This window comes from Coffea arabica, chromosome 8c, assembly GCF_036785885.1.
Source record: "Coffea arabica cultivar ET-39 chromosome 8c, Coffea Arabica ET-39 HiFi, whole genome shotgun sequence".
NCBI lineage: Eukaryota > Viridiplantae > Streptophyta > Magnoliopsida > Gentianales > Rubiaceae > Coffea > Coffea arabica.
The window spans coordinates 1423610-1563629 of NC_092325.1; the positions used below are offsets into that span (position 1 = coordinate 1423610).

Here is a 140020-nt window from a genome sequence, read left to right on the forward strand (position 1 = left end):
AAACTCTGTCGGACGCTCGTGAGGAAGCATCGGATGTCCGGAAGGATCGGACGCACGCCTCGGACGCACATCGATCGCATCGGACGTCCGAGAAATTTCGCAAAGATTTGATGACTCTCTGCCTACGTTCGGACGCAGGGTTCGGACGTCCGACAGGTGGTTCGGACGTCCGACAGGCCAACGGCTAGTTTTGACAGCATTTAATATTTGACCGTTGGAGAGTCTTTTGGAGCCATTTCTCACCTTCTATAAAAACCCCAAAGCACAAGAAGACTAGAGACTTTTGCCAACACAAAATGCAAGCTTACAAGTGAGATTTTTGAGTAGAAAGATTCTTTGTTGGTTGTATAAGGGGTTGGGAAAGTTGGGTTGTGAGGTTGCTCAAGTGAAGGTTATTCTCTAAGAGGAGTAAAACCTTGGTGAAGGTGAACCTATCACTTGAAGTGGTAAAACCTTGGTGAAGGTTGCCTCATTTGTGTAAAATAGTTCTTAATTGGGTGAGTGATCTTTCAAGTGTAGGTTGTTGAGGGTTAACTAGAATAGTTGTAAAACTCCTTGGCTCAACCAAAGTGTGTTTGGGGTGAGGAAGGAGTGAACCTTCACTTGTACATCTTGGTTAGCATCGCCATCAATTGAAGAGGCTATTAGATTGATATTTGGTTTGCATTTCTTATCTTTTCTCTTTAATTAAGTTTTCTTTATTGTGCTTATATTTGATATATCTTTGTGCATCATTGTGAAATTGTTTGTACTCATTGGGTTGCACCGGGCATTACAAGAGTAAATGAATGACAATGATTTTTTCTTATAGTAGCATCATTTGTGAAGCCATTTTATGTTATATGTTTTTGTTCTAGGCACAATCGAGAAAAATTCACTAGAGAAATTTGTAATTGAAGTAAATTGCAAGGATGCTTCTAAACTATATTCATTGGCAATTCATCCTCAGATAAATTTACACACAATGGCTGCATTAAGTGTTGAAATTTGTATGAAATTATTATGGTCAAAGATAATTTTAAATTATGAATTATTATGCAGTTATGTCAATAATTTCTTATATCTTTGTGTTATTTTCTATTCTTATTTTCTTTTCGTCCTTGCACTAACTTCTTGTTCTACTTAGTGATTTTCGCAAATTGAGTAGATTACAATTCTTTAATACATAAGTTAGTTTCTTCCGTTATTTCTCATATTTCTTGCATTTTTTTCACCTTCTTCTTAACTAGACATTACAAATTCACTAATCACCTCTTCAATACTTTTTTTCATAACACAGGGCATCTATTCTCGTGTATGAAACGGGCCTTTAAAAATCAAACCAAACGTCATCTTCCTCAACGGTAAAATCTGATATTGTTATAAGAATGTAGGTAAGTTTTTGGGTATATAAGGTAGCGTTTATAATTGATACAATGGTCTGTATCAGAAACTTTTAGGTAAAAGACGAACATTAAAACAAAGATAATCGTTTATTTAATGGTGATTTGGATGTTGATGAGTAGGTAATAGTTGTAGGAAATAAAGATAAATGAAATAGAAACCGTGAATCATTTTTTTCTTTACATTTTTGTTGTGAATTATAACTCAAGGGCATTATAGAAATTTTGGGAAAAAAAATATAACCTTTTCTGTCTAGAATGTTACTTAAATAGTGAAAATAGGGGAGGGAAGTGTATTTTTAGAATTTGAGGGTAGCTTTCTGCAATGGTTAAAAACCTCAGGGAGGTATGTTCAATTAACCCATTTAAAAATCAAACCAATCGTCGTCATCCTCTCAACGGTACTCAACCGCCTGTACTGCAACTCCCGCTTCTCTCCATCTTTAAAACCAGAACAAATTTCAGACACAAGATTTTTCTGCGCTTTGTTTTCCTTCTTGTTGCGGCGCTTGGTCTCCACCAAGCGTCGCCAACAAATAATCATCATGGAGAAAAAAGAAATGGAAAATAAGCACTGTTCCATTGTTCCCTACCATGACCCGACCGATGATCCATCCAGTGCAGACCAAATCCTAATGTTTAACAATGAAACTCCTTGTCTGGGATTAGCCGAATTTCCTGAAATTGCAGAGCCCAGTTCTCGCCATCCTATGTCATTCCCTCAATTTCAACCTCAGGGAGTTGGTATCGATAACATATTGGATCCTAATGATCCCCTCTCTGATCCATTCATATGGGAGGTGATTAACAGTGAGTCCACTGGAGGCAATGCAGCAGCAGGGAACTGTGAGGCGGGTTCTTCCGGAATTCATGGAGAAAGGATTATTGGCCAAGGAAATAACTCGAGCGATTTTAGTGGTGCCATGCCTCCCCAAACTAGTTCTGGTTTTGGGAATCCAATACAACTGTCAGTTTGGCCTGTTCCTCCCTCTCCGTATAACTGTTCTTGCTGTCATATACTTAGGGAAATTATTCACATTAATGGTGAGCTTCTGCCAAATCCTGCCACTGTTCCTTCTTTTTTCGTTGGGCCAGTTGTAGTTTTATCGGAGTTTTAATGGAGGATAGTTCGATTTACGTTTATCACATTGGTTTTTTTTTATAGGTACACAAGTATCAAATTTTGAGATTCATGGACGACTGGGAGTTATCTGTCATGGAGTTCTTGATACATATGAAATGGACTGGTCTACTCGAAACCATCAGTATCGGATGTTCGAGTAAGTGATATGAAACTTATCCAGCAATTTTTCACTTTTCTGCCTTGCTTATAGTGTAGTCCTTTTCATATTCAACTAACTAACTTATTTGCTCTTTATATCTGATCCTTCAGCTTTTGCAAGGAAAGCATAGACAGTGTGAAAAATTTCTTAGTTCAGTATTGCCAAGAACGCAAGCGGGAAGGCTACACTATGATACAAGATCCACTATCAGTTTTCTATGAGGCCTTGTGTGTTGGATTTAATGAGAAACAGAGCCATGATGACCTTTTTCTCCAACCATCTTCAGTGTTCTCAGGTTATTTAACTTCTCCTTTTGCTTGATAGACTTTAAGAAACCTGCCAGGATGATTAAGAGCTACCCCATGAATTGGTCCAATATACCGTCTATAGAGCTGCATGAGACTATGTTGTGTCCACTGATGAACTTTTTCTAATAGGCGGTTCTCAAACGGATATTGGTCAGATGAAACAACAAGACATTGCAAGTCTACAAAAGCCAGAGAACTATGGATCAAGACTTGCTAGGAATGACAGGCAAGAAATTCTTACCCAAGACAAGGGAGAAGAGGGCGGTAGACAACTTTCTAAGAGCTCACTTGCCGCACAGGTTAGTTGCACTCGTCTTGGACATCTGTAGCACATTCCTGACTATAGTGTTATGCGAATTAATTGTAGAATATGGCTTTATCCCTCAATCTTTCTTCTGATTAATTTGTCATTTGTGCTGCTGAGTAGAGCAGAGGGAAAGGACAGGCAAGATGAAATTGAAAGATTTCTCAGATTTTTTCCATCTTCCCATAACTGTTGCAGCTAGAAAATTGAAAGTCTGCCCTACTGTGATCAAGAAGAAATGCAGGCAGGGTGGATTGTCAAGGTGGCCATACAGAAAGGTCTCTGTCCACGATCTTGTGTGTGCCTACTTACATGCACTCATTTGCGTGTGTGTGTGTTTGTTTGTTATGCTGCTCCATTCTTGTGGTTATTTTCACTTTCGTACCTTCCTCTTCATATCTACCTCATTTTGTCTCCCTTCTCTTCTTCTTGTCACACATCAATTACATAATTCACCTGTCTGTTTGTGTGTGTGTGTCATTGTTTCAGATAAAAGGCATCAAGAGAAAAATATCAATGAAACAACAGAGTTTAACCGCTGCTACTGCTGAAGAAAGAGCTCAAGTTTTGGCAGAAATACAGGTGCTTGAACAAAAGCTGGAAAACATTTTTGCAGAACTCAGTACGTGAAAGGTGAAAGTCACCAATGTAATAAAACTCCTACAGTTTTTCGGGAAATTTTGGGCTCGATAATTAGAGATCTAAGAAGAGCCTTCTGTTTTCCATTTGAAAAAGAAAATCCAAATGTGCATAATAGAGTTGGATTCGTACGTTAATTCTGTAATGAGTATGTCTCATAAAAAATATGTAACGAGTATGTATCAATGGCACCTCGCTAGCTGGGTAAATGGATGATCAAATTGTAGATAGATGTTCTCGATATGCCTTAAAAGGTACAACAATTTTGTACCTTGCAGTATATATATTTCATAAGGATGTTATATTGCTTTTGCAACAAGTCAGAGAGTCTTCTATCTGAATCCTGAGGAGCATCTGCTATCTGTGGTGTGTATCCATATATCAGTTAATGACTCAGATGATTATTTATCTGAAAGGTGTGAGGCTGCTTCTTCTTCTTCTTCTTCTTTTTTCCAATCACAATGAGATGAAGGCATTGATGAATAAAAATAAACGGGGAGTGCTTGCAGGATAGTAGGAGCACAAAGTTTCGATTCATGTTCCGAATGTCCTCCTTTGTTGGAGCAATCTCTTAAATCAAGGTCAGTTTGCCGTATAATATTGTTTACTAAGCTTAGTAACAAGAAACCTGAAAGCTCTGTCTTAGGTCAATCAATGTCATTCTCCCATAAAATAATGGTTGCTAAGCTTAATAACAAGAAATGTGAAAGCCAGCTAATAAGTAGAAAGCAAAAACATTGTTAATATCTAATGGTAGGGATGACACAGCATTTAAAGGAAATCTTTTAAGATTTTAAACTTCAGATGCCATAGTGCCGACTATGATGCCAAATGTATGTAGCATCAAACCAAGATCATTTTACGATAAACCTAAACGTTGAGTACTATAAATTCACTTTGATTTGTCCGTATTATGCTTAATCTTTGGCATCTCAGAGTTACTACATATTTGGAAGAGTATAGTATAAATTTGTCGGACTCTTTGAAGAAGAGCTAACACTGCTCAATTTTAAGGCCGAAGTAAAATGGGCAGTGATCAGAGAGTGGTTTGTGTGAAGAAAGTGAAGCAAAAAGCGGCAGAAGAATGGGACGAGAGCATGCCATTGCCTGGAGACATTATAGAAGGCATAGCGGAAGGTGCTGCTGCTAACACATTCATACCAGCCAAGGCAAGGTCAGAACTTAGTTCACAACTTGGAAGCTTTAGTCGACAGACTGAAGTGATTTGGTTGAAGGTGAGGAGAGGGGATAGCGTACTCAAGCTCCAAGCATGTGTGGTGAAAAAGGGATGTTCAAAGTTGCAAAGGAGGTTTACCATTAGAGCAGCCTCTGATGAGAGGCATGTTGTGGGTTTAGCAGATTTAACTTATGAACAATGTACTGCACTCCAAGGTACGTGATATTTTCTCTCTAGAAGCCAATTGTACAGTTAACTTTCTCAGATAATCAAATGATGCATAGATCAGAAAACTTCAGCTACAGTTCCCATCTGATTCTGAAAAGTTTATCGTAGCTAATGACATGTCTGTTCTGATGCTGGTCCTATCTAGAACCACTTTCCAATAGGTAAAGGATGATTAGGTCACCACCTAGGTTCAGCTTCTTGCCTTCTCCTACCCCTTTTGCAGGGCCAAACTACAATATCCATATAGGTTGGCTACAGTAGGGCACGTTATGCATTTCATGTATGATTGTAGCCCCCAAATGACTAGCATTTTGTATGAAGTGAAATTTAAGAAACTATGCAGTAACATGTCAACTTGATACAGAAATGAGTAGGAAGATTGTGACTATGGACTCCAGGGGATTCAATAAAGAAGCGATAAAGTATGACTGGAAAATGAAAGTTGGGACCTATATTCCGGATGAGGGGTCTACAGTTGTTAGTTCCGTTCTTTTCATGCCTCTGGAGAAAGAGCACAACATTGAAGCCACCACAACGAGAACCATGGCCTGGTTTTCTGCAGCTGTTTCTTCAGGGGCTCCGCTTGTGTTTGTTAACATTCAAACAGAGCAAATTACCAACTCGGTATTGTTCTTGACTACTCACATCCTTAATTTAGCAGCTTGCGTCACCCAATTCACTCTTCCACGAGAACGTATAAAATTACCCACATGCCTCATCCTTCTAATTAATACTAATGCACTTGTTGCTTTAAGCTTCGAATTCCCCAAAGGAACTTTGGAACTAATCCGAACCCTCTATATTTTCTGTTTTCCTTTCAAAGAAGAGAAGTAACATCCCGGCAAAAGAGAGTGCAAGGATCAGGCAACAGAAATACACTACAGATGTCCAAAGATTGCAAGGTATCAGATTATGGTTTCTCCCAGGCGTTGCAGAGGTGTCATTCAAGTTGGCACCTGAAAAAGGAGAAACCAGATTCGGAATGAACATCAGCAGAATTGATGAGGTGACAGAAAAATCATCCCTTACAGTTGATAAATATCAGCAGTCTTCTGTCAGGAACAAAACCAGGGATTAGACAAAAGTCCTTGACAGACCTACAATGAACTACTTTGACAAAATTTTCATTTCTTAATTAAGCTGCTAATTTACTCCTGCTGTTGTTCATTCCAGGGTTTCATCTATGTCCATTCTGTAACAAAAGAAACAGCCGCTGAACGTGCTGGTCTAGGGGACTTACTTGAGCAAGCAAACAAAACTGGTCATCTGGTCGTGATCTCGCGGTTAGAAGGAAGGAGCCTCATGCCTTCAACAGTCAGCTCTGACGGTCTAATACATTGTGGTGACAATGCTGAAATTAAGGAAACACTCACTTCAGCAATTGAAGAATTGGATAGCATCCGGATTCATATCATGTCCTGGCCCAATAACATGATTCACCAGGCTCCACAACCACTTGATGTTTCTACTCTTAGGCCTCCACAGTGCTAATATTACACCAAGTCAGCACTTCTCACTCAGTCTGGACAAACAATGGATTGTACTTGACCAAAAAATTCTCAGGAAGATGCAAGTTTTCTGATTAATGCTTGCCAGTTGCCAGCACAAAATATGCAACTTATACCGAAAGTTAGCTTTTCAGATCATGTTGATATTCGTAATGATTCATTAATTGAACAGATATTCATCTACAGGAATCCAAACGAGGAATTATGTTGAGCTAAGAAACGATTGCAACTTTGCCAGCTTAAATTATTAAGCACCTAAACATTGACAAAACTATCCGTCTTTCAATTGTATAATGCAAACCTGGAGCCTTATGTTTGTTCATCTGGATATGAGATTACTTGAATGAAAGAGTCAACTATAAAAATTCCCATGAAACAAGCACCTTCTTGTTACAATACAAAATTAGTAGTACGGAAGGCAACATATAAACAAGAATTTAAGGTTTTCTACTGGAATTTGGAAAGTACTACTATATATTTGATCATTTTGAGGGCCTAGCAGCAATTAAACGTCCTAATTTCCTGGCCTGAGAAACTCAGGCGAGGAGCCAATTTCTCAAGCGCTAAACGGCAACCGGGCTGCTGCCGATGCCAGAGAAGAGCTGAGCCGCTAGTAATGGCCACAGTCGCCAATTCTCACCTCTCAAAACGCCTGTCACCGCTAGTCCCTGAATCACGTTGGCTGGTCAACACCTTAACCTCAATCCTCCAGAAAACGGTAAACCCAGAGACGGAGCTCCCCGATATTCTCAACCAATTCTCACCCCATTTGACGCCCAAATTAGTCATCCAAGTTATTAACAACCAAACAAGCCCTAACCATTCTCTTTACTTCTTCAACTGGGCTGCTAACTTAAACCCCAACGCCAGTAATTACTTCCACACACACCATTGCTACATTGCCATTGCTGATAAGCTAATATCCCATAGATTATTTTCTTTGGCAACTAGATTACTTGAATCCCACGACAGATATTCTGATTTTATGGTGGGGAAATTTATCAAAGCTCATGGGGATTTAGGCCATTTAAATTGGGCTGTTAAGCTTTTTCATCATGTAAAAGAGAGAGAATTTGGGGACTGCTTGTTTTCGTATAATGCAGTCTTAGGCGTTTTGGTTAAGGCTAAGAGGGTTAACTTGGCCTGGGGATTCTTCGGGATGATGATTAAAGAGGCTGTTGTAAAGCCTGATGTTTCAACATATACAACAATGATTAGGGGGTTTTGTCAAATAGGCATGATTGAGCATGCCGAGAAGGTGTTTGATGAAATGTCCCGAATGGGGTGTGAGAGAAATTTGTTTACTTACAATACTATTGTTCATGGGTTCTGTAAGAAAGGTCTAATGGAAAATGCTCGAAGCATTGTAGATAAAATGGTTGAGAGTAGGGTTTATTTGCCTGATATGGTTACTTTTACCACATTGATTGATGGGTTTTGTAGGATTGGGAATACAGACGAGGCCATGAGGTGGTTTGATGAGATGGGGAAGAGGAATATCAAGCCTAATGTGTCAACCTATAATGCTCTGATCAATGGATTGTGTTTGAATGGAATGGTCGACGAGGCCAAGAAGATGCAGACTAGGATGAGACTTAGTGGAGTGAAGGATAATGTAACTACTCATACGAGTTTGCTGAAGGGATATTGTTCTGCAGGGCGATCGAATGAGGCCATTCAACATTTCAGGGAGATGGTTGGTTCTGGTTTGGAGCTTGATCAGAAATCATATGCAGTTATTGTAAATGAGCATTGCAAGTTGAAAATGCCAGATAAGGCTATTGCTCTGTTAAGGGAAATGAGGGTGAAAGGCATTAGTCCACCTATGTATGGTTATAATGCTGTACTTAGGAGTCTTGTAGAGCTGGGTGAGCTTGATAAAGCCGTATTTCTTTTGAAACAGATGCCACAGATGGGTTGCCATCCAAATTTTTTATCATATAGTGCAGTGATTTGTGGCCTGGTAAGGGCTACGGGAAGGATGCAAGATGTATGGATGCTAGTTAACAACATGCTTCAGGATGGTAATAGGCTCGACACCACTTTATACAATTGCTTAATTTGGGGATTTTGCGAGGATGGAAATGTGGAAATGGCTATGAACTTTTTCTTGAAAATGATTGATGAGAGATATTTGATTAATCTTGAATGCTTTGAAGTGTTTGTCAAGAAACTGGTCGCTGAAGGAAAGTTATTTGAGATTGAAAAGCTTTTTGAGCAGATGAGAAAATGCTGCCCAATGAAGGAGATCCACAGTTATCAAAAGGTTCTAGACGAGGTTTTAAGGTGAAAAAGAAGCCAAGTGATGAAGTTATCGAGTCTGTCAATTCTTTGCTGCAATGTAGTGTGAAGAATTGTTGGAACAAGGGTACTCATACGAGACTCATTTCTTCCTTCAAGCTCCCACTTGGAATGTGGTTGTAAAATAATCTATAGAACACCCTTCCTACCAAGGTTTCAAATTGGCAAATTTCTCATTTACTCAGTATGAGCTGTGACCTGTTACCACACTCGGTACATAACTAGAAAGCAAGAGCCTTATTCTTGTAATTATATTCCATTAGACATTTCCTTTTGAATATCTTCAGTTGCGGTATGTGGAAAGAATTTCAAAGTACAACGAGAAGATCTTTGAGGGCCTCTACCCACAAGCATGCTGCTGCCCAGAATTATAATGGCTCCTCACCCAAGTGTTTCTGAACCAGATGCAGCCGAAAGCCTGGATCGCAGAAGTTCTTGCCTAGTAGTTTTGAGCAAGACTTGTACTCTAATCTGTCTTATGCCCAATCTATCTGCTATACACAAGCCAAAATGCTTTTCTGCACTTCATGGAGACCTCCACGGAGATCAAGGAGCTCTTTGCGCTGCTGGTTTCGCAACAACCTCATCAATCTTGGGTACAATTAAGAAAATGCTGACACTGATTGAGGGTATTTCACCATCCTTCACGAGTTGTTTATCTGGTGCTGCGTTTCCAAGTGTTTTCAATCTGCATAGAGTGGCAATTTTCAAGCTCTGTTCTAAATTTGCCTGGCCTGTAACTTTTGACTGAAGTCATTGATTATCCTTGTGATATTGCCTGGGCTTTCCTAAATAATTTCTGACTGAAAGATGACAGACTACCTTCAACAGATCCCATATTTTTTGATTAATTTTCTACAATTTCTTGGCGACTGGCATAAGCGATAATTGAGCATGTCAAACTTTGATGGATTACCTAGCCTTCCCCTGAATAATTCTGGAGTCTAGCTAATACTACTGGTTCATCATGCCCTGGCTGGATTGACCAACAGTTGGATCATTGTTCGTTATCATTACCTAAAAAGTTGATGTTCTATTTGCAAATCTTTTATCCACACGACAACAAAGAAGTTGGAGCTATATGATGTTTCCTAGATTGAGGAAACCCAGCCAGAATTGTTGCTATTGTATGATTCCCAGGAAAATAAAACAAAAATCATACTTGGTGGTGTGCACAAAACAAAGCTTAGTAAACATCCATTCCATGGGGCCTAACTGGGTTGAGGAGAAAATCTTCATAAAACTTTGATTTTGTGATTGTCCTTGGATGATTCCAAACAAATTGACTGCAAATACCTAAATGAATTTGTCGCCAAGAAAACGTCGTCCACCTATGATTGAAACCTTAAATGGGTAAAGAATTCTTGAGATTGGAAGGTCTCAACCACTAAGGCTTTTCTCCAATTAAAATAGATTATCCTTTGCGTCAGTGATGTGTACTTCGATTATTAGTTTTATGTGGATTCGATCCGGCGGATACCAGTAGAGCACAACAATAATATTAGCTATGTCAAAAATGAATCTTGTTCACCTGGGCACTTTGGCAGGTTTGATAAGATCATGTTTGGACTGTGGACTGCTTTTGTCATTTGCTGCATTAGTTTTATCAAAGTTGTACCATTAACTTAAACTAATGCAGAAATGACCTGTTTAAGCTTAGTTCCATTGTGCTTCTCAACCAAGAGGCATTAGCCTCAAAAGCCAAGTCTAAAAGGCTACAGAAACAAAGAAAAGGAGGATAGATATATATATATATATTGAATAACTTGTTAGACTTAATCCTTGTTTGAATAGCGAGTTTTTGCAGAAATGTTCTTTCTGACACATTTTTTAATTACTTTTTTTTTATTTCACACCTGTTACATCGTTATTTTTTTATGTATATAAAATTTTTAAAAACTTGCAATCCAGACGGGGTTTTAATTATTTTCCTTTTTTTCAGGGAATAACGGTCCAACTTGAGTGAGAATTTTTGAACCAAATTAATGAATCCATTTTGAAATGTTGAATCCAAAAATCACAATTCACCAAACTGAATGCAATGCAATGAGAGCGGAAAAAAAAAAAAAATCGAATGAGCTTCTTCTATTTGGCTTGGCATCATCATTCTGGCCCCTTAGTCCAAGCACAAAATTATTGTTCCCAAATCATTTTGTAACTGAACTTTTTTGTAAAACCCGACGAAGCATTGTTACCCTGCAAACTCAACACTTTTGTCTCCTTCTTGTAGTCCAACAATGCATCCTTTTGTCCATTCAAAAAAAGATCATATTTCCATGTAAAAAGACCCTTTCCTATGTTGGCCCCCCGGGAGATAATAGTAGTGGGTATTTATTTAAACTTCCTTTGGAGTAAATACTGCTATGAAGATTGGGACGTGTAGGGGTGGATTGGTGGTCCTGGCGTGGACCTATTTGATGTTTAACCCCTTTAAGATACTACTAAACTGGGAGCAAGTGATGTAACTGGCGCACTTCAGACCTTTTGTAACACAAGGGGCACTTTTTCCCTTTTACCAGAAATGAGTTATCTTCTTCTTTTCTTCTTTTTTTTTTTTTTGGGTGAAAATTCAATTGGTAACATTACCAGAAATGAGTGCATGAAGGCCGATTTTATGGACCAAGGGCAGAAGCAGTCAACTGTGAAATCATTCGGATCGATTTTGTGTATTTTGCATAAGATGTAACTCAGTTTACACATAATATGACTCATTTTGCACGACATATAACTATAGAACAAAATTTTATGAATTTTACATATAATGTGCAAAACAATGTACAAGATGAACGGTTGCTTGCCCCATTTGTCGATTTTTTTTTTTTTTGGATCAAATTTTAGCTATCAACGTTCTGGAACGGTTGCTTGCCCCCATTTCCCGATTTTAAGTCAACTCCAAATCCCTCCTTCCAAGTATGTGCCAAAATCATTTGTCCCCTTCTCATCATGTTTTAGTTTTAGTTACATCAAAGTACTCATTTTTGCTAATCATCATGTTTTAGTCACATCAAAGTACTCATTTTTGTCCATTATACTCCAATGTTGCCCACAACACTCTAAAATTGTTTTTCGACCAAATATCTACAATCCATTTTTGCATCATGCCGAAATATAAGTAACCCTCTATTCTCAAATATCTCCCACCCCACCAAGCCTTAAATGGATTTGAAGAGCCACATATTGTGGCAACTGCCTCCCACCCCCCCAAACCTTAAAAGTTTGATTGTGGCCAGCAGCCAAAAGACTGGTGGTTTTTTATTTTTATTTATCAGAGGTAGTTTTTATTTTTATTTTTATTTTTATTAGAGGGGGCCTTTTCAAATAGAAGCACAAAGGGTATGGGGATAAGGATCCTGCGGTTAAAGGTTGGGTTTAGCAATTATTTTGGGAGGTGTAAGAAGAAAAACAATTAGTTTGCAAAAAAGAGTTAGAAAGATGGATTTGAATATATATTAAAAAAAGAGAGTCAAGATTGTTTGTGTAAATTGCAAAAGTAGCTTATTAAATAGGGCATAAATGACATTTTAATTGGATGTATCGCAAATGACGTTAATTTTGAGAAAGATTAAATGTTTATAAGGTGGACTAATGTAATTGGTACACAAGGGAATATTTTAGAGTAAACTTCACATTATTTCTATCACGTCTCCTTCTTTTTTATGTTTCGCTATTTTATGATGCACAATATTATATAGGGATAATTTCAGAAACCTCCCCTGAAGTTTCGAACAATCTCACTCGCCTCCCCTGAGGTTTGCAAAATATCAACTACTTCCCCTAAAACTAAGTAGGTAGTGCCAAATCTAACCCAATTCAAATGGACAAACAATATAAAATATGTACTAGGAGAGAGAAAAAAAAGCTTCATTCCACCTCTGCCTTTGAGATTGCCATTAGTGACTTAATTTATGCTAAATAGTACACTGCCATATAACAATAATGGAATTTTCAAGAGGTGTATTTGAAACTGATGGGAAAGGCAAGGTTACTATTACATTTTGGAAGCTAGAAGCCAATGGCTCTTTGTGCAACAGCTTCTAACATTAAATAAAACTGCAAAATATGATAATACATCTTGTTGAGTGGTTGCTGAGCAAAAGTAAAACAAAAAAAAAAAAGGTTATAAATTGAACCAACTATATTTCTTACCAAAGTAATCGATCACTGATCACTGTAGCTCTTATTGTCACATCATTCATCAAAAGGAAACTTTTTTTTTTGGTGCTCTTTCCCTAAACCGAAATTAGCAATTAATTTTGCATCCAAAATTTAATTAAGTGAGTTAATCTTATGTATTACTGGCTTAACTAATTCTGTCAAAATAAATTTGGAATATATGACAAGTTATGAGGGTATTTCTATCAATTCACCACCCTTGATGTCACAATTAGGGCCCAATAATCTAATGCGGGAGGTAACCGATATTTTGCAAATCTCAGGGGAGGTGAGTGGGATTATCAGAAACCTTAGGGGAGTTTTCTGAAATTATCCCTATTATATATAATGAGATACTTAATCCAAAATTTACAAGATAAATCAACATTAATAAAACTTTATTCAGTTAAAGAAGAAGAATACAAGTGCCAAATTGGCACTAGTTTGGGGAAAAGTCTTCCCCTTTGTTCTTCTTTTTTTTTTTTGCAAGGAAAGAAAAAAAAAATACAATGGATACTTCTATTTTTGCTTCAAAACAAAATTCTTATTGAATGATAGCTTTACCATTTGCTAGATAAGGATAGGATTAATTTAAAAAAAGATTAATTTTACTTTGCGCCCTTTAATTATATTCAAATTCTTTTCTGGTCCTTAAATATTAAAAACGGGACACTTTAGATCCCCAAAAATATATAATCTGTTCCATATTAGTATTCAAAGTATAAAATTTATCCCGCTCAATTATAAAATCTACTTCACTTCCGTCAATAATTTTCTTGGAATGGAACAAATTTTATATTTTATGTTCTATAGTGTTTCATTTTAAAAGTTAAGGACCAAAATAGAAATTTAAATATAATTAAAGAGCGCAAAGCGAAGATTAACCTTTTTGGAAATGATGAATTTGTCATTTCAAGAAATATTTGATGTAACCTTTTTGCCAAAAGTGATGTGGCATTATCCATAACCTTTCTTCGTGGGTAAGTACGGGTAGGCATGTCCTCCCATGCTGTGGGGTGGTTCTTTAGCTTTAGCCAATCTAGAAGCGCCCATTTGGGAAAATGTAAAGGTATTTCTCTAAAAAAATACTCCCCAGTTAAAGCAAACAAGGTAGTGGTGATGGTGGTGGCTGTGGTGGAGGTGGAAATAGGATGGTTTTGTGAGTGGTATTTGATTGTTTGTATCTTGTGATGGAGTAACTAATGAGAGCTTGTCGCTTCCATGCTTAAAGCCAAAGGGCTTTATTCATTTAGTATTTCCTTTTCCTTTTATTTTTGATGTGAAAGGAGCAATAGTTAGTAGCTTTCGGGAGGGAGGCAGGGAGCAGAAATATAGACTTTGTTAGCATCAAATCCAAAGAACTATTAACCAAACAAGAAGGTTCTTTGTCAGTCTGGGAAACTTCACTCTTCCAGCGTTGCACAGGTGTCTCTCGTATTCCCTCCAAATGACCTTTCTTTCTTTCTTCTTGTGTCTATCTTTCATTTCGTTGGAATCGTATAGTTACTATGTCTTTGTATCTCAGGATTGCCAATTGTTCCTGATTTGAACTTGAACAGTTAGCTACCATTGGTCCTTGAAGATGTGTTGAAAAAAAAATTTTCTTTTTTCTTTTTTGGGTTTTTTCGTCTTGTCTCCTTTATACTCATACGCAGTCTGGAAATTCAACAACTTTTGATATTTCTGGAACACGCATCTTTTGTTTGAGTGACGTGCCTTCAATTCAATGACTTTGAAAATTGGCCGGCTTTAGTAAATATTGAAAACCATCCTGGGATTAATGATTTACTGTTCTAAACTGTTGATGTTCTAAGTTGAAGAGAATATTTGTTTTGTGTCAGATAGTTGGCCTTGAAAGAAGAGGGTAAATAAAGGCATCCTTTTAAGTTTTAACAGGTGAAGTTATTTGCGCAATTGATTGTAGTTGCTTTGCTTGTTGCTTTCCGATATCAGTGCACTCGGTAATTTTTATACTAAACATCTCGAGAATAGTTTTACCTTTCCTAGTTTAGCAGCTCCAATCTTGTTGGCCCATGTGGCCATAAATACACACAGACAATTCTTGGTATGTTCTAAAAGGAAGTAAGATCATCTTTACTGCTAATTCTTTGCTCCTTAGCATGATTGTTAGCATGTCAAGTTTTTACAAAATGTCATTGACATGCATTGGATTTGTTGTTGTTAACTGAGCCAGGAACACATCAACTGCAGTTGCAGTGTTCACTGTCCTACAATAGGGATTTAGACGTAACAGAAGAGAGGTTGTAAAGAGCTACTGAGTATTAAGGATGCAAAGCTCTTGCAACAAAGATGGCCAATCATTGGCACCTTTTCTTATTACTTGCTCTTCTCTATGGAACTCTACTGAACAATCAAAGTTTTCTCCTTCCAAGAGTGTTATTACTGGACCAGAATCATCTAACAACGAATTTTTCCATGTGAAGCAATCAGACTTGCTATTTCAAGAACTGGATTCCTTATCAACTCTGTCAACCTGTCAGTCTCAATACGTTATGGCTGATGCTGCAAGAAACAGCCCTTGTATGCATACCATCGGATCACAGTGTGGTCATACTTGCTATTCCTTGTCATATTCTCTGATATTTGTTTTTTCAAAATGAAACCTTGTAAATTAATAAACTCTTATGATTAGACAAATAATTAGAGTTTACTGCACCAAACTAAAAGTTATGCACAAATTGAGAAATGGTTCAAAATTTTTAATTACCTTACAAAGAGTAGATAGAAGTTGAAGTTCCAATACATTTGAATGACATGTGAAATTGGGACATCACAATGGACTTAAATTTTGTATTTGTGTTTGACTGGCAGACTGAATAACCTACGGTCTTGCATAATTTCAATTCTGGTGCAATTGTAGGGGAAACAGTAACAATTTCTTTTAGTATCACGTGAAGTAATCTACCACTTCATTTGATACATATAAGGTTTCTTGACTGTTAATCTGGATTCTTTTCTTCCTTAGTGTTACTATTTGTTGCTAAGGTGGTAACTAGCTTCAAAATGTTGAAAATAAGCGGACAAGGTGAAGATTTTTTTTTTGGGTCAAAAGTTATTCTTTTATATAAACCATAATCTTTGAAAATATGCAGACGAGGCAAAGATGTTTCTCAATTGTAATTGGAATCACTTTGTGCATGGTCTAAATCAACATTTTTGTGGCCTTTAGGAAGGCTTTGTGTACATTGCATGTTTGTGTTTTCACTTTCTAAATCAGTGAGGTCACTCATCCACTTACATTTCTGCATGCTCTGTTCTATATACTCAAAAAACATACCTGATACTTAGTGATCCAACATATATACAATAATTTCTTTGGAAACCTAAACTCGGATGTATTTCATCCACTTTACCAACATGAGCTCGAAAATGTTTCCTCCACCTTCAGAGTACTAGCTTGTTTTTGTCTCAGCCTTTGTCAACTTATATTAATGGAAATTTTCTCTTTCTCAGCTGGTGATGAAACTCATGGAAGGCGTGCAGAGCAGTACCAGAGATCACCTCTTTTGTGTGTCAGTGCAGATTTTACTGTTAGCCAAGTACAGTTGGATTATAACAAGTCATTGGTGAGTCCATCTCCATTCTTTCCTCAGTGCAATGCTTGGGACTGCTGGCTTGGTAGAAAAATGTTAACTCTGATTAGACATGTTTTGATACCGGAGATCCAGAGACCTTCAATTTTGCCTTCTAATACATGGCATGGCATAAAATTGATACCTTGGCATATCTTTAATGATTTTAGTCTTAGCACCTACATCTTGCATCTCTTATGAGAAAGACAAACTTGGGATGGTTTTTTTTTTTTTTTTGGGAGGGGGGGGGGAGGTGGAGGAAGGGGTAGAAGAGCCATTTATAGATGCATAGATGACCATTTCCATCATAAGTCATTAGCGGAAGCTCCTCACTTCTTCCATGTAGATAAGATAATCTTATTCTAGATCTACCTATGCAAGAGCAGCCACACTTTATCAACGCTTTAAGTATATTAACTAAGGAGTCACTGAAAAAAGTAGGATTATTTACCCATGCACAGATTGAGTAGCTTGGTCATGACTAATCTACAATCCACAGTATAGGTGCGTGACTTAGTCATGGCATGTTGAAAACACTGTGTATATGCACATTGTAATGCACCAATAACAGTGACAATACCTATAATGGAATGCCAACAACTGTGGAAGTTGGGGTGAAGACAAACCAGCATACTTAATTCTCAAATTTGGCTCAGCTCTAGAAGAGTTTGTCTAAGACTGGTCTGTTAATTAATCTCCTATGTGGAAGGAAACTGATCAAAAGTCTCTCCCATATCAAAGGAAGACAGTCCAGTGCCAGTTCTACATCCAAGTTATGAAATTAGTTTATTCTAGTCTTTTTTATTATTATAGATATTCATTTAATCCTGGAAGCAACAAAGTAATCTAATCATTACATAGTTAAATCTATAAAAGGCTAATGCAGAAAACCAGAAGTTGAAGGCTTCTGTTTGCCTCTGATTGACCACTCCATGCTTCAAATATTGGTGATATATTAACAACTCAAATGGAGACTAGAGACATGCTTAAGCTCCACACAATCTGAATTAGGAAGAATGGGCATGTGGTTATTGCATAAATCCAATGAAAAACGGAACACAGGAATTTATGGTCTTTTGTGCTTTCAGGCTTGCATACCCTTCCCCAGCAGTGAATCCTACTTTGGCGGGCTTGTAGCTGCTTATGGGCCAAATGCTCTTGTAAGTCCTTCATTCATCAGTTGTAATAACAAACATCTTAATTCTACATATTTTTGGGAGTATTGATGTTTGTTATTAGAAAAATGAGGAGTCAATGAAGTAAGTTGATTTTTTGTTTGACATGGAACTTAGCAGAAAATAGAGAAGGCAAAAGGTTGTGGGATACAAGGACAAAAACAATTTCAAAGTGAATCTATTGTCTAACAGTTGGCGTATAATGCAGTTTGTAGTAAGCTTAGGTTCTCAATCGTTCATGAAGCAAGATGGTAAATAGGACTCATGCAGAGCACTCTCCAGCTTAAGAATGCCAATTGGTTTTGATGTAATCATAATTTACGTTTTCTGCATAATCTGAAGAGAATCCAGCTATTTACTACAGTTTGTGTTGTGGATGTGCATAATACATCATGCACTTCATAATTCATCATGCCTCTTCTTTCTCTTCTCTATTCTGGAGTATCTTAGGTACTTCTTATGTGATGGGATTGATAATTTGCATTTTAATATTTTTGTTGCTGTAGGATTCCTGAGTTGGAATTTAATGGGAGTTCTAAATTGGTTGTTATTTGTTTTGTGTGAAAATAGACCATGTTTTCTGAATGATATGTTTGCTCTTTCACTCTAGCTGGGCTTGTTACTGAATGCTGGAAAAGGATCTATTATCCAGATAAAAAGAAAAATTAATTAAAAAAAACAATGATAAAAAAATTTGCAAGATGCTGAATGAAGGTTTTTGTTATTTACTTGTGGATGGAATGTGTGTCTTCTATCCGTAAGAAGATGCTTCTGAATCTTCTGAATGGGAGATTAAGAAGAATCCCATTGGCAGGCGAAGGTTGGGAATTAGCAGCGTCATCTAGTGGTACAAGTACCTGTGTTCTTTTGAGAGCCTGTGATAAGCTAAATCCATGAACTTTACCATGGCTTTTGGCTGTAGTTGCATTTAACTATGAATTTGTCATTTTTTTACTTTAGAAGGTCTTCTTTGAGCTGAAACACGCTTCATCAAATTTAATGAGATGCATTGGTCTTTTCAGCAATCAATGTAGCTTATTAAAATGCTTGCTGCAATATGACCAGGTATGTCCTCCTATGGTGGGGATGCTGCATGCAAGAGTTCCACTTCCTCCTCTTCAATGTGCAGAGGGCATGCCTGTCTTGGTCAATGCTAAGCAATATCGTGCAATCCTCAGACGAAGACGAATCCGTGCAAAGCTCGAGGCTCAGAACAAAATGCTCAAGTTCCGAAAGGTACTTGTAGCTTAAAGCCATCACTTTGTGCCTCAACTAATAAGTTCGGTTTTCATCCTTGAAAGTGTTAATTTTGTTTTTTGCAGCCGTACCTTCATGAATCTCGACATAAACATGCGGTAAGGAGACCTCGGGGTTCTGGAGGGCGCTTTTTGAATATGAAGGATATAAAGCCATCCAAGCTTTCATCTCCAAGCTATACTGAGGATACTCCTCTTAAAATGCTTGCTGGAGATATATCTGGCTCGGAAGCTCGGCTCTCAGAAAGTTGTAGTTGGGCAGCTTCCACCCCATCTGGCTCTGATGTCACAAGCATATTCAATGGTGATGACATCTTCCAACACCCAGAGAATCAGGTGTCAGCCTCTTCTTTCCACATGGGCATGCGTGTCGGAAAAGATTCAACACATTTAGAAGCTGGCAACCTGCTTTTCTTATCCATTGATGGACGTGCTCGAAATTGACTGCATGTTTAATTGCAGCTCTGGTGGGCAACTCGCAATGAATATTTGGCAGGACATCCTTGGCTATTTCACTACTCTTTGTTCCAGACTTGGAATAAAAGAGGGGACTTCCTCGTAGGATATGTCCCATTCAGGCATTCGATGGTTCCATGATTATGGTTTCCAGATAAAGAAGAAACGCATAGCTGGGCCAATGTTGTGTGCTTTTAATTTTAGTGTCAATAAAAGGTAATGATCCTTAACTACTGCTCAGACAAGGAATGGTTGTGCTTTCAATTCCTTTTGTCTGATGTCTTTCAGAGTCTATGTTTTTCTTGCATTTGGTTTTGTATGGCTGTGTTTGGCCATCGTTGGTGATTATGTCTTGCACTAGCAAAGATGTACTAATAAAAACTTTGATTACCTTGTGTAGTTCGTAATTGCCTGCCTAAAGTTCTTACTGCGTCTCCCCCCGCCCCTTAAAATTCTTTTTTGATACAAATAGGAGCAGGAAAATCTAAACTTGGCACATTTTGCACATAGGTTAATGTCTTTATCAATTCATCTAATATGAGCTGACAACTCCAAAGTTAAAAGGGTTAAAAACAAAAAAGTCTCGTGTGTTTTATCTATTACACAGAAAAGCCCTCCGTAATTTCAAAACGTATAAAACGACACCTCATGTTTTGAACTAAATTATAAACTAACAGAATTCATAAATTTAATGAAAATGATGGTTTCAACGGTTAAACTTACCGGATTCTGTTAAGTTTACCGTTAAGTTTATCAGATTTCGTTAAGTTTATCCGATTCTGTCAGTTTTACAATTCAGTTCAGAATATGAGGTATTATTTTGTATGTTTTGAAACTATGGAAAATTTTTCTGTGTATTAGGTATATTACCGGGGACTTTATTAGTTTTAATCCAAGTTAAAAATACCTATGGTTGATTTACCACAGAAAAAGGTAAAATATTCATTGAGACCGAAAAGTGGTTAAAGTTGTAGCCATCACATAGTCTGCACTAACTAGCTACAACATGAACCAGGAGCCTAAGATCTATTTCATTTGCCTTTATGAGGAATTCAGTGAATCAGTAACTTCAATCCATTTGAGTTCAACTTTCCAAATGGTGGGGCAAAAAATGTCATGGTTTTGGAATATGTTTAAAACCCAAAGCAAAAAGGGTCGGATGACGAAACCAATCTCTTACACTTGATAAAACAAAAATTCATTGTCTAAATTAAATTGATGTATTAGAAGTAAAACTTGTTTGCGCACATTTTTAACACTGTAAAGGTTGATTTTGTAGTGTCATTACCATAGAAGAGCCTATAGTTAAAGTGATCTTTGTCTCTTGTAGGTGACAGAGTAGTAGTAGCTTATTTTTTTCCCCTTGAGGAGTGTGTGATTGATAGGATCCATGCAAGGAAAATGTCTCTTATATATCCTCGAGTTATATTACTACTTACCTTTTAGGGATAATTTCACAAACCTCCCTGAGATTTCTCACAATTACAAAGAGCTCCCCTCAGGTTTTAAAAATTATATGTACCTCCCCTACTTTTACTGTTTAATAACAATGTAGGTCCTAAAACTTAGATTTTCTTTTAAAAATCATAAATTGTCCTTTTGTATAAAACTAAGAAAGAAAAATATCGTATACTCAATCCTTTTCTTCCACACTTTGCATAAATCAACAAGCTAAATCCCTAACAACCATCCGAGTATAAGTTTTAAAATCAAGTAACCAACCAAAAGATTCTAAATTGCATATACAATATCAATATTTGTCACGATAAAAACAAAAACACACACACACACACACACAAAACCACGTTGAAAACCAATTTTATACTCCCAAAGTAAATATCAATGCTCAAATACCTTTTTAATATAAGCTAATTTGACCTAGAACCACCATTACAATTCTCCTATAGTTTTAAAAATATTAATATTTCAAAAGTTGAAAATAAATTCTACCTCCACAATAAAATCATAATAAAAAATTTCTAATCCAATAAAAGAAATCATTATGTAATTATTGACATTTTATAAAAGTTTTTCCTAATAATAAACAAAATATAACAAATTCCACATCTTTAGTTCTTTTTCCTATTTCAATCATTAATTTCATTATTTATTTCTCTATCACTGTGAGTCTCTTTATTTCCTTTTAGTTTGACACATAATCTACTTCCTTTGTAGATTTTGTAATTTCAATTTGCTAATATCCACAAAATTGAAGATAATAAAAAGAGATTATATTAACTAGAAAGTAGACAAGAGACAGACAAATAGATTTTTTTTTTTAGGTTTTGTAAATTTATTGTCTTAAATTTAAAATTGTCTACTAAGTGGAGGGTATTATAGGTATTTTATTATGTCAAGGGAGGCAAGTATAATTTCTTAAAATTGAGGGGAGCCGAGTGCAATTGTCAGAAACCTCAAGGGAGGTTTCTGAAATTATCCCTACCTTTCAAATCAACATACAATGCAAGAACTGCCCATTAATTGCATTCTTTAATGTGCAATTACTAAAGACTTCGGTAAATTAATTACATGGGAAGTCATTGATTTTTTGTCGTAATTATAAATCTATTAGGACTTTGAACCCTTTTAAAATTAGTTCTCACACAATATGCTTTTGTCATCATTTCCGGTTGGTAAATTGACAGCAATGCCTTGGAAATTTGGTAGTGTAATGTAAAGGGTGATAACGAGTATGATAAGCAAGCCTATTCAAGCTCCAATTCAACTCAGAGCGAGGAGAAATTTATGTGGCTTGACTTGATTTGATAGAAGAGTTAATAAGGTTAAAACTCGATTTGATAATGCTCGATACTATATTAATAAAGATAAAACTTGATTTGACAAGATTTGATATTTGTTCTCGAGCCTTGTTGAACTCGAGTATTCAAAAACTCGAAATACTAAATTTCATATAAATTATCTAAAACAGAAATTTTTATTGGTTAATTCATAATCAAAATAAATCTATTATATGAATGATAAAATTAATTGAGCTATTCGACGAGTACCCAAGTAGCACAAAAAGAGGTTCAAACTCGACTTGATTCCTACGTCAAGTTACATGAGCCTGAACTTGATTTGATCGAATTCAAACCAAATGATTTCGAGTTGGTTATTTGACCTAATTGTGAGCAGCTCAGCTTGCTAGCACTCCTAATGTAATGGAGTATTTTTTTTTTTGGTAAATCGAACACTACCTATCATAGACAGAAAAGAAAATTTTCAAAATCAAGTTGATTATCGAGAGGAAAATAAAATCCTTCTCTCTACAAGTAATTGGTTAGATGCTTGGTAAAAATTTGGGTAGACTTTGTTTTTGCTTGTTTGCCTATTTTGCGTATTTGCCTGACCACTCGGTCTACAAGTGGCACCGTAGACCGGATTCACGAAACTTTTGCCTTAGTCCCAAATATAATATAAGGAAAAAAAATAATGAAAGAAAAATCTGACCTGGACTCGGACTCAACCACTCATCATCAAATCAACCTAATTTTCGGTTTTCAAGTCCACTGATGACCCTTTGTCATTTTTACTGCAGTTAAAAAATATATACAAGGTGAAGGTGGTAAAAGGGTAAGTAAAGGGTGGGTCAAAACATTTTCCCCAAAATTTCCCTCCGAACCCACAAATCGCCCAATTTCCCAACCCCTCTCTCTCTCTCTTTCTCTCTCTAAAGCTAGTACTACGGCTCTTTACTCTCTCTCTCTCTCTCTCTCTCAAACAAACTTCACTCAATCCAATATTCTCAGAGTCTTCTTTTTCTCTCTCTCCCTATTTTACTAAACCCTAATTGTTCAAAGTAGTGGTAATTGAATTGAATTGAATTTTGAGTTAAGATATGGATGCTAATCCCCAATACGGTCCGAGGACTGTGGAAGAGGTTTTTAGGGATTTCAAGGGTCGAAGAGCTGGATTAATTAAAGCACTCACTTCTGGTAAAATGTTTCAGAAAACGATTAGCGTAATTCTTTCTATTTGGTTTGAATTGTCAGTTGTTAGTGATGGTATATGCTTTTGAATTTTCATTTTGGTCAGTTTTCCGTGTTTATTTGATTTTTTTCTTTCTGGGGTTTTGCCAATTGTCGTGATTCTTAAATGGGTTATGCTTTTTGTTTGCAGATGTTGAACGGTTCTATCAGCAATGCGACCCTGGTATATTTTTCTTCTTTTTTTTTTTCTGCGTACCTTTTCTTCTGGCTGGAAAATGTCTTTTGTTTTTGGCGAAGTATTTTATTTTTGTGGCTGAATGAATTGTGGGTCTTTCCCCGTCTATTTGAAATTTATCTTCTAGTGAATTTTCGGAGTTATTTATTATTCTTTTGCTGCAAATTTGGTTAATTATTTGAGTGCATGTATGCATGAATTTTTTTGGCTGGACTGAGGACTAACATTTAATTGCAGCTGTGTGTGTGAAACAGTGAAAATTGTCTAACCTTTTAGCGCCTCTTTTCTGCTTGTAAGATTGATGCATCATGTTCCCATTTCATTTTCCTTTGTCAATTCCACAGTGGTTTCAAATTTTGAATGTTATGAATTGTTGGAGTACAGGCCTTTGCTTTGTAGTTTGTTTGAGTTGTTTGCTACTTTTTAATCGTAAAATTAAATGTTCGTTTCATACACAGAAAAAAGAACTTTACCATGATTTACTCATGTATGCTTAATGCTTACCTTATACTTGTTTGTGTACCATATATACATCTGTGTAGAGGGGGAAAGAGAAGGTGAGCTCGTATGATTGGACAGTGCCTGAGCAATTATTTGCTTGCGGGATTCTTCAATACGTATTGGATTTGACTTGTTCTGGTATCAAGCTTAATCTCTATGTATGGGTTTGTGGTCCAGGAAAATAGAGAAGAGTTGTCTATGAATGGCTAGACAATCTCTTTAGCATACTCCATCGGTGGATATTTTAATTTTAAGTGCAGATTGATTTCATTGAAACTCTATTCAGGATCTGTTTAGGTAGGTAGAAGAAGTGCTTGAAGCTATCATATGTGATACTTTGTTTCTACCTGGTCATATACCCTCTCTAGCAACCTTTTCTATGCCTTTTTGTTTTTGCTTTGAACTCCGAACTTCCATTTGTTCTTGAGATAGACATTAGTAGAGAAAATTTAACCTCTTCACATGCTTTTCTTTGTAAAATGCATCATGAATACAAAAACATCTTTAATGAAGGATGTTAGATGTGCCTTTACAAACTAATAGTTTCATTTATAACTGTTGACAAATAACTTGCATACGTACCCTTTCAGGCACTGAGCCTTCTCAGAAAATGATAAGCACTTCTGCTCTTTACTAGTTTTGCATGTCTGACTTTCTTTATTATCATTTGCATTTTCTTCTTTTCTGTACTTTATTTGCTTCTTTTTGCTCCCTCCCTTTTACTTTAATCATTTACTTTCTTCCATGATTTTTGTTTTTCAAGTCTTTAAATTTCGCTTTTTGTTACTCTGATTGAAATGTGCTGTTTGTTATTGCAGTTTCTGTCTTTCTTTGTACTTTGATTATCAAGAGTTATGTGTAGATTTGGATTTGCACTATTTTAGGTAGTCTCACTTTCTGGATTTAACAACTAAAAGACTGCATTCAGTTTAAGAACATAATAAGGTTCTTCTTTCTATTGTGTATGAACTGCAGATAAGGAAAATCTTTGCCTTTATGGACTTCCTGACGAGCAGTGGGAGGTTAATTTACCTGCTGAAGAGGTGCCTCCAGAGCTTCCAGAGCCTGCTCTTGGTATTAACTTTGCTCGAGATGGTATGCAAGAGAAGGACTGGCTTTCCCTGGTTGCTGTGCACAGCGATGCATGGTTACTTGCTGTTGCTTTCTATTTTGGTGCTAGATTTGGATTTGACAAAGCTGATAGGTAACTAATCCTCACAATATTGGTTTAGGTTTCCTTGATGAGATTTTTGCAACTGGTTTTGTGCTTGAAGTAGTATTAATTTACAATAACATGGAAAATGACATTATCTTCTTGTGTTAAGTGAGTCGATGCTATTGTACATGTACGGATAGAAGTGTGTTGACTCGTGTGCGACCATGCATTTCGTTGTTCCTTGGATTTGTTATATGATGATTTTGCATTGCAACTTAGCACTTTTCTGCCCAGTAAATTTTGTGCCTGGCTATGCTCTCTGCTTTTGCCTACTTGTTAATACTGGTGCATCAGAATGAATACATGTTTCAATTTGGTTAATGGATGAAGTTTGATACTCATGATTTTTATGGCAATTATAATTTTGTAAATCTGCAAATTTCATATTTCTGTGATGTCTAAAATGAGTGTCATTTTTCTAATAGCCCCAATTTATGTTCAAGTTTGGAGAGCATTAGTTCACCTGTAAATCAAGAATCCCCTTTTTATTTAGATGCGGTGTCTATGATTTGCTCAATTGTCTCTTCAAAAGCTTGTTTCATTGAAGGAAAAGACAAAATACTAGGTTAACATTAATTGTAATGAAAATATTGTTCTTTTGATTTTTTTTCCCCTCTAAGACATCCGAATGTAAAAGTTTTTTTTTTCTCATTTTTGTTGTACTCTTGTGTTTGAAGATTTTATTATTCATTGGTTAATATCATTGTTTGTGTCTTTGTAATGCAGGAAACGACTTTTCAATATGATAAACGATCTGCCAACCGTATTTGAAGTCGTGACTGGGTCAGCCAAGAAACAATCCAAGGAGAAGTCATCAGTCTCAAATCACAGTAGCAACAAATCCAAGACAAACTCTACGGTACCAGAGCTTCCCAAAATCTTTTCTGATATGTTTACTCTGTACTATAGATTAAAGCTGCTCGGAGATGCGTGGTTAGTGGTGGTTTTTATTCGTCAGATAACTAATGGAGTGGGGATACTGACAGGAAGTTACAAATTTCTGGCAACTGGTCTTTAATTTATCTTGTATGCAGATCAACAGAAAATTAATGTTGTTGCTAAAAAAAGAAAGCATCATACCTGTTTACGTTTCCTGGCCAGTTTCTTTCTTTGAGTGGTCATCTTGATGGTTTTTATGTTTCCATTGAATTGTTATGCACGGCAGAATTGAAATGAGAACAGAAACCTAACTTTGAGGAGTTTTGAACTGTAGAGAAAGCCTAACGTGAATTTTTTGATATGTCTCATTTTCCTCAGTTTTAGTAGTTTAATTTGAAGTTTCTTTCTTGAAACAGCGTGGCTCTGATACCCAAGGCAAGTACTCAAGAGGGGTACTGAAAGACGAGGAGGAGGATGGTCTTGATGAGGAAGATGAGGATCATGGCGATACCTTATGTGGTGCATGTGGTGAGAACTATGGAGCAGACGAATTCTGGATTTGCTGTGACATCTGTGAGAAATGGTTCCATGGGAAGTGTGTTAAGATCACCCCTGCTAGGGCTGAGCACATCAAGCAATACAAGTGCCCATCTTGTAGCAACAAAAGGGCACGCCCTTGACCTTAGAAGGTTATATGTGCCTTAGTAGTCTTGAAGTTGAGTTGCTAATTGTCTGGTGTAGGTCAAGTACTTGTGTCAGCAGTGGATATATGTTGCTGTGTCTAAAATTTTCTGGCGTATTATGTGTAGGATTTAAGGCTACATCAATTGTTTAGTTGCAAACTGGATTTGATTGTTCAATTTGAAATAGTTTATGCTCGCCTTTTCTTAAATTGAATGCATGTGACCTGTGGATCCTCCTGTCATATGGTGGACGGACTCTATGCTTTGCTTGTTTGATTACATGCTGGACACTTGCTTTCCATTGCTTGTTTATAATTGCATTTGTGCAAGATCTTAGTGTAACTGAATCCTCAGCTATTAGACTCAGTCACAAGTTGCTTACGATGCCACGTACAGGATGAGGAAACCTTGTTGGCTTTTCTAAACCATTAACTTTGCTGGGACATCCCGCAGTTTACCAAAATCTCTTGTGAATTAGTTTGAGCTTCAATGATGTCAACCAATTAATATGACTGTAGCCTTTCTGCATTTCCTTGAAATCATTCATGTTTATCTTTACGCGCAAGTATTATGTGCCCGGAGGTATATATTCTGTATTCCGGTCCAGCAATGATTGGATTTATGAAGGGTGTTGTAAAAACGTTCAGTAAATAACTTAGGTGCATAATGGCCACTGGAAAATTACTCTCCTACCCAGCCTTTTTACACTTCTGCTGATAATGAGAAGGGATTGTTCAACCTTTCATCGTTGTAGGGTTCTTTTCTCGCTTCCTGTTATACTAATCGAGCAATAGAATTGAAAGATCCCCAAGTGGTGCCATAGAAAAAATAAAAAGTAAAATAAAGATAGAGAAGGATACCCAATGACTATTGAGAAAAATTAAAACCCAAAAAAGATTGTAGACGGGGGTTATGTTGAATCAAGTATCTCGACTCGAGCTCGTGAATTATTCGATCAACAGTTTGATTTAAACTTATTTTGATCAAGCTTGAGCTATTCGAAAGTATTATCAATCTCATTTTTGAGTTCAAGGATAAGGTACTTGAGAACTCAATCGAGTACTGCATTAAATAATTAAATACACACACACGAAATGACTAATACAAGCCATTAAACATCCGAAATGACTAATACAAGCTTAGCATTGTTCAAGTTAGTATTCGAGTTTGAGTCAAGGTTTTGAGCTCGATAAAGTTCAGCATTATTTCCGAGCCTTATCAAATCGAACTCAAGTGTTTCTACAAATTCCTCTTTTGAGCTCAAACGGCACTCGTGCACTTCGAGTTCAACTTGAATATGATGCTACAAATTCTTCTTTTGAGCTCAAATGGCACTCATGCACTTTGAGTTCAACTTGAATATGATGCTGCTCGAGCTGAACTCTGCTCAACAGCACCCTTATCGTAGGCAAGGTAATATGGAGTCCTAAATGTAAAGTAAAAGAACCCTTTTTTTCCTTGGGGGGTGTCGTGGGTGGTCCTAGTCCGTGGTATTGTCGGAAGAGTGACAGGATGGCGAAGGTATTGAATTGCTCAAACTGGAATCGGATAAGGTGGTCCATGTCTTACTCATTGGCATGGCAAGTGGGCAATGCATATTGCATATGGACTATACTTTTTTGTTTGTTTTTTTTTTTGGGTTTTTGCCATTTCGGAACAGGGAAATTCCAAGGGATTCTCACGTCAGTGTCCTTGCTTTTCTCGTTTCCCGGCTGTCGTTTTGCGCAGAAGAAATGGGCCGTTCTTTCTGCTTTCGTCTTGCCGTCCCCCGCCGTCGCATTTACGATGACTGTAACTCCAATTCCTGCAATGACAGAGTTTTACAACTTCACTCAAGTTAACTCTCACTGTATTACAATTGAATGTCCCTAACCAATTAAGAACTACACTATGCTTTACAATGTTACAAAAAGTACAAAAGGAGTAATTCGGGGCAGCAAAAAAGAAAAAAAAAAAAACCATCAAGTGATAAACTATAAAACGATTGAACTTGGCTCAGTGGCTGCCGCGGAGTGACTTAAGTCCCTTCTTGGACTGTAAATTCAAAGGTGATCTAGTCAAGTTTGTATACTTACTAGTCCTTGATCTCTTTACACTCCACATCGCCTGTAGATTAGCATAGAGTATGTCATACAATTGTTATCATTGTCAGAAAAAAAATAAAAAAGATAAACTGTAAATTTCACATATGATAAATGATAAATTCCCTCACATAATAATCGTAATATTTGTGCTCACTTTAGTTAAGCCACTAGATAGCATCCGTAACTGTAACTTGGTAGACATGGTGATTATCTATCTTTGTCTGTTTGTTTCTTAATTTTACATATTGTTTTTTTCTTTTGGGGTTTAACCATTCCCTGTTAAGAATTTTACTTGTAAGAAATGTTGTAAACGGTGCTCAAGCGGCAAGTGAAAATGAACACTGTATCATGGTTGAACCAAATTCTTGGGGTGAGAATCAAAGCCAAGTGCAGAGAGGACGAATGCATCATGAAGGTGCTCAAATAGAACCTGATTTCGTAATTACTGCCACTTCCGACAAGTAATTCGGTTGTTCATCTGATTCCTCAATTTAAATTTGAGCACCATAATGTTGAAAAGGGCTAAATATATTAAGCCATCACGATCTCCATTACGATTCTTGTCTAATGGATTATTCATTCACTTTAATGGAAAAGAACTCTTCAAAAGTCCTTAACATCTATCGACACTTTGGACGATCAGGAGACACATTAACGAGCAAGTTTTTGACTTCTCAGCACCCTTTTGGACAAATTTGTGCATGGGGGGAGACCAGCAAATGGCTACAGAAGTTAGCCTTCAATTTTGTCTTTTCAATTAATTGAAGGGCAGAATCAAACCAACCGCTAGGAAAAGGGAGTTTTCCTACCAAATCAATGGCAATGGAAAAAGCCAGCCAAAAGCAAACCTCAATCCTGTTTGTCCTGTGAAAGACAGATACAAACTCTTGCACGGAGAGTAAAGATGTGATAACAGTAAATGCTGCTAATAGTTGATTCAAATCCTCACCAAATTGAGTACCGATTTTTGGTAATTGGGATCTTAAACATTGAAGATCAAGATTCACAAGAATCTTTTTTTTTTTTTTTTTATCGCAACGATAACAGTTGTATAATCTACTCTAACCTATTTTAAGGGAAAGTTATACAACTCTAACCTATTTTAACGGAAAGGCCGTCGAAAGAAGCCACCGAAGGTGGCAGCCACAATTAAGTACCAATTTTTTAAGACTTACAAGTCTTGGGGTTACCAACAGACCAAGAGGCTGTTGGCTCAAGATTGACGAGAATCAGAGCTGCCAAGCCTGCCATCCTTGATAACTTCTGCACAAGCTAGCTAGGGAGTTTCTAGATTGAATAATGATTCGGCTACTAGAGATATGTAGGTTGAAGGGAACATTAAACATCTTCATTGCTAAAACCTCGGAAAGGGTTGTTACATTTTTACACATTTACATTGAGGTTCCATTTTGCAGACCAAAATGGACCAAGGGAAGTATTACTTTTGCCTAACTAAACGTAGGGGTCCAGAAACGGCATAAAAGAACCCCCTAAACAAGTCTGCTCAATGATGATCATGCACCACAACTCATCAAGCAAACCTGTCTTGATTTTTAGTCGATAGCCGCTTGAGAAACTCATAAGTGGTGATCATGGTCGTCGCAGACAGAGACATTGAAGCCCATCTTGGAGCCAACCCTCTGTAGCAAGCACTAAATCCACCTTCTTTCACCAAGTTCCTCACGGTTTGTAGAATCGTAGGCGGCCTACGCCCACTTCCTTCACCATCCAAAACTTGCATTCTAGTCTTGATCGTATCAAGTGGCATTGTAACCAGCGTAGAAACCCCACTAGCCATAGCAGCACTTATCCCCTGAATGGCCACCACCGCCTTTCCATCCGGCCTATACCCATTCTCATCTTTCTTGCAACCATAACCACCAACGCAGCCCCAGATCGTCCTGTGCACAACAGAGTAAGAACCCCACCATACGGCATTGGAAGGGGCGTAAGTCAGTATCGAAATCCCAAATCCCCTATACAATCCTCTAATTCCATCCGAGTACACTATCTTCCTAAATGCATCGATCCCACCACTGTAACTCTTCAGAGCAACAGCATTGCCCGAGCGAACATTAGAACAGCAGCTTCCTTGAACCATTAGTCTCTGGCTCACAACATCAACCGGCGTCCAAACCAACTGTGCAGCCATGGCTGCACTTAGGCCAGCTGCAGCATTAGCAACAGCGGAAGCATAAGCCTCAGACAATCCCAATTGAACAGTGGCAGAACCCACGTTGCTCTTAGTCATTTCGAGGGCTCCCATGTAAAGGGCACGAGCAGGGATGGTCCCCATAAGGGAAGTCCCGAATCCGCTATAAAACCCTCTCAATCCCTCGTTTCTTAGTATGGATGCTGCCATTTTAAGACAAGGGGTTCCATTCAACATCACTTGCTGCCTGGTTTTTAACACCACGACAGGGTAAAGCGTAGCTGAAACACCGGAGAACAACGCCGCGCCGAGGAAGAAGAACTTAGATTTATCAAGCATCTCCCAATCTATATCGGCAGGAAGATGGATTTCTGATGCTGAATCTTCCTCGGCGGCACCCAAGCTCATTTTCGCCACTTTCTTCAGTTCAGCGAAATCAGTCCAAGTATCTGCCTAAATGTGTCCCAAATCTAACAATCTCAATTCTAGTATTAACAAATATCTACACGAATTACCCCAATATTTACGAAAAAAGAAAAGAAATGTCTAGAACCCACTAAAAATTCAAAACCAAAACAAAATAAAAACCCCTCTTCCTGATTTTTGGAGCGGTCAAATGGTGGGTCTAGCTCAAATCTTCCAAAAGAGAGAATTTATCAAAAAAGGGACAAAAAAAAAGACCCAACTTTTCTTCTTTCAACAGCACAAATGTTAGCTCCTAGTATAAAACCATCTGTACAGATATATAGGGTGTATATACGCGTGCGGGGATGCTGTGGGCTACTTTTTGCGTTTGCGCAAACAGATTTGGGAACGAAAGTGGGTTAGCGCATACAGATCAAACATTTCCTCACCCAACAATCCAACCAGACCATTGAAAGAAAAAACTAAAAAATTCCGCAGGCGAGGTGCGGAACTGTTCTAGCCACAGAAGAAACAGGTGAAATTGTTAGATATATGCGATGGAATGAGCTGAAAGCAGGTGAGGGAAAGATCTGAAGCTTTTGAGAGCAAAATCAAGAAGCAAAGGAGAAGCAGATAAGAAGATGACTGGCATCGAAGATGATGGGGTTGGACATATAAAGAGGAAGGAAGGAAGAGGAGAGGAGTGACGAAGTAAAAACGGAAAGGAAAGGTGGCGGAGATGCGAGAGCTGGGTTGAGGCCTGAGGGTTTTGCGGATCAAGATAGGCTGGACACGTGTCAGTTAACTTTTCGAGAGCCTTTCTCGGGGTCTTTGATCGGACCGAGACGAAAAGCCCCCGAATTTGGGTGTGCTAATTGCGGGGGCGTGGTTTCGTTCGTTAGGGCACAGGCCCTTCGATTTGAGATAAAATCTGTGGGCGATGGGACCAATGGGCTCATCATTTCCATCCTTATGGGCGTCCAGGTGCTCTGATCCATCTTCATTTACTCACTCGTAGTAAATAATTAAATAAATCAACAAAATTAATTTTTTCCCCAACTGTTTCATTCAGTTTGGTTATCAAGAGTCTTCGAATGAAGCTCGATTCGAGTTAAAAAATTTGAACTTGAGTTCAAGCTCATCAAGTTTGAGGTTGAGTTCGATTTTATTTTTCATTATTTGAGCTCGTGCTCATCAACTCCAAATCAAACTTAAATTGAGTTCAATCGAATTAATAATATAAATTTATATAATTTTAAATAATGGACAAAATAGGCATTCATACTAATAAAAAAAATTAGAAAGAGAAAAGATATACGCGAAGCTCAATTAAGCTCGACAAACTTTCGAGTTTTATATATTTAACTCAAACTCGACTCATTAAGTAGGTCGAATTTAGTTAACTCAAGTTCAAGTTCGAGTTTTAACTGAGCAACCTTGCAAGTTACTTGATTAAATTCGACTCGTTTGCACCCCTAAATAGAACACTCAGTTAAAAGAGATATGAATTTATTAGTTTTTTTTCCTAAATGTATAGCTAATTATAAAAATATTGCAATATAAGGCATGCAATAATTGAGATTGCGTGTATTCAAATCCTTACCATATCTTGAGCAGTTCTTGCTGTCCAGACGGTCACTTATTTTAAACATTTCATTACTGTGTAAGATGAATACAGCACTTATTTTGAGGCAATTTATAGCAACACTTGTTTAAGATGGTCTTTATTTGACGAAAAGCTTTTATTTAAGATGGTGAAAGTTGAAAATTGCAGGCAGCAACAGATAAATGATCTTGAGGTTCCCAAGAAGAAGCTCGAGGAACTGACTCACACCTCCTCAATCACTTGTAAATTAACACGGAAATAATCCATTGCAAGAGATTTGTCATCCCATTTGTCCATATTGGCTTCTGATTATGTTTGATAAAACAGAGCCCACGTTCATTGTTGGATCCCCCAGGATTCCAGGGCAAAAGGAATCTGTCAGAGAAGATAGTTGACACCCATTACTTGCATTATTTGTCTATGGGTTTTTCTAATAGTGTCCTGTCCTCGGAGCATTCATTGACTCGTCCAATATTATATATATATATATATATAAATAATTACTATTTTTTCTTACATTTATATAATTTTTTTAATTAATCTCCTTGTATTTATATACTTTTCATTATTAATTTTATATTTTTAAAAATATAACATTTGAAATACATCTTAACGAGTATCCTATCCATCCATCAGGCGCCCCATTAGGCTGACTACTTGTTTATTTTTTTTTCCTGCAAAAACCCACATTACTCTTATCTCGATTTGGGCAGCCATGATGGAACCTTTGTGGGATAAGGCCTAATGGAACTACTTTTGGGAGTTTACACTCCAAAAATTATTTTTACTTTAGTTTCACCAAAAGCTCATGGTCATGTAGCTAATGACAAAGATGGAAATGAATTAAGCATTCTTGGGCCATTGCACTTGCAGGATTATTATATGTTTGATAAAGCACAATATGGAGGGCTCATTATAGGAACTTGAAGCATTGTTGGCTGGATTTTGACCACTTAATGGGAGAGGCAAGCTCACAAAATCACAGCAAACCTTTTCTCAAGTTTGTCATAATGATTTCGATATCTAATGTTAGTTATTTCTTAGTAAAGTAACTTTTCTGGTCTACAATGACCTCCACTATCCATATTATGTTTTTTTTGGTAAAAAAAAAAAAATAGTTTGGGCGGAACACGGCTACCACCACGAGTTAGGATATGCTTTTGGCATTATAAGTCACTTATAGAGATTCATACAGATCGCTTATCAGTATATTTCTCGCATTGACGGAAGGATTTGAAAACACGACTCTTTGTAAGAAAGTGACTATTTTTATTAATTGAACCAACTTGTGTTGGTACTATCCATAGTCGCATTCGGTAAAGAATAAAGATACTTTTGGGAGTGTGCAAGACATTTGCTGCATTAGTGGTTAGGTAGAGTTAAATCACCAGACGTAATTTTTGAAACTAGGAACAACATAAAATGAATTGGGATGGGAATTAGGTTAGTTTTCAATCAAATATGATCAAACCCTTTTTTTTGGTTGGTATTGGAGGATTCTTTTCCTCTTTTGGCATCATTTGAATGTGAAAAAATTGTAAATTTGGTGCATGGTAGATCAGTCAGTGGTAGGGGAACTTGACGGGGATTGAACTACCATCAAACCAAATAGGTATACCACATATCCGTATGAATTTAAGATAAATCTTATATTGAACCACATTGATGGAAGACAAGATTTGACCCTTGACCTCCCACCCCACAATTAATGTAGTAGCCAACTCTTCTAGAGTGAGTTGGTTTGGTAAATCAGTCAGTGTTGTCATTATCAAACTTAGATTATTTTATCCTACAGTCTTGCAAGATTACTTGCTCGAGCGGGACACTAAAACTTGATTGAGCAACTCTACGGGGCTACGGGTGTGATTCTATGTCAATGGCAATAATTTGAGCGTCTATTTTCATTAAGAGCACTCTATTTAGCCCAAAAGGATGTTTCTGCGGCGGATTAACCCCGACGAACAGGATTCTGTTTGACCCGTTAGATTCTGGGCCACGGTCCTTCCATCCAACCTAAATAAAACTTGGCGTGCATTGACTCTCAAATGCTTAGGGATGGCAATAAGGGCGGTGGTTGGCGAGAGGTGGGGCAGGAGGTAGGGAACTTACCCTCGCCCCCGCATATCACCTATATTTTAATATAATACAATATATATGTATATTTTTATATGTATAATATATGAAATAAATGTTATGTTATTATTATTATTATTATTTAAATATATTGTATGAAATAAGTAACATGTTATGTTATTATAATGGAATGACGTATAATTTTTTTTTCTTTATAAAAACTTCAAAAGAGTGATTGATAAAACTATTATTAGATTTGCATTAATTGAAAAAGTTAAATCAACTAAAAACAATAATTATGATAGTGGGACCTGCAGAACTAGTGGGGTAGGACAGGGACAGGGCCGGGGCAAACTTTTTTCCCCGCCCCAAAACCGCTTCATTGAGATCCCTACAAATGTGCTTTGTTTCTGATGGAGACGGGAAGAGATCTCCTTTCGTGCTGGTATACGGTTAAGACTTTGGTGCAGTTATGTTATTATTATATTATAAAAAGATACTATAAATATATAATTATCACTAAGTGAATTAATGTACGTTTAATGTAAGGGATAATTTCACAAACCTCTCCTAAGGTTTTTAATAATTACAGAGAGCTCCCGTCAGGTTTTAAAAATTACATATACCTCCCCTTCTTTTACTGTTTGGTAATAATATAAGTCCAACAAGAAAGATTATCTCACAAAAATTCAAATTGCCCTTTTGTACAAAAATAAGAAAGAAAAATATAGTATACACAATCATTTTCTTCCACACCTTACACAAATCAACAAGTCTAATTCTTAACAAATATGCAAGCATAAGTTCTAAAATCAAATAACAATCCAAAAGATCTCAATTTGCATGTACAATATCAATACTTGCAATCTAAATAAAAAAGAAGAAAACACACACACAACCTCCATTGACAACTAATTTTATACCTCAAAATTAAATATTAATGCTCAAATACCTTTTCGATACAACTTAATTTGACTTTTAACTCCTGTAGCCTTAAAAATATTAATATCTCAAAAGTAGAGAATAAATTCTACCTTCACAATAAAATAATAATAATAATAAATTCCCAATCTAATTAAAATAAATTCTTATGTAATTATTAACATTTTATATAAATTTTTTTTGTCAACAAACAAAATATGACAAATTTCACATCTTTAATGCTTTTTCCTATTTTAATCATCAATTTCATTATTTATTTCTCTATCACTACGAGTCTCTTCATTTTCTTCTAGTTTGACACATAATCTACTTCCTCTATTGATTTTGTAATTTCAATTTGCTAGTATTCACAAAATTGAAGATGATAAAAAGAGGTTATATTAACTAGAAAAGAAAGGGGGGAAAATAGACAAGAGATAGAAAAATAGATTTTTTTATTTTGTAAATTTACTGTCTTAAATTTAAAATTGTTTACCAAGTGGAGGGCATTATAGGTATTTTACTATGCCAAAAGAGGTAAGTATAATTTTTTAAACCTGAGGGGAACGGGATGAAACTGTTAGAAACCTCAAGGGAGGTTTCTAAAATTATCCCTTAATGTAATTTTGTTATACACAAAAATTTAATTTGTTTACACAAACTCCCTAGTGTATATTAAACTCCAAAAGGAACAAACAACAAGCGTATCAACCCCAATTGCAAAAGGCAAACTCATGGATTGAGGTTAATTAAGTGCAACCGACAACATAAATGGTTAAATACCATTTCTTTTAGGGTTACTTTTGACATTATCATGAAAGAATTGTTACATAATTTGTTTTTTGGTAACCGTATATCTAGTTTAGCCTAACCTACTCCTACCCCTACACACGAGGGAAGCCTACTCTAGGAGAGTGGCCCAAACCTGATGGGGACTGAACCATTAGAACTATCATCAGACAAAATGGGTGCACCACGCATTTGTGTGGATTTAGAATAATTCTCATATAGAGGCACGTTGATGGGAGGTAAAGTTTGAACCCTTGAGACTTCCCATCTCGCAATTAACGTGGTGGCTAACTCGTCCAGAGGAAGTTGGTTTGTTACGTAATCAAAATCCCAAATATGCCACTCTATCTTTTTAGTGACAGACTACCAAATGCCAAGCTGATCCGGCAATCACATAAAACACAACTTACTTAAACAAATAATTTCAGGTCAATAGTTTTTGGCATATTCCATCTACAATATGATACTGGATTCATTTTTTAACCTCTTATCTTCATGTTAGTAATGCCAAGTGCCCTCATCATCAAGTCTAACACTTTGAACAATTCCATTCAAAATTAAAGAATTGTCAACCAGTACGTTGGAATTATTCAACTATGAACTTCCCTGCACCAAACCAAGCCTGGAATAAAATTCTACTTATGCACTTCTGATTAACAGAGAAGCAGTCAAAAACCTGTAGTTTTTGTTCAATTTTTTGGGTTTAGCAAGAATTTTTTACTTGAAGGCTTGATTAATCACTTTTATCAGCTTATTTTCTCCGTTGCTGTCTTATTCCGTCATCAGGGTCTCAAAATCTTCAGTTCTCCGAGGACTAGGTTCACCATTAAGAATTCGCTATATACATGCATGCATCCATGCATGTATGCGCGCGCACACACACACGCACATATATATATAGAGAGAGAGAGAGGGGGGGGGGGGAGGAGAGAGAGACAAACACACACCTCTGTGGCTAAATGAACATGCGAGAAGACATAGAAATCAAATCGATGCTGACTCAAGAAGGTATATGTAGTTCAGTACTTATTCCTGGTCTTGGTCAATTGTTATCAAGTTTTCTTGGTAACTTCCACCTTAATATAATTGTACGACAATTGACTAAAGCTTCTGATTTCCATTGCAGAGCTTATGCATGCTCACTTTCCCAGAGAATTTTAATGTGTTTTCTGTCCCTCTCCCCAGAAAGTCTCACCCTCATATGGACTTGAAATACTCTGAGGCTGCATTTAGGTAACATCCTAGCTATTTCATAGAAAAAAACTCTTTGGTCAATTGGGTGTTTTTTAATTTTTTGGGAAAATAGACTGTGTCAAACCAAATACAAGTACTCCTGTGCAACGCAAAACATGAAAGCCTTTTAAATACCGAGTTTTGAAGTCAACCAGCAGCTACTCCATATGCATTTCATGAGCTACCAAATCTGTTTTACTTCAGAGAGCTAGATAGGTGAGGCAGAAATAATGGAGAAAATGCTCTATGATGTCGCTGCGGACGGTGATGTTTCCACTTTTGTTCATTTGCTTCAAGAAGATCCACTTCTTCTTGATAAAGTAAGTTTGAATTGCCAGGATAAGAATCCTCTGCACATAGCAGCAATGCTGGGGCATGTGGAGTTTGTACAAGCAATCTTGGGAGCTAATTCTGATATGTGCTTGGTTCCTGATCGATTTGGGAGAAACCCTCTACACATTGCAGCCATCAAAGGCAGATTGGCGGTATTGCAAGAGCTAATTCATGCTAGGCCCCTAGCAGCTCGAGAAAAAACAGAATGTGGAGGCAACATTTTGCACTTGTGCGTCAAGTACAATCAGCTGGGGGCTTTGCAGATTCTAGTCCAGACTATAAGAGATCATGAGTTTCTGAATGCCAAGAACGATGATGGCATGAGCATTCTGCATCTGGCCGTTTGTGACAAGCAAAATGAGGTACCTCTGTTCTTATTTATTGTTTTTATAGAACTGGCTCCCATAGGATGAAATGTTTAGATGAAACCCTTGATTTTACGATATAGATTAAAACTTTGGTAAAATACTTCCATCTCGAGGAAGTGTTGGATGGAGAGTTGGAGACAGCTAGTGTGAAACTGAAAAGATCAAGTCTAGTTTTTCAGTATTGCTTCTAATTGACTTGAAATGGAAATGAATTGCAGACCATCAAATACTTGCTACGGAACAAGGTAGTAGATGTGAACACGAAAACTGCAAATGGGAACACTGCTTTAGACCTTGTTCAGGGAGACATTTACTCAGAAATTGCGCGATCTCTTGAAGACGCTGGAGCCAAAAGAGCCAAGGACATATCTCCCTCTGCTACTGCGGGAAATGACGGGCATGAAAATAAATCACACAGCCAGCCTTCACCGGGCGGGGATTGGCTAGCAAGGAAAAGGGATGCACTAATGGTTGTGGCCTCACTTATTGCAACAATGGCATTTCAAGCTGGGGTGAATCCGGCTGGAGGCGTTTGGCAAGATGACAAAACAGATTATCCCAATCCACACAACGCGGGTGAAGCTGTGATGGCACACAGCCATCCAAAATACTACAAAAACTTCATCCGGGTTAATACAGTAGCCTTTGTTTCATCTCTGAGCACAATCATGTTTCTCATCAGTGGTTTGCCCTTCAGGAGGAAGTTCTTCATGTGGTGTTTAATGGTGATCATGTGGTTGACCATTTCAGCAATTGCTTTAACTTATGGCATCTCGATCGTGATTGTAACGCCAAAAGACTATAGAAAACAATTGAGCCATGTCATCGAGACTGCTGTCACGGTGTGGTGCGGTGTGATGGCGCTCTTGCTGTTGGGGAACACTATTCGGTTGATTAACAGGTGGTTCAAAGGTCGTGGTAACAATGTGGATCGAAGAATTAAACGTGGGATCGATTCTTCAGTTCAATCGCAAAGCAATGATAAGAATGACGGTCTTTACATGTGTTGATACTACTTTGTGGTAGAATTTGACATTTCAAAGCTAGCCAAGTGATACTCTTCCATCGGCCAGTTGATCGAGTAATGCTGCTTGGATTCCAACTCAAAACAAGAAGAGTCTGTGTATTGATGGATTTGGCTGGACTTGGTTTCAAATCCTCACCCAAATCCACTCTACTACTAAGTGTTGGATTTGAAATCCTTAAAAAGTTGTTGGATTAGGGTATCATTTCGAATCCTTTCTTTTACATCTCTTAGTCTCTCCCTTTGAGTAATGCATCTTGTTTCTGTAAGTAGTGAAGAATGGATAGCATGCAATGACCATAGTATTTGATTTAACTTTGTATTGTTGAGTGTGGTTTTAGACCTCACCTGCATATGCTGCTTGTGATAGTATTGGGTTCTAGAAATTGTTTATGTCATTTAAAATAGTGAATTTGAAATAGTCAATTGCCATGTGTAATCTGAATTATCTTTAAATTTATGGAGAAATTATCTTATAAAGTTAGTTAAACAAATTAGTTGAGTGAATATTTATTGGCAAACATTGTGTGAAATTGCTATATGTATCAATATATTGTTTAATCTATATTTACCAAACTAAGTTACTTGACATAGTTAAAAAGAACATAACTCAAATGAATAGATAAATGTTGTTCGAAGAAAAATTTTCACTTGTTTAGTTAGTTAAGGGAAGACTTGACTGCAAAATAGGCAAAGCCCGTTATTAAGCAATTGAGTTACTAACCCTCTTCAATTATGGTACATAGGAGAGATAAATCACTTAATTGAAAACCAAATTCTTAATTGGATTTTTTTAAACAAGCGCTCAATAGGCACTCGTTAAGGCACTTAAACCACACACAACCTTCCATGTGAATCTGCATGTTAACCAATATTATCCTCTCTTATATTTATATACTTTTTCTTTTTAATTTTATCAAATAAAAAATGTAATACATGAACCACATCTTAACGAGTGTCCGACGCTGGTTGGACAAACCCTAAATGACTTTCTATATACACTAGTATTTTACCCGTACATTAGCATGGATTATTTGTTGTTTTGGTTAGTTATGAATCTGCACAAGACATGAATAATCACCAATGAGATCTTATATATTGATTCATATTTATTTCAAAAAATATTGTATTCCAAATGCCCAACTGTCAATTTTTAAAAATTTTTTATGTAAATTTATTATAACGTGATAGTATTCATTATATCTTAGGATGCATAACAGGTGTTCTTTAAAATGGTCATCAAACTTTATAATGAGTATACACCTACAATTACCTATTAGTTTTTAGTTAAAGACAAAAAAAAAAATGCAACAATCAATTTTATCAAGAATGAATTTTCAATTTCGAGCAATATTATAATATTAATATTACCAATGTAACAATTAAATTCGCACTAAGAAAAGTTACTATATATGGATAGAAAAAGTAGTTCAAATTTATTGAAACAGATGTAAGTTGTTAGAAGAGAGTGTGATACAAAAGTAAATAAAAACCAAGTATTCATTAGCCCTTTAATTCTTTTTTTTTTTTTTTTGTAACCCGGAACATGCTCCGACTCGAACCCTTAGAACTCGAGTCGGCACACCAAACCGGAGGAGTACGCCACTGCCCCATGCAGCGATCTCAGGCGAGTCACGGGGGTTCAAATTCAAGGTAAGATTAGAACTTAGGACCACAAGAGTCCTGAAAATCCCGCTTACCATTGGACCACCCCGTGAGAGCTAGCCCTTTAATTCGCTTCAATTAAGCATGCCACAAAGGAGAGAGAAAATAAGCATATACATACACATATATAAAATAGATTCTACTATCATATTATAATGAGTAAATCTTATATATACTGACGGTGTATACACTATTATAGTTGGATATACGACACATATGCAAAATTTAAGTTTGAAATTCAAATTCGAATTATATGTAATGTATTTAATGGTGAAAATGTATACACTATCAGTGTATAGAAGATTAATCTATTATAATTGCCAACTAAACAGTGTAACTGAATTAATACAAATTTCAAATGAATTCATTTCCAATAATTCATAAAATCCAAATTCATTTATTGCAACAGGAAGATAAACTGAATATATGTTCATTTAAACATGATTATATGGGCGTATTATGAGCTCTTAGATAAGACTGTCAATCTGACTAGTCTCGTTTGAGTTCAGCTTGAAAATTGAGGATTGTGCCTTTTGTTTAACTAGACTGGATATAGTTTGGACCTAAATATTAGGCCGATTGAAAGCGAGCTAAGCTTGAACCTTATTAAACTCAATCCAATTATAGCCTGGTCCAAGTAATTATATATATTTAAGTATATAAAATACATAATAATAATATATGTAATCTATAACTATGCATATTATAACTTAAAAAAATTATTAGTCTAAAGAGAATCATATAGTAATACACAAATATTAAACATATACTACCACATGTAGTTATGCATTAATTGTGAATTTCGATTGAATATGAGCTAAGTCTCAAACTCTTAACAGTTTTGTAAGTCGAGTATGAGCATCATAAATTTATAATGATGAACTCAATCCCTAGCCCCCGCGTGAACGGTCCAGCGGCAGCACCTCACACCAGTGAATCTTGAGGTCACAAGTTCGAGTCTCTGCTCCACTGGATTCTTCCGCGCACTTAACGTGTTCGAGCCGGGTTGGGGCGCCGGGCCCGGGTCACAGGAGATTAGTCGGGGCGCCGGACACCCCTGTGTCGAGAAAAAAAAAAAAAAAAAAAGAAGTCAACCCCTAAGCTCAAAAGTTCCAAACTCTATTTCTTTTGTGAGCTGAGTTGAACTTGCTAAAGTCCCGCTTGTTAAGTCCGATTGATAGACTAAAAAGGATTGATTTCACACGTTGCGTTCACAAGCCGTGACTTTTTCAGAAAATCAGTGTTGAGCAAGAATTGAGAAATTCAATCTCCATTTCGTCTCTCAAAAGCTGTCCTTCCTGACAGACGCGTCCTGGTCTAAGCCTCTCTCAAGGTTTACCAAACTGCGTGTTAATCTATCTAGTCATCATCACAAACTAAAATAATTCTGAGTAGAAAGTGGGAACCTCCTGCTTTTTATTTTACAGATTGCTAATTCGTCGTCACTTTTGAAGACACTTCTCTGAAGCTGCCTTGTAAGTTACTACAATCTTCTAGGTGTTTACTGGAGGTAAAATACTGTGTCCGCGTCTGCTGTGATATTGCACTATGGCATTTTCTTCTTTCTGCTCAATGACTCTGTCAATGAACAAATGGAAAAGAATAGTAGAAGACTTCTTGAGAAGTCAAGTAAACGAGCCGAGCAGCAAATACCTTCCACCATAGATAAATCTGTCTTGAATGGCAACAAGGAGAACCCAATTTGAGAGGCTTAGACAGAAAAGTAGGGAGGGAGAAATTAAGAAAAGGCTTAGACAGGAAACTAGAGAGGAAGAGATGGGGGAAAGGCTTAATGATGCTGCAGTTATGGGTGATGCTGAAACCCATCTGCGTGATGCTGCATTTAAGGGTGACGCTGCAACCCTTAAGCGGCTAATTCGAGAAGATCCACTTCTTCTTGATAAAGTTAGTTTGAATTGCCAGGATATGAATCCCTTGCACACAGCAGCAAGTTTTGGGCATGTGGAGTTTGTACAAGAAATTTTAGAAGTCAATGATGAAATGTGCTTGGCTCGTGATCCACGTGGGAGAAACCCTTTGCATCTCGCAGCTATCAAAGGCAGAGTGCCGGTCTTACAACAGCTGATTCGTGCCAAACCCTTAGCAGCTCGAGAAAAGGTTGCCGGAGGAGGGACCGTGTTACATTTGTGTGTCCAGTATAATCAGCTCGAAGCTTTGAAGTTTCTGCTCCAGACCATTAAGGATGATGAGTTCGTCAATTTGAAAGATGGTGATGGAATGACCGTGCTTCATCTGGCAATTTGTGATGGGCAAAATAAGGTGTGTTTTTAAGTGTACTGATAAGTGGGCATTTGTTAAAGTAAATCTCTTTTAATTTTTAAGCTTCACCTCAATCTTGAGTTCATTTGAATGACTAGTGCAATTTAATCTTGTTCTTAATTCTCAGTTTATACAATCACATTACCAATTCACATCTTCCTTAATTGTATCCTGCATCTTGCTAGTACCATTTCAAGTTTTCTGCTAGTAGTGATTTCATGAACAATGAACGCCTACAATCTTCAACAAATGAAATTTGCATTTAACTTTGATGAACTGGGCAGGTAAAAATTGTACTTGAATGAGCTAGCTAATGAACACAAAAGTAGTGCCAACTCAAGCATGGAAGTGGAAGTTTCTGAATCTTCTTAGCTCTATATGACTGACTTTGAATTGGCCTATCCAGTGACTTTTTTTTATCTAATTAGCTTGAAATATATATATTTATTTATTTATGCAGACAATCAAATACTTGTTAGACGACAAGAAAGTGGATGTGAACGCGAGGAATGCAAATGGGAACACCGCATTAGACCTCCTCCATGAAGAAGCTGACTCAGAAATTGCACAATCCCTCAAAGACGCTGGAGCTGAAAGAGCCAAAAAAGACATAGCCGGCAGCGATTGGTTGTCTAAGAAAAGGGAGACGCTAATGGTGGTGGCCTCACTAATTGCAACAATGGCATTTCAAGCTGGGGTAAGCCCCGCTGGAGGTGTTTGGCAAGACGACTCATTACCAGGTGCAGAACCACATACTGCAGGAGAAGCAGTGATGGCATATAAACATCCAAGATACTATCGAAATTTCATCAGAACTAATACGGTAGCCTTTGTTTCATCTCTCAGCACAATTTTGTTTCTCATCAGTGGATTACCCTTCAAGAACAGGTTCTTCATGTGGGCTTTGATGGTGATCATGTGGTTGACGATTTCAGCCATCGCTACAGCTTATGGCATATCGATTGCTATAGTAACTCCGAAGGATCACAGGAAACAGCTGAGCCATGTAATTGAGACTGCAGTCACGGTGTGGTGTGGTGTGATGGCGCTCTTGCTGCTGGGAAACACGATGCGATTGGTAAACAGGTGGCTGAGACGTCGTGGTATAGATTTGTTCAAGAAGGTAAGACATCGGAATCGGGATGTTCAACCACAAACCAACCATGACCAAGAAAGTCTGCAACAAATACATTCCAGTTGATTTTTATGTACTATCCTGCAATTCCAATTCTGATCTTCTGTAGATTGTACAACTTAGTTTTGTAATATTTTTGAGATGAGCAAAAGAATTGGTGAAAATCCATCTATGTTGTGTAAGTGTGAGAGAATTATAAACGTAATTACGATCCGGATGTAGCTACACCATTAAGTCCTAGTCCTGACTCCTAATATGGAAGGACGTGGTGAACCTTTCGTAGCCATATAGAGCCGAACTTTTTCTTGAAGAAATGAACATTCTTGGAATCATTTGGAATAATTATTGCGTTTATAAAGCAATTTTGTCAAATTCTTAACCTTAACACTGGGAACATAGACTTGTACAATTTTACTAAAGAGAACGGAACAGGAAAATAGAGTCTTTTTTTTTCCCCAAACGATACTAGTCTTGTATTGATCACAAAATGAGCTTTACAGTTTGGAACAAAGACCCTTCATTTCTATACAAAAAGTGCTTAATAACACAGAGGATTGATCCATTCCTTATCATATAAAATGCCTAAAGCATAGTCACTAATTCTATTACTAACATGGTTAACATTCTTAGCCATAAGGCAAAAGGAGCACATGTGAAATAGAGCTTTCAAACTAAGTATATCCTCAACTAGAGTGTGCATTTTGATATTTGATGCACTTCTAGATTGGGTTTGCTGGAGCAGTTGCTTATTACAGCTCTATATGATGATCTTTCTCCATCGCTTCACTGCTAGTTTACTCATGGCTAGCTTGATTGCCTCAGCTTCGTCCAGTTGTTGACAGTTATAACTTCTTTCCTGTATTGCCCAAGCTGCCACTCTAATATCTACTTCAATCATAGCAGTCACTCCTATACCAACCTCATTAGTGTCCGATCTCCTGTGAGTAGCAATATACACTTTTGCCACCTCTGCATCACTCCTACAGTTCAGCAATGCATGCTTCCACAATCTCTATTCCTTCTCCACATGCTTTACAGATAGGGAAAACAGAGTTTTGTCTGAGAATTTTAAGTGTAAAAGGAGCAGAAATTAAACATATTTGCTAGCTAGTTCACATGACTGGAGTAATGGACAACAACTGCACTGGAGAGTACATCTCGGTGCCAATTAGTTTCACCCTTTCACTACTGCACTAAAGCATAAGCTGGAGCAAAGGAGCCACCATTTGATATCTTCCAACAAAGTTTCCACACATCACAATCCATAACTATGTTCACTCGTCACAAATAAATTTTAGAATAAGCTAAATTCGAACAACTGAATCCATAAAAACAGAAGAATCCACAAAAGCATTGCAAACATTATCTAGTTTCTTCCAAAAAAAAAAAAAAAGCACACAGATGACTTTTGAAGATCCCTGAGAAAAAAAAAAAAAAGAAAGAAACTAATACAAATTACAAAAGTTTAGGTTCGGTAAGACAAATATTAGCAGTCAAAGAATTTAAAAATGAAACAAAAGCACCAGGGCAAAATTGTGAAATTAATTTCACAATGCAAACCTTAGGCTTAGGTATAAAAGTTCACTGTTTAATAGAATGAAACATCTGACTACTCATCATGTAGGGCTGCAAACGAGCCGAGTCGAGTCGAGTTTTGGTCTAATCGATCCGAGTCTTGATTTAATTTTATTGAACTCGAACTCGAGCTTGAGCTTGAGCTCGAAAAAATAAAAAATAATTATTTTATTTTTTAAAAAATAAATAAACTAATATTTTTTTCTTAATAAATAGTAAAATATTAAAGATATATATGTAATTTTACTATTAAAATAAAAAAATAAAAAATAGATATATGTATACACTCGAGCTCGCGAGCTAACGAGTTTAATATTTTAAACTCGAGTTTGAGTTCGAACGGCTCGATTTATTTGCAACCCTAATTTCATGAGTGTAGGTTTGAGTCGAAAAACAGCCAAAGCAAGAATTTGAAGCACCAAAACAGGGTAAAATGAATAAAGTAACTGCTTGGATTCAACAAAACATCCCAATTTAACGACAATATTATGCTGCATTTATCGAATAAGCAAAAAAAAAAGAAAAAAAAAAGAAAAGAAAGACAATTTCAACTTTGATAATTGTACTCGCATGTCATCAAGTAGAATGACCAGGCGAAGGTTATCTCATCTCACACATCAAGGCCTTAGTGAATAACGATCTTGAGCCCCTCAATTCCTTCTTCTTCAATTTTTCTGACTGATTCTTCAGTAGATTGTCCACAGAATTGCACTTCAATCTTCTGCAAGTTGGGAATATCAGCGAATTCAAACGGCACTTCCTCAAGGTCCTTACAATTTCGCAATGCCAGGTGCTCAAGGTTGGGAAGGGGTTCAGCGGAGGCAGTCCACCTGGCAATGTTCAGACTGTCTAACTTCAAGAATTTGAGTTTGAGAAATTCGCCTTCATTCATTTCCCATTCGCTTCCCTCAAAGGCTCTGGAAACCAAATTTAGGACCTCAAGCTGTTCTAGTCCTCCGATAGCAGATATTCGATCCCATGGTAGGCGAAAATTGGAGAGTGTCAATTTCTTGAGATTCACTGGGAAGCTGAGTTCACCTGGATGTAGAGCCTTGCCTAAGTAAAATATCTTCAGCGACTCCAACTCTGTTAGCAACTCCAATCCTGGAAATTGATTGCAGTTTTCAGAAGAATCCCATGATTCTTTGAATATGCACTTCAATTTGCAGAGATTGGACAACCTGCTTAAGATCTTCTCTGTATCTTTCCCATATGAAAAAGATGGTGAGGAAAGGGTAACTAAATTGGCTAACGCAGAGGAATTCTCAGGCTCATCTTCCAAGTCGAAGACAAGTTGGTTATTTACATGGAGGTGCCTCAGGCTCGTCATGCACCAAATGGTACTTGGCAACAGAATTTTATCTGTCAATCCCTTAACAATAAAAGTCTCGAGTTTCCAGAGATTGGCAATTGAAGGTGGAATTGATTCCAGATCCCCACTAACAGCCAAATACCTCAACTGAATCAACAATTCGATTCCTTTAGGAAAAGACATACCAATGTTGATGCTCTCTAAATCCAACACCCTCAGAAGTTTGAAGTGGTGGGAAATGAAGGAGATATCATATGGACGTCTGGGGTTTGTGTCCGTGGTGGCAAAGAATATCAAGGAACGGGTTTGAGGACCGGAAGGGCTTGAGTTAACAAAATGCTTCCGTTTCAGATTGAAGAACAATCGGTGCTTCTCGTATGTTACAGGATTTGGAGGACGATACTCATAAAAATCAGAACCACCATCTACATCATCAAATACAGTATATGGTTCATCATACCTGGTGATCAGCTGTAGAAAGTTCTCTTCTTTTGCTTTTGACAAGCACATTTGGCGCAGAAGATCATGGATGCGGCATGCTTTGACCTGTCCCGTGGTTCTTTTTCTGGAAACTGTTACAAGGCTTCGGCCGATAAGATCCATCAAATAGTCCTCTGCAAGATCTTCTAAGCCTTCCAGCTTACTTTTCTGAATGAACCCTTCGGCTATCCACAACCTTATGAACTTGCGCACAGGAATATCTCTGTCCTCCAAAAATGCACCGATATATAGAAAGCATGCTTTCAAATGATCAGGCAAGTGCTCGTAACTTAACAGGAGGATCTCCATGCATGGCGTTTGTCGATCATCAACAATCCTAGAGCTTAAACTTTCTGCAATCGTCTTCCAAACCTTTAGTTTCTTTTCCGCCCTTTCAAGAAGACCAGCTATTGCAACAATTGCAAGAGGCAACCCCTTGCACTTTTCAGCAATTTCCTTCCCAACCTCCAATAGTTCCTCCGGACAATCACCATGAAATATCTTCATTTGTAACAACTTCCAACTTTCATCATTGGAAAATGGACGAAGGCTGTATGGATTAGTCTTTAGCTCGGCTTCCTCCAAGGACACACGGCTCGTCATCAAAATTCTACTGCCGTTCTTATCATTTGGGAATGCCCTTTGTAATTCCCTCCAAGCTGTAGCATCCCAAACATCATCCATCACGATCAGATACTTTCTATTTTTCAAGCACTGGTACAACTTCATCTCCAAGTCTTCATCATTCATTTGGTGAATGCCATCCTTAAGCCCGGTATCGTTGCTTAAAATTTCGAGCAACAAATCCCTTTTATGATATTCTTGTGAAACAGAACACCATGCCCGAAAATAAAAACAACGTTCAACTCTGAGATCATTGTAAACTTTTCTGGCCAGAGTTGTCTTGCCAATGCCTGGCATACCAATAATAGAGATGATATCCAGCTCCAAAGATCGTCTTGTTAGTCGATCAATAGTATCTTTCATCTGGTCACCGAGACATACCACAGTTTCATCAATCTTAGGGGTCCTAGCTTGCATTAGTCTGGGGCTTGAGATCTTGGTGACTTTTGGAGCTCGGGCATCACAAGTTTTCCCCTCAAAAATTTGAGAGGCTTTTGTCTTGATAGATTTAATCTCTTGAAGAAGATCAGTAATCCATAACTGATGTTGCCAATGAGCACCAATTCCAACTTCTATCAAGTCGATGACATATTCCGCCTCATATGCCACATCGATAAAATGAGCACCGAGGTCTTTCAAATCTGGATCCTGGCTATCTTGCTGAAGAATATTCATGAGAGACAATTTCAAAGACTCCAGATCCAACAGCATCTCTTCAATATGATGCTTCACTAAAGCTATTGACTTTGGATCACGTTGGTGCAGTTCCTTTATGTTATATAAGAGAGAATCAAGGAAGCCCGTCCTGTAAGTCTTCGGGATATGAGACTTATGAAAATGTGTCGACATCTCCCTTAGCTCTGACTTGATGAGTTCCATCTTGTGCAGCAAATTAGAGAACAAAATAATCCTTTTCTGGATGATCACTTCTGTCGTTTGCTCAAAAACAAACGAGTAAAAGAGAGATGTTACTCTCCTGGCAGCTGCTTCAAACTGTATGACGATTGAGTTCATGTCTGTTGTAATCTCCTTCAAGCGATTGCCAATAAACGCTTCAAACAACTCCAGCCCTTGATTAACAGTTTCAATTTGAAATTCTCCAAAGGCCATCAAACTTGCACCATTTTGCAACAACTGAGAAGCAACGGTTTCTGCTTTGGTAAAGACAACCTCCAAAAGCCATGCGTAAAGTAAGCTCCTGGCCTCCTCTTCGGTAATTAGATTGGCATGAAAGGACTGATAAAGATTTTCTACTTTCTCAGTCTTTTCTTGAATAGTTGCAAAGGTTTCTTCCCCATCTTCTATCTTTGCCTGTGGCAGATACATTGTAAAGTTTCCAACGAAGTTCAAAACCTCCCTTAGGTCTTTAGTCTGGCTCTTCTCCTTCATGAAGGTACTGCTGCTGCTCAGTATCAGTTGCTCCTTAAGAAAGACTTCTACTTTGAGAAGACAAATGAATAAGTATAACTCTTCCACATTGGCCGAGATTGATGCTGTTAATGGCAGCAGAACTTTTATTTCTTCTGAGAGACTCTGCATATCTTCACTGGATTCCTCTGGTTCATTAATAACAAAGGCTACCAAGGACTTCAACATCGGGAAAATTCCGTGTCCCTGTTCCCAATTTAAGAGAGAGCAGAGAAAGTAATCCGCCAAAGCTTCATTTCGGCCAGGGCTGATCTTGTTGAGAGATGTCAGGAAATTGAGAGTCAACTCCCAGAACTGTGGATTTTTGGGATCAATCTCGTGTTGTAGGAATATGAGATTGGACTCTAATACCTCTGGAGTAGTAGGATCAATCTCATGTTGAAGATACAGAGGATCAAGCGCCTTACTACTTTGTGCCGAAGTTTCATCCATTGCCTTGACCCAATAATGATAAGACTGATAAGCTATGCGTACAGCCAGAGACGCAACATGATTTAGGTAAATGTCAATCACAGTGTCACTGCAGCTTTCGAACTCAAAATCCAGCACTCCAAGCAAGAAACTTAGTTTGAGATTCCAGTAAGCTGACTGAAAGCAGATGATGAAGAACTTGCCCGATTTCTGGCTTGAAAGGCTCAATCTTTATCTCCAGCAAACGGAGCAAATGCAGAGCTTTTCGAGGCCTTTCTGGGATGAGATTCTGGGCACGAGCAATCACAAGTTCCTTTGCGATCTCGTCTGATGCAGCTTCAAGTTTGACGATGAGAGATCCCAAATTCTGCACCTTTTCTGCACCATGGATGCACCTGTGAATGTAAATCAGGATTCCTTTCAAACAGCTCCAATGGTCCAGTTGGAGGATGAGATTACCCAGTTTATGGTGCAATTCAGCGTGGCCTGAAAAGTCTGCAGTTTGCCATTGGGCACGGAAATCCATTAAGGCAATTTCCAGTTGATCAAAATTGAAAAGGGAGAATTTAGAATCAGAAGCCATGTTCTGATGATTTGAACTATCTCTATGGGGAAATGCAAGTGTTTTCACTCTTTTACTGCTTCAGACAAGGGAATAATATTAGTCTTATATAGCAGTGCAAGCGGTATGGACATGTATTGATTTCTGGAGATTAGTAGAATAAATGGTTAGGAATATTTACATGAGAAAATGCCCACATGAAAATTCAAAACTCAGGAATTAATCTATTTTTGCTTCTAGATCATGATTATAGTAATGAGAAAGTTAGAATTAGCATGTTAAAGTCTACCTCCTCCGGTGGAAAATGTAGAAGGGAACACTTTTTGGTTTCACATCTGCCAAATCCCAAGTACAAACAAAAACAAAACGAATGGAAAAGAAAGCAAGGGTTCAAATTCCCAGGGTCGTTTCTTCTCTTGTTCAGACGATTCAATTGGGTTATACATTGATTGTTTTGTGTAAAATTATTAAAAGGTAAATCGTTGAACACGTCTCTCACATTTTGAAAACTGAATTTTTTCGTCTCTCACTTTTAAAAGTATAATTTTACATCCCTTATAAATTCACATTAATCAAATTTGATCCTAACCTAAGTTCCGACTAGTTTTTGGTTGGAATCCGTCATTTTTTAAGGATAAAATTATCAAATCAAATTTTATAGAACCCGATTCATAGTCCCTCACATTTAGCAAAAATAAATTTTTTCGTCCTTAATATTTTATATAATGAATTGTTCGTCCCTTACATTTCACAAAAAAAAAATTTTTCATCCCCATATTTTTCAAAATAAAATTTTCCATCACAAAGCAAAAGCTCGCCACATTAGACATTACACTCACACAGACACACATAGATATATATATATGTAATAGGTAATCTCTTATTAGTTTAGGTTTTGATAGCTAAATCACCAATTATGAAAGTTCTAAATGTTAACTGAACTGTTAGCCACTTGAACAACCATTTGAACCAAATTCCAATTGGTTTCTTTATTTAAGTGATTAAGCAAATCCAATTGAACGCCTCGAGGCAGCAGTGCCAAAATCGACATTTATTATTTGGATCAAGGGAACACATTTTTTAATTTTTTTTTGAATGTGTAACGTATGGAAGTAATTTTGAACCCCCCCCCCCCCCCCAAAAAAAACACGTATATTGTAATTTTTAGAAACACTTTCACAAACCTCCCTTGAGGTTTATGCTAGTTTTATACAGTACCCTCTATGTTTAAAAAATTACACTTACCTCCCCTCAAGGTGTAAAACAACAAAAATAATCTTCATGAATTACTCAATTTAATATCTCCATGAAGTGAAGTAATACATATTTAAAATTAAAGTTAACAAATTGTTAAAAGAAAAATGAGAAAAAACAAAGAGGAACAAAGAGTCAAAGATTCTCTCTAATCCTAATTACCCGAAACAGCTCAATCCAAGTTTACTTAATATTGTAGTAATTTGGAAAAAAAATTCTAGATTCCTACAAAAATAGGTTACTTAATCAATTAGTATCCAAGTTTTTTTTTTCGATTTGTCCATGTGATTTTTTTTTTAAATCTGAGGAAAGAGAAACGAAATTCTTAGATAGTTTTCTTAAGCTATGTGGCAATATATTAAGTTTAAAATTACAAAAGAATTTTATTTATATAGAGAAAAATCCCCTAAGAGTAATATAGGATTATCAATGGGAATATTTTGCTTACATCAGCAAATTGAGGCCAAACTATTTTCTAAGGGAGGTTTACATAATTTTGTAAACCTAGAGGGTACTTCCTGCAATCATCATAAGCCTCAGGGAATGTTTGTGATATTATCCCTTATTTTTTAAGGAAGAGAATTGTCGGGTTGACTACGTTGTTGTTTTTAGTTTTTACAGCGGTGGACTCCAACCGAATCCCAAAAGATTTGTTTGAAAAATCGGTAACCTAAGAAGTAGTCAACCGTCAGTGGATTAGAGAATTGAGCAGGTTGTTCAACTGTGACTTTTGAGGAAAGCATAGAAGTAAAGGAGTTGAATAATTCATAAAACAGCTGTTGATTAAAGAATAGTTGCTATAGCAGGAGGAGATCTGATGGGTCATCAATGTTTCGTTCCAAAGTTCATTCAAATTCTATCATTTGCCCCACAAAATAGTGAAACCGAATGCAGCTTATGAACTTGTTAATTGATGATAAAGAGGAAGAGCTTCAAACCAGAAAAACAAGGCTTTATCAAGCAGCCATGAACGGAACAGTCTCAATTCTATCACAAATCCTTCAAGAAGATCCTCTAATTCTCAATTCATTCCCCGTATCTTCTTCTTCCATGCTTGAAACTCCTTTACACGTAGCTTCCCTTCTGGGTCGGCTAGAAATCACGAAAGGATTCTTGACCCAGAAGCCCGAGCTCGCTAAATCACTGAATTCTAGGGGGTCCTCACCTCTGCACTTGGCTGCGGCAAAAGGGTATGTGGAGATAGTGAAAGAGTTGGTCTTGGTGAACCCAGACATGTGTTTTGTGTTGGATCATGATGGGCGGAGCCCTCTTCATTTAGCTGTGATTAAAGGCCGGGTTGAAGTTTTGACTGAGTTGATCAGAGCTAAGCCGGAGGCGGCTTGGGTTTTGACTGGTAGAGGAGAGACTTGTCTGCATCTGTCTGTGAATTATAATCGGTTTGAGGTGTTGAAGGTTTTGGTTGAAAGATTGAAGAAAGAGATTGATCAGTTTGTCAACTGGAAAGATCAGAATGGGAATACCATTCTCCATCTTGCCGTGGCCAAAAAGCAGATTGAGGTAAGCTTGTGGTTTGGAAAATAGTCGCTAAAATCTGATATGGCGTTAATCCTGCCCTATGTTTGGTAAAATGCAGATTGTATTCCAAATTCGGTCTTATCACCTGGAGGCCAAAAATGTTGGATGTTTCAGTAATCTTTCTTTAGCCATTTAAAGGGCGGGAAAACATTTGTAATTGTAGAATGCAGTCTGCAAATACAAATTTTTTTGACCAAACAAGTGCCTTCACTAGTGCCGGCAACCAGTTAACAATTCTGGTTCGTTTAAGGCTGCGCGATGTGATATTGGCAGACAGACTCGTTTAAAAATCTGCCATCATTTCTTTCTCTTAGTTTGTGATCAACAATTTTCATTATTCTCACTAGATTCTTTTCCTTCTATTATTCTTCTTTCTGGAAACTGTTTTGTTAGTTGCTGCTGGTTTTGCTCCTTAGTACTAATATGCATTTTGCTGAATGCATAAAAAATATATGTTGTAATATGGTGGTAACAGGCTGAATAACGATTTCTCTGCAGATCATCAAATATTTGCTGATCAATACAGAAATTGATGTTCATGCTCGAAACGTTCTTGGTTTAACTGCTCTGGATGTCTTGCTACAAAGCCAAGAAGACTTGAGAAACATGGACATTAAACAATGTCTTGAACACGGTAGATCTTCATATATCAAACACACATCCTTAAGGGTACCGGTGACAGATGCAGCCAGAACTACTTCATCGATTGCCAGGTTGCAGAATTTGCCGACTATCAGCAAAAACAAGCAGCCCAACAAGCATAAACAAACAGACTGGCTAGCTAAGATGCGAAGCGCATTAATGGTTGTAGCATCATTGGTTGCTACTGTGGCCTTTCAAGCCGGACTATCCCCTCCTGGGGGTGTTTGGGCCAGCGATTATGTTGTAGATTCGAATGGCAACCAAGTGGAAAACCCACATTATGCAGGTCAATCAGTAATGGCAAGTAATCTCCATCAAGCATACGGTCAATTTTTGATCTTCAACACCATTTCTTTCCTTGCTTCCTTGAGCATAATCCTATTACAGGTTAGTGGATTGCCTCTAAGACGACATCGGTGGATGTGGACTCAACTGGTCATAATGTGGATTGCCATCAGTACTCAAAGCATAACATACTTCATTAGTTTTGTTAATTTGAGTCCTGGTCGTCTGAAAGGTACCCTCAGCCATGTGACTAGGATTTCAGTTCTAGTATGGTTCTGTCTTATGGGAGTTGTATTCATCGGTAATGTCATTAGAGGGGTTCTCCATGTGCTTAGAAAGAAAGGATATGTTAAGGAAAAAGAGAGGGAACCCACAATTGCAGAAGAGGAGAATGATGAGCTATAATGATGAAGCTCATCATTTAGGTAAATATTTAATAGTACTAGTGATCTGTATAAGAACTGTTTCCGAAGCAAGTAACTGAAAGATGTTGTAATATTCTTGAATAACACTAATCCACTCGTCGCGTGTCATATATGGTTCTGGGACTAAATTACAAAAACTGTTCATCTAAGTCTCCTCTTGTTTCTTTTTCTTAAACATTTGTTTGAATTGCTTTACCAATCGCAGACTCCCAGTTTTTTGGTGGAAAGTATCCTGTTAAACATGCATCTGCTATAGTTGAAGGCAAATTTCCTATTTGTCCTAAAAAGCTCGAAAATTGTATTAAAGAAGCTTCTAATACTCGGCAGGTCCTCCTCGCTCTCTTAAAAGTCTTGCCCTAGTATTTCAACTGACGTTTCTCTGAAGCTGCCTTCAGTGATACGTAAACGTCCGGCATATTTACCAGGAAAGAAATGTGTCCTTGCCTTCAGTGATACGTAAAGGTGCGTCTGAAAAGAAAATTCTATGGGCTTTACAAAGTCTTGAGATTAGCATAAGTTAACCAGGACTGCCACCCCATATTGCAGCATAAATCTTTGCTGCGTTGTGAAATAAATATGGGATGCTTAGGTTAAAACCAAAAAACAGGGAATTTACAAATGGACAGAAGGGTTTGTGATGCAGCACTGGAAGGAGATGTTACCACTTTTTATCAGTTAATTCAAGCAGATCCACTTGCTCTTCATAAAGCTGCTGTGAAGTGTGAGGATAAGAATCCTCTTCACCTAGCAGCAATATTGGGCCATGTAGATTTTGTAAAAGCAATCTTACAAATTGAATCTGCTCATTTTATGTGTTGGGCTCGGGATCGAGATGGCAGAAACCCTTTACATCTTGCTGCCATGCATGGAAAATTGCCGGTCTTGTTACTGCTAATTCGTGGCGGATTTCGAGCAGCTCTAGAGAAGACAGACGGCGGGGGAACCGTTTTGCACCTCTGCATCAAATACAATCAGCCGGTAGCACTGAAGATACTGGCTGACAAATTAAAAGATCCAGAGTTCGTGAATGCCAAAAATGAAGATGGCATGACCATATTGCACCTGGCCGTGTACTATGAGCAACATGAGGTACAAGCCGCAAATCATGTTGGCTTAGTTTGAAACAAAAATTGGCATTAAATTTAAAAAAAAAAAAAAGAAGAAAACTTTTTCCAAGAATTGTCCAGCACTAACAAGTAACAAATCATCTTGGCTTAGTTGAATTGTGATACAGTCTTATCTGGTGCAAAAATTTTAACATAGTGATTCCGATTAAAAATTTTTTGCGGTCCTACGGAGGGCCAAAGGCCCTTTACAAAGAAATTAGACTAGGAGTAGCTAGTCCTATAAAATCATTGCTTAACACATTTTTAAGTACATCTGGGGGTTCTCTAAACACTTTCAGCCCTGGTTCCGAGCCCTGACTCAGTCTAGCTAGACATGTAAGAGTTGAGGCAATTATGACCCACATGATTGATTCTAAAGTGATTGATATCATAATTAATTGATTGACATTTTGTCAATAATTAATTAGTATCTGTCAATCAACTAATTAGTATCTCTCATTTGTTAATGATTGATTGATATCTTTGTTAATTGATATATTATTCACTCAATTAATCAATCAAATCAATCAATTAGTCAGAAAATGTTATTTTCAGTTATGAATTTTGGCAAGATTTTCTTGATAGAAGGAAACCCTAGAGGTTTTTGTATTTACTAGTAAGGGTCCCTAATCTAACCTATAAATAGTCTGTGATATTCCATCAATTGTACTCTAAATTCTCCTTATACTTTTTCTTCTTCTGCATATTTTGTTTTGTTAGAATAGATAAGAAGGAGTCAAAGATATAAGAAGAGATCAACTTGTACTTGACAACAATGGTTAGAGGTAAGTGTATTTAGATCTCCGCTGCATAGTAGATTCATATGTACATAGTTGGTTTTAACAAGACAGTCTGCACTTGCATTGCCTTCCCTCCAGACATGCTTGACCTCAAAATCCCAGCCTTTATCCATCCAGCTTCTAATAAGTTTGATGAGGCTTAGGCGTGAGCTATTCTCTGTAATTCATCAGTTCCAAAATTGGTAAATGCAGACCATCAAATACTTGCTAGTTGACGCTGGAGTAGAGGTGAACATCAAGAACGCAAACGGGAAAACCGCGTTAGACCTTTTGTTTGGGCAGGGAATCACCAAAAATTCAGAAATTTCAAGGTCTCTTCAGGAGGCTGGTGCCTTGAAAGCCAAGGATATTCGCTCCCCTATTGACGACCGAAAGCTCAAGCAGCTAGAGTGGTTCGACAAAAGCAGAGAAGCACTAATGGTGGTGGCCATACTTATTGCAACCATGGCTTTTCAAGCTGGGATAAGCCCTCCAGGAGGTCTGTGGCAAGATGACTTGTTAGAAGGACCAAATCCACACACAATAGGAGAAGCTGTTATGGCACAAAAGCATCCAAAATATTACTGGCTTCTGATTCGGACAAACACAATAGCATTTGTTTCATCTCTGAGCACAATTATTTTGCTCATTCGTGGGTCGAGCATCCCCAGCAAGTACTTTATGCCGCTGTTGGCCTTCGTCATGTGGCTAGCCATTGCAACCATAGCCATAACTTATGGTATAGCATTTGTTACAGTAGCACCAAAAGGAGCAAGAGGGCGGCAATTGGGTAATACAAGTGATATTCTAGTCATCCTACTCATGGTCTGGAGCGGTTGGATGGTCGCAACCCTGTATGAGATAAACGCTCTGTTCAAGAAATGGCTGAAAATTCGCCGGATGGACAGCAGAAGCTACTTGTTTTTTTATTTTGGCAGTCAGGTGCTCTCTCGGCTCAGCTTGCGGGCACCCAGGCCTAATGGCAGAGTTACTCCACCTACCCCAACCCCAATCCCAATCCCACATCCTTGACATGCGGTTTTCTGTTTCTGTGAATTGTAGAGTGACAAATGGACAGAAGGGTCTGTGATGCGGCACTGGAAGGAGATGTTACCACTCTTTATCTGTTACTTCAAGAAGATCCACTTGTTCTTCGTAAAGCTGCTTTGAAGTGTGAGGATAAGAATCCCCTTACGTGTGTTTAGTGCGTGATTGTTGGAGAATTTTCAAAATAAAGGGTTGCAACTATAATGACTAGTAGTTGGTTATGGTGCCTATTCACTAAAGCCATGGATTAGCGAATGGGCATGTCCATTTTCAAGGGACATGAATGGCTCTTTAAATATAACCAACATCCATATTAGTTTGTATATGGAGTGATTTGGATTGTTATAATCACTAGGGGTGGCACCCGCGCTCGACGCAGGAATTGTAACTTGGTGGCTTCTTCTGTAAGTAGGCGGTATAGACCATCTTGCATTGTAGCCAACGCACGAAAATAATGCATTAATTGGAACAATTGTTTTAGAAAGTACCTTGATGACAAATCTGCTGCTGGATGAACCCTTGCCTCCCACTTGAACTCGAGTCACTGGCAAACATGTAAATTCAAGGATAGAGTTACAAATATAATTGCAAATTCCCCAATATAGTAACTGTTTCATTGGAAAATTGGATACACACATATAGAATCTACCTAAAAAACATAGGGCAAGAAACCTTATCTCTTCGGACACCATCTTGGTAATACGAAGCTTAAGAAACTCATCCAACCATACTTTGTGTATACGACCTCCATTATTGTAGATTCCTAAAAAACTGCACAACAAATGCTTCAGAAGAGCAAAAGGCTTTCCATTTCAGTTTGGAGATGCTTTCCAAGAGGTCCCTCATCTTCCATCCATTGCTGTTGTATCAAAGAGGCCATAATTGCTCACTCTAATCATCCTACTTTTTAGAGCAACTCAATTGATTTTGTAAAAGTTTAGAAGGGAAAAGGTTTGCAGTTACATTTCCACCATCAAGCATTGAATTAATCTTGTTCTCAATGCATTCATGTGAGCATGTAAACATGCTTCAATAATTCAATTAACCCCTCGAAGTCTTTGCACAAGCTCAATTACTCATCTGACCATTTGCAGCAATTACAAATCCATGGAAGAACCTCTCTGTCTTAACTGCACAGCTAACATCTACTTTGAAAGGTAAAGTCGAAACAATCACTCCATAACCACACATTCACAGTGTAAGCATCATCCCACTAAGGGTATGGTGGGTAATGCACACACCAAAACGCATACCATGCTGGTACTCTAACCTTATCCATCAGTCAAACACCCACTCCTTTTTATACATGTATAGGATATTCTTCCAAAGTTCTCCATAAATATAGACAAATATGTCAAACTCTTGAGTGCTTTTAGTGAAATGATGTCGTTAGTATAAAACTCAGTCAATCACTAGATTTCGTTATATCCTGAAAGTTAATTTGTGGAATTCTTTTTCGTACCAAAATTGTAGGGGCAAATTAAAGTTCAAGGACAGTGACATTTGTAACACCCCTTCAAACCATCTCTCTTGATCTAATATTGCTGTATAAAGGTATGCCTTAAATTTTGTTGTAAAGGTGATGAGGATGGAAGGAAGTCTTTACACCTCGCTGCCATGAGCGGCAAACTTCTATATATATATATATATTCCTTGGCTTGGGTCTTTTATTTTTTTGCAGGGACTTTTTCTTTCTCAAGCACAAAAAGGAAAGTAATACCAATCATTCCTGGCATACTGTTAATGAAAAATTTTATTATGTAAGAACCAAAATAAGCGATTTTAATCTTAGAAAAAAATAGCCACTTTCGTTCCCTAGTGAGTGGTCACATTTTTAGTTAAATTTTAGTCGAGAGTTATAGATACGTTAATATTTCAGTCAATTGGTTTAACCTTCTATTTTGAATTTTCTCGGTTCTTCTAATCCTTAACCCCATTTTCATCTCCAATCATGGACACATGAAACGTTATTTCAGTACGATTGTAGGTTGCATAATAACTATATTATATAACATAATAATATATTTTAAATTATAAAAACAGTAAAATTTTTAAGTTGATGGTTCACTGGATTCATCGATTGAACCGTCAAATCGTTGACTGATCAACGAATTTAATACTTAGTTAGTCTAATTAGCAATTCAATTCGATCCTATGATTGGTTCACGGGATTATCGACAGCCAAACCGAGCCGGATTTTATAACTATGGTCTAATGGCTTCCCGCCTTCCCGTGGCCGCGGGCATCAGATCTTCAAGAACATGTCGGATTCACGGCCCTAGACGCTCCAGGCTCCTGCTGATACACTACCATACCGTATTGGTGGAGATCTAAAGCTTCCAAACGGTCATCTTTGGCCCCAGCCACTCTTGCAGTGCTGATATACTACACTACCCTCCATTATGTCTTTTATTTATTATTTTTCTTTAGTTTAATTTGATTTTACATAGAAAGAAACATGGTGGCAATTAGGCGAGAGAGAGGAAGAGTGTATAAAAGCTGGAAACAAGAACATATGCAAAGAAAGTAAAGATGTGATAAAAAAAAATCACAAATAATGAGTTGGCATACACTTATAAATGGACCCTCCTGCTGATATAGTGACCAGAGTAAAGGGAAATGAGGCACGAACAGTCATCAGAAGGACCGTTCTTGAGCAATTCACGATCAAGATTTGGCCAAAAAAATTTGTACGATCCAAATTTCATCTTGTATCTCGATTTTAATAACATATGTGGGACTCATAAAATTTTGTTTTAAAGTTAAACGTTGTTAAAAGTAAATTATATCATATACAAACAAAGTGATGCGGTGTGCAAAATGCAGATTCCTGCCTGTGGTCCTAAAAAGAGTAAAGGTACAAGTCCATTTAAGCCAGAACTGTTCTAGCTGAGAAAATTTGACTTTTCTAATTGTCTGCAGGAGTTGATGCGTAGTTAGAAATATAGTAATGCCCTGTCCTCCTTGCTCCCCGAAAAGACTTGCCCTTCTATCAACTGAAGTTCTCGGAATCTGCCCGCTGAGTACACCTCTTGAGCACATAACAACATCAAACATGTTTACCTTGAGAACTAATGAACAAACTAATAACTGTTGCAAAGGTTCGTGGTTCCGATTTTACCAAGAAGACAAAAAATTCAAATTGCAAGATCAAAGAAAAAAAATGACATGAAACATGTAATTCTAACTCAATTAACTTGCAGGAATTCATATGAAGGATAGTTGAATACAATGTATTTTTTGTCATAAAAATCTCTGTTTTACACTGCCTAGACACGAAGACACCAATGATTGTTCCGCCCCTTTCCTTTACCTTTTTAAGGACCTGATTCCATTTCTCATGCGATGTAGTCATTCTTTACTGAACCAAGACCGTGTCAAATGCTCAAATTTAAAAGAAAATCCTTTGGACTTAACAAAGTCTTGAGATGACTATCAAGTCAAATAGCAGTCACCCTATTCCGGATAAATCCTTCCTGCGTCCTGAAACGAGTGTGAGACACTTTAAAGCCTTGTAAAAAGGTGAACCACAGGGGGAGAAATGGAGACGAGGCTGTTAAAGCCCTTGTCTGCCAACCGAAGTTTCTCTGGAGCTGCCTTGAATAATATGACAGCGTCCAGGATGTTTACCAGAAAAAGTTTGTGTCCTTGTCTCATTTAATATGCACGTCCTAACCATATTGTAGTATAAATCTTTGCTGCGCAGTGAAATAAATATGGGATGCTTAAGTGAAACCCATAAACAGGGAATTGGAGGGTTACAAATGGACAGAAGGCTTTGTGATGCAGCGCTGGAAGGAGATGTTACCTCTCTTTGTCAGTTAATTCATGAAGATCCACTTGTTCTTGATAAAGCTGCTTTGAAGTGCTTGGATAAGAATCCTCTTCACATAGCAGCAATATTGGGCCATGTAGATTTTGCAAAAGAAATCTTACAATTTGATTCTGCTTTTTTTATGTGTTTGGCCCGTGATCGAGATGGCAGAAACCCTTTACATCTTGCTGCCATGTATGGAAAAGTGGCGGTCCTGTTAGTGCTAATTCGTGCCGAATTTCAAGCAGCTCTGGAGAAGACAGATGGCGGGGGAACCGTTTTGCACCTCTGCATCAAATACAATCAGCTGGAAGCATTGAAGATACTGGTTGACAAATTAAAAGACCCAGAGTTTGTGAATGCCAAAAATGAAGATGGCATGACCATATTGCACCTGGCCGTATACTATGGGCAATATCAGGTACAAGTCGCAAATCATGTTGGCTTAGTTTGAAACAAAAATTGCCATTACAAAAAAAAAACTTTTTGCAAGAATTGTCCAGCACTAACAAGTAGCAAATCATCTTGGCTTAGTTGAATTGGAATGCAACAATCTTATCTGGTGCAAAAATTTTAACAATGTGATTCCGAGTGGAAAAAAAAAAATTTTTTTGGGGTCTAAGGAGGGCCAAAGGCCCTTTACAAAGAAATTAGACTAGGCGTAGCTAGTCCTATTAAATCATTTGCTTATCACATTCTTAAGTACATCTGGGTTTCTCTAAACGCTTTCAGCCCTGGTTCCAAGCTCTGACTCAGTCTAGCTAGACAGTCTGCACTTGCATTGCCTTCCCTCCAGAGCTGCTTGACCTCAAAATCCCAGCTCTTTTCTATCCAGCTTCTAATAAGTTTGATGAGGTTTAGGTGTGGGCTATTCTCTGTAATTTCTCAGTTCCAAAATTGGTAAATGCAGACCATCAAATTCTTGCTAGTTGACGCTGGAGTAGAGGTGAACATCAAGAACGCAAACGGGAAAACCGCGTTGGACCTTCTGTTTGGGCAGGGAGTCACCAAAAGTTCAGAAATTTCAAGGTCTCTTCAGCAGTCTGGTGCCTTGAAAGCAAAGGATATTCGCTCCCCTATTGACGACCGGAAGCTCAAGCAGCTAGAGTGGTTCGAGAAAAGCAGAGAAGCAATAATGGTGGTGGCCATACTTATTGCAACCATGGCTTTTCAAGCTGGGATAAGCCCTCCAGGAGGTCTGTGGCAAGATGACTTGTTAGTAGGACCAAATCCACACACAATAGGAGAAGCTGTTATGGCACAAAAGCATCCAAAATATTACTGGCTTCTGATTCGGGCAAACACAATAGCATTTGTTTCATCTCTGAGCACAATTATTTTGCTCATTCGTGGGTCGAGCATCTCCAGCAAGTACTTGATGCCGCTGTTGGCCTTCGTCATGTGGCTAGCCATTGCAGCCATAGCCATAACTTATGCTATAGCACTTGTCACAGTAGCACCAAAAGGAGCAAGAGGGCGGCAATTGGGTAATACAAGTGATATTCTAGTCATCCTACTCATGGTCTGGAGCGGTTGGATGGTCACAACCCTGTATGAGATAAACGCTCTGTTCAAGAAATGGCTGAAAATTCGTCGGATGGACAGCAGAGGCTACTCGTTTTCTGATTTTGGCAGTCAGTTGCTCTCTCGGCTCAGCCTGCGGGCACCTAGGTCCAGTGGCGGAGTTACTCCATGTACCCCAGCTACCCCACTTCCTTGACTTGTGGTTTTCCGTTTCTGGTGAAATTTAACGATTAATTGTGGAAATTAATGATTTAATGTTCATTCGTACAATTAGTAGTGCTAGTGCTCAAGGCATACTCTAACGTATGTGCAGTTAATAAAAAATATATTTGTTAAAATTATCTCTTTAAAAAATTTTTATAGGCTTTATAGGTCAAATTTCATTATAATTAAAAGGGTTATTATCACTTTACCCCCTTAATGTTTGGTACTACTATTAATTTTCCCTTTAATGTTATTTTTTAGTCACTTTACCTCTAAGACTGACGATTAAACATAACGGAATTTGTTAAGTAAAGTAAAAAGACAAATTTAGCCCTAAAATTATCAATGAATGGACAAGATGTGTGAATTGGTGGGGAAAGAAGGAAGTCGGAGGGAAAGCCACTGGACAAGGAATGGGCATTTTTTTTTCTTTCGAAAGTATCAAAAATTTGAGATTATTGCCTCTGTCAGTAGTTTCTTTGTTGCTGGAGTGTGTTAGGTGAGGTCTAACATACATTCCAAGTGGAGAAGTATAACTAATGACCATCATTTCCCATGACCTCCTGTTGATATAGTGACCAGAATAAAGCTACAAGTCCTTTTAAGCCAGAAGTGTTCTAGCTGAGAAAATTTGACTTTTCTAATTGTCTGCAGGAGTTGATGCGTGGTTAGAAGTATATTAATGTCCTGTCCTCCTTGCTCCCCATAAAGTCATGCCCTTCTATCACCTGTGAAGTTCTCGGCATCTGCCCGCTGAGTACCCCTCTTGAGTACATGACAGCATCAGACATGTTTACCTTAAGAACTAATGAACAAACAAATAACTGTTGCAAAGGTTCATGGTTCATATTTTACCAACAAGACAAAAATTCAAATTGCAAGAACGAAGAAAAAAATAACATGTAACATGTAATTCTAACTCAATTAACTTGTAGGGATTCATATGAATGATAGATGAATACAATATTTTTGTTATTAAAAATAATTATTGCCATATTTTGCATGTGCATGCTTTCCATGTCTTGCATTTACACCCGACTCTCGCCACTCGGGGTACGAGGAGTAACTCCGCCACTAGACCTGGGTGCCCGCAAGCTGACCCGAGAGAACACCTGACGGACAAAATGAGAAAACAAGTAGCCTCTGCTGTCCATCCGATGAATTTTCAGGCATTTCTTGAACAGAGCGTTTATCTCATACAGAGTTGTGACCATCCAACCGCTCCAGACCATGAGTACGATGACTAGAATCTCACTTGTATTACCCAATTGCCGCCCTCTTGCTCCTTTTGGTGCTACTGTAACAAGTGCTATAGCATAAGTCATGGCAATGGTTGCAATGGCTAGCCACATGACGAAGGCCAACAACGGCATTAAGCACTTGCTGGGGATGCTCGACCCACGAATGAGCAAAATAATTGTGCTCAGAGATGAAACAAATGCTATCGTGTTTGCCCGAATCAGAAGCCAGTAATATTTTGGATGCTTTTGTGCCATAACAGCTTCTCCTATTGTGTGTGGATTTGGTCCTTCTAACAAGTCATCTTGCCACACACCTCCTGGAGGGCTTATCCCAGCTTGAAAAGCCATGGTTGCAATAAGTATGGCCACCACCATTATTGCTTCTCTGCTTTTCTCGAACCACTCTAGCTGCTTGAGCTTCCGGTCGTCAATAGGGGAGCGAATTTCCTTGGCTTTCATGGCACCAGCCTCCTGAAGACAGCTTGAAATTTCTGAACTTTTGGTGACTCCCTGCCCAAACAAAAGGTCTAACGCCGTTTTCCCGTTTGCGTTCTTGATGTTCACCTCTACTCCAGCGTTAACTAGCAAGTATTTGATGGTCTGCATTTACCAATTTTGGAACTTATGAATTACAGAGAATAGCTCACGCCTAAACCTCATCAAACTTATTAGAAGCTGAATGGATAAAAACTGGGATTTTTAGGTCAAGCATGTCTGCAGGGAAGGCAATGCAAGTGCAGACTGTCTAGCTAGACTGAGTCAGAGAACCCCCAGATGTACTTGAGAATGTGTTAAGCAATGATTTTATAGGACAGCTTACTCCTAGTCTAATTTCTTGTTAAGGGGCCTTTGGCCCTCTGTTAAAATATTTGCACCGGATAAGACTGTATCCCAATTCAACTAAGCCAAGATGAGTTGCTACTTGTTAGTGCTGGACAATTCTTGGAAAAAGATTTCTTTTTTTATTTATTTATTTTTTTAAAATTTAATGCCAATTTTTGTTTCAAACTAAGCCAACATGATTTGGGACTTGTACCTCATATTGCTCATAGTACACGGCCAGATGCAATATGGTCATGCCATCTTCATTTTTGGCATTCACGAACTCCGGATCTTTTAATTTGTCAACCAGTATCTTCAATGCTTCCAGCTGATTATATTTGATGCAGAGGTGTAAAATGGTTCCCCCGCCGTCTGTCTTCTCTAGAGCTGCTCGAAATCCGGCATGAATTAGCACTTGCAAGACTGCCACTCTGCCATACATGGCAGCAAGATGTAAAGGGTTTCTGCCATCTCGATCACGGGCCCAACACATAAAATGAGCAGATTCAACTTGAAAGATTGCTTTTACAAAATCTACATGGCCCAGTATTGCTGCTAGGTGAAGAGGATTTTTATCCTCACACTTCAAACCAGCTTTGTCAAGAACAAGTGGATCTTCTTGAACTAACTGATCGAGAGCGGTAACATCTCCCTCCAGTGCCGCATCACAAAGCCTTCTGTCCATTTGTAACCCTCAAATTCCCTGTTTTATGGTTTTAACTTAAGCATCGCATATTTATTTCACAACGCAGCAAAGATTTATACTACAATATGGGGTGGCTGTCCTGGTTGACTTATGATAATCTCAAGACTTTGTAAAGCCCATAGAATTTTCTTTCAAGACGTATGTCAAATGAGACAAGGAGACAGGTCTTTTCTGGTAAATATGCCGGACGTTTACATATCACTGAAGGCAGCTTCAGAGAAACTTCAGTTGAAATACTAGGGCAAGACTTTTAGGTGAGCGAGGAGGATATTAAATAAGTATTTCTAACCATGAATTAACTCCTGCTGAGTATTAGAAGCTTCTTTAATACAATTTTCGAACTTTTTAGGACAAATAGGAAATTTGCCTTCAACTATAGCAGATGCATGTTTGACGGGATACTTTCTACCAAAAAACTGTGAGTCTGCGATTGGTAAAGCAATTCAAACAAATGTTTAAGAAAAAAATTTTATGGGATTTATAGGTCAAATTCCATTATAATTAAAATGTAGATAATCATACATAAAGAAGATGATGGGACTCTGCTGATTGTGGAGAATTTTTGGATTAAATTAGGATAAATTTGCCCTTATGATTAAGGATATATTAGAAATTTAAAAAAAAATGATATTATGTATTTACACAGTATAGTGACATTCTTCCTTTATATATTGTATAAACATTAACAAATAAATAAATTGCTACAATTATAAATACGAATGAGCCAAAAAATTTTAAAAGTTACTTCTTTAAAAGAAAAAATTATAAGTCTGATTATGCTTATTGTGATCATGATGTTCAGCTGTAATATGTCAGGGACCTGGGTTGAGCTTGCGAAAGTGCAGCGGGAGGGAAAGGCAGGTTAGGTTGATTTGGGGAGAAGAATGAAATAGAGAGAGGAGAGAGAGACAGGACAGAGGCAGGAGAGAAGGATTACAAAATCTGATATTCTCTATTTCTTAAACTGGATTCCTTTTATACTAGCTTTCCTTTTATATCCAACTAAGCAGAAGTAGGACTGCAAACGAATCGAGCCGCTCATGAGCGGCTCGAGTCAAGCTCGAGTCGAGCTTGAGCCGGCTCGAGTCAAACTCGAGCTCAGAATATTAAGCCGGGCTCGCGAGTTTGAGTATATATATATATATATATATATTTTATTATTTAATAATAAAAATTATGTATATTATATTTATTTTTTTTATTTTCATAGTAAAATTACGTATATATCCTTAATATTTTATTATTTATTAAGAAAAAATATTATTTTATTTATTTTTTAAAAAATAAAATAATTATTTTTTCATTTTTTTCGAGCTCGAGCTCGACTCGAATCAAGTCGAGCCGAGCTCGAAAACTGCTGGCTTGTCGAGCTCGAGTTCGGTAAAATTTAGTCAAGACTCGACTCGATTAGCTCAAAACTCGACTCGACTCGACTCGTTTGCAGCCCTAAGCAGAAGGAAACTAATGCAGCGTGAGCTAACTGAAGGAGCTAACCTATCTAACTACCAGCATTATTCCAACGGCACCGTTTTAGCCATACGGGCTTATTCCTAAAACGCAAGCTTCAATGAATAAAACGACACGTATCATCTAGGTCCCTGACATAATACTCTGTCTCATCTCTCTATGTATGAGATCTGTAGCTTGATAAAATGGTTGCTGAACTTGGGCATCTGGTTCTGGGCTTCTGGCTGGATTGGATCAGGCCCAAAATACATGAACTTCGTTGAGAGAAATATCGGATATTAGCTTTATGAAAAAATATTAATTCAAGAGCGTGTTTAAATGTAAAGGTACAGTAATTGTGATTATATATAGGGTAAATTACACTTTTTCCCCTTGTGATTTAGTATTTTTATACATAACCCCCTTATAGTTTCAAAAACTATGCATAACTCTCTTATGTTTTGGATTAAAGTGTCAAAATAACGATATTTGTAATTTATAACGGAGTCACCTAAAATATCAGAAATATTCTTATATAAAGTTGAAAGTTATTTATTAACCACAGGGGCGTTACGTGTATATTTTGAAAATCATAAGGGTTTATATGGTAAAATATTAAATTATAAGGGGGTTAAATGATAAAACATAAAATCATACGGGTTAGTGCGTCATGTATATTATGTTTATATATTTTGGTTATTTCAACCATTTTACTTTTTAAACAAGGGTAATTTGGATATTTTATAAGGTTCCGTTACAAATGATCATTTCCGTCACTTTGACACTTTAATCCAAGTCATGAGTGGATATGTATAACTTTTGAAACCATAGAAGGGTTATGTACAAAAAAACACTAAATTATAGGGGGGTCAAATATAATTTTCCCTTTTATATGTTCACATGATAATTTTGATACAATTTAGGTTTCAAAAAAATTTCCCCTGCATTATGCTTACGCTGCATTTTTTACTGTTGCTTAAAACACTACTCAGCCATCTGTTCTGAACGTCAATCATAATCTCATGAATCTTCTCCAGTGTCATGGCTAGCCGACTCATTTATGATTTGCTCAAACCCCTTACCAAATTGCAGAAAAATCGACAGGAGAAAAAAAGAAAGCTATGTTCATTTGACCCGTAGCCACATTTATACAATAACAATAAGTAGCCAGTGAAGTACCCTATTCTGCTGCTTTATTTTTTCTTTCTTCTTCCCACAAGATAACCTGGATGAGGGTGGAAAATCGTGTGATATTATGGGCTCCAAGGATGACAAACTCTGAATAGAACATGTTACCAATAGATAGGTCCAATTCCTTGTTTTCTAATGACATTTGCTGCTGTCTATCGTATCAGGCATGGGTTTGTACTCTTGTGCAAGACAATGAAGGCTCCAAAAATTCTTGGGATCCAAATTTGCATCTCATGTGCATTTTCCTTCACCATATTCACCGGCGTATATGTTGCTTGATCAGAACTGTTGATGTGAACTGGAACAGCATATTTGGCTACAGAACAAACTGTACTGTGACCTCTATGTGACCTTTCATCGGTATCCTTCAGGTTTGATTCAATGTAAGAAAAGAAAGCTCAATAGTCCTTTTCCAGGGCTTTGGTTCAATGATCCAAAGGAAAAAAGGTATTCCAACTTGAATGGTTATTTTTTTCTTTTCCTTCGTTGGTGGGGTTGGGGGCAGTCGTCTTTTTTCTGCTTCTGGAATAAGTAGCAGTTCCGTAAACAATTGTCTGCCTCCCAGAATATGATCAAAGCATCCCCTTTGCATCTTGAAAGTTACAGAATTCATGTAACCCTGGTGGTAACATCCTAGTAGCTACAACTGGGAAAGAACCAAAACTGTATACTTTTTTTTGTGGGTTTGGACCCCTTTTTCTATATTAGTAGAACCACTTAATTATGGTAATCAATGTGCAAACACAGCAAACATAATCTTGGCTTGTGGAGTCAATTATTTTTTAGTCTTGTCAAAGTGTTGGAATTAGCGACCTCTACTATTTGTCAAAGGAGAATAATCAGCTGACTGAGCCATAATAATGACGCAGACATGCTTCAACTGTAAGGAAAGAACAATCAACATTAAAATCTCTTAAAGATTAAATGTACCAAATCATCTAATCTTGTCTTGTGGTCCTACAAGTATGCAGTTCTTGAATTAGCATTGAGATGTGGATGTGGAGGAAGGCATGTGACTAGTTACCATGAAAGGTCACTAAGTTTACAACAATGATAACGATGTCATCATTAAGGTTTTGGAACTATTTCTATTTTTGTGTATGCAAAATATGTATTAAGTTGGATTATAAAAGTAAAATGATCTTCCCTATTTGTTTATAAAAAATATTACAACTCCTTTTCATGGCTACAGATGATTTTGCTGAATTTGGGAAGATAATATCTACCGAATTTGACACTTGATACACTTAATTGTGGGAAGACAACATCCAACCTAATCTGATATTTGTCACTCTTTAGAAAGGAACTTGACTGCCAAAAGAGCAAAAGAAACAATTTTCCTCCTTGTGTTCTCCATGGATGCCATCACCTCTACTGATATTGAAAATTATGTGATTCTACCAAAAACACTAAAAATTTTGTGAAGAAAGAAAGCCCACCTTTGCAATTGTAATTGTTGTGGCTTAAATTATCCTTCAATTTTTTTCCCTCAAAGAAAAGAAAGAAATCTTGATTGGAACTCTTACAAAGAATTTGAGCAGCAGCAAACTTGAAACATCAATACCAAAAACTCTCCTCAGTTTGATGAATGCCACTCGGAAAATTTTCACATATCAGTTACCAGTACTCAACTGCTCATAAAATAAAAGGGAAAAAATTGTAAGTTAAAATTTTAAAAGGGATGCTTGAAAGGTCAAATTTAGGAGAGAAGCAAGGTGTAATGGCAACATATATAGGCAAATCTCAGGTCATTATCCATATTGGATTAGACACCTTTGTAAACAAATAAAATGTGTATTTCAGTCTATAATTGCAAAAAGAAAATAGCTAATTAAACATTCTTTGTTCCTAATTGTATAGACGGTCTTAGTCTCCATCATTTTGTAGTATCTGTCTTGTCTTGTCTTGTGCACGGCCATCGCAGTAGTTTGATGAAATGAATTTTGATATTATTATTTATTAAAAAAAGAAAATATAAGTCATTTTCATGGATCAATCCCTATTACATGCTTAATTGATAAGTACTTGAAGATTAGGATCTTACTCTCATCTTTGTTTTTAGTATTATTTGCTATACTGAATTTTTCAGCAACGGCAACAATCTACTTTATTCTTATATTACGGAAAAGAGGGAATTCAACTGAACTTGTATGGAGGTCGAAGGTAAACGTCCAAATCAGATAAATGCATTATTGTATTCTCTAGATATTTTAGAACAAAAGAAGTATTATTCTTCCTCGTAATGTATTTTTGTTTGTTTGGAGGGGGGGGGGGGGGTTGGGTTTGCTATACTGAATTCAAAAATGAAAAATTGTCAAAGGGTGTTTTCGGAAAAATACTTGCCCAAAAGGCAGAAGACCATGTTGATGGCGGGCCGTTGATCCACAGAGCATCCTTTTTTGAACGGGTCTTTGCGTTTGTTTTGTGTGGCGCAAGTGAACCCAGCGAAGCGACCAATTAAATCTCAAAAGCAGCTAAGCTATGCGGAAACTTGGAGTCAAATAAAGTACACTACTATATTCCATTATTTACCCCTCAAGTCACTCAAATTTACACTAATATCTCTATAATTGTAAGTTTGCAATTTCTTTTGTAAAATGCTCGAGTTATGAAATGATGGAGAATTTCATTCTTTTGAAGTATGAAAATTGACATTTTATTGCAATTGCACAAATGCTTTATTCTCAAAAACTACAAAATTATGTGAATTTTGACACAATAATTTGGTGTAAGAATTATGAAACGTGATGCAGTTTATATGATTTCAAAGAATGAGTGTATTTTTAGATGAAATACTGCCATATTGTATGCTTGACAATAATTACAAATAGTGGAAATAGAATGTCGTGATTATATGTGTAATAAAAGATTTCGAGTTTTTATGAACTTGTCGAAAATGCATAAGTAGAAAATTCATCACTTTTAGTAACATGATTAAGATAAGACGTGGATTTCTTATCTATAAAGAAAACTTGCTTCAATAAAAAAAATGTATAATTATTTTAAAATGTGATTGGAAAATGTATTCATGGAGGAAAACTTAGCAATTTTTCTTGGGAGAATTGCTTTCCAAACAACCTCAATTAGTTGGTAAATTTGATGAAAACCAAGGGTCTTTAAACAAAGGCGAGGTACTTAATTACTTTTATTATCCAAATCTCAAATTCAGTTCCTTTAACCCCACCCCACCCCACCCCACCACTTATTCAGGTCCACTTGGTTTTGTCCCTGCAAACGTCCAGAGTCCAGACATCATCGCTTCCCCCTGAGCCTAGAAGAACTACTCAAACCACCAGACCCACGGCCAAAAACACACACAGTCACGGACTCACCCAAGTTGAAGAGATTAAAGAAACAGCACAGAAAATCCACAGAAACTTTGCTCATCATACAAAAAAACACACAAAATATAAAGAAGAATCGTAAGGAAAAGAAGGATAAAAACAGACCAGTAGAGTAGTAGTAGTACACATTTTTCAGGTGTTGTATAGGCTTTAATGCATCAGAAAAAATTCGAACTTCAGATCGGAAAAGACACCAATAAAGGCCTCTCTTCCGATTTGAATATCACCGTCCCAACTCATCTTCTTCACCAATCTCATCAATCACAGAGCCAGTCAACTCCTCCACCACTGCCACCATTACCATCTGCCACCCAACACTCACCAACCCAACAGAAGCCCAGTCATCTTCATATCAAGATCCCACCTTTTTCTTCAAATTTCTCAAATTACCATGAACCCATTTGTCAAAATTCCTCAAAGAACAAATCCCTTTTTTCTTCGCCCCATAAGAGGCCTATGATGTCCCAAAGCTCCAGTCTTTCTCGTTCTCCAACTCTTTCTGCTCTTCATCACAATGTCAATCAAGATGATGTTCCTGTTCAGGCACCCTTGCCGCTGCAGCCTCACCATTTTAACAAGAAATTGGCCGTGTTGAAGTCTGATTCTTCGAACCACCAATCTTACCTTTGTTCTCCTTCGTTTCATGTACTTTTGGCAACAAAAAGAATCACTCTCCGATTTATTCACCATTCTTGTCATGCCTCATGGTTCAGAGTCCACTTAAAGGTTTTTATCCTGCTTTCCTTGCCTGGTGTTTATTTTTTCACCTCAACTCATCACTGGCCTTTCCTGCTTCACTTTCTTTATCTTCTTGCTTTCTCTGCTTTTATTGTAGTTTCGCTCAATTTAGCCCTTCCTAGATTTCCCTCAGTTAGATTGTTTCTTGAGAAAACTTTGTGTATTAAGCTCAAATCATTAGCCCCTCCACCAAAGCATCATCACAGTCCACCAGTTGTTTGGTCTATTGGGAGCAAACCTAAATCTGAAAAGAGGCAGAATTCAGGGTCTTGGGTGCAGGTGTATAGCAATGGGGATGTTTATGAGGGGGAGTTTCATAAGGGGAAATGCTCTGGAAGTGGGGTTTATTATTACCATTTGAGTGGGAGGTATGAAGGTGATTGGGTCGATGAGAAGTATGATGGCTATGGTGTTGAAACATGGGCAAAAGGGAGTCGCTATCGCGGGCAGTATAGGCAGGGATTGAGACATGGAGTTGGGTTGTACAGGTCTTATACAGGCGATGTGTATTCTGGGGAGTGGTGTAATGGGCAGTGTCATGGATGTGGATTCCTTACTTGCGAGGATGGAAGCAGTTATATTGGAGAATTCAAATGGGGGGTTAAACATGGGCTTGGCCGTTACCATTTTAGGTAAACTTTTGTACTTCGATTTTTAAATCCTAGTACTGTGTTCTTGAACTTATGTCCATGGATATCTAATCTGAACCATTTTTATATTGTCATTTGGGGTGATGTTTGGGCTTCGTAATACAGTAGCTACTTCTTTGGGGTTGGACTCATTTGCCGTTCTTAGATCTATATGGAGGAATCTTGAGCACCTATTGATGCATTGAATGCTTGAATTTTCAGGTCATTCTCAGTTGTCTCAGGCAAAATAGTGCAAACTCTTGTTTTATCTTGTTGTGGCTTTAATGTGGATGTGCGTTGTGGCTTATGCTGGGAATAGTGCACATCTCTATTTTCTAAAGGAATTGGACGATTAAGCTGTCTTTAACTATGACTTTAGGTGCAAGAATAATTCTGTAATTCCTTTTATTTTGTCCAAAGATGAAGTTAGGATACCATGGTTATTGGTATCTCTTCATGTGAGTGAAAGTGATGGATCACTTTTTCCAAAAAGGAGTGTGATTTGAGTGCATAAAACAGTTAGGATTTTCCTAGACACTCTAAACCTAGAGTCATTGCTTGAAGTCCATTTGAGAACTATGCTTCATTAGTCATGCCACTAACATGCAACACTGGTAGTTAAAGTTTTGACTGATGTGAACTGCCCATTCATACAGGAACTCTGTGCATATTTGGATTGTCTTTGGATCTTGTAGCTCTCCATATATCAATGACTTTGTTGTCCCACAATCTTAGCATCTACTTAGTGTCAACCTGCAATTAAAGCCAGGACATTAAGATTAATTCTTAGTTGGCTCTCATGATTGAAGAGGCTTTTAATCATTAGAAAATAGTGTATCATTTTACTGAAGTTTCCTGTCCACGTCTGCTTTTTATCTCATGCAAATGGTTTCTACTCAAACTGTATTATTTCTTGAATGGAAATATTATTCTGCCTATTTTACTTTTGGATCTTGGACTTGGCAAACAGTTCTTAAAGCCCAATGGATAGTAATTATTAAGTACTATGAACAAGTTTGAAATAATAAAGAGCAGATGTTGATCAAATTGAGAGTTTAGTGGGTGACCCTTTTCATTAAATTCATTGGTTTAAAATTTTCAATTTCTTTGGTTGAAGAAGTTATGTTCTATACCTTTATTGCTTAGGCATAATGAGTTTTTCTTAGAAGGAAAACTTCTAATACTAATGCATGAAAGTCAACTTTAAACCATCTTTGTGGGATGCAAGGACTAACTGATAGTTTTGTTTTGATTTCATGTTATGCTAAAGGTTGTAGCATATCCTCCCATAACTTGAAAGGAAATCGTGAGGCTTAGCAATCTGTCTTTGTTAAGTGGTCTACTGCAGCAATTGAAACTACAACTAGAAACTAAATTGAAAAGCTGAAAATTTGAAAGATCAAGTGGGTTAGAGATATACAGCTGGAGAGAAAGCTTGCTAGTTGAGTTGATTGGGCAGAGTAGAGCATTGAACTTCTGTCAAAACTTATTAATGTATTATGGGACCAGAGATTGCAAAAAGAGAAACTGACAGTTCCTAAACTTAAGAAAGTACAGTACACTCAATTTGCTTTGATTACCATGCTTCTACTTTCTCGACTCCAAGGAGCAAGGAGTGGCTTTGAACTTAATTCCATCAGACTGCTTTTTGTTTCAATTTGTTTATCTTAAGGAAAAGAATTTGTATGAAGGTGAAGCATATTATCACCTTTCTTTCTTGTATTGATGATAGGATGTCAGTAGAATATTGATATGAAGCTCTGCTTATTCTTTGAAATATGATCATTGCAACTTCTTTTGCCTGAGCTTTTTCCTTTGTTGTTTATCACCATGCAGAAATGGGGATACATATGCAGGAGAATATTTTGCAGACAAGATGCATGGTTTTGGGGTCTATAACTTTGCAAATGGCCACCGTTATGAGGGAGCCTGGCACGAGGGAAGAAGGCAAGGTTTTGGTACATATACCTTCAGAAATGGAGAAACACAGTCTGGCCACTGGGAAAATGGGATTCTTAATGCTTCAAGCATTCAAGGCATCCTTAGTGGATCTTCCGTTGCACTTGACAACTCAAAAGTCCTTCATGCTGTTCAGGTAATTAAAGCATGTTTCCCTTTTCTATCCTTTTTACTTTGATTTTTCAAAATGAAATAAAATGGTTTTACTTTTAATTCATGGAATATGAATAAAAATGTTTTCAAATAGCAGTATAGTGAAAAGAGATATTTATGAAATTGTTGTACAGTTCTCTATCAAATTTATTTGAGTAGCCTGCACAACTTGTTTAACTGTTTGTTTTCTCCTGATAGTTTTTATTCGTGAAAAGGCTAGGTGCTCCATTAAGTTGCTGCCAGAATAGTTTAGCTTCTAGGATCAGCTGCTCTTCTACCCTTGCTTTTATAGGTGTGTGTTAGTTCTGCATAAGAAGGAAATCGATTTACTATAACTTGCAGGAAGCACGAAGAGCTGCAGAAAAGGCAGCTGAGCTGCCAAATACAGAGGAAAGAGTGAAGAGAGCTGTAGCAGCTGCAAACAAAGCAGCCAACGCAGCAAGAGTTGCCGCTGTGAAAGCTGTCCAAAATCAGATGCCCCAGAACAACAACAATGTCAATGTTCCAAAACCAGTTTGTGAGTCTCAATAGCACAGAAATTGTCAAGGGCTGGCTGGAAGTTGCTTTTCCATCAGAACAGCAAAGGGAAATGCTCATGTAATGTGGATTTTCTTGTTTCTCTTCCCTTCTCGTCATCAAATTTTACCTTTCTAAGTTTTGAATCTGCTAGAGGTGAAGAAACTATGAAGTATACCTGCTTGGAACCACCGTCAGTTCAAGCAAAAGACTGATCGTGGAGCAAGAGGGATGCTTCACTTACTGAAGTTTTTACCAAATGTACATAATAAGAGCACTCAATGTGTGGAGCACTGAAGTGCCCTTTTCAGTAATAGGATTTTTTTTCTGGTCCACTTACCGTAAATGTAATTACATGTATGTGCAGGAACCCCAGTGTGTTGGGGATTTAGATGGTTTTTCAGAGCTTGTCCGATGTCTGTAAAAGAAATGCTCAGTGTTACACAATGTAGCACTGCCTTTGTGAATGCAGTATTTACGCTTTTGCTTGTTAATGCAAATTGATCACTAACAGAAAGTAAGAACAAAAGGTGAAGCAAGATACTAGAAATTGGATCGTGTTCGATTTTGTGTTCCTTGGATTCGTGATGAATGGAGCTACACTACCGAGCCATCTAGTAAATAAACAATTTGTAGACAACCAAGAAGTGAAAATATGAACGTTGTGCTGAAACTCTGAAGCATTTTTATGTTTTTTTTCCTAGTAGGAGAGGAACGGAATTTAAGAAGTGGGCGGAGAGAAGGGGAATTAGAATCCAAAATCTCTAATTTTTAAAGTCTCAAGTCACTTAAAAGCCGTTGATACGTTTTCTCTTGTAGGGCATGGTTGATACTTGTTACGGAAAAATACAACATAGTACTGCAAAGGCAAAGGCAACTACAGAACTATTTCATGTTTCAAGCTGGCGCCCCCTTCCATAATTGGCATGGATTGACACAACTAGAATAAGATTATGAAATTTTGAGGTTGGTGCTTCTTTGCAATGTATGTGTTACAAAGAACACAAGAAACTTCGGTGGAAAAGACAAGAAAACTGTCAAATATTGTCTCAAAACGGCTGAAGATAACAAGATTTTTTTTTTTTTTTTTTGAACACCTGGATAGGGTTGAGAGATTTTTATTTTTTTTTTAATGTAGAGATGGATATGGTTGAGAGGTTTTAGAGCTATTTTTAAATGGTATTTGGAGTTTGCAAAATTATTCTGTTAAACAAAGATGTAATCTATATTAGCCATTGACCAGACTATAGGTGCCAATAGCAAGCACTCTGTTAACTACAACAAGTCTGTCCAGGAGAAAGAGAGACGTCAGAGGGATCTGTTACGCATCACATTCCTGAAAACTACTACCAGGTATGTCGAGTGCCAGCATAACTCCGATCGTTCAGGCTAATGACAAGGCTATCCTTCAGACTCAACATATATACATATTGCAGGACTAGAACAGAATTACCATGTAACTAAGCGCGTGTGAAAAGACTAAAAATAAAACCTATGTCACGGTTGAAGCATTCTTAAGCTTCTAGAAATCAGTCAACGTCATATGGATATAAAAGATCAACAGGAAGTGTTTGGAGTACCTAGCTTGAGGCCCTGGATTTCCGAGCTTAGCTTGGGAGAGAGAGACTGAGAGACTCTGGTTCATGGCACTGCCAACCTTCATTATGTGTTCATTTATTTTTTTTCACCAGAAATCTCCACAGCTGCATCCACCTTCCGAAAAATGGTGAAAGCGAACCGTATCCCTCAAAATTATTCGCCTCCTTGTGATAAGAGTCATAAATTTAAGTGCAGTGTGGCAATCACCACAAACCCGCAAATTCTTTGTGACAAAAATGGCTTTTTCCTCATCCAGATTTAGCAATCCAAATGCAACAGCAAGCTTTTCACTATGATAAAGAAGGATGTGTTCCTTCTCTTCGTCTTCAACATCTTGATAAACAAAATCAGGTTCTGCCATATAGCCCAACTTTTTCATTTCTGCTTGTAATTGCAGCAATTTCTCATTTATTTTGGCTGATTGTGAATGAGATCGGTCTCCACCAACAAATGCATGGATAACCCCATTTACTTCAATCCAACTACTTCCTGGGCTCTTTCTGAAACCCAACCCCTTCTGCATAACTCTAACGTCAGCAGCATCATCCCATCTCCCAACTGTGCTGTAAATGTTTGATAAGAGAACAAAATTGCCTGTACTTTCAGGCCCTAGGCTCTGAATTTTATTTGATATTTCTTCTACCAGTTCGATTTTCTTATAGACCCGACAAGCAGAAAGCAACGCATTCCAGATACGCACATCAGGTTTCAATGGCATCCCCTGGATGAAATTGAAGGCCTCATCCAAAAGTCCATTACGACCCAAAAGATCTACAATGCACAAATAGTGATCTATCCTTGGTTTGATGCTGAATTCCTGACTCATGGATTGAAACCAATGCTTTCCTTCAGCAACGAGTCCTGAGTGACTGCAAGCAGATAAAAGACCAATAAAAGTTACTTCATCTGGATTTTGTCTGACAACCTGCATATTCTGGAACACTGAAATAGCTTCGACTCCAAGTCCATGAATTCCATAACCAATGATCATTGCATTCCAAGAGACTAAATCCTTCTTATGCATCTTATCAAAAACAACTCTGGCCACATCAATCTTACCACACTTGGAATACATGTCAATTAAAGCATTACAAAGCGACACATCTGCAGTGAATCCACGCACTATAGAATAAGCATGACAAGAATACCCATGTCGTAGAGCTGCCACATGTGAACAAGCTGGCAAGAGTCCCATCATGGTTGCTAATATTGGCTCAACTGCAGACAACTGCATTGCACGGAAAATTTGCAAAGCCTCCTCTGCACTTCCATTTTGAATACATCCAGAGATAAGAGCACTATAAGAAACAGAGTCCTTGAAACTCATTTCCTCAAAGAACTTTGTTGCATCATCCAGAATACCACATTTTGCATACATTGAAAGAAGTGTATTAGCAACCATCAAAACCAAATTGGACCCTAACTTAACAGTGTAACCATGTATCTGTTTTCCTACCTTCAGATCAATCAGCTTAGCCGTACCTCGGATAACAGTTGCAAGTGTTACAGGTGAAAGACTTCCAACATCCTCCACCCTCATTTGCTCAAACAATTCCAGCCCCTCTTGAGTGCAATCACAAGCAATACAAGCTCCAATCATCGCACTCCAGGTCACCTCATTTCTGAAAGTCATTGCATGAAATATCCTCCTTGCATAAACTAACCACCCACATTTTCCATACATATCCAAAAGCCCTGTTCCCATCATGACATCACTATCAATTCCCCTCCTCACCGACAACCCGTGAACAGCCTTTCCAGCAATCACCTCATTCGCCTCCCCAATCACTGGCAAAATGGTCACAAAAGTCGAAGAATTAGGACTCACTCCCACTTCTTGCATTTCCAAAACTAAATGAATCACATCCCCATACATCCCATGAATCGAGAACCCTGAAATCATTGCATTCCATGCAACAACATCTCTCTCAGGCATTTCATCAAACACCTGTCTCGCCTCAAGCAAACACCCACATTTAACATACAAATCAACCAAAGCAGTAGAAATATAAACATCTGAGGCAAGCCCATCTCTTTTTACATGATCATGAATCTTCACACCATTATCTATATCCTGCAATGCAGCACAAGCTTTAAGGACAAAAGGGTATGTAAATTTTGTGGGTTTGACTCCAATATCCACCATCTCATAGTACAAATGGATGGCGTTCTCAAAGGGTCCTTCCCAAGCGTAGGACCTAATCAATTGGTTCCATAAAATTCCCTTCTTTTGCCTTTCTGGGCTTGGGATTGAGTTGAAGGTTTTATGAGCTAGTTCTGGTTTGCTGCATGTAATAAAGAGCTTAGAAAGCTTATCCAGTAACGTAATACAAGATTTATTTTTGGTGTTAAAGTTCGGGTTTTTGAGGAGATTTTGATGGATTAGTTTGCCTGGTGTTAATGATTTTGATGATATGCAATCGCCAAGGAGATGAAGATAATCATTGAAATGATATAAGGGGATTTGTTTATAACTCTGGACAGCGTTAACTGATTTCTTTGGGATTGGGCATGGCATCTCCGCCTGCCTTCCACTGATCCGATGCGCGTGATCACATACTCAAGTTTTCAATTCTTCCTCCTTTGTTTAAGGAGCTGCATCTCTCTTTCCAAGACTTCCTTCGATTCTCAACGTTCGAAATGGAGGAGTTCATTTACGTGCAAAATCACCGCTTTCATTCACATTGAGGATAATTTCAGTTGCGTAAATTATGTCCAGCTAAAATCATTATGGACCACTTTTTTATTTTAATTTTTATTATTCTTAAATTACCTTTTTGTCTTTTAATTAGAATTATTACATTTTGATATGACACTAATTAAAGGAAATAAAATACTCTAATTGATTACATTTTAATAGTATTGATAATTATAATTAAAATTGTTCATTAACAACTATTTACCTACCCTTGGACTCCATCTCCAATTATTATACGTATCAAAATATCTTAATTAAAGCATGAAAAATTTCTTATTAGTCATTAGTTGAGATTGTAAAAAGAAAAAAATAAATTTTAAAAAATATATACTCTCTAGAAAATGAAGAAACATACAAGGATAGGAGAACCCTTATTTATTTGTATATCTTCATACAAATATCAAGAGTAAATTTTACAATTATGCACTTTTTACTAATATGAAAAAATTTTCATGTTACATTCAATGAAATTTCAATATACAAAAAATGATGACACCTTTATAAAAATAGTAGTATTAAACTAGAAAAAAGAAATTTGAAATAACATCATACAAACCACTATTATCATTAATAGCAACCGATCGAAACAAGAAAAAACTAAAAAAAAAAATAAAAACTATTTATAAAGTGACATAAAATAAATAACAAATGAATTAAAAAGTTAGAATACAATTCAAATAATATCAAAAACATCATCCAAATCACTGATATCTAGGGGAAGACAAACATTGTTATTGACTATAATATAGTAATGCTTCGTTTGTATTGGTTTGAGTAAACCAAATCCATCTATCAAGTCATAAGCCATTTTTAATGATAAAATAAAAATTATAATAAGAGTAAATTTAAAATAAAAAATGATAAAATGAAAATGACATCCAAATTATTTTTGATGATGTCCAAAATACCCTTATTTTTCTAATGATTACATATATTTATTGTATTGCAATATTAGTGAATAATGAAAGTGAAATGAAAAGCTTTAAAATTAAGTAAATTTCATTTATGCTGACAATTGTAATTAGATAGATTTAGCGCATTCCAATAATTGAAAATAATGATAGTGGTTATGAATTAATAGTTGGCAATTAAAAAATAAAACACTGCAATATACAAAAAAAACTAATATTAAAATTACTAATTAGCCACAATTCTCATTCCAATTCCATCATCATAAAAAAAACTAGTACTAAAACCAAAAATATTGTGCTCATATGATTAAAAAAAGGGTTAATTCCACTTTGACCCCTCAAACTATGTCCTTATTCCCACTTAAGTCTCTAAACTTTAAAATGGGACACTTAAGGCCCTAAACAAAAAATTCGTCTCACTTAAGGAAATATTTTGACGGAATCTAGGGTGCCGTAAGTTTTCCTAGAGCGTGCAAACACGCTCTATTAACTGAAGGTTGTGTCAGTTGTGTGAAGGAAAAAGCGAGGACATGAATGTAAATTCACCTGTAAATATTTTAGATGTTGTCTGAAGAAATTGTTCCCCATTGTTGCCTCTATTCGAAAAGGGACGAGCAGAACAGTAGCATTAGCCAAAAATAAAAAAGAAAAACAGCAATCCACCATTGATCGGGATTCATAGCTGGTGATATGGGAAGGAAGAAAGGGCATCGAAAGGCATCTCCAGTAAAGGCAAAGAAAGGGAATGTGAAGATGGAAACTGGTAAGAACCTTCAAAATTTCACTTTAATACTATTAGGGGGTGGTGTGCAATTGGAATATGTTGATGGATCGGGATTTGTATTGACATAGAAAAATGATAAATAGGCTGATGAAGTGGGGGATTAGTAAAATATTAGGGTTTGTGAAAATATTTAAATATGCAATATACTTACTTGAAAATTTTTTATTTCGAAAATGGTCTGGAAATTTGTGATGTTGGAACCAAAATGCTTCTTCGTTGGAATCCTAATGCTCCCCCATTGAAGACATTGGGGTCCTGAACGTACTACTGGCCTATTTTTAAATTTAATTTTTTGATTAAAAAATTCTTTTTTTTTTAATAATAGATGGTGGTAATGAAGCAATTTTGGGTCAACCATTCACTTTGGAAATACACCATCAAGGTGACTTCACAGATCCTCCCAATATACAATACTTAGGAGGGCAGGTGGACTATATAGACGGATGCAACTCAGAAGAGTGGTCCCTGATAATGTTACAGCACTCTTTGTTATCTGTGTAAGGCTAAGCTTGCCTTTTTCTCTACGAAATGCTGTGGTTGGTACCAAGTTATAATGAACTGGATAACAGGGAACAATTTAGAGGAACTATTCTATATAAATGATGTAAATGATGAGATACTTCAATTATTTTACACATATAAAAGCATCATTTAAATCCTTATATTATATTTTCTTAAATACACTTAAGTCCCTAAACTACAAGGGTACACTTAGGCTCCACTAATAATGCATTACATTCGAAAATAATAGTTGATACTGCAAATTACATACATAACTAGCAAAAACACTCATCCATTGCAGTATTGCAGTATCAACACTAGAACCAGCTTATATTACATAGTTCACTACACAGCCTATTCCGAAAACCTACAACTAAGGAAACTTGGATAACCATCCCCCGAATGACCTTTGATCCCAGCATTAGGCAAAAATAATAATTTCCCACATCATAGGCCAGTTTCTTCTCCAACTTCATTTTCACCTTTTGCCCCAGATTTGAAGAAAAAGAGCCACAGGAGAATGACACCCCAATGAAGCATCAGGTACATCTTTAACCTCCTCGCATTTCCTTGCTATACCTTGGCCATCTCCTTCCACATCTCGACCTCAGCTGCAATCTTGTTCTTGGACCGTAATAGTCTTGGTATTATTTCCTTAGATCTTTGACACATTTCTGGATCAACCTAGTCCCAATATTTATAGCCTCCCAATTCCTATTTACATACCACAATATCATCGAACAAATCACAAAAACACCTAAATACCAACATTAAGCCTAATTATAAAAACTTCTTGTTCATTACCTTATACTGAGGACATCGAACAAATCTTCTTCCTGGGTTTGTGTGTGTCCATGATGTCATCAGTAGTGTTTGTTTTCCGCAATTACAAGTTTCCTTTACCATCCCTCCTATTTTGCTGTAGCCTGCTTCTTTTTCTTCTGTCTTCGTTCTTCCCCAACCCGTTTGAGGAGTCCCACTTTGTTCTCATTTTGATTAGGGCACATCCGACCCTTTTTTATGATTTGGATTTGGAGCAGGTCATGTAAGGACCCGCGGGTATTAGTCAAATAGCGGGAAACTTTCCCTCTCTTGGCCAATTTTATTTTCCTTTTAACAAGAAAATTCCATCTATGCCCTTCGGTTAACAGAGCGTGTTTGCACGCTCTAGGAAAACTTACGGCACCCTAGATTCCGTCAAAATATTTCCTTACTGAGACGAATTTTTTGTTTAGGAACTTAAGTGTCCCATTTTGAAGTTTAGGGACTTAAGTGAAAATAAGGGCATAATTTGAGGGGTCAAAGTGAAATTAACCCTAAAAAAAAGTAGACCGGTTGCTTTTGCTTCGCGTTGGATAGTGCTATTAATACTTAATAGTAAAGCAGAAAAGTAGCATCATAGCAACCGCAGCATAATCGGGCACCTTCGACACTGCCAAAAAGCGCACCTTCTCCCTACGCAAGCATTTCCGGATTTAAAAACCGATAACTTTGAACAAGTGTGAAATTTAGCAACAAAATTGAACCCCCGGTTCAGGACTTCACAGCTTTAAGGGCAGTTCTGCTATTTGACATCCATAATCTGAGCTTCAAGACAGGCCTAGTTTAGCAGAATAGCACTGTGCTTTATGGTTATGGGTTTAAATCAAAGATTTGCTTCACATTGGAGCTTGCTTTCAGGCGGTAGTTTTGTCAGCAGTCCAGCTACACTACACATCACAAAGGTGAAAATAAGAATTCCAAAAGCCATCTCGTGAAACCATTTAATTGCACCATAGTAATTCAAACATCGATTAATAGTAACATAACAGAAATTTTGTCTAACAAAATCTAGCTCCAACAGTTGGTTGACAACTAACCAGCTGTTTTTACAGCAACATATTCAGCAAAACAGGGAAAAGATCTAATTTAAGACACAGCTGTCCAGTACTACAATCAGCATAAGAAAATCTGACTCAAGCTCAACTCTCAGTTTGCTCCCTCAGCCTCCGAATTGTGCTCCTGACTGTCACAGCACTTGCAGTACTATTGCACAGCAAAGGAAGGAAAAACAAAGAAAACATCATTAGTTAATTGCCAAGAGGAAAAAGAAAAATGTAAACGTGTCAGTTTCAGTGAATTTACTTCAATGTGTATGCTCCTCCTGCTTTAACTTTGCCACAATCTTTGCAGCCCCAGATTCCAACCGCCTTTCTCTTCACAGCATACTGCGTGATCATCAACGTTTCATTAGAACTAAACCGCATCCTATAGAACAAACTTCATATTTTGATAGCCAAACTGTCTTCCAAATTAATCAACACGTATCAACAAGAAAAGCCAAACCTTTCCACAAAATTCACACAAGTATTTGCTATGCTGGCTAACCTCCATCTTCTTAATCTGCTTCCGCAGACTGGCACCATAGCGTGTACCTGAATATTAAAAATCTGTCAGCAATTACATAAAATTTAAACTCGAACCTGCACCTATAAATTCAGCACACAAACACAGGCTATCGTAACAGAGCTAAAGTTGTATCCAAATGCAACGGTCAACTACAACCAGAATGAACATCAGTTCAAAAACACAGAATCAAAGCAACTTAAGAAAATAACTGTAAATGATTAATGGAACCTCAAGCCACCATATTCATCGAATAGAAAAAGAATCTACTGACCATTTTGAACAGCATAAATTGATATATTGATTATATTAAAAATTACACTGGCTATATCTCGTCAACATGTTCCTAATTACCAAATTTCGAAGTTAGATGCACGGTCTTCTCATCAAACAAGTGAGACTACTCTTGCAGCATGCCATTTATACCCTCATTCATTACACGCTATATGACACCGTATAAGTCTATTATCATCCACATGAAAATGCAAACTTAAAAAACCACAATCCACTGTGAGAAATCACAAGATTAGATAATTGCAGAGGACAGGAGCTAAACTCACCATACTTTCCAACAATTCCAGCCTTCTTTGTCCTCTTCGTCTGCACCAGAGATAATGCATTTCCACAATTATAAATCCTCTCAAGAGTTATGAACAATTACTCCTCTATCCACAATGAGTTGAAGAACCCAATAAGTAAATACAGCAGAAAACACATACATGGAAAAGAAATTCTTAATTTCTCAGCATCCTTTGAAAACCAGTTAGACCCAGAAATCTTGGAATTGCAAGCAGAATACTAGTTAATAAGAATTTTCCACAAGGGCATCAGATAGCCGAAAAGAAGCTTTCCTTGCTCAGTAAACCAAAAGCAAACCAAATAATTTCTCATGCCATCCCCAAGAAACCAAATAAAACTTAGATATTAAAATGTCCTTCGACAATTCAAGGGAAGGCCAAAGCTCGAATATCGCAACCTTTGCCAATCTATATAGTCAAAATTAAGCATCATGCTGTTTGTTTATTGCGAACCTTAAAATACCTAAATCTCCGTCTTTATTTCATACTACATATCCCAGGTATCCACTTCACAAAACCTTTCCTCTTCACAAATCAGTCAAATTTACATGCCATAGCTGCCAAACAAAATATATCATCTACGGAAAAACTACATTTTCACTACAAATTACAAGCTACAACAGGATTACGCCATCCATATTCGTAGAAATTAAGGAAAAAAAATTTCGACAAACTAAAGTTTCCGGACCAAAAGATAGACCATAAAATGTTTGATCTACAAGTCAAAAGAAAACAAAATTATGCACAGAGATTTAAATCTAGTGGTGCAAATTTGAGATCAAATTTTACCATTTTTGATCGATTGGTGACTGAAGTCTGGTAGCGGAGAGGAAGAGAGCGGCTGCTGAACAGGAAGACGAACGACTGACTGACTAAAAGCCCTAATTCTCCTGTTTTAGTTTCTGGGGATAATTTCAGAACCTCCCCTGAGGTTTATAATAATTTCACTAGCCTCCCTAAATTTTATAAAAGTACACATACCTCCGCCAAGGTTAAGCTTTACCTAACAAATTGGTCCAATTAGAAAAAGTAACATTAAAAAAGTACTTTAAGGAGAGAGGTAAAACTTTTATTTCATAAATACCCCTTATGCAAATATATAAATTGAATTAGTAAAAGAATGAAAATAATTAAAAGTTAGAAATAATTAATACACACATTTCACTACTCAAAATGTTCGAATTTAAAAAAATAGACAATACAAATAATCAATAAAATTACATTAATAATCATAAGATTCAGCAAAACAAACTAGCCATATCCTTTGACATGATATTTGTTATGATTTTTGTGATTTTGAACAAATTTTTTTTAAAATTTTGCCTTTTTTTCTTTCCTTTCTCCTTTGTTTCCATGAAATTACTTTACAATTGTCACAACTTTAAGAGTTTCAAAAAAAATTGAAAGAAGGGAAAAAATGCAAAATTAAAAAAATTTTCTGTTAAAAATCATAAGAATTATAGCAAACATCATATTAAAAGAGATAACTAGTCTGTTTTGTTAAATCTTGTAATCATTAGTGTATTTTTATTACTTATTTGTATTGTTTAATTTATTAAATATGAACTTTTTGAGTGATTAAATGTATGTATTAATTATTTCTAACTTTTAATTATTTTTATTCTTTTACTAAAACGACTTATATATGTGTATAAGGGATATTTATGGAATAAAAGTTTCATCTCTCTCTTTAAAGTACTTGTTTAATTGAGTGTGTTTGGATTGTGTGTTATTTCACTTTATTACACCTTATTTACAGGCACTGATTTACTTGTATCATCAACACATTTTTCAATCACTTTTTTATCTCATATACATTATATCAAAAAAGTGTTACAGTACTTTTTCACAAAATTGTCTCAAATAATTTACAATCCAAAACAGTTATTTTTTCTAATTGAATATCAAAACCTTAATCTCAAGGGAGGTTTGTATAATTTTATAAACTTTAGAAGAGGCTAGTAAAATCATCAAAAACCTTAGAGGAGGTTTCTAAAATTATGCCTATTTTCTTACAAGAACTTTGGATCGGGTCGGCCGGCGCAAACACTTTTGGGCACGGGTTGGCTACAGTTTAAGGTCAATCTAAAACTACCCCTTAAATTATCACTACGTGCAATTTTCACCCCCAAGTAATTCTAGTAAAATATGTTTGGAAGGCCTCTTGTCTTCTGAGTTGCTAAACTTTGATGTGATGGCATGAAAAATGTTGACCTTATTAAAAGAGGTCTTTCAAATATGGCACTCCTCATTTACTAATGCGGTCAAGTTAGTACTAATGCTAATTGCTAAGGACGCAGGTCAATGAACCAAAAAGATTTCTATATTGAGGGATTTGTGTCAGCAACAAAGAACAAAGACTATTAACACTTTGATAATTCAATTCAACTCAGCGCTTAAAATTAATAGATTCAAATCTTAACACATTCAGATCGTTTGATAATTAAAAATTGAACGTCTGAATTAATCAAGTGGTACTAAATTTTCTAAACAAAACTTGCTTTCAAAATTAAGTGATAAGTTATTCACTTAATGATTTAATAACTTAATTGATTCAAATTTCAGATTTCAGCTTTCAGATTTTAGTTTTATCAAACGCACACGAGAAAAAAAATTTGTTAAGTTTGTGCTAAAAAAATTAAGAGTATTGGTATAATTTAGCTGAAAAAGAGACGCACTCTACAACAGCAGGAAAATTCACATACTATATACCTGTATCTGCAACAAAACATTTCTGCCTAAGAGCTACTACAATTAGCTTGATAGTGCTATAAACTTAATTCATATGATAGCAGGGAAATTCTGCCAAATGATCATAAAACTGTCACTTGAGAGAACCCCACGGGCGAAAATGGACCAACTGCATGTGGGAACGCCTTCAAAACTCTTCAGCAGACGCTCTCCCAACTTCCAATTTTCAGCACCGTAAAAGTTCCTTGCCGCTTTGGCTTTTTAGCTTTTTGACTCTTCTAATGGGAGGACCTTACAACAGTGATGCTACAGCATTCAGTGCATCAGTATCAGCATCCTGCCAAGGTTGCGAGAACCAATTTAAACCTGATCATGCAAACAATTTGATGGAACCAAGACATGGAAAAAAAAAGGAGGAGGTTAGCTCTGAAAAAGTTATAGAAGTTAAGGCCACAGAACTGGTGATGACTGATAAATTGTGTATTCTTAGATATCAAGGTTAATGCAGTGTATGTTTATAACCTCAACTGTGTGCAAAAGCATTCAAGTTAAATAAACAATTGCTTGCCTCTTAATAAGCTAACTGACAACAGAATCTCCAGTTTTAGAGTCAAGCAGATTGACAAGGAGGCCAGAGAAAAGATCTTTATCTCCATCCATTCTCAACCTCCCTCTCTTTTTTTTTTTTTTTTCTTTTTTAAATACTAATGGACGCTATGTTGTTGAGTTCAGGCCTCTAACATACAAAATAACCTCATTTCGTCCCTTGCACTTTAAGCAAAATAACTGAGTGTATATTCAAGTACCAAGAAATAGCACACGACATTCTCATTTTGATGGACAAGTTTGAGCAATTTAAAGCAGAAATGCATAATCAGATCCAAGATATTACCTGTAAAATCTTGCATTGTAGCCACGGATCTTTCTTCAAAGCATTCTACAGTACAAACCTTTCTCGATAGAACAGTTGAGAGGAGAATCGGTTTAACGGGATGGATGATCACAGGAGCTGCTATTAGTTTTCCACAATTTTTGGTTGGTAAAAGTCTCTATTTACATTATGGTTATTTCTCTGCTTGTTTGGCTGGTCATAACCTGATGCTGGCCTGAAAATATTGGTTGCGTTTCTTGGCGCTGAATGTTGCTCTGTGTTATACTGCTTCTGCTCCGATTTAGAACTGAAACCATTTGGAGAAGCCGCTGTACTCCTAGATTTGCCTAAATCAGTATGTAAACCATCAAGCATTGGTGGTGCCCTGAGAGAGACTTTCTTGGCATGACCAAGGTGTTGACCCCGGCTCAATCTTCGTGGAAAGGGAACTTGTAGTGTTCCTTGCTTGCATAGATATTTGTCTTCCAAACGGACATCCTGACTTACGAATCCAGGAACATGCGATCTCATTGCATGAAATGTACTGACTCTCATATTTCTTCGAGACTGGAAACTTGATTGCCTAGGACTGAAATTTGCAGAAAACTTTTTATTTGATGAATTGACATTTGAAACACTAGTCAGTCGATTGACAAGTGCTCGTCGTTCTTGAGCTGCGTCAATATGTAGTTCATCAATTTTCTTTGGGCCTTCAACTCTTCTCCTCTGCTGCCATCTATTTTTTCTAAGATCAATAACATCCTTCAAAATGAACCTCATCCTTGACGACAACTCACTGTTGTTTAACAAATTCTTCATCACCTCAAAACATGCATTCATTTGCACCTTAGCTTTAGGATGATCAATAACCTCACCAACAGTGTTCATTAGCTCGCAGAGAGCCTCAACGTCATCTTCCTCTGGAGAATCATGTTTTCCAAGTAGTTTCTGGATGCAATCATGCATTAATCTCTCTGATAACATTTTCTTCTTGTAGAGTTCCCCAAGCAATCTTATATTGCCTAACATCCTTCTTCGGGCACAGATCCTCTTTTCTTCTCTTTCCTCTTCAGATAGCCTGGCCTCCCCACCCTCTTCTATTATATTAGCTCCTGCCTGCTGTCTTTCCCCTCTCACAAATTCCTCTTGACATTTATTAAGCAGAAGTCCTCTAAATGTAACCTTCTCACGGCCCTCAACAAAATTAGGAAGCTCTTGAGCAAGATGATAACAAAAATCTGCATACATCTCACAAAACATTGGTTCCATAAGAGCTTTATCAAATATCTGAGAAATAAGACCAGAAAGAGTGATTGAGTTATCAATATTAATTTCCTTCACTTGCTGAAAGAGCCTCTCAAAGTTTTGAGGCGTTAGCTTGTTAAGAATAGCCTTCAACTGTCTTTGCTTCGCCTCTTCACCATCAATCCCTTTGTGTACCTTATATTTTTTCTCAGCTAAGTGCATAACTTGCAGAGGAGACTGAGGTGAAGAAATAAGCCCAATATCTAAGAATGCATCTTGTTGCCAATGGTCAGGTTCAGGACATTTATTTCTTGTTCTAGAATGAGATGACCGTGGCAAAAATGAAGTTGCAAAACCACCATCACAATGGTCAGGAGTCTGCCCATGCAAGTTCCTTCTATAGGTCCCTGGCCTGGAATGAACACCAATATTCCCCTGCGTATTCCCAAATTGTAGCTCCTCTGCAAATGCAGATGGAGCAAGCATTTTGATCCGCTTGCTACCATCCTCAACTCTGTACCCTAAATCATCCAGAACTTTGGAAACCAAAATCCCCTTTATCATGTCACCCACTAATTCAAAATCAGTAGGAAGTTCAACAAACTGACTTGAAAGTGTGAGGAGAAAATCTCTTGAATACCTCTTTTTCCCTGGAACTATAATGCTATCTGAAGCAGCATTGCTCATGTTCTGATGCAGTTCAACTTTCCTTGAAATATGAAATTCTGGAGTGGAAATATCAGCAAAATTTTTCCAGTCCTTCGGTTTACCTTTTTCCATTTTTTTACTAGTTTCTGGCAATCTCAACTCATCCACAATTTGCTTTTTGTGAATATTTTCAATAACAGGCTGCACTTCCTTAGGTTTGCTAAGGTACTCTGAATTTTCCATGGGCACAGACTTCTTACCATCACCATTGGCGCGCTCCCCAGTAAGATCCCCCTCAACAGATACAGAGGAAGGAATAGCTCTATGAGATGATACAATTGAGGTCGTTGGTTTAATAACCACTTCAGATGGGGGTTTAACAGCGATCTCTGAATGAATCTTTGATTTCTTTTGTCCAGAGCCAACTCTTTGAGGTTTCCTTGACTTAATTGCTTCACTTTTATCATTCACAACTGAATTGACTGACACTGGAGATAAAATCTTTTCTCCAACAGAAAGAAAAGCTAACTCAGTACTAGTAGGAACTGAGAATGAGGAACTATATTCCGACCTAGATTCTATAACTGCACCATGAAAATCTGCACGATAATCTGCAGCAGAAAAACATGTTAAGAGAAAAATATAGTTTCCTCCCTGCTACTAGCATTTATCTGCATAATATGAGCTTTAATCAACTAAATAGAGCCTTACCTACCTAAATAGTTAACCCTTGACTTCACGGGAAGCATCTGCATGCTTGAAAAAGGTATTGGACTTGGACTGGGCGAAGAAAAGGGATATGGCTGCATATAAGGAAAATAATTCACTAAGTGAGAGTTACCACAAGTGAAAGGCTGGGGTTGGAGCTCCATGGTATATTGTGCTCTTGTACCAGCAGAACCACTATCATGCTTTGGTTTTGCAAGCTCATCAAGTTTTAACTCTTCTTTAGTTTCTGGATGAGTAATCTTTATGGACATTTTACGCTTTGCATTGCTGAAATCATTTTGCGCATGCAATAGAAGAATCCCATCATTGTTGACAGATGGAGAACCAAAATGATGACCAACTGTAGCAGAAAAGTTCAATCCCTGACCATTCTGCATCACTTGTGGCTGCAAAACATATGGCTGGAAGCTGGGAAGATATGCAGACTCTTGAAATTGGGAAGAGCCTGCAATTGGAGATTGAATGGACATTTGAACTGATTCAGATGCTATTCCTTGAGACCATGCGTTTGGCCTAGACATGCCAAATTTAAACTGAAAATCTAGTTGCTGAAATGAGGAAGTTGCCACTGAGACCCCACGAACAGCAAGAGAAATGCTCGTGTACCACTGATAGCTGGAGCAACAGAAGCCACCTGAACAGGCATGTCTCTTTTAGCTTCGGGTTGAAGATGAGGAATTTCATTCTTGAAACGTTCAAAAAAGAACTATTATCATCTAAAGAATTTAAAAAGGCAAGGATTTAATTTGACTACATAACCCCAAAAGGAATACAAAATCGAGTACTATTAATATAATCAAACCAGCTTGCAGTTTTGCTTTCTAGATCCCTCGAAACTTGGTTATTGAAAACCCTTCAGAAACATATATATCTTGCTAATTTGGACGATGTGTCAAGCTACATAAAATATAACCATTCTCCAGTTGTGCTTCCTAACAGAGAAAGTAGAGGTCCAAGCAAGAAAGGAGCAATAATTGTGTTGTATCTACAGGAATTTCACTCTAGTTAGATTATGGACAATTCAATTCTGTCAAAGAATTTATCTAACTGCCCAAGAGGCCACCATCCAAAGGTCAGACATGTTCCAAAGTACTTTCTCATTCTACTTATGCCAAGTGAAGAGTGACAATTGGAATGCAAAACTCAAGCATGCATAACAATTGGAATGCAAAAAATTAGAATTCTGTATACATTAATCGAGATTCTTGAGCTGTATTTGAGCTCAAGTGAAAAAAATAATCAAAGACAAATTCAAATACAAGTTAGCTGATGCATAGCTCGCTTAGCTTCATCTACTATATAAAACAGACGTATGGCATAATTAGACTCATTTAATTTACACCCTAGAATTCATGCATTTACCATTATATATATATGAAGCATTGAATTTTTCATATTACTACTTCCCATTCAACTATTAAAATAGAGCAGAACTAAACCCTCTAAGCAAGGCATGCCCCTATTACTAAAGAAAGCAGGATTGTTTTCAAAATTTTCCATTTTTAACCCTATTTTACCTTGTACATCATAGTAAAAAATGAAAAAGCACGTATGCATGCATGCATGCAGAACGTTGCATAATTAATCAAAATATTACCACGTTGTTGAAGCAATTGGTGAGGATGGCAAGGAGGAGGTGGGAGGCCCGCACTGTCACCGCCACCACGGATCCGCAACCCTGAGAAGAAGAGATCCACCGGCGAATGTGAGTCGGCAGCCAAGTTGGGATGACCACGTCCACTAGATCTCCTAGGGGGTTGTTATGTACTCATTTGAGATTGAATCTCTTCAACCTTCCTATACTGCCTTTGGGACATAAGTCCCTGTTATTTCATTTAATCCTTCCTCAAATATTCCAAACTTTAGAGGAAAATAGTTGAAAGAAAAGTGTAAATTGCACCTATAATATACCTTGGAATTATGGGATCATTGGTGATTAGAATGTTCTCCAAGAGTGAGAGGGAAAAAAAAAAAAAAAAGAAAAAGCATGAGTAGAGAGCAGGAAGATAGGGGTGAAACTTGAAAGTAGGTAAAAAAAAAAAAAAAAAAGAGGAAAGGTTAATTACAATTTGCACCCTTGAACTATCATAAATTTGCACTTAGCACTCTTAAGCTATCAATTTTAACAATTACTAAGATATGATATGCAGTTGATACCGAAAAGAAAAAAGAGAATAGATACTAAATACATGGATGAGCTCCCATTGTATGCAATTTTAATTTGTTTTTTGGAAAAAAAAAAAAACAGGTAGAACATTGGGTAACTAATAACAGCATCACCAACCTCCTGTAAATAAAAACAGCTGTGAGCAAAACCAAGCTGTCTTTTTGAGTTTTCATTAGATGCCTGTAGCACAGAGTAGTTATTCCCTGCAAAAACAGTGATAACATTGAATGAAAAACAGTACAATTACTTGATCAATCATAGAACAAGTACTTTCTCAGGCAACAAAAGACATGGCTGGAAAAACTACCAAAAACCATTCTGTAAAACAATGCTGATTAAAATACAACAGAAAAACCTTTGATGAAAGTTTAGAAACACATCACTGTGCAACAATTTTAAAACATAGAACAAGTTTCATGTTATTATCAGAGTATACTCAATGACAAAGTGCAGCAAGTTTCAAAAGCTATCAGAAGAAAGGTCCCTGGAGCTCCCAAACAAAAGGCGACAGCATCAACAACTGATGAGAGATGCAGCAGCGAAAGGTCTTTTGGCTAATGCCTGTGCTCAACATAATTGAAGTTTGCAAATACATTTGATTCCTTTGGCTGGTGAATAACATTCTCAAAGATATCATACAGCATTTTGTTGTCAAGCATTCCTTCCAAGATTTTGTCCTCGAAAACAGATGAGATTCTGGACTTGATCCTTTGCCTGTCTCGAGAAGAAAATACCAACTCAGACAAGCGATCTTTGTTAGCCTGTTGAGCATACTTTTCAACCTCCAAGGTCCCAGAGGTTATCAAATGATAAACATAGACAAACTTCTTTTGGCCAAGCCTATATGCTCTGCTTATTGCTTGCCTTTCAACTGCAGGATTCCAAACGACGTCTAACAGAACAACTCTTGAAGCCCCACTAAGATTTATTCCTTCAGAACAAGCTTTTGTGGACGCAAAAAGAACTTTCACCTTACCGGAGGGATCATTCAGAGAACTAATTGATGACTGGCGATTCTTCTCGTCACGTTTTCCATCCATATACAGCACTTCTATGCCTTCCCTCCACTTTAACTGATCGATCAACTGCTGCATTATGAATCTCAAAGGGTGAATAAATTCACTGAAAACTATAACCTTCTCATGCGATGCATCACATAATCGGATGAGCTCAATGGCAAATTTCGTCTTTACTCCAGCATAAGGACCGCATTCAAGTACCCGTAGTCTGTCTTTGTCGCCAGAGAAGCGTTTGCTGAAAGCAGCTAATGAGGGGTGGACAGAAATGAGTGACACCAAATGTACTTGGTCAAACCTGCTCCAATCATCCGATATAAGCTGAATAATGCCCTTCTGCTCATCAGTTGGTCGCAAAATAACAAGTGTGTCCTTCAGACCAGGGAGACTCTCTTCTAGTATAGAACCTTTGTGTACATGTACAAAGGGATCTATCATGGCTTTAAGCTCCTCTACTGCGTTGCCAGAGTTCTTATCAATGGCATTGGTCAAGGAAACCCATCTCTCTTTCTCCACATTGCTCTTCCGCTGCCATCTTCTGCTGCGACTCTCAGAGTTCATTGAACCAGAAAGCTTTGGGTTTACCAGGCAAAGAGTATTATACAACTCCTCGAAGTTATTCTGAAAAGGAGTTCCAGAGAGGATTATCTTTCTTTTTGTCTTAACTCCTGTCAAAACCTTCCAGACAAGACTCTGTTGATTGCGAGGCGTGTGCCCTTCGTCAAGAACCACAAGACCAGGAAGTTGAAGAAAGATTTCCTTAAGTTTTTCATCGCTTCCTTTTCCCTTCTGTCCACTAGCAATCTGCTCAAATAACTTGTAGCTGATTCCTAGAACACTTTTCTCCTTTGTCCACGAGTACAGCTTTGTCATTCGGCTTCCTACTCTCCGAAGAAATTCTGCATCAGTTTTGAGTTCGTTTCCTGACAAATCCTTGCTATTAAAGTTATGAAAAGGAATTCTATATCCCCATTTTCGGAACTCATTATCCCAGGTGAGCAGCATGCTTGTAGGAGCTATAATCACGGGTCGGCACATTGGATACATTTTCAACAGAGACAGAATAAAAACAATTGTCAAGCAGGTCTTCCCGGTGCCAGGGGCATGTGATATTATGGCTCCTCTTCCATCATCAGAAAGTTCAGTTTTCAGCTTCTCGATGCAGGTTTCTCCTACTATGTTTTTCCACAAGAAGACAAATCCATCCAGCTGATGACTATACATTGACATCCTAATGTGATCTGGAATAAGATCCAGTACAGAGCCTTCAGCATCAACGGAGGTGTAATAGTTTCCAGAGCCTGGGTCATCAAGATGAAGCTCATGAATACCAAAGCATTCACCTCTGCGAAGGTCAACCCAATCCCGTCTTCGTGGAGTCTCCTTTTTCTGCAGGCAATAGCAATTTAGATAAAATTTAAAAAATAACTGGGAATGCAAGTAACAACATGAAGTTCTGGTAATTTCGTAAAGTCCCATTTCGCTACACAACTCAGCCCAGATTATTCAGCTCTTTGCTAGTAAAAATGATGCTAAGGTGGCCACCACCATTAAGTATGGTGCTTGTTTTTGGTTCTCCGATAGGAAATTAAGAGGTGCTGCTGCTTTAAAACGTGATACTCCTTATTTTCTGCCTATTGTAGATTTTGACAATTAGGTAGATCCGACACCTGATTCTTCAGGATTCTACACTACCAGATCAACCATGAAAAAGTTCAATCTCAGTCTAATAGTTATCAAGGTATATAGTTGTCGGTGGAAAGAAATATATGCTTAAACATTCCTGTCTCTCAAGGTTGACATGATGGTTCAAAGTCTCGGCCGAGTCGTCATCAGAACGGACATCTCCGATACGATACCGAGATGAAATGATTCCAAGATACTTGATTCGTCAAGAACTCGGCCAAAAAATTTCCAATACCGATAGTTTAGGCCAATTCAGCCCGAGTCATCCCGAATCAACTCGCAAATTTACATTTTACAGATTTTCTTTTGCTAATTTTTTATTTTTTTTGTTGAGCATATTTTTGAATATTATTCATAGTTTTTAAAATATTAAATATTTCAAAATTTGCGTCTCATCGACACAGTGATCGATATGCCGAGACCGATGTGAAACGGTTTGGACCACGATTGCGACTGTGAACCATGCATGTGAGTGGACATTAATTACTAAAGATAGGCTACTGTTTCGGGGTATGCCTGTAGAACATGGTTGTGGTCCTATGAATCTCTGAGCATACACTCTTGTCCGTACCCTCTAAGAACTATGATTCAAAGTCTCAGTCACGGTCCGGACCGTTTCACATCGATCTCGGCGAGATGTAAAATTTGAAATATTTAATATTCTAAAAATTGTGAATAATATTTAAAAATATGCTAAACAAAAATAATAAAAAAAAAAGCAAAAGAAAATATGTAAAATATAAATTTACAATTTGACTCGGAATGACTCAGACCGATTCGGCTGAGACTGTCTGTATCGGAGATTTCTCAGCCGATTTCTCGCCGATGATGATTCAGCCTAGTCGTCTCGGTCTCGGCTGAGACTTTGAATCATGCTAAGAACTAGCTAGATATACAATTGCTAAGAGTTGGTCCATTGAATTGTTATAGGTTGAACAACACTGTGCTAGAAATTCATTTGATAGAAATGTGTGGAGGGTGAGATTTGTTGTTGCAATTTATCCAAAAGTCTGTTGTATCCAGCTTACTATGTTTGCAAGCAAATTTTGCAGGACCTTTGTGGTTTGGTTAGTGGTTGGCTAGGTTTTTCAGTCTAGTGAAAATTTTAGCCTGTGCCTAGACTTGGGCATTTCTCCTAAAGTTTTAGAGTGAGTTCTAGAATAGCCTAGTGTCTGTTATGCACTTAGAACAGAAATTCTTATTTCTCTATCTTTGTCAGGGTGTTCCCCCATCTTACATGCTTACGCTTCTGTTTTGAGCCAATAAAGCAAGGAGCTTAGCGAAAAAAAAATATATAGGAATATGAAGTTCATTCATTTAAGTTCATCTATAAGGAGCATAAAGGAAGGGAATTCAAGTCAGAATATAAATGCAAATGACAAGTTGGAATACATACCAGTGTAGGAAATATGTCCTTCATCTCCTTATGCACAATTTGACAACATCTGCATACGATTCCAATTGGTTCTTCAAGAATCAGTTGATGTTTCCCTGAGAGACATAATTCTGCTTGGCACTTGGCCGTTGCAGTGACATGATGAGTGCCATCCTGATGATCAACAACACAAGAACACAAAATCTTCTCACATGAGTTTCAATTTGGAGAATCGGATAATTAAAAAGAGTAAAACATGCATGATAAGAAGAAAACTCGATCAATGTTCTTGTGCTAGGAATGAAACCCAGAAATTTAAAATCCAAAAGGTGTGGAAACTAAATCATCATTGGAAATTGACAGCGAAGCCAGCAAAAAATATCAAGAACATTATTTGGACGATGCAAATCTAAGACAAATGGTAAATTTCACCAGAAGGGTGAAAAACTTGGGAGGTTTCTTATGACACAAATAGCACACAGAAAATACTTTTATGTCTTTCTGTCTAATGACTGAGATCTCGCAAAGAACTAGATGGGAGTATCTGTATGTGATTGTGAATACAATTATGAAATTTTTAGAACAAATTTACGTAATACAACGACGACGAAAAACAAATCAAACAATCCAAAATATTGTACAGTTTGGAAATTGAAAACATGTCTTACAATCCAAATATTGTAAAGTTATTGTACAAGAGCGGAGAAAATTGCCTACTTCCACATAATCCAAATTTTCATGCATGGACAAGTTAACATATCAGAGTAAAACTAGTATTTTAAATTTCATTAACTCTTTTTTCTTGCAGCAGAACTGAAACCATACAGTCAACAAAACTATAACAATTTGAAAATAACCATATATGATCTTGTTAACCATAGATTATTAGATAATAACTGAGAAAGAAACAAATATTAGATGACCAACATGAGATGATACCTACTGCATGTTTCCAAAGCATTTCAAAGTTCTAAGGCATCAACTTCACTATTCCGGGGAAGAAGTCAAAACGTTAGCAGATTGACTAAAATCTCCAAACTTAGCCGACAGACAAATAATGGATCTAACAAAAGGAATACGGCAGCAGCATAATAATGAGCTATCTTTCTAAACATTACCAGCAGTAACGTATTGAAGAAACAATTTTTGTTTCTCTAGGATTAGTTAAACTGTTCAACCTGTCATGGAAACTATGTAGATACTTATGTAACTCCAAATCCAGAAATCACAATGTAGTAATCAGAGAATGTCATATCTCTCATAATTAACAAAGCACCATTACCTTGGAATTGGATGATTCGGTAAAGTCAGAATCTGGTAATGTAAGGCATATTTCCATCTCAGTAAAAAGATTATCAATTTCTTTTTGCCAGTCTTCTTTCTCCGGTGGGGTTAGATCTTCGTCATCAAATCTGAATTTTAATAGCAGTGTATTAGTAGGACCATTGTCTTCAAAAGAAAATGGATTTTCCTTTGTCTGCTTATCATCCTTCAGCATGGACCCCAGAAGAATATTCATGTAATCCACGTCTCTTTCTCTTCTCTTAGAGGGTTTAGGTATTCTACTGCCTTCCTTTTTCTTCTTTGGCACCTGATCTGATGAATCATAACTTTCACTCTCAGAAACATGAAGGCAGCGCTTTCTTGATGTTCCGAGTCTTGGTTCCTGTTTTCTGGACTTTGGACTTGGTAGTTGAATGAAGCCATCATCTTTTCCTATCCCTCCTTCAAGGTTATCCTCACTACAATAACCCCAATGGTTTGTATGATCAGAATCATCAGTATCCTCTTCAGGGGTAGAGGATTGTGAGTCGAGAGCATCAAGATTCTTAATTAGAAGACCTTTTCCCTCCTGAGCTCGATTCCCTAAAGGTTCACTCTCCATGGTCATCCTTTCATCTGTCGCATTTCCATCACTTCTACCCCTCTTTCTTCTAGATGGAAAATGCTTCCTACCCTTGACATAATTACATCTCAAGTTTCGGGGGATATCTTCTTCAGTCATAAGCACGACATCGCTTCCACTTCCACCATCATTATTCTTTCCCTTGTAAACAGTGTCTCTCCTCCTCCTCCTCCTCCTCCTCATCCTATCTAATTCCTTCAATTTCACTTCTTCCACCACTTTCTCTTCCCCCAAAATCCTAACATCACTTCCACTGCTCTTATCATCATAAAAAATCTTTTTAGCAGTTCCTTTCCTTTTTCTATTGAACAGCTTCCGGTGTACATTTTCTCCCTCTTGCTCTTCATCACCGCTACTGCTGCTAATTATAATCATTTCTTCATCCCTCTTTTTCCCTTCAGTAGCGTTCATTTCTTGAGAACCATGGGCTCCCTTCCCTTTCTTCTCCAACTTGTGCTTTATTTGAGCTTTTGTCCTCTTCACTACAGTGCTTCTCTTTTCTTCCATATTACCTGAAAATAAAGAAAGCAAAGATTATAAACCCAAATAGCAATACATAGAAAACCAGAAACTACCATTGCTTGGTAAAAGCGACAATGATCAGGCAAACCAATGATAGACCTACAGACCTCCTAGAAAAAGAAACAAATTATGCAGAAGCTTAACTATAGCTGCACTATAAACTTCAACTCTAGCTAAATAGTCCTTACCATCAGGGTCTAGGAACACTATTCTAAAAGGTGCAGGGGACAAGTCATCTGCACAAACAACAAAAATAAGAGAAATTCTTTGCGTTCTAACTCAGCAAACCTCATCCTAACTCCAGCTTATACTAGAAAACTTTGATTGTCAACCATGAAACCAAAATTTTCACTCAACAAAGTATTGAATTCCATACAAACACACAGTTATACACAGTAACAATACTTTAAAGATCAAAAATACTATTTTGGAGAAAAGAAAAACAAAGCTTTAATGCCTCCTTATATTAAAGGAGGTTGTCCACTTTTAATGATCCTCTTCATAAACTTACCATTACACATATAAATAATTGTTTAGTTCAATCATCTACTAGCTAAAAAATCTTAGACCAGATTTGCCAACAGATAAAGATAAAAGATAAAAATATCTTAGACCCAAAGGAGAAACATGCTCTCAAAATTCGATACAGCTTCCTAGTGACTTGTGCATCATGGAAGTAAATATTGTGAAAATCGATCTTTTCTGGGGAATTAATTGTCTTTTTCAGAACCAGAGTACTTCACAAGCAAGCATTTGACCTGAAAGCGAAAACCCATGACAAAAATGTTAACCAAGATCTACTTTGTTCTTTTCTATGATAGCCCATTGATATTGATAAGATCAATCTACTTGCCCTGATGACTTTCCATTGCAGATGAAGCCAATAACAAACTAGCATTTGGAAGCAATACATGGCCCTTTTGCATTTACTAGCTCAATAATCTTAGACCAGATTTCTCAAGAAATAAAAATGAAAAATGACAAACATATCCTACATATCCTACACTACTGAGTATTGACGTACCTTATTTCTGATATGACGTGAAAAAGGCCTGAACACAAGCTTTCTGAGCACTGGAAAATTAAGCACGTCTTCCAAGTTAGCCAAGTAGTTAAAGTATCTGCCCCAAGAGCCAAGAAAACATTCAGCAACTTTAAATGCGTGTCTTTTAAACCACAAAGTATTCAAAATAAATTGTGTAACAAATTGTTTATTGTTTTAATAACAAAATAAAAGGTTCACTGCCACTAATGCAGAAGCTTTCTGAGATCACATGGAAGTAGACTAGCTATGCATTTAATCCTCTATAGATTTAGGAATCAAAACAACCAAAACCAAGGAAATCTTTCTCAAAGAATATAGAAAAAACAGTACTATAGAAACCAAGACAATAGTAAACAAAAATCCCAGAAAATCATCTGGTAAATAATGGCAATATAAATGCAAAATAGGACAGAACATAGAAAAATCTCTTGATTCGAAAAAATGACATGCTTATAAAAGTACACACCATAAAGGGTATCTGACATGGAGATAATATCCCTTATTTCTGACGAGCAACATACATATTTGTGGAAACAAGTACCAAAAGTATAATTTTCTCAACCTATTAGTACTGTACATACACAATTGTAAGCAGAACAAGTTGAAAGCAACTTTCTACAGATATGATCCAGCATTATGATGAAAAACTTGTGTTCCACCTTAATAATAGTTTTAAAAAAAAGTCTACAGCTGTCCATGTCAAAACATTGTTCAATGTCTCCATAGAGTAGCCTTCAAACAAAAGCACTAATTGTAATAAATTTCTTAAAACCCAAACTTTCCAAGAGATTCGAAAAGTCCCCTTGTGAAACAAATAAATGGTATGGAATGAATTCTGTTTGGTCATCATCTTTGGCCTTGCTTACATAATGCTGCTTGGTGCTAGAAACCTTCTATCTACCATGTTGTCATTGTCTCCTTTCCTCGTTTCCTAAATTTCTTTTCCATTCATAAACATTGATCTTCATCACAAAGTCCAAATTTTATCATACGATTTGAGATTCTTCAATCTTTCATAGTTGACTATCTTGTTCTAAACTTGTCCTAGTAGTACTATTCATGGTGAATTCTTGTTTCCTTTATATGTAGTTTCTCTTAAGAGTTCTCTTCTTTTATTTGTTTTCCTCTTTCTTGTTTCTTTCCTGCTTAACTTTATTCACTTCAATATTGTTGAAGTGGAATTTTGGAGGGAAAGGATTTGATTTTCATCCGTATTGTTCAAATTTGGAGCTACCTATATTGCATTTGTAGATGATTTGTTTCTAATATCAGTAGTTATTGAGCATTCTTTTTGTTTGGTCAGAGACACGGTTGCTGAATTTGGAAGTTTATCTGGTTTGAAGCCTAATCTTCATAAGAGTAGTGTGTACGTAGCTGGTGAGAGTGATGAAGTGGGACAACAATTGTGCAACATATTAGAGATGCCAAAGGGTGAACTAGTAGTTAAATACTTAGGTTTGCCTCTTATTTCAACAAAACTCAGCTACAAGGACTACCAACCTGTTTCTATGAAGATGCAGCAGAGGGTACAAAGTTGGGCAGCAAAAAGCTTACCTATGGAGGTCGGTTGCAGCTTTTCTTATCTATCCTTAGTGGTATCTACCTCCGTTGGACTGGTGTTTTTACACTAGCCAAACCAGTACTTAAAAAGATTGATAACATGTTATCCTCATTTCTATGGTCTGGTGAAATTAAATCACATTATGTAGTAAAAGTAAAATGGGAAGATGTCTATAAACCAAAGAAGAATAGTGGACTAGGACTGCAGAACATAGCCAACTGGAATAGGTGTCTAATCCTTAAGTTCATTTGGAATCTATGTCAGAAAAATGATACTTTATGGGTTAGATGGATACACTTTGTGATACTGAAAGGACATTGTCTTTGGGAAGTAAATTCCTGTTGATTATTCATGGTATTGGAGAAAGTTGTTACAACGTAGGCATCTTGCTCAGCCATGGATTAAAATTGACATTGGTAATGGTAAGAGCACTTTTTCTTGTTTTGATAATTGGCATGCACTTGGGCTTTTATATTTAAGATATCCTGAATCTTTATATAAAAATTTAGGATTATCTGTTAACTCTAAGATAAGTGATCCAGTGAATGATAGAACGCGGTCCTAGCCCAAAGAAAGGAGCTTTAATGCAATTCTATGTTGCAGCAAATGCATGGAAAAGATCATGTGAAGTGGATTGTATGTGGTTTAGGTTTTTTCTGTTAAATCTGCTTTGAAGAAACTTTATCAGGCAGATAGAAAAGTGAAGTGGCATTCTTTAGTTTAAGGAAAAGTTTTTGTTCCCAACTATGCATTTATACTGTGGTTGATTTTAAAGCAAAAGTTGATGACTAAAGATAGACTTACCATGTGAGGTGTGACTGATATACTACATAGATGTGTGTTATGCGATCAAGACACTAAATATGTTAAACATCTATTTTTCAAGTGTTCCTTCTCCAGGTGTATATGGGATAAAGTGCAAAGATTGTGCTTACTATATATGGGGTGCTTACCTTGGGAACAGGAAATGGATTGGTGGTGTCACCATGGTGGTTCAAACTCCTTTGTTACTAAGATTAGAAGATTATCTCTTACTATCACTGTATAGTACGTATCTTTGGCAGGAGAGGAATAGAAGGATTTTACAACATGTTGCTACAAGTACTGGACAACTTCTTACAGCTATCACTAAAGTTGTCCAAATTGTGGTTGTTTCATGGCCTAAAGCTCCTCGGATTCAAGAGAATTAGCAGTTGATGATCGATTGGGAATTGTCGATAGAGTGTGTGATGTAATAGTTGCAGTAGTAGCTATAGATAGACAAACTTGTGTATAGTGGCGATCACTGAATATCTCAGATGTAGTAGGAGTTCTTTTCTTCGTTGCACAGCTAAATTGCATATCAATAAAATAGTTCATTTTTGCCTAAAAATAAATTTATACACTTCCATCCCCATCAAAGTACCCTTATTCTCTCTCTCTCTTTAACTCTGTCCACACCGAAAGCACACAAAATACCTAAACATATAACACGACTTTTTAATCCGTGAAGCATTGAATTTCACACAGGAATAGAACTTTAACAAAAAAAAAACATTATTTTGACAAAAAAAAGGACAAAGCTTTAATGTGGCCCTCAACTAGATGAAACTATTTCAATCATCCTCTAGCACAACAATTTTAGACTAGATTTTTCAACAATAAAGATAAAAGAATATAAAGTCAAATCCTACACTAGTTTCAAGTCCACAGACTACAATGACCACTTATTATTGCAGATTGCAGAATGTTGTGTGTATATTTTGTGTATATATTTGGGCTGTAATTGTGTGAAGATAGGAGTTATTTTTTATAGTTATTCTCTAGTAATTGTTTTTGGTAGTTGAGAAAGAGTAGGGATTGATTACTTTTTAGTAGTTGCAGTAGATTAGGGATCAATTTCCTTTTTCGGTTTCCTTTTGATTGTATATATTTTGGACCTAAGGGTCATGAATAGACAGAAAACATTTCTCAAAAGATTCCCTTTCATGGTATCAGAGCCATGGATGACGATATGAAGAAGAAGAATGTTGAAGGAAGAAAACTTGTCTCACTATACATCTTGACCTCGAACGACAATCTTGGAAATATTATCACCCAAGTACAATTGAAAGGGGACAACTACGATGAATGGGTTTGAGCGATGCGAACCGCGTTGAGAGCCAAGAAGAAGTGTGGCTTTATTGATGGAACGGTGAAACAACCTAATGATGATTCTCCCGATCTGGAGGATTGGTGGACTGTGAATTCAATGGTGGGATCATGGATTCTCAATAAAATAGAACCAACTATACGATCTACCATAACTTATATAGAGATCGCAAAGGATTTGTGGGAAGATATCCAAGAGAGGTTTTCTATTGCTAACGGGCCTCGAGTTCAACAGATCAAAGGGGAACTTGCGGAGTGGAAATAGCGACGACTTCCAATTGTGACCTATTATGGAAGGTTGAAGCACTTATGGAAAGAACTTGCAAACTATGATCAGATTCCAACATGTTAATGTGGAAAATGCATGTGCAATCTCTCAGTCTAATTTGACAAGAAGCGCGAGGAAGAAAAACTCCATCAATTCTTGATGGGTTTGGACGACACGATGTATGAAACGATCTGTTCCAACATTCTAAGCACTGAACCGCTACCTAGCATCAGCAAGGCATACTTGTTGATATGTCACGAGGAACGTGTCCGAAACATGTCAAAAGAAAAGGAAGGATGTGGGGAGCCCATCAGCTTTACCGTTCATGCCAACACAGGAGGCAGGAGACTTGGAACTAGGACAAAGGATAAGCCTGCATTATACTCATACTGCAATCGTGGTGGACATGATGCTAAAAACTGTTTTCAACTTATCGGATATCCTAATTGGTGGGGCCCAAGGGGATTGGATGCGGGTCAGGACGTGGACGCGGGAACCAGAATTCAGGACGGGGACATGGAAGTGCACCTAGAGCTAACTCTACTCAGACGGTTAGTCAATCCTCCTTGTCGGCAAAAGTTACAGAAGGGGAACATGCGGTGCATAGATTGATAAGCAGCGAACAGTGGGCAGCCTTTCTAAGTTTGTTGAATCCTTGCAAATCGGGTACCAGTGAGAAATTGTCTTGTAAGAATTGTTTGAACTGGATAATTGATTCAGGCACCTCTCACCATATGACGGAAAATTTAGCATGTATGACTGATTTGAAAGAATTATTAGGATGTGTAGTGAAGTTGCCAGATGGCAACCAGATAATAGCCTTAAAAAGATGGTCGGTTCGTTTGGATGAACATATAAAGCCAAAAAATGTGCTTTACGTCCCAAACTTGAATTGCAATTCAATTTCAGTGTCGCAGTTGCTTGATGAATTGAATTGTCTTATCCTGTTCATTAAAAAATTATGTGTTATACAAGACCCTGCTTCGAAGATGGTGATTGGAGAGGGTGAACGATGCAAAGGGCTTTATTACTTCAAGTCTATGGCAGACATTAAGGCGTGTAATACAAATCGTCTAAATACCATTGACCTGTGGCATAGAAGAATGGGACATCCGTCTACGAAACTAGTAGAGTTATTTTTTAATGTTAATTCTGGTGGTAATAGTTTAGTTAAAGAAAAATCTTGTAATATTTGTTTAAGGGCCAAGCAGACTAGAGCAGCATTCTATTCTAGTGAAAATCAAGCAAATAAGATTTTTGAGATGATTCATTGTGATCTATGGGGACCTTATCGAACTCCTGCTTCGTGTAGTGCATCATATTTTTTAACCATTGTTGATGATTTTTCAAGAGCTATGTAGATTTATTTGTTAATGGTTAAATCTGAAGTGGAACACATACTACAAAATTTCTTTGTTATGATCAAACGTCAATACAACAGGGATGTGAAAATTGTTAGAAGTGATAATAACAAGGAATTCACCTGTTTGAATAATTATTTTGCTAAAAATGGGATGATCTATCAGACTTCATGTGTGGGAACACCTCAGCAAAATGGACGTGTTGAGAGGAAACACCATCATATTCTGAATGTAGCTAGAGCACTGTGATCCCAAGCAAATCTTCCCATTAAATTTTGGGAAGAATGTATGCTAACCGCAGGATATTTAATAAATCGGACTCCATCCAAACTCTTGGGGAATAAAATGTCTTACGAATGTTTGTTCGGCAAACCACCCAGTTACAAGTATATTCGAATTTTTGGGTGTCTGTGCCATGCTCGAGACTTGAATCGAGACAAGGATAAATTTGTGAACAAGAGTCAGCGTTGTTTGTTTGTGGGATATCCTTTTGGTAAGAAGGGATGGAGATTGTATGATCTTGATACTGGTGAATACTTTGTTTCGCGTGATGTGGTTTTTTCAGAGAATGAGTTTCCATATGATGGTGCACCAGATGCACCGCGAGGTGTTCCGAGGCTAAATTTTTTTGAAGCCTTTGATCGCACTAAAAAGGAAGTAGTTGATGAAAGGGAAGACATTCTAATAGTTGATATTCCAAGTGAAGTATCAGAAATCACAAATCGGGTCACAGTGAAGAGAATAACGAAAAAAGGGAGCACCACAAGTGAAGAGATTGGGACGGTTGATGAACAACTTGGGCGACATCATCGAATAAAGCGCTCATCTAGTTGTTTGATAAATTATGTGACATATACAGTTAGATGCGTAAGCCCTTTTGCATGCTCACCCAAATCAATTCCATCCCCAAGTACTCATTATCCTGTAGTGCATTATGTGAATTGTGATTAATCTATGTGTCACTGATCTTTCTTAGCAGCGGTAACAACTGGTAGAGGGCCAACTTTCTATGGTGAAACAGTGAAGGACTCTCGATGGAGATAAGTTATGGCAAGTGAAATTAAGGCGCTTGAAAAAAATGGGACATGGACGGTGGAAAATCTACCATCGAGGAAGAAAGCGATCGGTAGCAAATGGGTATATAAAATCAAGTATAATTCTGATGGAACAATCGAGCGGTATAAGGCACGTTTGGTGATTCTTGGCGACAATCAGGTCGAGTGGATTGACTACAATGAGACGTTCGCTCCTGTCGCAAAAATAGTAACAGTTCAAACTTTCTTGTCTGTGATAGCAGTGAAGGACTGGGAACTCCACCAAATGGACGTTCACAATGCATTTTTACATGGAGACTTAGTAGAGGAAGTTATATGAAGATGCCTCCTAGTTTTACAACTCCCCAGCCAGGAAACGTATGTCGATTGCGAAAGTCTCTTTACGGGTTGCGACAAGCTCCAAGGTGTTGGTTCGCTAAACTCACTAATACCTTGCAGCGGTATGGCTTTACTCAATTTTATTCTGATTATTCATTGTTTACTCTGAATCAAAACAACATACAAATATGTATCCTGGTGTATGTTAATGATTTTGCAATTGGGGGAAATAATGGTGTTGCAATTCAGAAATTCAAGAAATATTTATGTCAGTGCTTTCATATGAAAGATTTGGGAGTATTGAAATATTTCTTGGATATGGAAGTTGCCAGAAATAAGAATGACATTTTTCTTTGTCAACGTAAGTATGCGTTGGATCTTATTACTTAAGCTGGGTTATTGGGTTCCAAACCAATTGATTTTTCGATGGAGTAGAATCATCGCTTGGTAATGGCAGAGAGTATGCTATTGACAGGCCCAGAAAAATATAGACGTTTGGTCGGACGATTGATCTATTTGACACTTACGCGACCTAAGTTATCCTATGATGTGCATGTTCTTGCGCAGTTTATGGAAAAGCCAAAAGAAGAACATTGGAAAGTGGCTTTGCGCATGGTTCGTTACTTGAAAGGTAGACCTGGGCAAAGTATATTTCTCCAATCGAATTGCAACCTGCAGTTGCGCGCATACTGTAATTCTGATTAGGCAAGTTATCCATTAACTCGTCGTTCACCCACTGGATATTTTGTTTTGTTGGGAAACTCACCTATTTCCTGAAAAACTAAGAAGCAACATACCGTGTCTAGATCATTTGCTGAAACGGAATATCGATCTATGGCTACCACGATTTGTAAACTAAAATGGTTGAAAGGGTTGCTGGCTTCTCTAGGGGTAATGCATTCTGGACCTATGAAACTTTATTGTGACAGCTAAGCTGCCATGCATATTGCAGCAAATCCAGTATTTCATGAACAACCAAAGCATATGGAAGTTGACAGTCATTTTGTGCGCAGCAAAATTCAAAATGGAAATGTAGAAACTGCATATGTGCACAGTTCAGAGCAATTAGCCGACATTTTCACCAAGGCGCTTGGAAAACAACAGTTCGAGTTTCTTCTTTGCAAGTTGGGCGTTCGAGATCTCCACGCACTAACTTGAGGGGAGTATTGCAAATTACAGAATGTTGTGTGTATATATTTGGGTTGTAATTGCGTGAAGATAGGAGTTATTTTTGGTAGTTATTCTCTAATAATTGTTTTTGGTAGTTGAGGAAGAGTAGGGATTGATTACTTTTTGGTAGTTGCAGTAGATTAGGGATCAATTTCCTTTTCCAGTTTCCTTTTGATTGTATATATTCTGGGCCTGAGGGTCATGAATAGACAGAAGATCTGTGTTTTTAAACTCAGAACGGACTGACCGGTCTGATCGATCGAACCGGGAACTAGCCAAGTGTCCGATCCGAATTACTCTAAAAAATCGGATGTAATAAAACTCGGTCAACCCCAGTCAAAAATCGGGTTTGACCGGCAAACCGGATGAACCGGTTTGATATCAAAGAGTTTGATTGCTCTAAATGATTTCATTCCAAGTCAAACTTCAGTCTGACAATGAATCCATAATGTAGGTGTTGGACATAAGTCCTATTCATGTGAAAGCTCTCTGTCGACGTGGAATGACCTACATAACAGCTGGAGATTTTGAGGACGCAAGAAATTATTTTAATGAGGTAATCCCGTCATTTATTTATATTGTTATCGCCTCGCGTCTGAAAAAAAAAAAACATGAAACCCGACCACGGCACCAACTCCCCTTGTTTTGACTGCACCTAGGCCACGAATATTTGTACCATGGCAGCCTTCTTAATTGAAGCAGATACCTAACATGGCATGCGCAGCAGAGTTGGAGACCTCAACCTCAGTTCTGTAGCCCAATTTTTTTTTGAAAGGTCAAACATTTTCAATATTATATTTTGGCCCCTATGTTGTTAAAAATTATTAATATATTTTATACTTTATAAATGTTGTCCTAAAGTTTGGTGTTATTTTTCAATCAAATTCATAATTTTAATTCTAAACTTGTTAATGTTCATTGAATAATATAAATTGATATTTGATCATTCTAATTTCTTTGTATTTTCTTGTTAAATACATTTGAAATATCAAATATAAATGAATATACATTTATTAATATCAACATGTTCTTAAGTATTTTACATACAATATTTTAATTTTTAAATAACTTTTATTTATGATATCATCCGATTCAACCTCGATCGAACCCGGTCGAACCCATTGACTCCTGACCCCTGAACTTAACCGAGTCGATGCCCGGTCCAAGTCTGAAAACATAGCAGAAAACCTTTCCCAAAAGATTCCTTTTCACTTATACTGATGCTAGACCAGGAGACCACTCCACAAAAAGAACAAATCATGCAGAACCTCCACACAAACAACAAAAATAAAAGAATTCCTTGCCTTAGTTTTAACTCAGTAGCCTCGTATTAACTTCTGCTTATGGCAAAATATTTAATTATTAACCATGATACCAAAATTTTCAATCCAGAAAACATTGAAGTCTACGCATGCACACATAGAATAACAATGCAATAAAGAACAAAGATACAATGCTGAAAGAAAAAAATGCTTAATGCAACCCTAGACTAAAGGAGATTGTTTACTTTTAATGATCCTCTTCAAATAGTAACAGTTACCCTCACACCCATAAATAATTGGTTAGTTCAATCATTTACTAGCTCGACAATCTTAGACTAGATTCTAACAAATAAAGTTTTTAATAAAAAAAATTCATATCCTACACTATTTTCATCTTCGAATAGCAAGCATAAATAACCACTAACAACCTTTCCTTCGTAAAAAGAGATAGCGATTATCTAATCCAAGAATAGACCTACAGACCACAGTCCATGAAAAAAAAATCATTTAGAATCTTTGTTATAATTGCATTATAAACTTCATTTCTATCTACATAGCCTTTACTATCATGTTCTAATAACACTATTGTACAAAGTGCAAAGATAAATCATTTGCACAAATAATAAAATAGAACCAATTCTAAGCATTAGTTCCAACTCAATAAACCTCGTACTAACTCCAGCATATACTAGAAAATGCTAATATCAACCATGAACCCAAATTTTTAGTTCACAAGAATTATATACCACACAAACAACTGGAGACAGCAAAATACTTCAAAGAACAAATATATATTTGACCAAACATTGCCTTATTGCAGTCATAAGTAAAGAAGATTGTCCAACTTTAATGATCCTTCTTTATACAATTATAACCATAAAAACTAGTCAGTTCAATCATCTACAAGCTCAGCAATCCTAGACCAAATTTCTATAAGTAAAGATACAAACCGAAAATTTAGTCATAAACTAGTGATCTTTACTGACCAACAATAACAAGAGTATTATGTACCTTACGAGGCGAGAAAGAAACAAGTTTTGAGAATTGCTAATACCAATTTTGTCTATACAGGAAAATTAAAGGTACCTGCCCAAAGGACCAAAAGAACATTTAGCAACTTTTAAAGCATGTCATTTAAACCACAAAATTATTCAAAACACACTACATAGTGTATTCTCCATTAAATGAGAGAAATAAAAGGGTTAATGCATCCAACAAGAGATCTTTCCAAGACCACACAAAATCAAACTAGTTATGCGTTTAGACCTTTGTAGATTTTGCGAATCAAAATCTACCAAAATCAAGCAAAAGTTTTCAAAAGAAGCAAGAAAGTACTCAGGAGAACATGCAACTAAACAAAAAAACATAAAAAACCATCTCACAAATGATGGAGATATAAATGCAAAATAGGAAAGAACTTAAAAAATCTCTTGGTTCAAAAATATATCATGTGCACAAAGGTACACATTAAAAAGGTATGTGATGTGAAGACGTTATCTCACTTCTGAAGAGGCATGTACATGTTTGTGGAAACAAGTACCAATGGCATATATTTTCAGCTTAATACTATCTTAAACCACAAGCACAAGGAGATCAAGTTGAAAGCAAGATTCTGCAGATACAATCAACTTTATGATAAAGAATTTGTCTTCCACTTTTTTAATGAAAACAATCCACAACTGTCCATGTCAAAACATGGTCCAATGTCTCCACAGAGTAGTTTTCATACTAATGAAGTAATTGTACTAAAACTCCTAAAATTTGAACTTTCCAAGAAGCTCAAAATATCCCTCTCTCAACCAAGAAAAAAGGCAAACCAAGAAATGTTATGGAGCAAATTTTCTCTCGTCATCATCTTTGGCTTTGATTACAAAATGTTACATGGTATTGCTAACCATCTATCTACCAGTTTACCTTTGTGTCCATTCCTCATTGGTTCAAAGGCTTTTCCATCCATAAACACTAACTTTATCACACTTTTTTAGATACTTCATAAAATTCAATGTTTTTCAATCTTCCATATTTAATTGCCTCATCTTCACAAATTTTTTACCTTATTTTGGTAGTATTATTCATGCTAAATTATTTTATTTTTTATGTGCATGTTTTCTTTGTATTGGTTCTCTTTTTTTCTGTCTTCTTCTTTCTTGTTGCTTTTCTTGCTTAACTTTATTCACTTCTAGCTCTATCAAAGGTCCCTTGATTCTTTCTCTTCCTCTAGTTCTCCATCCAAATCGAGAGCACGCAAAGCACATACTTATCTGACCAAATTTTTTAGCTCATAAGATATTGAATTCCACATACAATTTTTCACACAGTAACAGCACTTTAAAGAACAAATATATTATTTAGAAAAAAAACTTTAATGTTGCCATAAATTAAAAGAGATTGTCTAGTTTTAGCAATCCATTTCATACCGTTACAGTTAATACCTATATATAATTTGTTAATTCAAATTCTACACTAGTTTCAAATCCAAATAGCAAGCATAAAAAATCACAGACTACCTTTCCCTCACAACCATGTAGAACCCAAGTTTTAGTTGCATTGTACGCTCCAACTCTAGCCTTTAACGTGAGGCTCTATTAACACTATACTAAAACATGTAATGATGAGTCATCTGCACAAAAACAGAAGCAATAGCAATTCCTTGCCGTAATTCTTACTTAGTAGACCTCATCCTAACTCTAGCTTATACTAGAAAATTTAATTGTTAACCGCAAAACCAAACTTTTTAGTTCACAAAACATTAAATTCCACACATACACACAGAGTAATAGTACTTCAAAGAACAAAGATTGTTCTTTAATGTGACCCTATTCTTTAATTAAATTCCCACTATTTTTGTGAGAAGGGGGGAACTTTAATGCGACCCTAAATGAATGGAGATTGTCCACTTTTAATCATCCCTCTTCATACAATTATTATATGTATAAATTGGTTAATTCAATCATCTACTAGTTCAACAATGTTAGACCAGATTTCTCAACAAATAAAGATGAAAAATGAAAATCCTATCCTACACTACCGAGTATTAATGTGCCTTATTTCTAATGAGACGTGAAAGAAGCTTGAACACAAGCTTTCTAAGCATTGAAAAATTAAGCACTGTCCTACAAGTTAACCAAGTAAAAGTAGTTAACATGCTTGTACTAAGAGCCAAGAAAACATTCAGCAACTTTTGATGCGTGTCTTTTAAACCACCAAGCATTCAAAACAGAATGTGTAACAAATTTTTAATCTTTTTAATAACAAAATAAATGGTTCACTGCCTCTAACACAAAAGCTTTCTAAGATCACATGAAAGTAGACTAAACATGCATTTAGTTCTCTGCAGGTGTTAGGAATCAAAACCACCAAAATCAAGACAAACTTTCTCAAAAAAGATAGGGAAAAGGTAGTATAGAAACCAAGACGAAAGTAAACACGAAAATCGAAAAAAAATATTTGGCAAATAATGTTGATATAAATGCAAAATAGAACGTAGAAAAAATCTCTTGATTCTAAGAAATGTCATGTTTATAAAAGTACACACTATAAAGGGTATGTGACGTGGAGATGCTACTCTCTTGTTTCTGATGAGGCACATACATATTTATGGAAACAACTACCAAAAACATGTTCAGCCTAGTAGTACTACATATACACAATTGTGAGCAGAACACATTGAAAGCAACTTTCTATTAGGTATGATCCAACATTATGATAAAGAACTTATGTTCCATTTTAATAAAATTAGTTTAAAAAAAAAAGGAAAATCCAAAACCGTCCATGTCAAAACATGGTTCAATGCCTCCATAGAGTAGCCTTCAAACAAAGGAACTAATTCTTTTAAATTTCCTAAAACCCTAGAATTTTCAAGAGATTCGAAAAGTCCCCCCTCCCCTCCATGAACCAAGCAAAATGGCATGGAACAAATTTTCTTTAATCATTATCTCTGGACTTGCTTACATAATGCTGCTTGGTATTAGAAACCATCTATCTACCAAGTTGCCTTTCTTCTTTCCTTATTTCTCGAATTGCTTTTCCATTCACAAACATTGACCTACATCAAAAAGTCCAAATTTTATAATAAGATTCGAGATTTTTCAATCTTTCACATTTGCCAGCCTCGTTCTAAAAATTGTTTGGCCTCGTCGTAGTAGTACTATTCATGGTGAATTTTTGTTTTCTTTATATATAGCTTTCTCTTAAGGGGTTCTCTTCTTTTCTTTGTTTTCCTCTTTCATTTTTTTTCCTGCTCAACTTTATTCACTTTATTACTAGAGTGGAATATTCGTGAGAGAGGATTTGATTTCATTCGTATTGTTCAAATTTGGAATTATCCGATATTGCATTTGCAGATAATTTGTTAATATCAGCAGCTACTTAGCATTCTTTTTGTTGGTCAAGGACACTATTGCTAAATTTGGAAGTTTATCTTGTTTGAAGCCTAATCTTCATAAGAGTAGCATGTATGTAGCGAGTGTGAGTGATGAAGTAGGACAGTAGCCGTGCAACATATTAGAGACACCAAGGGGTGAACTACCAGTTAAATACTTAGGTTTGTCTCTTATTTCAACAAAACTCAGCTACAATAATTGCCAACATGTTTTTATAAAGATTCAGTAAAGGATATAAAGTTGGGCAACAAAAATGCTTACCTGTGGAGGTCGGTTGCAGCTTATCTTATCTATTCTTAATGGTATCTACCTCTATTGAACTAGATTTTCACATTACCCAAAGCAATACTTAAAAGGATTGACAGCCTGTTATCCTCATTTCCATTGTCTAGTTATACAACAAAAGTAAAGTAAAAAGATGTTTGCAAACCAAAAAAGAGAGGTGGACTTGGAGTGCAGAACATAGCCAACTAGAATAAGTGTCTGTTCCTTAAGCTTGTTCAGAATCTATGTGTAAAAAAAAATCTTTCATGGGTTAGACGAATAAACTCTATGATGCTGAAAGGGAAGTAATGGGAAGTACAAATTCATGCTGATTGTTCATGGTGTTGGAGAAAGTTGTTACACCTTAGGCGCCTTGCACAGCCATGGATTAAAATTGACATTGGTGATAGAAAGAGCACTTGTTTCTAGTTTGATAATTGGCATGCACTTGGGCTTTTACATTTAAGATATCCTGAATATTTATATAAGAATTTAGGACTATCTCTTACCTCTAAGGTAAGTGGTCTGATGAAGGATGGAAAGTGGTCCTAACCCAAAGGAATAAGGTTTAATGCAATAATGCAAGAGTTTCAAGAGTCTACTCCTGATTCTATATTGTAGCAAATGCATAGAGATAATCATGTGAAGTGGATTGCATTTGGTTAATATGTCTTTTCTGTTAAATCTGCTTTGAAGTAGATTGCATCCAACCCCAAATTATATGAGGTTATTTCAATCATCTATTAGCTAACCAATCTTAGACTAAATTTTTCAACAAATAAAAACAAAAGAATAAAAAGTCAAATCCTACACTAGTTTCAAGTTTGGATAGCAAGCATTAAAACCACAGACTACTTAACAATAGCCACTTATACCGATGTTAGATCGGCACCATTCCATAAAAAGAACAAATCATGCAGAACCTCTATACAAACAACAAAAACAAAAGCATTCCTTACCTTAATTCTAACTCAATAAGCCTCGTACTTAACTCCTAACCAACAATAATGAAAGTATTAACCTCCTTATTTGTCACGAGGCCATAAAGAAGCATGTTTTGAGAATCACCAATACAAATTTTCTCTATACAAGAAAATTAAAAGTACCTACCTAGAGGACCGAAAGAACATTTATCAACTTTTAATGCAAGTCATTTAAAACACAAAATTGTTCAAAACAAACTGCATAGCATAGTCTCTATTAAATAAGAGAGAAAAAGGAGTTTAATACATCTAATAAGAGAATCGAGAATCTTTCCAAGATCACTTGAAACAAATTAGTTATGCATTTAATCCTCTATAGATTTTTGGAATCAAAGTCCACCAAAACATAGCAAAAGTTTCCAAAAGAAACAAAAAAAAAAAAGACTACTCAGGAGAACATGCGACTAATCTGACAAATGATGGAGATATAAATGCAAAATAGGAAAGAATTTTGAACAATCTCTTGATTCAAAAATATATTTTCAACCCAATACTACTTTAAACCACAAATGTAAGGTGATCAAGTTGAAAGCAAGTTTCTGCACATATGATTAGTTTTATGATAAAAAAATTTGCCTTCCACTTTTTTAATGACAATAATCCACAACTGTCCATGTCAAAATGTGGTCCAATATCTCCATAGATTAGCCTTTAGACCACGGAATTAATTGGACTAAAACTCCTAAGACTTGAACTTTCCAAGAAACTCGAAAAAGCCTTCTCTGAAGCAAGCAAAAAAGGCAAACTAATAAGTGTCATAGAGCAAATTTTCTCTTGTCATCATCTTTGGCTTTGATTACAATATGTTACATGGTATTGCTAACCATCTATCCACCAGGTTGCCTTTGTGTCCATTCCTTATTGGCTCAAAGGCTTTTCGATTCATAAACATTATCTTTATCATATTTTTTTTAAATGTTTCATAAAATTCAACATTCTTCAATCTTCCACATTTGACTATCTCATTTTCACAAAATTTTTACCTTGTCTTGATAGTATTATTCATGGTGAATGATTGTATTTTTTATGTGCATGTTTTCTCTGAAGGGTTCTTTTTTCTTTCTTCCTCTTTTTTGGTTGCTTATTGTACTTTACTTTATTCACTTCCATCTACATCAAAGTTCCCTGATTATTTCTCTTCCTCTAGGTCTCCATCCAAATCGAGAGCGCACAAAATGCATACTCATCTAACCAAATTTTTTAGCTCACAAGATATTGAATTCCACACACATATTTTTCACACAGTAACAGCACTTTAAAGAACAAGGATATTATTTAGAATAGAAAACTTTAATGCTGCCTTAAATTAAAGGAGAATTGTCTAGTTTAAGTGATCTATTTCATACAGTTACAATTAATACCTATAAATAATTATGTAGTTCAAATTCTACACTAGTTCCAAATCCAAATAGCAAGCATAAAAAACTACAGACTCCCTTTTCCTCGTAGAAGAGACAATGGTCATTTGAACCAAGGATAGAACTGTAGAAAATTCCATCAAAAAGAACAACCATGCAAAACCTAAGTTGTAATTGCATTGTACATTGCAACTTTAACATTTAATTCTATCAACGATGAGTCATGTGCACAAAACGTAGAAATAATAGCAATTCTTTGCCCTAATTCTTACCCAATAAACCTCGTACTAACTCTAGTTTATGCCAGAAAATTTAATTGTTAACCACGAAACCAAACTTGTCAATTCACAAAGCATTAAATTCCACACACATATACATACAGAGTAATAGTACTTAAAAGAACAAAGATACTATTTTTGTGGGGTGGAGAGAGGGAAGGCCATAAATGAAAGAAGATTGTCTATTTTTAATCATCTCTTTTCATACAATTATACTCATATAAATTGGTCAATTCAATCATCTACTAGCTCAACAATTTTAGACCAGATTTCTCAATAAATAAAAATTAAATATAAAACCTCAAATTCTATGATTGTGAGTTGACGCACCTTACATGAGCAAGTGCAAGACAAGTTTTTCCCGTCCAACAAGTTCTAAGTCTCAACGATCTGAAAATGAAGGGGCTAAATAAACACACCCAAAAAACCACTGGCAAATAATAGAGATAAACGTGCAGAAAAAGACAAAACGTAGAAAAAAAAAATCTTGGTCCAAAAAAGCCCATATATAGAAAAGTTACACAAAAAAGGATACGTGATATGATTAAGTGTCGTTACTTACGAGGCACCTACATGATGTGTTTAGATATCGTTAATCACGAGGCATCTAGAACATATATAAACAAGTACCAAAAGTGTGATGAAGTTGAAAATAAGTTCATGCAGATATGATCCAACTCTAAGATAGTTGCCCTTAACAAGAAAGATGAATAGTTCTTGAATTCTCAATCGAGTACTAAAAAACAAAATTTAATGGAAGAAATCAACTCACAAATTGAGAGGGGGTTTTCGTAGGTAATATCGTATAGCTCAATGATAAGAAACAAATAGGTTTTAGTTGAATAGGGGAACTATTTATTCTTCAAGTGCAGAAAGAAGTTAATGCACAAGTATGATGTTATAGTTTGATTATAAAAAACATGAATTTTGGTTGAATGGGAGAACTGCATAATTTTTAAGTGCAAAAGAAAGGAGTTAATGCGAGAAGATGACAACATTGGTCTTAGGATAGTTAGACGACAGTAGATGAGACGAGGATGAATGATATCAGACGAGACAAATTCATTAACAGCTGAGAAAGTAAGTCCAAAAAGTCTAAAAGGTACTTAGAAAAAAGTGGGGCATTAAGGAGGGAACAATTGGAGATAGGGATGGGTACCCTGTGGGGGGTTAATGGGGTGGGGAGTAAAATGCTCCCCCCGTGACAAAACAGGGCGGGGGATGGGGAACTATGCCCTCGCCCCATCTCCCGTCCCATCCCCCGCTTAAATATATATATACATATATATCTTAATTATATACATAACATATTTAATATTATTAGTTATAATATCAAATTACGCATATGTAATATAATTAATATTGTTACTAATAATATATATTTATATTAATACAAATTATTGATTAGTTATACTAATATATTTATACTAAATTACTAATTACATTCTTTTACTAATTATACATTTATTCTATTATATACTTTTTACTAACTATACGTTTATACTAAATTACTAATTAAAAATTTTACTAATTATAAACTTTTTCCCCATAGGTACCCGTTGGGCGAAGTGGGGCAGGACGGGTGATGGGGGTAGGACGAGGGCGGGGGATAAAGCTGTTAAACGAACCGAGCTGTTCGTTAGCTTGGTTCGTTTCGGCTCGTTTGTGTTCGTTAAAGGCTCGTTCGAAAGCCTTAAACGAACGAACACGAACGAATTTTTGTGTTCGTTTAATAATCGAGCGAACACGAACATGTTCGCGAATTTTAACGAGCGTCGCGAACAAGGACATAATTGTCATTTGATAAATTTTAGGGTTACTCATAAGAAATTCTAAAACTTTCCCCTTCCCTTTCCAACCTTACTTTGTTTTCCTTCCCCATTGGCTGCTGCTGAAAATTTGTACTTGTCTTATGGCTGAATTTTTATATTTGAAGGACAAATTACTTTGTTTTATTTGTTGTTTTTATGTTAATGTTGGTTATGCAGTTATTGAATAATGGAATTTAGTCATTTAGTATTTTAATTATTTTTTAGGATGATTAATGATTTGTGTGGCATATTTAAGGCCTAGAATAATCTGGATTCGAACTTTTCGAGCGTGTTCGCGAACGGCTCGTTTATGTTAAACAAGCCGAACACGAACACAAACACGAACACGAACTTTACTTAACGAGCCGAACACGAACACAGATTTAGAGTTCGAAAGTTAACAAACGAACACGAACGGAGTTCAAATCGCTTAACGAACAGAGCTCAAACATGAGATACTCGGTTCGTTTCGGTTCGTTTACAGCTCTAGCGGGGGATATGCTTAGGCAACTGGGCGGGGGGCGGGGGTGGGGGAGAGGTCCCCCGCCCTAACCCTACCCCGTTGCCATCCCTAATTGGAGAGCATGCAGACTACAACTGCAAGGAATAGGAATGGAGTTGGGACTTGGGAGAGATTTTGGGATTTTTGTCTTGTCTGGTTATTATTCCTTTGGTATTTTGAGGGTACCCTCATCCACTATGGCAATTAATAGCCCTTATTAAGGAAGCTTGTAAGTAAAAAAAAAGGAAATTTAGTAGTTTGGTTAAAAATTATTGGATGGGAGCTGGCCTAGATTTTGACGATTTGATTTCTTGTAATTACTCCATTATAATTATTTTTTTCCTTTTATAGGGGAAAGTAATTAATCATCTTGTATATATCTATATGTGTGTGCATATATATAGTATGCTTTTCTTTTTGTTTTGACAAGCTTAGTTGAGAGAATAAATATAAGTTGATTGATACTTTAATTCTAGTATTTTACCAACTGTATTTCTCATCAAATTAAAATTTGTAGTGATCTCTTCCTCTACTACAAATTTTTTTTATCTTCTGTATTAGTTTCAAGTTAGTTTATTTATCATTAATAGTAGTAAGGCATTTTATTAATTAAAGTTGCAATCTATTCTAATACTTGATAAATGTACAACTGGTTAAAAAATTCAAAGAATTATAATAAACACTTGAATCAAAGGAAATCATATTCATACTTTTCGAAGAATTTATGATTGACAGATGATTCATGTTTTAAGTGTCATATTTTTAACCATTACGAAAAGAAGGTTGAAATGAGGGAGAGAGTGAGATTTTTGGTAAAATCTATGTATTGGATGATTGTTTTATGATTTAATCATCTTTTACAGTATCTTAGTATTCATTTTTATGAATATTCTGCATTAAACATAGAACAATTTATGAAAACTTTTTTAACAAAATAATATAATGCATCCTATTAAATATTTTTCATATGTGTTTTGTCAAATTTCAATACCTTATTATTGTGCTTTCTTATTTTGTGTTTTGTTAAACCATTCTAGGGTAAAAGTAAAAATCAAAGTTGCCTACTAGATTAGTAACTAAAATTTATTATGGGCTTCTTTAGTAAATAATATTACTTATTTTACAAGTCAAAATTGTTTAAATTTTGCATGTCAAAGGACTAATAATCAAGATATACATAAGGAGCCATGTATTGGACTAGCTTATAGTTGCAATCTCCTAAATTATACGTACGTACGTACATATATATATATATATTAAAAACATTACCTTTAGTTCCTAAAGTCCATTTATAGTTACTTTTTCACATAAACAAGTCATAATGACTCATTCTAAGTAATTCAATGGTAGAATTAAGTCCACAGATCTTCCTCAAGAATATAAAGAATCTAGCCCCTTTATAAAGTAGAGTAAATGAATCATGTAAACAAAAATTTTCTTGTTTGACTGAAAATGTTTAAATTTTGCATGTCAAAGGGCTAATAATCAAGATATACCTAAGGAGCCATGTATTGCACTAGCTTATAGTTAAAATCTCCTATATTATATCATTATACTATATAAGAATGAGTTGTGATAAAAAAGGGGTTTTGAATTTCAATCGCATGAATAGGGGCATTTTCGAAATATGGAATGATGTGAAATTTGTTTTTAGCTTTCGATACAAGTGATGATGACATGTATTTTGGTAAGTTTACAGAAATCTCCTCATGTCTATACAATTAAAGCATTTATTTATGGAGACATTTGGGTATTTTTGGAATGTGGGATTATTTTATAATCGTTGTTGCATCAGGTACAAGTCATACAAGCTTATGTATTGGTGTAATTACTTAAATGGTGTTATAGACATGTTTACTTGAAGTGTGGTATTATTCTGCAATTGAAACGAAAACACATTGTTGTAATCTTACCGCTTGAGGATATTCAATTGCCTAAAACATATTCAATTGTCTTTGCCATTTACATCTCAATTAAACTAAATAAAATGTGGATAGTTAATGAATTAATGCCTCAGCATCGGTTATGGTTGTTCAAATGCCTTCTCCTTCATATTTTTCGATTTTTTTCCTTTCGGCTTCTAGGATTGGGCTATTTTTGCTACCTTTATCCTCTGCATTCCAAAATGGTCTTTAGGGTAAGCTATTTTTGGTGGCTCGGTTTGATGTGAGTTTTGTTCCTTAATTTTATTATTTATGTGGTTGGTGGTGTGTAGTGTTGGGTGACTACTTCCATTGCAAAATTTGAAAGTATGATTTTTCCACAAATTTGGTTAGTCTGTATAATTTAAATGGTGTGGTTATGATGTCATAGGGTTGGAGCAACTGCAAGAAAAAGTTTTTCGAGGGGTATCTGGACTAAGGTAAGCCAAAAAAGTACCTTAATTAGTTCAACCATGGTGTGTTTTCTACTGCATGTTGTAAGTGATTCATATATGGAATTCATTTTGATAGTAATTTGATAGTGAAGCATTGTGAATTGATAAGTTATATGGTATACTGCTGATTTGAGTTTGAATTGTTTAGTCACTGATGAATTAATAGAATAAACACCTTCTAAACCATTCATATTGGTGGTGTTTCACATATACCTTCTAATTAAGTAGAGGTAATACAAATGGTTTAATTTCCTTAGGCAGTGATGAATTTGTAGAAACTCCTTCAAGCAAACAATTTCAATGAGTGCTTTCTTATATTATAGAACAATGAATGCCTTCTTATACAGATAAAAAAAACTAAAATTGTTGCGAAAAACTAAAAATATGAACAAAAAAGATGCGAAACAAAACCTCACACTATACAAGAATGAGTGTGGCTTTGAATTTTAACCCCAAGAACAAACATATAGCTAATGAAATTAATTGTAATCCATGAAATGTAAATTGAATAATAATCTGACAAAAGGGAAACTTAAATGACTTTTTTTTTTATAGATGCTATAGTCCTTATTGATAAACAGTTGATTAACATTTTAACTCCAAGAATAGACATATAACTAATGAAATTACCTGTAATTTGTGAAATGTAAGTTGAATAATAATCTAAAGAAAGAGAGACTTAAATAACCTTTGCAGACCTTTGCAGACAATCTATTATTGAAACATATGCTACGAAATATTATCGTTTAGTATGATATTTCACTCTTATCTTTATTTACTTGCACTTCTACTAGCTTAAATTCTGTCGAAGCTCCACAAAATAGAACACAACCACCAACAAACAACTACCTTAAAATCATTTTTAACTACAGGCACCAAACACCTGCATGACGCGTGTGCACTCCCTCCCCAGTATATTAAAAACATTACCTTTAGTTACGAAAGTCCATTTATAGTTACTTTTTCACATAAACAGGTCATAATGAGTCATTCTAAGTAGTTCAACGATAAGACTTAAATCCATAGATCCTTCCTCAATAATATACAGCCCCCTTTATAAAGTAGAGTAAATGAATAATGTAAATAAAAATTTCCTTGTTTAACTAAAATTGTTTAAATTTTGCATGTCAAAGGACTAATAATCAATATATATATATATATATATATATATATATATTTTACTCTCTCACCGTTTCCTACATCTTTTCCATCCCCAAACTATTAGGCACAATATTCAAACTCTGAACTTGACAGCGAGAAAAACTTTAAGAGTTCTTCCTTAGTCACTGGATCGATCTCAATACTCTCTAAATGATATATCATTATTTAGGTAAAGTATTTTTTACTATGCTTTTTCTATTTGACAAACACGTTTGACTCTACTTTGACGACTATACTTTGATATAATTATAATTTATAACGATACATTTATCAGTATAATGTTAGTATAATATTAATGTTAACTAATACATCCCATGTTACGTGAAGGCTTGATCAGTCCCACTTGGAAGCAATTCAACAGAAACGGATTAACCCTGTGGCATCTGTCATCTAACAAAAGAAAATAAAATAAAAAAAAAGAAGAAGAAGAAGAAGAAGAAGAAAGAAAGGAGTATCTTGTTAATTATGTGGCTTAAAAAGGAATGACATGTACCAGTTGAAGGACTTATTGGGCAATATTTCATTTTCAAACGACCTCCCCTCCCGCAAAAGGTCAAAGCCGTCAAACCATTTCCTTCCTTCCTGCATAACGCCTAAACCAGAATTTTACTGTAGCGGATATTTAAATAAAGAAAATAAAAATCGTAAAAAATGGGGGAAATTTTGTCTGTAAATCACGAGACCCAGCTCATCTCTTTCTCTCTCTGTCTATCAACATTTGTCTCTGAAATGATCGGAACAAAAAAATAATTTCAAATTCTAATCCCCTCGATCAGATCCAATACCCTGAAAAACCTGCATTTCTGCGATCTGATTGAAAACTTTAAATCCGTAAGCATTTTCTGAAATTTTTTTTCTTTGCCTCTTTTCATTTTTTTTTTGTATATATAGATAGGAAAATTTAGATTTTTGAGGTTTTAAATATCGGCATTGTCGAATTTTGGAGGAATTATCAGTTAAAAGAGGAAATCTGTCATCGTTTTTGAGTTAAGAGATGGCTTCGATGTCTTCCGTCAGCGAGGAGCTTACAGAGATCGAGGGACAAGTTTCTGATATTTTCCGCGCTCTATCGTAAGCATAATTTCCTTCTTTTTGAATTTTCTTTTACGAAAATATACCTGCGGCTTTTGCATTTGGAAGTTTATGGAAACCTGAGAATTATCAAGTCAATTACGCGCACATTTCTGCCTCAATGCATACATTCTTGTACTTGCATCTACTTTTTCGCCTAATCTACAAATTTGTCAATTTTGCTTGACTGGTAGTCTAATTGAGCTGGTTAGGGGAATGTTATTTCGTAGGAACAGGAAAGTTATGGGATTTTTTGAGAATTTTGTTAAGGAGGTTTTGATTGCCTGCAACTTTTAGTTTTCAGCTTTGTTTCGCAATTTCCAGATGGATTTAGGAAAAATGATGTTTGTATTGCAGAAATGGGTTTCAGAAATTGGAGAAGATTAAGGATACGAGTAGGCAAAGTAGACAGTTGGAGGAGCTCACCCAGAAGATGCGCGATTGCAAAAGGTAAATATTAGGTGCTTTAGTGTAAATTAGTGGTAATAGGTGTATAGTTTGTGTTTATATTGCTGCATGTACAGTCCAAACTAATTCTGATCGTGCTATTTATACTCTAGCTTAGTATATTATGAAGAAAGAAGAGTAAAGAATCTGGTTAATAGCAGCTTGCTTATGTGCTGGAAGAACAAGAAGAAACCTAAAGACTCGGAATAATTGTGCTTTGATCTCTTAAACAGAGAATGGTGGAGGAATAGTCTTTTCATTTTTAGAGGCGAATGAGAACATCTATCCTTCTGTTGGTAGTTTCTGGGGCTGGTCAAAGGTGGTTATGGATTACAGTGCCCCCCCCCCCCCCTTTTTCACCCAAAAAAAAACCACGTCTGGTTCTTTAATTATTTTTCTACATTCGAATGCGGCATCCAGCTGACCCAGTTGTTTTTAAAAATCCTGCTTCACCATTGTACGCTAAGCCTGCTAGATTAGGTGGTCTTCACTTAATAGTTATTGATGTAAAATCATTCCATGTCTGGGTTGCTACTTTTTGCTTTAAGATCCTGCGACTGTACTCAGGTATGTTGTACTTTCTTAAACTTTATGATCTCTTAGCATGGTCCTCTTAAGTTGTTTCTGGCCTTATGAGCAATGGAAGATTAGCTGGAGATTGTTTTTCAATTTGAAGAAAAATCCGTTTCTCTTTCGGTTAAAATTACCCTTTTCAATGAATACTCCAGTAGAAGTATAGTGGTCTTCAGGGCTGGGAAATGGCAAGTATAGAACTTCTTTTCTTTGTTTGTTTATTATTTTTATTTTTTCTTGATCTAATGACATCTATCTCATAATTGCTCTTGATTACTATTTTTTCTCCCTATTTATAGGCTTATTAAAGAGTTTGATAGAGAATTGAAGGATCTGGAATTCAAAATTGATTCAGAGACCAGCAAGATTTTGAATGAAAAGAAGCAATCAATGGTGAGATTTTGTTCTTAGCTTTTCTATTCACAAAAACTGGTGCTGTGTAACTGTGCATCTGTTTCTTTTTTTGGACCATCCCTCTACCTTCCAATGCCTGCAGTCAACTGAACTAAAAGAGCATTCATAAAAGTTTGCAAGTGTACAAATGCTTTGACATATGAAAAGGTTTCTACATGGATTTCACCAATCCGCACCTGTTAGCACCATTTCCACTCCAATCTAATGAAGAATTGTTCTATAAATCATATGTCAAACTATTCAAGTCTTTCTTAGAAAATTGCAAGGATATTGACTTGTCAAAATATACTTCACTGCAAGGAAAACTATCATCTAAACCAGAATTCCATGCACTGCTGAGCTTTCTGTTGAACATCTTTGGATGAATTTGTCAATTTAAGAGGAAATGTAGAAACTAACTTAAAATTGCACATAAAAATCCTGATCTTTTTGAAATTTTTATGACATTAGCATTACTAGCAGTAGTATTAGTGAAAGCTTAAATTAGTACTGAACAGTTAGAATCTTAATAAAATTGACAATGTTTATTTCAAGACCAAAACCTATTGATACATTGCAATTATTTTAGTTTAATATCAAAATATTCTGTTTAACCGATTAACCATTGGTTCTATCAGTTGACTCTGTTTTTTAACCAATGAATCACTGATGTAGTAACTCCATTTAGCATGTGGACTACTCTAGGCTAGTAACCATGTTTTCTTTCTTTTTGTGCAGATAAAAGAATTAAACTCATATGTTGCGCTGAAAAAGCAGTAAGTTCCTTGTGCGGTTAGCATTCCAATTTTTGAAGCATCTTTCCAGTCTATCTTTAGATTTTGGATATTTGGTGAAATTTTATTCAATTTCATTCTTTTCCTCTTAACGGATTATGTTTTCTATACTTTTAGTTCCTTAAGATATTAATATGTATTATCTTTTGGTGAATAGAAAATTTTGTGGATTCTTATCCCCTTGGGATTTATAGCAGCTATGTACTTGTTGATTAAGTTCTTTGCGATTCATTTTGTCATCATTCATGACAAAACTTCTTTGCAACAAATGACTGAGTGGTTGTATCACAAACTTGAGTGAAATAATGAAGAAGATGAAAAGTTATTTATATTGGATATGCAATTCAGACTGGTCCTGGATGGCTGTGGCTGCCGTTTTAGGACCATTCATTTGATTCTTCTGAACAGTAAGTTTCTGGCTTTCAGTGTTGGGTAGTGTGGTTTTAACCAGTTTATGTTTCCCATTGAAGGAACTGATGACAAAAGACTAACTTCTTGGGGAATATATTAATGTATTTTTGTAATTCTTTTTAGTTTGTATCAAATTAAACCGCAAATCTAGGACAACACTTAGATTTGTCATTTTCTTGCCTAAAGAATTTTTGGCAATCTGTGGATTTTTTACCCTCTTTCATCTCCAAGTAGTATAAATTTTGGTTATTAGTATTTTTGGAAGATTACCCATTTTGCTATATTGTTTGAACTGTAGTTCAATCTTTGTGTCATCTGTCAGATTATCTTCATATCCTCTTTGTATGTATTCCATTCTTTGCTCATTTAAGTTCTACTTTCATGTTAGCAGTATGAATTTGCAATTAATTGTTGCTTCCCTTTCTGGGTTTAACCGTTAAGAGTTATATTGGTTGATGGACTAGATATGCAAGCAATCTTGAGAACAAGAGGGTGGAGCTTTTTGAGGGGCCAGGTGAAGGATTTGCCGAAGACAATGTATTGCTAGCTTCTTGTAAGCAATATTGCTCTTACTGTATGCTTTTCCCTTTCCCCAGTTTGACCTGCTTCTGCCTATAAATGTGCTCCACTGTCCATGTCTTCCTTCTTTTTCCCTCTATAGTGGATAAAAAAATTTCACCTTCAATTTCCTGCAGCTATTACTTTGTTCCTATCAGTCTATTAAGGTGATATGTGTACTGGATGGCTCTTTTCTTTGGTTGTTAGCTAATTTAAGCTCTCTTTTACCAAACTACCTTAATAACAACTGGATATTTACATTCCATTGAAACATCTAGAACCAATCCCACCCAAGTAACAAAGTGGATGGTTTTAAATTTCTCAAAATTATTTCCACTCTGAGTAGTATTTTGGCTGTAACTGACTTCAAGGAGTTATGTAAAACTATTTTTCTTCTTGGTTCCTTCTTTTGGGGGTTGGGGTTGGGGGCGTGGGGGTAATGGAAGGATATTAGTCCGTATAGTCGCGTCACACAACCATTATTTTAAAACAAAAGGTAACTTGCTTTTACATTCAGAAGCAAAATTTCTTTCCATAATTTAAGATAGACGAACCAAATTGTGTACAACAAGTGATTTATGGTTAAAAAAAGGAAAATAAAACCCAATTTGCAACACAATTTAACACCAGTGGAGCGATAGTCTCTCTATGGTTTTCGAGTTCTATCTGTCATGCACCTTTTAGCAGCAAATTTGTTGGCATTTTTTCTGTTGCTATTGTATATGAAGATTTCTGATAGAAAATGTGAAAGTGCAGCCATGTCGAATCAACAATTAATGGATCATGGAAACAAGATGATGGATGAAACAGATCAAGTTATCGAGAGATCAAAAAAGGTTAGTGCAGTTCCAGGAAGACCAACAACTTTAATGTTCCTAAAAGAGACTCTTTATTTCTTTACTATGATGTCCACCAGAATTCTATAAACAGTGCTATGTTGAGGTCTAATTAGAAAAGAGAATTTACCCAACCTGTGGTATTACAACATTTAGCTGCACTTGTTCTTGCTGACCTATGGTCTCCATTATTTATTGGATACCCTTTTCCCCTTCTATTCATTAGTCTTCCTGTATTCTTTTCTTTCTGTACTTCTGTACTAATGTTAAATGTCACAATTAAACATGAAGAAGCAAAACTATTTGTCTATACAAAGTGCTGCTTCTAAAATCTAAAATAAAAAAATAGGGGAATATCTCTTGGGAAGTGTGTTTTTTCAGAAGCATGGAAAACTTCATGTGTATTAAAAGTGCAGGGCCAAACAATAAGTTGCCACATTCAAACGAATGATTGATCTGGATTGGGAAACAGATGATATAACCTATGTATATCCCTTGCTCAATGGAACCACACTCTTGCCTGCTGCAGCTAGACAAGAGGGCTTTCTATAAATCAGTTTCTTTGGTGTTTTCACTTGAAGATCAGTCACAATAATAAAAGATAACTCCAGTTGTTCTGCTAATATTTTGGAAGTATACTTTAAAAATTTAAAGCCTTTTGTTTGTCTGGTTTGCTTGTGATAGGTTGTCCATGAGACCATTAATGTTGGGACAGAGACTGCAGCTGCTTTAAAGGCACAGGTGTGTAATTTGTAGTTGCTGCTCAAACACACCGAGAAAAAAGTAGAAAAAGGAAACAGACATCCAGTTTTCTACCATTCTGTGTTATGATTTAAGCGTGTCTTATATTGTTCTTCTTTTTATCCTTTTTCTCCTTTATTGTGGTGGTTTGAATGGCTGGGCATTGGTCATCCAGACTGAACAAATGAGTAGGATCGTTAATGAGTTGGATTCCATTCATTTCTCTATAAAGAAGGCTTCGCAGTTGGTCAAGGAAATTGGTAGGCAGGTCAATCTCTGAAATTTGGTATTCATCTCTCTGTCTGTTTTATGCCCCATATTATTCCATTTACTCACTTTGATTCCTTAACTAGGTTGCAACTGATCGATGCATTATGGGCTTGCTCTTCCTCATCGTGGTTGGTGTGATAGCCATCATAATTGTGAAGGTTGGTTATCTGCTTACTTCTCTTCTCTCTAAGTTGCCATGTGGAACTCTTCAATGACCAAAAAGTTTCCCATACGTGTTGCAATGTTCAATTATATTTCTGGGGTTGATTGATTCTTCCTGATTGATGGATAGCATGATAGTAAACCTTTCCCAGCTGTCATGAAATTTGCCATCAATTCCCAAAGGTGTGCTGTCTGATTTATTAGGCAATAAAGTCTATTGCACAGGAACTTCATGTTCATCATACTTTATTCTTGCCTTTATATTTTGCCAGGGCAGCCAAATAGCCCCAGAATAAGAAATAATAAAACAAGAAAATTGTGTCCATAAGTTGTTCCTTTCCAAAAAAACAAAGGGTTAAAGCTATCGAGCAAGCTTATATACAAAACTGTTGCTGTTGTAGTGAATCTTTGCAGAGATTACTTTCCTTTTTTGCGGGCCCTTGGGTGTCTACGATTTGTGGAGCAGATGGCTGGGATTTGAAGTTGTTAGGATAGAAAAGTTAATGAAGCAGCATACAAAACATAGGAGTAAATTAACATAAATTAAGTTCTTGTTCATTTGACTCTATGTTTTAGGTAATTTACACCTGTATTTCTCTTCTGCTTCATTTACTATTATGATTATTAGTTGTTTTAAAAGAGGTAATTGGCTTTATACCGCTGAGTTTTTTCACACTTTTGAATTTCCAGATTGTGAATCCACACAACAAAGACATTCGGGATATTCCTGGATTGGCACCTCCAGCCCCAAGCAGAAAATTACTTTGGAACCCTAATTGAAGACCTCTCCCTTCTCTGCAAATAGCTGCAGCAGGTTATTTGCATTTTGTGTGCAATGATGGATGGTTCTTTCTTGTGACATTGTTGGAGGAACCTGATGTGCGCATTGGGTATATCATTGCCGTCGGGTGCCAAAGATGTGCCGAAACCATCTTTGCCAGCCAGATTTCATCAGTAACAATCCCTCAAACATTCTTGTGTCTAGCTGACTAGGTCTAATGGGAAATTCTTTGTATTTTCGTTTCATTTTTCTTACTTTATAAAAACATTCCCATTCGAGTGAGAGAAATAGAAATACACACGGCTTCCTTTGTAATATTTTATACTTCAAGGTTGTATTACTACTAAGTATATTTGGCTACGCACTGTCAGTTTACCTCGAAACATTTTTTTGTATACCATCCCCTAGAATATGTCATTATACCACCTCTAGGAGTGTAGAAATTCTGGCTCATTTTTGGCTGTTAATTTGCTGCCAAAACTTAACATCGATAAAATAAGGGAAATAGAGTAGAATGAGATTGGTACCATAACGGTTTTCTTTTTTTTGGGTCAAATTTTGATTGTCCTTCCACTAGAGACATGAAACGCTATTATGGTGTAAATAATGTACTTCCTAGAGGATGCAGATTTACCACACAGCTCATAAGCAATTCCTTCTCACTTCATGGTCAATTTCTTGGCCAGCTTTGACGTGATTTGTCGAAGATTGTTTGTACTTTGTAGTGGTCTTTGACCCTTTGAGTACTCCGTTGACAAACCACTGAGGGACTTAAATCCTTTTTTGGATTATAGGTGGGGGGAGGGGTCAAATTCTACCTAACAAAATTTAAGGATGGTGCCAAAACATCTTTTTAGTTTAGTCAGGTCTGTATGAGGCTCTTCCTGTAAATTAGGATAGAACAGGTTATCCACTTGTTATTGTTGGGGGGGGGGGAGGGGAAAGAGTACTCCGTTGACAACCTCACCTTGGTTGAATTGCAAAATTTTATGGTAATAATTTCTTTTGGTGGGCAGCTACAATCGTAGCAATACCTCACAAAGATTTCAACACTTTCGAACTTTTTGTTTCTTAGGGACACTTCTTCCCCACACTTATCTAGTTTGTCAAAGCCCATCACTTCTGTAATGGTTTCAGAGCTCAAGAAGTCAACATGTCCAATTTCCTCTAAGGCTTCTATGTCAAATTCATAGTAAATCAATCAAAGAAATTCTGGGAGTTCGCCATTAAATTAAATTCTATCTGCAAACAAGTTTTGTATTAGAGTCGAGACTTGAGAGTGGTTTGGTTAAGATTCTTACCAACTACAAATAATCACCTGACTTGTTTCTTCACATTCTACTTTAGTGACATTATCGAATATTAAACCTGTCCATTATGCTACATTATGCTCATCATGTTTTTTTTCAGAACTTTATTGTCGTCAGTTATACAAGCTGTGTGAATTTGTTCTGGTAAAGGAAATAATAAAAAAGCTCCATAATAAAACTGTACCGTTTGATTTACATTTTCTTGTATATTTTTTTCAATGTAAGTGAAAGGTTTCAAATCCGAAACCTATTACTTACGCTCCTCCCTCTTCGTCAGTACCGTTCAATTCATCCCTTCCCTTACTGTAAGTTATTCCCTTACTGTAAGTTATTGATATTCATTGCTTCTACCTAAGTCAGATAAACTTCACCACATGATTTGCTTTTGATTTACAAAATCTTGACTTGTGCTTCGTAAACAAAACCAATAAGTTTATATTTTAATAGTATATGTTTCTAATTCGTTGCTTCTGCACTAGCAGTTAATGACATTTAGATGTTTATGGATTTATATATAATTCTTTAATACAAGTGTTGAAATAAATAGTTACCGCCAAGCATAAGGGAACGAGTGGAATCTTAGACTGTCCTTGTGAGGATATTCTTTATTATATTTCTCAATTACTTTTTCACTTTTCACGTACCACATCTTAAAAAAGTGTTTTTTGATTAACGAGCCTGTGTTGCTCTCGTGGGGTTGCCATCCCAAATTAGTTCTTGGAGGGTTGGGTTTGGATTTATAAGTCCCTGGAAGAACCTCAAAAATTGTCGGTTTTTGAGGTTTCTTCTGAAATCTAGGTTTATAAAAGCCGAATTTCTAACTTTTGTTACGAAAGGTCAAGAGGCAAATTCCTGCAGCGGTAGTTATACTGAATTTCGTGGGGAGTCTTTATTTCTTAGCAATAGCGGGCCTACTGACTTGCCCTTGTGGGATTACCATCCCACATCGGTTCTGGGGAGGGTTGGGTTTGGATTTATAAGTTCCTGGGAGGACCTCAAAAATTGCCGACTTTTGAGATTTTTTCTGGAATCTAGATTTATAAAAGTCGAATTTCTAACTTCTGTTAGAAAAGATCAAGAGAGTAACGAGCCTGTGGCTTTCCTTAACACCTAAAAAAAAGATTGGCAGAGTCAGTAAGCAAAAGCTTGAAAGTTCTTGATATGGGTTGAAATTTGAAGAGTCAATTGCCTTCTTTTTACCAACCCCCATTTAAAGGACGAGGACTTCCAGTGTCAACAATAACCCTCTATTATAGTTTCCTCCAATTACAGCCCACCAGAACCTCATTAATCACGGTTGAACAATTTAAGTCACTAACCTTTATTTCCACGACCCCATTTTTTTTTCCCAGACTTTTGAAATTAGTTAGTTAAATCTAATTCCAAATTTAACTTCAAAAATCGACAACTCTTGAGGTAAACTTGAGGACTTAACTACCCAACCCCAAAGAAACGATGTGGGACTACGGGAAATTTAGTAGGGAAGCCTCTACTAGGCCTTAAAGAAGAACCCACTTACCCCATATACCTCCCCTGCGTTTTTGTCTTTTTTTTCCAGACTTTTGAAATTAGTTAGTTAAACCTAATCCCAAATTTAACTTCAAAAGCCGGCACAACCCCATTTGATTTGAAGAAATTTGGCATTTGCTATCAGCTAAGGTTACTAATTCCACGAGTTAGGAAGCCAAGTTTTTTGCCAAGTTTGTCTGCTACAAGTTTTTTTAAAAAACTTTAGCTACAGTAACATCAAAAAATTTCTTAAAGTTTTTAAACTATACATTTCAAAATATTCAAAAATCTACACATTTCAAAAAATTTTTAAAAAACTTCTTCAGTAAGTTACAGTAAAATTTTAGATAAATTTCCAAAAACTCACCTTCCAAACAGGGTATATTATTTGATGATGCAATTCCTGTCATTAGTACAGATTTTAATAATATTATGATATTTTATTAACAAAAAAAAGAGTTCCCACCACAACATTATATTATATACCCCAATGGGGACACCTAACACAACAAACTAAGATAGTAAAGCAAAACAAAAAGAAAATTCGAGGTACATATTTATCATATTTTTCCCTTTCAATTTATTACACATGCTTTTGGTAAATTTTCACTTATATATATATATATATATATATATATATTGTAAAGAGAAACTAATGAATTCAACGAACTGCTTTTGTCCCTCCCACAAAGTCAAACTTTATTTGGATTGTAATTTTCTAAAAAAAAAAAATTATATTTTTCATGAATACACTTCCTAATCATAATTAAATTTCCAAAAAAAAAGTAATCTAAATGGGTTGAAGCAAAGCAGAACATAATATGTTACTAGCAGAATTCGAAGATTTTAGCAATTGTCTCTAAAATCCCATTACTATGGATGATTGCTCATATAGAAAAAACTTGTCGAGGGCTTTAAGAAAGAAAAAACTTGTTGGGTTGTCACTCTAAGTCTGCTCTACCCTTTGAGCAAAAACATATGATAGAAGCCTAACTGTGCAACAATTTATATGACTTCTAATACGCATATTTCTCTGCTATTAAAAAAAAAAAATTAGTAGATGCTTAGCCATTCATTCCAAACTTACCCTCTATAACAATTTTAGTTATACTTATTTGAGATGAATAATACTCCCTCCGTCCCACTTTGTTAGTCTTGTTTTCCTTTTTCGTCCGTCCCAAATTGTAGTCCACTTTCCCATTAAGAAATGTAGTAATCTTTCAAATTGTCTAAAATACCCTTATTAAATATTTTGTTATTAATACATTGTTATTAAATACTAACCCACTACATTGAATACATTGAACTTTTCCAATACATTGAATACATTGACTGCATTGATTAGCATAAGGGTATTTTAGGAAATTATTAATCTAAATTTATGTTTCCAACCAAATTAATTACACTTTCTTAATCTGTGTGAAAAAAAAATCAAGACTAACAAAACGGGACGGAGGGAGTATAGATTTACCCCTTGTAAAAAAAATAACAATATCGAAGCTGTTTAACAAATATATGTACATCTCAAAAATGGAAGAAGAAAACGAAGGCCATGATGATTATTAACCAAAGATTTCATTGAGTGCAGTGTACGAGTGTGTGAGTGTGTGTGTGTGTAGGGGCCATAGCTGATAGCACCAGTGTGTATTAGAATATCTGCCAGGCAATTTCCACGTCCAACCGTCCAAGTAAACCGTCATCTTGGAGACTTCATCCGTCAAGCCAGTAGTGTTAATTTGTTAAATGCGTAGATTAATTTTAAATTGACTTTGACGGGAGAGTCTTCTTCAAAAGTCAATCGAGGTCCTTTTATTCTGCTCAAAATTAATTTCTTGTGTAATGCTTATCAAACTAGCCTTTGGTCCGGTGGTTATCCCAAATCTTTTAGGATTTGATGATGCAAAGAGATTATGGGTTCGAACCTTGCCTCCTTAAAAAATTTGTCACAGTATGTGAATGTCTTCTTTGATCTTCTTCGATGGAGTTTCTACTCACATCGAGTCCCTCCCCCCTCCCCCTAGAATAGGTTAATTTAGGTTATAGGAATCCTATCATTTCGATAAAAAAAAAAAAAAAATTGTAATGCTTATCAAACTAGCTACATTCATTCTCAAGAAACAAAGAGGGGAAAAAAAAAAGGCAAGAAAAGAATGAATGATCATTAATGCACAGGTGCATTACAATGAGAACAAACAAATTATACTCCCTCCGTCCCACTTTGATAGTTCTGATTCTTTTTTCACACAGTTTAATAAAAAATAATTAATTTTATTGAAACAATCAATTTAGGTAACTATTTTCCTAAAATACCCTTACATTAATTCGAGTACAGCTTTATGGGAACTTGAATTGATGGTAAAAAAAGAATCAACTCTCATTAAATATGGTAGATTTATAGTAACAACAACTTACATTGAATAAGGGGTATTTTAGAAAAATTAAAATATAACTACATTTTTCAATTGAAAAGTGAACTACAATTTGTGACAGACGAAAAAGGAAAACAAGACTATCAAAGTGGGACGGAGGGAGCAGTTAGTAAATGGGCATTTTTAGATGGGAGAGATTAAATTCACACATTCAATACATCAACAACGAGTCATACAATCGATCTTGAAACTTATACAAGGTACGAAATTACGATGGAGAAATCTGAATTTAGCTCTCACTTTTTTGGGGATATCATCATTGAATTGTAAAAGAAAGTACAAAACCTTTGCTTCCAAGAAAGCAACAAAAGAGTTAGTAGTCGTGTTTTCTTGCTAGATGATGGTCAAATTCAAGGTAGATGATTGTCAAGTAGTCGTGTTTTGTTAACCAAGGAATTTAGCGGGTTGCGAGGCTGAAACTCTACTTAAAGATAAGAAGGTAAGATCGACGCAATCAATTACTTCAGTGGACCAAACGAGAAATAAATTTCTCCACATCCTTCTTTCTCACATGGCCTTCAGATATGGGATGATGATTCTGCCGAAAAGTTAAAAGGCTAAATCTCAAGAGGTTTCCAACCCCAGTCAATGTTTCACACCCCATCTTTTGCCTTTGAAATCTATCTTCCTCGTACGGGGAATTGCTTCGAGTCAAATATTCGTTCATACTAATCATTTTCTTACATTATTAAAATTAGAGTATATACTACTATTATGATGAAAGAAAGAACAGCACAACCATTATGCAAAATGAGGAAGCATCTGTTGTTGCTCGAAGAATTTTGGCAAAGGATATGAAATTCATCCAAATTATTTTAGTTGTTTGGATTGTTTAAGAAATATTTAGAACCGTAAATCATCAATTGTTTAAATACATTTTAAATATTAGAATAATTAGTAATTTATAAATTCGAGTATCTTCTAAATAATTAGAAAATTTTGAAAAAATTTCAAATAGTTCATCAAATTCTTCGATTTAAACGTAGCTTAATTTTATTGCGACGGTCTATTTTTTTGCTATGTCCATCCCTAATAATTATAAATGGATAAATTGTTACTCACCCATATAGCATATACAAATTTGACACTCATATGAACAGAGTATTATATGAAATAATTATTGTACCCTCTCTGTCTCGTTTTGTTAGTCTTGATTTTTTTTTCACACAGATTAAGAAAGTGTAATTAATTTAATTGGAAACATAAATTTAGATTAATAATTTCCTAAAATATCCTTATGCTAATCACGAAGAGTGCCAATTAATATCAGTTACAGCTAATGGGTTAGTATTGGAAAAGATCAATGTATTCAATGTAGTGGGTTAGTATTTAATAACAATGCATTAATAACAAGATATTTAATAAGGGTATTTTAGACAATTTGAAAAATTACTACATTTTTTAATGGAAAAGTGGACTACAATTTGAGACAGACGAAAAAGGAAAACAAGACTATCAAAGTGGGACGGAGGGAGTAATATTTTTTGTGAGGTGATATATATGAGATAAAAAAATTAAAAATATATAAAATAAATATAAAAAATATGTTTAAAATATAAATAAAATATTATTTAAAATAATTTAATAATCCAAACGCACTGCAAAAGAAGGGTAACAAGGAAAAACTTCTGACGTGATTCCTTGGAAGTTGCAATTTTCTGCATTGGTGACACGATTTATTGCTGCAAAGTGCCAAAGAGCTTGCGTATGGACACCGCTTACTGCATGTGCCATTATGTTGGTATTGATTACTTCATTGCTGTCGCAGCCGAATGCCCTTCAGAAGTTGGCTCATTGTACCGACAAAATGTACCCTACACTTAGAGGAGTGCAAAAGTTCGCTCATTCTTACAAGGATTAAATGGCATGGTAAATCTGCTCCAGAGTTGGCTCGGATGGTCGCAGGCTAGTAGTTACGAATTTGATTATCAGTTGTCGAGTTAAGGGTGCAAATGAATTGAGTCAAATTGAGTTTTGATCTAATTCAACCAAATTTTAACTTAATTTTATGAAATTTGAATTTGAACTCGAGCTCGACGAGCTCAAAATATTAAGTCCGAACTCTGAATTCGAATCAAATTCAAATTGAGCTTAAAAAAATATAAAAAATAATTATTTTATTTTTAAAAAATAAATAAAATAATAATTTTCTTGAAAAATAAAAAAATATTAAAGATATATATGTAATTTTACTATTAAAATAAAAAATAATATATATATACATATATATATATATATACGAGCTCATGAATTAACGAGTTTAGTATTTTTAAACTCGAGTACGACTTGATTAAATCGAACTCGATGCTGATCGAGCTCGTACTCGAGCCGATTGCGAACCGTTCGATTCGTTTGCAACCTTAGTTCGAGTTTTCCTTCTATCAGTTGTATATTCTTAAGGGCGGGGTGCACAGCTGCAGGAGATTAGTTCAGCGTAAGTTAGATACCCCTGTATTGACAATACAAAAAAAAAGGCACGGTAAATCTAACGCTCCGTCCAGCATAAGTTGGGATACCCCCATGCTAGAAAAAAAAAATAGCATGGTAAATCTAACATCGCGTTGAATCTCATTGTTGCAACTATATAGGGGACACTTGACGAGAAGAAAGGAAGGGGAAGACCAAATGCTTGTTTCATGGGCTCCATTAAGAGGTAGAAGAATGGCAGAGGAAGAATGGAATGAAGATGGCAGACCCAAATTTTTGGTGGTGGTGACCACTTGTATTTTTCACGTATGAAAGCTAATTGGATGAATGGCAAAACGTGTTTGGAATTGAACCGGTATTGCAATTGAGTCTTGTATCACTGGCCTTCCTTGTCGACTTGCAGATTGAGGCTAACCTCAGAAACTGATGAGAGACTCGTTCCCATTTTTTCATGTTGCATCTGCATGCGAGGAGGAGACACCCAATGGCAGTATTAGGAAACAATCTGCAAATAGGGAGCTTGTATCGTCAGTCAATCGCATTAATGGTAGTTTGAATCGAATTTAAGTACTCAAATTACTCGACGAGCTGGTTCTTGAATCTCATATGTGAAATTTGAAAGTTCAGTTGAGTTTCAAAAGCATATACACACACAACTATAAAACAAAAAGAATATGCCATAGT

The 140020-nt window shown here is 36.4% G+C and overlaps 18 protein-coding genes and 2 long non-coding RNA genes across 63 annotated transcripts; 11 read left to right on the forward strand and 9 right to left on the reverse strand.

The window, feature by feature from the left end:
- Positions 1–4905: 4905 nt before the first annotated feature.
- On the forward strand, positions 4906–7012 carry LOC113707050 (uncharacterized). Of its 2 annotated transcripts, none has more exons than XM_072064117.1 (4): positions 4906–5308; positions 5686–5945; positions 6145–6327; positions 6495–7012. In XM_072064117.1, the coding sequence occupies exons 1-4, from the start codon at positions 4942–4944 to the stop codon at positions 6810–6812; spliced, it is 1128 nt and encodes a 375-aa protein (XP_071920218.1). In that variant the 5' UTR covers positions 4906–4941; the 3' UTR covers positions 6813–7012. The 2 variants fall into 2 exon arrangements, with proteins under 2 accessions (XP_071920218.1, XP_071920219.1); XM_072064118.1 differs by having other exon boundaries at positions 6148–6327.
- A 155-nt stretch (positions 7013–7167) lies between these two features.
- On the forward strand, positions 7168–9960 carry LOC113707051 (uncharacterized). Its single transcript, XM_027229206.2, has one exon. It carries the CDS (start codon positions 7446–7448, stop codon positions 9117–9119), a length of 1674 nt encoding a protein of 557 aa, XP_027085007.1. The 5' UTR covers positions 7168–7445; the 3' UTR covers positions 9120–9960.
- A 4347-nt stretch (positions 9961–14307) lies between these two features.
- Positions 14308–20169, forward strand: LOC113705411 (nuclear transcription factor Y subunit A-3-like). Of its 9 annotated transcripts, XM_072063940.1 has the most exons (7): positions 14315–14707; positions 15124–15178; positions 15734–15850; positions 16757–16869; positions 17964–18035; positions 19116–19286; positions 19373–20169. In XM_072063940.1, the coding sequence occupies exons 3-7, from the start codon at positions 15796–15798 to the stop codon at positions 19748–19750; spliced, it is 789 nt and encodes a 262-aa protein (XP_071920041.1). In that variant the 5' UTR covers positions 14315–14707; positions 15124–15178; positions 15734–15795; the 3' UTR covers positions 19751–20169. The 9 variants fall into 9 exon arrangements, with proteins under 9 accessions (XP_027083063.1, XP_071920037.1, XP_071920041.1 ...); XM_027227262.2 differs by lacking the exon at positions 15124–15178 and having other exon boundaries at positions 14308–14707; positions 15477–15850; XM_072063936.1 differs by lacking the exon at positions 15124–15178 and having other exon boundaries at positions 14312–14707; positions 15477–15823.
- A 3259-nt stretch (positions 20170–23428) lies between these two features.
- Positions 23429–27414, forward strand: LOC113707333 (PHD finger protein ALFIN-LIKE 4). The gene is made up of 5 exons (XM_027229611.2): positions 23429–23697; positions 23882–23914; positions 25403–25631; positions 26370–26502; positions 26939–27414. Exons 1-5 carry the CDS (start codon positions 23601–23603, stop codon positions 27200–27202), a joined length of 756 nt encoding a protein of 251 aa, XP_027085412.1. The 5' UTR covers positions 23429–23600; the 3' UTR covers positions 27203–27414.
- A 3201-nt stretch (positions 27415–30615) lies between these two features.
- On the reverse strand, positions 30616–32629 carry LOC113707315 (uncharacterized). The gene has a single exon (XM_027229585.2). The coding sequence runs from the start codon at positions 31847–31849 to the stop codon at positions 30821–30823; it is 1029 nt and encodes a 342-aa protein (XP_027085386.1). The 5' UTR covers positions 31850–32629; the 3' UTR covers positions 30616–30820.
- Positions 32630–38208: 5579 nt separating this feature from the next.
- Positions 38209–40632, forward strand: LOC113706619 (uncharacterized). The gene is made up of 2 exons (XM_072062578.1): positions 38209–39163; positions 39388–40632. Exons 1-2 carry the CDS (start codon positions 38699–38701, stop codon positions 40177–40179), a joined length of 1257 nt encoding a protein of 418 aa, XP_071918679.1. The 5' UTR covers positions 38209–38698; the 3' UTR covers positions 40180–40632.
- A 2445-nt stretch (positions 40633–43077) lies between these two features.
- On the forward strand, positions 43078–45513 carry LOC113706620 (uncharacterized). Its single transcript, XM_027228547.2, has 2 exons — positions 43078–44138; positions 44599–45513. Exons 1-2 carry the CDS (start codon positions 43539–43541, stop codon positions 45337–45339), a joined length of 1341 nt encoding a protein of 446 aa, XP_027084348.1. The 5' UTR covers positions 43078–43538; the 3' UTR covers positions 45340–45513.
- Positions 45514–47473: 1960 nt separating this feature from the next.
- LOC113706494 (putative late blight resistance protein homolog R1A-3) lies at positions 47474–51124 on the reverse strand. Its single transcript, XM_027228407.2, has one exon. It carries the CDS (start codon positions 51122–51124, stop codon positions 47474–47476), a length of 3651 nt encoding a protein of 1216 aa, XP_027084208.2.
- A 2541-nt stretch (positions 51125–53665) lies between these two features.
- On the forward strand, positions 53666–55956 carry LOC113706442 (uncharacterized). Its single transcript, XM_027228344.2, has 2 exons — positions 53666–54437; positions 54954–55956. The coding sequence occupies exons 1-2, from the start codon at positions 53808–53810 to the stop codon at positions 55785–55787; spliced, it is 1464 nt and encodes a 487-aa protein (XP_027084145.1). The 5' UTR covers positions 53666–53807; the 3' UTR covers positions 55788–55956.
- Positions 55957–56165: 209 nt separating this feature from the next.
- On the forward strand, positions 56166–59064 carry LOC113706545 (uncharacterized). Its single transcript, XM_027228468.2, has 2 exons — positions 56166–56896; positions 57906–59064. The coding sequence occupies exons 1-2, from the start codon at positions 56426–56428 to the stop codon at positions 58722–58724; spliced, it is 1290 nt and encodes a 429-aa protein (XP_027084269.1). The 5' UTR covers positions 56166–56425; the 3' UTR covers positions 58725–59064.
- Positions 57659–60002, reverse strand: LOC113706546 (uncharacterized). 2 transcript variants are annotated; one of them, XR_003452043.2, is made up of 2 exons: positions 59412–60002; positions 57659–59283 (listed from the first exon to the last, which is right to left on the reverse strand). It is a non-coding gene; the product is annotated as an uncharacterized lncRNA (long non-coding RNA). The 2 variants fall into 2 exon arrangements; XR_003452042.2 differs by having other exon boundaries at positions 59389–60002.
- Positions 60003–62203: 2201 nt separating this feature from the next.
- Positions 62204–64418, forward strand: LOC113706283 (uncharacterized). Its single transcript, XM_027228153.2, has 2 exons — positions 62204–62974; positions 63464–64418. The coding sequence occupies exons 1-2, from the start codon at positions 62456–62458 to the stop codon at positions 64271–64273; spliced, it is 1329 nt and encodes a 442-aa protein (XP_027083954.1). The 5' UTR covers positions 62204–62455; the 3' UTR covers positions 64274–64418.
- A 751-nt stretch (positions 64419–65169) lies between these two features.
- Positions 65170–67132, reverse strand: LOC113706284 (uncharacterized). The gene is made up of 2 exons (XM_027228154.2): positions 66559–67132; positions 65170–66122 (listed from the first exon to the last, which is right to left on the reverse strand). The coding sequence occupies exons 1-2, from the start codon at positions 67027–67029 to the stop codon at positions 65310–65312; spliced, it is 1284 nt and encodes a 427-aa protein (XP_027083955.1). The 5' UTR covers positions 67030–67132; the 3' UTR covers positions 65170–65309.
- Positions 67133–73054: 5922 nt separating this feature from the next.
- On the reverse strand, positions 73055–81309 carry LOC113706986 (pentatricopeptide repeat-containing protein At3g16610-like). Its single transcript, XM_072063076.1, has 2 exons — positions 78607–81309; positions 73055–75151 (listed from the first exon to the last, which is right to left on the reverse strand). Exon 1 carries the CDS (start codon positions 81141–81143, stop codon positions 78711–78713), a length of 2433 nt encoding a protein of 810 aa, XP_071919177.1. The 5' UTR covers positions 81144–81309; the 3' UTR covers positions 73055–75151; positions 78607–78710.
- LOC113706987 (uncharacterized) lies at positions 73185–77520 on the forward strand. The gene is made up of 3 exons (XM_027229118.2): positions 73185–74401; positions 76235–76493; positions 76853–77520. The coding sequence occupies exons 1-3, from the start codon at positions 73185–73187 to the stop codon at positions 77039–77041; spliced, it is 1665 nt and encodes a 554-aa protein (XP_027084919.1). The 3' UTR covers positions 77042–77520.
- A 2829-nt stretch (positions 81310–84138) lies between the features above and the next one.
- On the reverse strand, positions 84139–84462 carry LOC140013827 (uncharacterized). Its single transcript, XR_011820641.1, has 2 exons — positions 84324–84462; positions 84139–84233 (listed from the first exon to the last, which is right to left on the reverse strand). It is a non-coding gene; the product is annotated as an uncharacterized lncRNA (long non-coding RNA).
- A 794-nt stretch (positions 84463–85256) lies between these two features.
- Positions 85257–87403, reverse strand: LOC113705649 (large ribosomal subunit protein eL43). Its single transcript, XM_027227569.2, has 5 exons — positions 87272–87403; positions 86465–86504; positions 85845–85933; positions 85644–85726; positions 85257–85544 (listed from the first exon to the last, which is right to left on the reverse strand). Exons 1-5 carry the CDS (start codon positions 87272–87274, stop codon positions 85481–85483), a joined length of 279 nt encoding a protein of 92 aa, XP_027083370.1. The 5' UTR covers positions 87275–87403; the 3' UTR covers positions 85257–85480.
- A 1766-nt stretch (positions 87404–89169) lies between these two features.
- On the reverse strand, positions 89170–95000 carry LOC113705562 (eukaryotic translation initiation factor 4G). Its single transcript, XM_027227462.2, has 5 exons — positions 94951–95000; positions 94264–94344; positions 92653–93300; positions 90066–92548; positions 89170–89539 (listed from the first exon to the last, which is right to left on the reverse strand). The coding sequence occupies exons 3-4, from the start codon at positions 93185–93187 to the stop codon at positions 90189–90191; spliced, it is 2895 nt and encodes a 964-aa protein (XP_027083263.1). The 5' UTR covers positions 93188–93300; positions 94264–94344; positions 94951–95000; the 3' UTR covers positions 89170–89539; positions 90066–90188.
- A 149-nt stretch (positions 95001–95149) lies between these two features.
- On the reverse strand, positions 95150–120030 carry LOC113707052 (SNF2 domain-containing protein CLASSY 3). Of its 34 annotated transcripts, none has more exons than XM_072063149.1 (7): positions 119933–120030; positions 119104–119163; positions 112520–112594; positions 102363–102459; positions 100193–101328; positions 98932–99084; positions 95150–97238 (listed from the first exon to the last, which is right to left on the reverse strand). In XM_072063149.1, the coding sequence occupies exons 5-7, from the start codon at positions 101321–101323 to the stop codon at positions 95388–95390; spliced, it is 3135 nt and encodes a 1044-aa protein (XP_071919250.1). In that variant the 5' UTR covers positions 101324–101328; positions 102363–102459; positions 112520–112594; positions 119104–119163; positions 119933–120030; the 3' UTR covers positions 95150–95387. The 34 variants fall into 34 exon arrangements, with proteins under 34 accessions (XP_071919250.1, XP_071919251.1, XP_071919268.1 ...); XM_072063150.1 differs by lacking the exon at positions 119933–120030 and adding an exon at positions 119770–119861; XM_072063167.1 differs by lacking the exon at positions 119933–120030 and adding an exon at positions 119546–119763 and having other exon boundaries at positions 102363–102412; positions 119109–119163.
- A 5245-nt stretch (positions 120031–125275) lies between these two features.
- Positions 125276–132056, forward strand: LOC113703446 (novel plant SNARE 11-like). Its single transcript, XM_072064141.1, has 11 exons — positions 125276–125455; positions 125581–125695; positions 126053–126145; positions 127015–127108; positions 127847–127884; positions 128778–128866; positions 129628–129707; positions 130392–130448; positions 130624–130716; positions 130802–130876; positions 131571–132056. Exons 2-11 carry the CDS (start codon positions 125619–125621, stop codon positions 131658–131660), a joined length of 786 nt encoding a protein of 261 aa, XP_071920242.1. The 5' UTR covers positions 125276–125455; positions 125581–125618; the 3' UTR covers positions 131661–132056.
- The last annotated feature ends 7964 nt before the right edge of the window (positions 132057–140020 follow it).

Bases quoted from the DNA above. Each gene is read 5' to 3' on its own strand.
- LOC113706284 (XM_027228154.2), bottom strand. From the start codon at position 67,029: ATGGACAGAAGGCTTTGTGATGCGGCACTGGAGGGAGATGTTACCGCT. The intron at 66,123-66,558 runs GTACAAGTCCCA...TGGTAAATGCAG, and splicing joins TGTACTATGAGCAATATGAG to ACCATCAAATACTTGCTAGT.
- LOC113706986 (XM_072063076.1), bottom strand. From the start codon at position 81,143: ATGCCATGCCCAATCCCAAAGAAATCAGTTAACGCTGTCCAGAGTTAT.
- LOC113707052 (XM_072063166.1), bottom strand. From the start codon at position 101,323: ATGGAAGAAAAGAGAAGCACTGTAGTGAAGAGGACAAAAGCTCAAATA. The intron at 99,085-100,192 runs GTAATGGTGCTT...GTTGATCATCAG, and splicing joins CCGAATCATCCAATTCCAAG to GATGGCACTCATCATGTCAC. The intron at 97,239-98,931 runs GTATGTATTCCA...TATTGCCTGCAG, and splicing joins AGGACATATTTCCTACACTG to AAAAAGGAGACTCCACGAAG.
- LOC113706620 (XM_027228547.2), top strand. From the start codon at position 43,539: ATGGCAACAAGGAGAACCCAATTTGAGAGGCTTAGACAGAAAAGTAGG. The intron at 44,139-44,598 runs GTGTGTTTTTAA...TTATTTATGCAG, and splicing joins TTTGTGATGGGCAAAATAAG to ACAATCAAATACTTGTTAGA.
- LOC113707333 (XM_027229611.2), top strand. From the start codon at position 23,601: ATGGATGCTAATCCCCAATACGGTCCGAGGACTGTGGAAGAGGTTTTT. The intron at 25,632-26,369 runs GTAACTAATCCT...TTTGTAATGCAG, and splicing joins GGATTTGACAAAGCTGATAG to GAAACGACTTTTCAATATGA. The intron at 26,503-26,938 runs GTACCAGAGCTT...TTCTTGAAACAG, and splicing joins AATCCAAGACAAACTCTACG to CGTGGCTCTGATACCCAAGG.
- LOC113707315 (XM_027229585.2), bottom strand. From the start codon at position 31,849: ATGAGCTTGGGTGCCGCCGAGGAAGATTCAGCATCAGAAATCCATCTT.
- LOC113706545 (XM_027228468.2), top strand. From the start codon at position 56,426: ATGGACAGAAGGGTTTGTGATGCAGCACTGGAAGGAGATGTTACCACT. The intron at 56,897-57,905 runs GTACAAGCCGCA...TGGTAAATGCAG, and splicing joins TGTACTATGAGCAACATGAG to ACCATCAAATACTTGCTAGT.
- LOC113706494 (XM_027228407.2), bottom strand. From the start codon at position 51,124: ATGGATGAAACTTCGGCACAAAGTAGTAAGGCGCTTGATCCTCTGTAT.
- LOC113707051 (XM_027229206.2), top strand. From the start codon at position 7,446: ATGGCCACAGTCGCCAATTCTCACCTCTCAAAACGCCTGTCACCGCTA.
- LOC113705411 (XM_027227262.2), top strand. From the start codon at position 15,571: ATGCAAAGCTCTTGCAACAAAGATGGCCAATCATTGGCACCTTTTCTT. The intron at 16,870-17,963 runs GTGAGTCCATCT...TTGTGCTTTCAG, and splicing joins TGGATTATAACAAGTCATTG to GCTTGCATACCCTTCCCCAG. The intron at 18,036-19,115 runs GTAAGTCCTTCA...CAATATGACCAG, and splicing joins CTTATGGGCCAAATGCTCTT to GTATGTCCTCCTATGGTGGG.
- LOC113703446 (XM_072064141.1), top strand. From the start codon at position 125,619: ATGGCTTCGATGTCTTCCGTCAGCGAGGAGCTTACAGAGATCGAGGGA. The intron at 126,146-127,014 runs GTAAATATTAGG...CCCTATTTATAG, and splicing joins AAGATGCGCGATTGCAAAAG to GCTTATTAAAGAGTTTGATA. The intron at 129,708-130,391 runs GTTAGTGCAGTT...TGCTTGTGATAG, and splicing joins TTATCGAGAGATCAAAAAAG to GTTGTCCATGAGACCATTAA.
- LOC113706283 (XM_027228153.2), top strand. From the start codon at position 62,456: ATGGGATGCTTAAGTGAAACCCATAAACAGGGAATTGGAGGGTTACAA. The intron at 62,975-63,463 runs GTACAAGTCGCA...TGGTAAATGCAG, and splicing joins TATACTATGGGCAATATCAG to ACCATCAAATTCTTGCTAGT.
- LOC113706619 (XM_072062578.1), top strand. From the start codon at position 38,699: ATGGAGAAAATGCTCTATGATGTCGCTGCGGACGGTGATGTTTCCACT. The intron at 39,164-39,387 runs GTACCTCTGTTC...AATGAATTGCAG, and splicing joins TTTGTGACAAGCAAAATGAG to ACCATCAAATACTTGCTACG.
- LOC113707050 (XM_072064117.1), top strand. From the start codon at position 4,942: ATGGGCAGTGATCAGAGAGTGGTTTGTGTGAAGAAAGTGAAGCAAAAA. The intron at 5,309-5,685 runs GTACGTGATATT...AACTTGATACAG, and splicing joins ACAATGTACTGCACTCCAAG to AAATGAGTAGGAAGATTGTG. The intron at 5,946-6,144 runs GTATTGTTCTTG...TTCCTTTCAAAG, and splicing joins CAGAGCAAATTACCAACTCG to AAGAGAAGTAACATCCCGGC.
- LOC113705562 (XM_027227462.2), bottom strand. From the start codon at position 93,187: ATGTCTAGGCCAAACGCATGGTCTCAAGGAATAGCATCTGAATCAGTT. The intron at 92,549-92,652 runs GTAGGTAAGGCT...TTTCTGCTGCAG, and splicing joins GTCAAGGGTTAACTATTTAG to ATTATCGTGCAGATTTTCAT.
- LOC113706987 (XM_027229118.2), top strand. From the start codon at position 73,185: ATGCATCAGAAAAAATTCGAACTTCAGATCGGAAAAGACACCAATAAA. The intron at 74,402-76,234 runs GTAAACTTTTGT...ATCACCATGCAG, and splicing joins CTTGGCCGTTACCATTTTAG to AAATGGGGATACATATGCAG. The intron at 76,494-76,852 runs GTAATTAAAGCA...TATAACTTGCAG, and splicing joins AAGTCCTTCATGCTGTTCAG to GAAGCACGAAGAGCTGCAGA.
- LOC113706442 (XM_027228344.2), top strand. From the start codon at position 53,808: ATGCAGCTTATGAACTTGTTAATTGATGATAAAGAGGAAGAGCTTCAA. The intron at 54,438-54,953 runs GTAAGCTTGTGG...ATTTCTCTGCAG, and splicing joins TGGCCAAAAAGCAGATTGAG to ATCATCAAATATTTGCTGAT.
- LOC113705649 (XM_027227569.2), bottom strand. The intron at 85,727-85,844 runs GTTTGGCTTTTC...ATGATCACGCAG, and splicing joins TGTGTGAATTTTGTGGAAAG to TATGCTGTGAAGAGAAAGGC. The intron at 85,545-85,643 runs GTAAATTCACTG...GCTGTGCAATAG, and splicing joins GGAGGAGCATACACATTGAA to TACTGCAAGTGCTGTGACAG.